The sequence below is a fragment of the Macaca mulatta genome, chromosome X (genome assembly GCF_049350105.2).
Source record: "Macaca mulatta isolate MMU2019108-1 chromosome X, T2T-MMU8v2.0, whole genome shotgun sequence".
NCBI lineage: Eukaryota > Metazoa > Chordata > Mammalia > Primates > Cercopithecidae > Macaca > Macaca mulatta.
In genome coordinates, this window is record NC_133426.1 from 138,470,813 (window position 1) to 138,614,991 (window position 144,179).

Sequence of the window (144,179 nt, forward strand, 5' to 3'; positions counted from 1 at the left end):
AAAAGTTTTAAGCAAGAGAGGGTCATGTTCACATTTGCACTTTTACATAGCCCACTCTAGCAGCAACATGGAGCACAGTTCAGAATATCATGAGCGGACCAATTAGCAGACTATTGGAATAATCCAGGTGGGAAACAATGATGGCTTACACTAGGATCATGGAAGTAACTACTGGAAGTTCAATAGTGATAAATTTGAGAAGCATTATGGAAGTAAAATAAACAGCATCTCATGACTAATACAGGAAAGAGTTTGAAGGAGAGGTGAGACAAAAGGTTTCTAGACTGGGAACCCTGGTAGATGGAGATGGTGTTAAATCAAGATTAGGTATGATGCCAAGAAGCTAGAGTTTGTAGTATGAGCTGGAACATTCACAACTTACCAGCTATAAGGTTTGGAGCAAGTCTTTTCCACCTGGGAAACTGTTTCTTCACAGAAGGAAAAATAGCTACAACTCACCTCACAGGTCTGTTGTAAAAATTAAATGCAATCATGTATATAAACATACATCATATGCAGGAAGATGAAGATGCTAAATACAAATGTTAATCATTATTCTGTTGACTTGAGAACTCACATTTCTTGAATCTAGCAGAATCAAACAGTGACTTTGCTCCTAAGAACCAGTTACTGATACTATGTCTCTCATAATTAAAGAAAATGTTGCTTATGTAGGACAGGTAGGCAGAAGGGATTATTCAAGTCATAATGATGAGTCAAAATGACAAGTCGATCACCCACACTCCCCAGCCCTCTTCCCTATGCTGCCAAGCAGGAAATGGTTGTCAGAGGTTACTGTGCAGGTGACAGTTAACAGCCATACTTTTAACATTCCATCAAACCTGGCATTTCAACCTGCTTTTAGTCACATAGGTAAGGATTCTACTTAGTCCTAAAAAAGCAATAGTTGTAACTTAGTAATTTGAGATTGTTTATACCTGCTAATCAGTGGATTCTGAACAGAAAAATGCCCTCAGGTTCAAGGAGGACACAAACACAAATGCTTTGAACACAAAATTCTTTGAACTGTCAACGAAAATTCTACATAAATAATAATTAACGTGACCTTTGACTTGGTCATCAGTGATGTCTTGCCCTCAAACTCATATTCTGAAAAGGGGTATACACTTTCATTCTCTTCCTCTAAATTGTTCTGTGAAGGAAACATCATCTTGTCTTTACAGGTTGATCAGAGATCATGCAGAGTTTCTGGGTGAATAGGTAAGATTTGCTTTTTTCCAGCTTTGTTTCATCTGTGGATCTTCTACACTCCTCCGAGTTCTCATTAGTATTTATTCGGTTGCCAGCTATCTGCACTTGATTAGACCTCATATTTTCTATAGTATGACTTTCAGATTTTTGTTGGAACAAAGGGACCCTTCCATTTTCATGTATTTCTTGGGTCTATTTGTTGTATTACTTTGACCAGGATTATTTCCTTCAGCATCAGAAAAACTTGCTTAAGTGATTATTTTGAGGTAGCATAAATCTAACTCCACTGAAGCAATCTTCCACTAAAAATATATACACTCAAGAACAAGAATTCTTAAATTTCTATTTATATAGTAATAGCTAACATTTATTGATCACTTACTCTTTACCAGACATCCTACTAACTGCTTTACATGATCCCATTTAATACTCAAGACAACCCTGTAAGTTAGGTACTACTAGTGCCCTAAATATTAGCAACTCAAGGTTCAGAGAGAAGAGTTGCCTAAGGCCACACAGCTAGAGAGAGGCAGAAGTAGAATTTGAACCCAGGTCTCCCTGATGTCAGAACTTGGCTTCTTAACTATTATAGGATACTGTCGATATAATACCATTTCATATATTCTTATTACTTCTGGCTTAAAGCCAAACAGGAATGTAAGAGAAGTTTGTCTTCTGATACCATTCTACTTCTCTTAACCCCCGTGAGTCCTATCCTATGCCTTTAGTGTGTCCTGTGACCAGTCAGGATGTAACCTAAGTCTATTCTTTGTGAATATGAACATTTGCCTCCACTATATTCCTTTCAAAAGGTAGCAGTTAGGTGTCTTCCTTAAGATACCACTTTTAGTTAAGTATTAGGCGGAAGGACTCTGATAAATTAATTCATACCTAGATAATAATGACTGACAATGATTTGTTACTCCTTTCAGAAATATTTGCATACAAACAATGGATTCTCATCTTGACCTAGATAAATAAGAGGGAATCTTAAAATTTCAGATCTGGGTCTTCTCAGGGCTACTACACAGGTAACTTGCAATGCCATCTGTATAAAAAGTTAAACCTGATACTTATCACATCTTTGTGAATGAGAAAGCTGGTATTATCTGGAAAATATTGCATTATTCATTCAAAAGAGGAAGTAGAAGCTAATAAGTAGAATTATTATGGGACTTACCTGAAGCTCCATTAGTAATTGTTACCTAAGTCATCAGCAGAGATGGAACTAGCATTATTAGATGAGAATTGTAAAATTAGGAAACTACTACTGGAATAAGATATTTATGAACCATTTTTGAGGATCCTCACAGTACCATTTTGGAGAAGCATGCCATCTCCTTTTGACAAGATGATTGTTACTAAAAATTATCTGCATAACTGCATATACAAAAACCTATACAATGTTGTGGAACTCCAAGTATATTTACATTTTTAAGTAATAAAGATGGAGTCACTTTATAGACGTATCCATATTCTATTATCCAGGTTCCACTGGGATCTGCAATTGTAAAATAGCTGGCTGAGGTTAGGGTTACAGACTATGTCCATGTAACCTAATGCAACTAACTTAAACAAATGGGAATTGAACCACCAACTTTGACCTCAGTTACAACTTACCAAGTTACAACTTTAGGACATAAGTAGAATCCTTACCTATGTGACTAAAAGCAGGTTGAAATTCCAGGTTTGATGGAATTTTGACTTTGACCTCCTAACATTTGCAGTTTAAATTTGTTTTAATTGCAAGCTGTAAACATTTGTGATATACCAGTATTCAAATAAGACTTAATCAATTGATTCTTTGGAACTGAAAGTTTAAATTTTCTTTAGGAGTACTTAATCTATTTACTTAGCCAAAGAGATCTAATACGTATGTAATGTTTAATATATCTACCTCTTAATATGTATCATTTACTATACATAAAAAGTACACTCTTCAAACATAGAGATAAAATAATATCTAATTCATATGGATTTTTTTTTTCTGTTGCCAGGCTGGAGTACAGTGGTGCAATCTCGACTCACTGCAACCTCTGCCTCCTGGGTTCAAGAGATTCTCCTGCCTCAGCCGCCCAAGTAGCTGGGACTACAGGTGTGCACCACCACGTCCAGCTAATTTTTGTAGTTTTAGTAGAGATGGGGTATCACCATGTTGGCCAGGATGGTCCCGATCTCTTGACCTAGGTTGTTGTAAAATAGTTATATAAAAGCTGTGAAAATAATCTAAAGCACAATATAGATGTAGTAGATCAATATTATTGCCCTAATTAGAAGAATCTATCTTCTAAAAAAACCAGAATCATATGTATGATAACAACCAGTTATATACATGGGAATGAAAATTGTTAAGAAAGGGAATAACATGATCAGATCTGTATTTTAGAAAGATTACTTCTGGAACAGTGTGGAAAACGGATTGGCAGGGGATGAAGGTCATGGAACAGCGGAATGGGGGAGAAGGAGAAACTGGCGGCAGGGGCATTGGTTATTAGAATACTGTTGCAAACAGCTCAAGCAAGGGATGACAGGTTCATAAGATATTACAGAGGGCAGAATTAATAAGTCCTGGCAATCAATCAATGGGTTGGTTATTGGGAAAGATGATTATGAAGGACAGAAAGAAAGAAACAGTAATTTTTCAAATCAGAGAAGTAAGGACTACTAAATAGTTTATACTACAAAGCATCACCTTTTATTCTCATGTACTTCAGAAAATATAGAAATTCAGTTGGCTCTTCTGTATGCAGTGATTGGGCAACCAAATTCCTTCCTTTCCATTTGTCTTCTCTTCTTCCAAAAGTGGTATCAAGAGGCTACAAATCTCTCAAGTCAGAGTTCTGTTCCCAGGACTGAGTGTACTAGGCAGGGGAACCTTCCACAGGGAACTGTGTGAAAGCATTAGGTCCCAGGAAACAGGCTGGTCCCGTTGGAGCACTCTCCCACGGATGACGGCAGTGTAGCCAACTGGAGAATCTGATTACTGGCCAAAGAGGACTGCAAAAGGTTCGAGTTGGAGAAGTAATACCAAGTGCCAGCCCCTAGCATGAGGCCAGTCAGTAGGAGGAGAAATGAGTCACGAGGTCAGAAATTAGAACAGACTGAAGAAGAGTTAGGAATTGGAGTATGAGATAAGCTGGGGTGAATGGTTCAGGACAGAAGACATGAATTCTGAAAGAATTCTGAAAGAATGAGGGAGGCCTGCTTTCATGTAATGTGGGCAGGTTGGTACAGGCAAACACCTGATAGCATAATGGCACTGAACAGGCCCAGGCACCCTATATGGAATCCCTAAGCCAAAATATCTCTGCCTCAGGAGCTTAAGAACCTTACATTCTTATAATTACAGTAGCTTCACATTTGTGTCTGTTTCCTAACATTTGCAGTTTAAATGTATATTCTCATTAATATGTGATGCCACAAGTTATTTCACCCCTTTGATATTCATGGGACAGATGATTTCTAATCCAGAAGTCTAAATCCAAGGCTATTTTTCTTTTTCTAATGGGTTACTATTTTCAAAGATAAATCCTCTAATTTATAAACACAGACTTCTTCATTAACTATGTTTAACAGGTAGCAGAGGCTTAGTTACTGACAACTGCCAGGTGGTGACTTGGAACACAGCTCTTGTTTTTCAAATTTGCTGTAACACGATACAGAGCACAGAGCACATACTTTACTTCGACAGAGATGTCTAATTTTGCTCAGTTTTTTTAGCTCAGACTGTCATAATCTGTGCATGCTGCTCTAGGCTCTCCAAGAGGTAGATGCTGGCATTGAGGTTGACAAAGACTAAAACAAGAGAGTAGGAAAAGTACACATAGAAAATATGATGAATCCTTCCCACATATATCCCACCCCCAAAATATAGTCATAGGTATAAAAGGGATAAAAAGCTTAAGCAAGAAAAAGCTTGTGAGGGAAAATCCAATCTTGGAAAGGCTCAATAATCACAGTTGTCTCTGATTCTTTCCTGTCTACGTTTTGCCCTTTGTTTTGCTCTAAGACCTCTACCCAGTCTTCCAGCTGGGGCAGTTGTTGTCACCACCATCCCTGGTTTTGAGCAGCCCTCTGATAGCCGTAGCTCTCCTGGACCAGTTACAGGCAATTCCCCTTATTCTGCCAAAACATAGGTGGAATTTTTAAAGTGGATTTTTACTAAGAAAGAAAAAGAACCCCAAAGCAACGAAACTCTGATGCCTAGAACTGAATAAGACTATAGTCCTGAGATTCTTTATTCTAAGACAATGATGCTCAAAGGGGGCTTTCTAGACCAGCAGCATCAGCAACACCAGGGAATTTGTTAAAAATGCAAGTTCTCAGGCCCCACTCCAGACCTACTGAATCAGAAACAGTAGGAGTGGGGCCCAGGTAGCTATCTTTGAATACGCCTTAAAGAGGATTCTGATACATGCTTGAGTTTAAGAACCACTGGCCCAAGTAAACTGCAACCTAGTCCTGGGTAGCCCCGACGGGTCCCACCTTGCAGAGCATATAGCCTCCTCTTTCTTTCCTTGTTATCAATCGTGTTTGGTTCTGTTTGTCTCCGGCCTAGTCACTAGTGACTAACTCTACCTTTGGGCCAGTGGACTCCATGCTCTGGGCTAACATGTGTGCCAGGTGTTAGTATTACTACTAATCATTTCGGGAGCTTCTATATATATTTTTTGTTTCCCATGTGCTCTGCATTGCATTAACAACCCACATTGTATCTACTGTTGCACTTAATCCTCACAACAGCTCTACAAGCTAGGCGTTATCTCCATCTTCCAAATGAGGAAATGTAGACCCAGTGAAGGTGACTTGCTCAAGGAATGCAGGCAATAAGGAGCAGGGCCAGGATTCATACCTGGGTTTCTGTGGCTCCAGAGTCTGTACTCATAACCTTGATCCCATACTACCTCCTCATAGCCACATGGCTCCTGTACCTGGCACCATCGTCTGGGGAGCTTCTGTAACCGCATGCCAACTCACTGTCTTGGCTAGCTGATTTTCCCCTTTGTGCACTGGCCCTTTCACATATTATCTCAGGACAAGTTGCTTAACCTTGCTGAGCTTCAGTTTCCTTGTCTGTAAAATAGAAGTAATAATTATCTCAGAAGGTGGCTGTGAAAATTAAATAGGCAAACGTATGTGAAAGTGTTCCAAACTGTAACAGAAGGGAAAGGTATGATCTTCAGTTTACAGAAGAGGAAATGTAAGCTCAAAGTGGTTACCTGGCTTAAAAAAACCCTGCTGGCCTTCCACCTGTTATTTGAGGGTGCAAAGAGACCTCTGCCCCCATTATATCTCCATTGGCTACTAGAAGTAGAAAGCAATATTTAAGAAGTATTAACTTACTCTCTTTTAAGATGAAAACATTCTCAGTACAGGGCAACAAAAGGTCACAACACAGATACATTTTGATAAATGTATATAAAGGTGAGAACAGGCACTGCCTGGGGGATTACTGACTTAGCTGCTAGCCACAGAAATGGACTTTGGGTAGCCTAGCCAGAGGACCCAGAATCAGAGTGAGAGGAGTGAGGGGAAGGCAGAAACTCTGCTCCAAGGAGTAGGAGAGCACAAGGATTGACAAGCTTCATCGTTTTATGACCCAACTACCCATATTACCATTTAAAGCCACATTTAATCCTATCTCCCTTTTTCAACAATTTTTCAATTGAAGTCTAACATGTTTACAGAGCAATCCTATCTCTTTTTTTAATTGAGACATAATTTGTGTATAGTAAATTGCACAGATCTTAAATGTGCAGTTCGATGAATTATGAGAAATACATAAAACCATGGAATCTACCTCCTCATTAAGATAAAGAACATTTCCATCAACCCAGAAATTTTCCTCATGTCTCTTTTCAGTGAATTCTTGCTTCCAGTTTATAAAACACCTTCTTATATTAGGTTGGTGTAAAGTAGTTACTTTTTTTTTTTTTTAAGTTCCAAGGTACATGTGCAGGATGTGCAGGTTTGTTACATAGGTAAATGTGTGCATGGTGGTTTGCTGCATCTATCAACCCATCACCTAGGTATTAAACCCCGCATGCATTAGCTATTTTTCCTGACACATAGAGCAACCTTGTCTCTTTGTGTGTCCTTTTTCCCTTCCTCTGGAGGTTTCTGAACTCTCCAGTATCTTTCATTTTTCTTTTTGTACTTCCTTTCCAAAGATAAGGTTAGTTCTCTGTGAACTAGATGGTTATTCTTGCTCTTTCTTCTCTTCTGTTTCTTTTTCATGGTTTGTCCAGAATACATACAGTGTTTCAATTAGGGTAAAGGTCACAAAGCCAAAGGAGGATGCTAGTGTATTTTGTGGAAACCACCAGTGTTAGAAAAACAAGACAGAGGCAGCTTCAAGCAACACCAGATGAGTCTACTCTTGGGTTTCCTGAGGACTGAAGCCACTATGTGAGTTTTACATGGGGATTCTCTTTTAAGCTAATCTCCTATTTTCCTGACATGAAATGTATTTTCTCTGAAATGTAATTTCTTAAAGAAATAAAGCCATGAAGTAACCCCAGATAAATGCTGACTAGGTGATAGATGCCAAAGGGAAAATCCTCTACCTGCTTTCTTTCTGGCAATTCATTCTTCAGCAAGTCATTTTTCTGAAAGATCCCATTTCTACAGAGTACAAAGCTTGCTTTAAATAGGCTTCTGTGGAATTTAGGCTATCAATTAAAACAGATTCAAGCAGAGCATAAATTACAACCATCTTGAGATACCCACAAAGAATTCATGTACCATTCCCCAACTTATGTCGTAATTAAAAAGAAAAAACCACACTTGGCCAAATTTCTGGTCCACCCAGCCCAGAATTTTTATAGGGGGACACACAAACATGTTGGCAATGGGAGTGGAGAGGGTGTGGTTGTCCTCCTTAATGACGACCTCAAAGGGTAAAGACATTTTGGAAAGATAGCTTGATTGTATCTTCTACAAATCTAGTCTGACTCCTTTTTGAATATCTTTACAGATCAACTGCTACTGTTGCTCGAGTTGGTGTGTTCTGTAGGTTTTACTGCCTACTGTATAAAGTCTCACTTCCTTTTGTTTGTCTTGGATTGGACTCTTTTGAGTTTAAAGGTCTGTGCTGAGCTCTAGCCAGTAAATAGCTTTGATCACTATTTACTCCATACATACCCTTCATGATGCTTTTATAATGAAGAAAATAGTGGGACTTACCTCATAGGGTTGATAGGTACTGAAGGAGGCAGTGCATATAAAGTGCTCAGACCTGTGCTGGGCTCAGAGTGAGCTCTACACAAGTGATCATTATTAGCAGCCCTAGTATCAGTATTCACTTTGGCCATTGCCTCTATCTTCATCTCTTTGGTTTAATGAATGCTAATACTTTGAAGTCTGTTTCTGTAGAGCTCCTTCTCATTCTCTCATTTTTGCTGCCCATCTCTATGCCTGCTTGAGCTCCATTTTGTCTTTCTTGATTTGTGACCCCTTGAATTAAACATTATGTTCCAGATTTTAATCTTTTTTTTTCAAATATAGGACATGTCACGTTATTTCTAGTCTACTTTCTACTTATGCACAGAATTTTGTTGACCTTTCTGGCCAAAATGGCACAGTAAGTTGAAATTGTTCCAGAAATAACCTACAACTCCTAGATTCACTTTCTGGGGCCATAAGTAACAACAGATCTAATGATTTGTATTGTGCAGCTACTTTACTTAGTCTGTAAATGTTTTATCTTACTAAGATGATTCACTATTTCTTTTTCCCCACTTCCCCTATTTTGAGAGATTGTCTTGCCATTTATCCTATGTCAGCTTGGCATCTCACTACTGAGAAGAGCTTACTTAGTGCCAGGTAGAAACATAGAAATACCATTGTGTATGCCTTAGTGTAACCCGCTTATAATACTTCAACAAGCCTGGGCCCATGGTAATCTTAGCGCTGACACTGCTCCATCCAGAGCAATTCATTCATTCCGTAAGTTAGCTTGTTTTCCATGAAAAAACCTTTCCCCCAATCCACAGGGAGTCATTGAATGACAACAAAAAGTCAACAATATAAAAGCTTGTGAAGTGCTTTTTAAAAAGTCTTTGTAGAACTTAAACAAATTTACAAGAAGAAATCAACCCCATCAAAAAGTGGGCAAAGGATATGAACAGACACTTCTCAAAAGAAGACATTTATGCAGCCAACAGACACATGAAAAAATGCTCATCATCATTAGCCATCAGAGAAATGCAAATCAAAACCACAATGAGATACAATCTCACACCAGTTAGAATGGCGATCATTAAAAAGTCAGGAAACAATAGGTGATGGAGAGGAGGTGGAGAAATAGGAAACTTTTACACTGTTGGTGAAACTGTAAACTAGTTCAACCATTGTGGAAGACAGTGTGGTGATTCCTCAAGGATCTAGAACTAGAAATACCATTTGACCCAGCCATCCCATTACCGGGGATATACCCAAATGATTATAAATCATGCTGCTATAAAGACACATCCACACATATGTTTACTGAGGCACTATTCACAATAGCAAAGACTTGGAACCAACCCAAATGTCCATCAGTGACAGACTGGATTAAGAAAATGTGGCTCATATACACCATGGAATACTATGCAGCCATAAAAAAGGATGAGTTCATGTCCTTTGTAGGGACATGGATGCAGCTGGACACCATCATTCTGAGCAAACTATCACAAGGACAGAAAACCAAACACAGCATGTTCTCACTCATAAGTGGGAATTGAACAATGAGAGAACTTAGACACAGAGTGGGCAACATCACACACTAGGGCCTGTCATGGGGTAGGGGGATGGGGGAGGGATAGCATTAGGAGGAATACCTAATTTAAACGACGAGTTAACGGGTGCAGCACACCAACACTGCACATGTATACATATGTAAAAACCTGCACATTGTGCACATGTACCCTAGAACTCGAAGTATAATAATTTTAAAAAAGTCTTTGTAAATTATATTCTTTGGTTCCTCCCTGTCCATATGTTATTTACTCTCTTGAGAAGTGCTAATAGATTAGTCAGACGTGATTTTCCCTCATGGAAACCCTCCTGCTTTCCTTCCAAAAGGTCATGTTTGACTGTGACTCTAGATTTATTATTTGGCTATAAAACAGTGGTTCCAACATTTCCAGATTTTGCTTTTTAAGATTTTTTTTTTCCGTGGAAACACTAAATGTCAGTGCTGGCCCAATTCCCTTCATTTTATAATAAGAAAACTGAGGCCTAGAAAGGCATCTGCCAAATTTGTTTTTCTTATTAGTTTGTTAACAATTTGAGTAAAATTCTCATTCTGCATCATGCTGAAATGTTGGGGCATATGTTTTCTTGGATGTCTCAAATGGAGTGTATTTTTCTTAGCATGGAATACACAATAGATATCATTTATGGAAGGAAAAATGGTTCCAAGAACCTAATTTTTGAAAAAACAAATAGGCTTGTTACATTTAGCTTTATTGTCATAGGCTTTACCTCAGATATTTGCTTTTGGTTTTATTACTTTTATTAAGAATTCTAACCCCAAAACATACCTACTTTCTTGTTACTGTTAACATCACATTGCCAAGCTTATATAGTGTTTACAATATGCCAAGCATTGTTTAAGCACTATATGTAGATCCTCATTTAAAGTTCAAAAGGAGGCAATATGAATCTATGATGACTGAAGACAAGGAAGTGGATAACTTTGGGCTGGGGGAAGTAGTGACTGAATGGGAGCATCGAGATGACTTCTGGGGTACAAGTTTCTTTTTCTTGATCTAGGTGATAGATACATGAATGTGTTCACTGTGAAAATTCATTGGGCTGTTGGACACTTATGATTTGTACCTATAGAAATAGGTATCTCATGCTTTGATCAAAGTTTAAAGAAAAAATAAGGTTCATTTAAGCTCTTAAATCAATTTGATTAGGTAGTTCCTTTTATTATGCTCTTTAACAGGTAAGGAAAGGGAGGTATAGAGAAGTTAAGTACCTTGCTGATGATCACAGAGCTAGTATGTGGACAAAACTAGGATTTGAAGCTAAGTAGTCTGGATTCAGAGTCCATGTTTTTCACATGTACACTATATATCACCTCTCAGAATTGATTTTTTTCTGTAGCAAAGTTAGTTGCCTTCTAATCTTATGATCACTTTGTATTTAGTCCTAACTGCATTTACTTCTGTATCTCCCCTCATTATACATCACTACCCCCTGCTTCAATGAACTTGCACACACATACATACTTAGAGGAGAAAAGTAAGGAAAATGCCTTAACTACATAATTTGCCTGACTTTGGCATCTATTTTTGTATCTCTCTGTGTCCCCCAAAGATGCCCACGGTGAATCTCCCCATGAAACTAAATTATATAAATATCAACCTGAAAGTCTAAGAACATTCTCAGTGTTTTTTTTAAAGGCACCCTGAAAAATCCTTCCTACTAATCTCTAAGAGCACAAACAACATTGTAGTCTTTTGTTCTAACCCAAACATTTTAGGGATTCAGAAAATCACAGGAGGGAAACATTTTAGGCACTCTCGATTCCAACTGACTTTACCCCTGATTGTTGTGTAACTTTTGGACAAGCCAGAATGCTTTAGTAAATAAGGGTTAGATTTTTCAGAGATTCATGAGTGTTGCTCATAAATGGTGAGTAGTTGAGGCTCAGGTGAAGGGGCAAATAGACAGAGGAAAGGAACTACCACTATTTGTGAAGTGTCAAGTTTGTACCAGACATCATATTAGAGTGGTTTATATTCATTAACTCATTTAATCCTTACCATCACCATTTGGAGTAGGTAATAATAATTCCCATGTTGCACATGAAGAAAATGAGCCTCAAACATCAAGGTTACACAGCTAATAAGGTCTGTCTGGCTTTGAAACCCATGTTCCCCCATTACATTGTAATATCTTTCAAAAAGTAGATGTCATGTTGCCTGTTTTAGAGTAAATATATCAAATGAAAAGAGATGACAACATGAGTAAAACTATATTTTTCTTTTAAAAAGCTCTTATTGAAGGAAAGCTTTATAAACAACATGTAGCTCTTTTATAAACAACATGTAGCTGCTTTGTGATAATAGGGAAAGGTGTTTTGAACAACAGCACTGATCAGTTAATTCCACTCATAACAATGGATCATTACAGTGAATCATACTTTTTCTTTAATCTCTCTCCTTGGAAAGCACTGAAGGAAAAGGTGATTCAAAACTATTATAGATCTTATCACGTTTAGAACAAAGAACTCACTAAAAATACTGTGACCAAATGTTATTAACAATTAGAGCAAATTAAATTCAAAGTTATTATAGACCTATGATCCTGCCCATGAGGCTTAACTGTTAGTTGTGATTTAAAAATAAAAAACACTCCAGATATGGATAATGAAGCACTCAACTCTGCATTCCTTTTTTTTTTTTTTTTTTTGAGACAGAGTCTTGCCCTATCATCCAGGCTGGAGTGCAGTGGTGTGATCTCAGCTCAATGCAAATGCTGCCTCGTGGGTTCAAGCAATTATCCTGCCTCAGCCTCCCAAATAGCTGTGATTACAAACTTGCACCGCCACACCCAGCTACTTTTTGTATTTTTAGTAGTGATGGGGTTTCACTATGTTGCCCAGGCTGGTCTTGAACTCCTGATCTCAAGTGATCCACCCTCTTCGGCTTCCCAAAGTGCTGGGAAAACAGGCATGAGTTACCACCCTTGGCCTCTGCCCTCCATTTCTTATAATCAGTATAGGTATAAGGGTTAGAGGCTACACTCCCTGAGTTCATATTCTGGCTTCACCCCGAATAACTTTGTTACTTTGGCCTGTAGGATTGTCACATTTAGCAAATAAAAATACAGGGCAGCCACTTATATCTGAATATCAGATAAACAACTTTTTAAAGTATAAACATGTCTCCTGCAGAATCATTCATTTATCGAAAATTCAAATTTAACTGGCATTCTGTATTTTATCTGGCAACTCTACCTTGGACAAGTTACTTAAGCTTTTTGTGCTTCAGTTTCCTCATCTCTAAAATGTAAATGATAGGATGATAGTGGTACCTAGCTCATTAAGTTGTAGTGAGAATTAAATGAGAATATATGGAAATTGCAACTATGCCTGACACACAGTAAGAACTATATACATGATACCTATTATAATTAAATAATTCCTCTATTTGAATTAATTCAAGTTTGGCTTGGGCTTCTGCTTTGAAAAATAATTACTTTATATCTCATATGCTATGTGCAGAACCAAAGTAGAGAAGTGATACTGAAGCACTTTACTAGGTATACTCACTTTCCATACCTTGCAATTTTACTAGGAAACATATTCAATAACCCAGCATTTTACAACCCAGACATAGTTTCTTCTGCTATTGTTCATATAAATGACCTTTCCATACAGCAATAACCTTTTAATGCTTTTAGAGTCTGGAAAAAATAGGAAAATGTATATTTTTAAAAACTATATTTCATGAACTAAATCCATCCTTCACAACATAGTAGGCACCCATTTCTCTATATTTGCATAGCAAGAATCTGTATATTGTCAGATGCTAAAGTAACATTAAAATTTAAGAGTTGGTACATTTCAGTTTCTTGTAACACTTGAGAAAAACCCAAACACATAATAAAATGCAGTGTACAAAACATTTGAAATATAATTTATTTGTATCTGCTTTCATGATCTCATACTGTAAATGTCTACCACTATTTTCACAATTTATATAGAAAGCATGATTTATCTATGTTAATTTCAAGTTGGCATTTAGCCATTTGAATGCTTACCTTCACACATGGTAAACTATAAGAATGTGTGAAGTTTCATAAAAGGTCAATAGCACAGAAAGAATGGAAGAACCAGAACAGTATGAATGATTTTGAAAAATTGGAGGAATATTAACTAAAGTTGCTATGCACTTTCACAGCAGGCAAATATCATGGTTTTGCCAGTAATCTGTGCTTTAGATTGCAATAAATTGTTCCTGTTTTTCTTTCCATTGTAGAAGACACTCACTTGGCTTTGTGAAACCAGGCATGCATGTCATCTCCCACCTCATTTTCTTTTGAGTGTAGGAAGGGAAATATAATACAAACTGTTCTGGTGCACAATAATCTATTTTACAGTTGCAAGCAAGAAAACCATACCAGAAAAGCTGGCAACGTAGCATTCAGATCTCTTCACATGATTTCTGTTCTTTACTCCATTCTTTTCTTTACTGTCATTATCGTGCATTCAAAGGGAAATCTATGTATGCAGGAACACAGCAGAAATATTTAGTAATATGATCTCACTGACATGAGATTAACAATCATTACTCTGAAGGAAACGGTAGCCTTTCTGAAGATAGATATGATGCCAGTAAACACAGGACACATTTGACTGGCCCAAAACGTAGGACAATTATTTAAGAAGTAGTTTTCTAAATGGGAACTGAACAGTTCCAACTTGGTTTCTATTTTTTATGTCCTTTATTGACATCTTGACATGAGGTTACAAAGGATTTCTCTCTGCAGTTCTCAAATCTATATTTGCAGTCTGATCTCTTGCTATTTTCAACTGTCTTTTGGATATCTCCACTTAGAGGTTGTACAGGCACTGCAGACTCGGTGTACCCAAACTGAATTCCTTATCTTTTCCCCAATCCTGGTTCCCCTTCTACATTCTCTGGTGAAGTTCCAGTCGTTAACATTTATCCAGTTCCCCAAGCTAGATGTCACTGGTGTTTTAAACCTCTCCCTCTGGTGCTGTCCACATCCAATCAATTGGATGCTGTTGATTCCAACCGTAATTTGTTTCTGGAATCTATCCTTCCTCTTCATTCTCACAGCCATTAATTTAGTTCAGTCCCTCTTCTGTGCTTTTACAATGGCCTCCTAATGGTCTCTTAATAGGTCCCTCTGCTTCCAATCTCTCCCATATCCAATCTATCCTTTATGTGCTAAGCAGAGTTTTATTTTGAAAAAACAAATCTGGATCAAATTCCTTTCTTCCTTAAAGCCCCAAAAGACTACTGGGAGCCTAAGGGATCAAGTATAAACTCTTCAGATTGCCATACAAGGCTCACAGTCTGGCCCTAATGGATCCTTCCAGCCTCACTGTTAGGACACCTCATGTACTCTGTGTTTCTGCCTGTAAAATCAAATCAAACTATCAGCTAGTTCTAGAGGTTCTTAACCAAGAGTACCCAACATTATCACCTGGGGAGTTTTTAAAAAATAAAGTACAAGTGCCCTTTGTCTACCTCGGATGGACAAATTCAGAAACTGGATAAATGAACTGCAATAACTGTATTTTAACCAGGTATTCAGGTGATGGGGGAATACACAGGCCTGGTTTAGGCATTTGTTTATGCTGTTCCTTCTGTTTAGAATGGCTTCTTTTCTCCATCCCATATCCTCAATTCTCTACCTGGCTATCTCCTATTCATTTTTCAAGGTTTAGCTCAATATCACCTCCTCTATGAAGCCTTCCAGGATCTACAGAGGTAAAATGAATTGCTCTCTGGTGCCTGTTGCTGTAGTAATAGACTGCTATTATCATTTATTGCTGTGAATGCTCTTTGTTTTTTTGTGGCATTCTCCTGTGGGAAAGCAAACTCCTTGCATTTCTTTATATTCCGAGCACTTACCACAGTGCAAGAAATATGCGAGAAAAAGAAGAAGAAGAAGAAGGAGGAGGAGGAGGAGGAGGAGGAGGAGGAGGAGGAGGAGGAGGGAGGAGAAAGTAAGGGAAGAGAAAGTAAGGGAAATAAGGAAAGGTGGTGTGGAGTAGGCTGGACCTGGGGCAAAAGTGAAAGTATAAAAAACATTCTATCTTCTATTTTTCAGCAAAAATTCCCATTATAGTCTACAGTTGGACCCTTGCGGTGAGCCTCATGATATAAGATACTGAATGTTAACTAATCTTAACTATTGATGTGGCCCAGGAAAAAAAAGGAGGATGGGAGCTTTTCTTGTTTACAATGTTGAATTTCTGCCCCCACTAGAAACTTATGGTAGTCCCTGATAACATTCCTGCAAGGGGTGCCTGTTATTCCCTTATTCTGTTCACATTCTCTCAAGTACTGCAGTAACAAAACCATGGAAGTTTTTACCACAGGGTGACAGAGCCTCAGCCAAGCAATTGAAGGGTGGTAATTTTACACAACTGCCTTTCTTAGAGGTCCTGGCAACTTCCTTTTCCTCGGTGTGAGCTGATGTCAAAGTCACTTCCTATTTGGTCTCAACTGCCAGTTTTTTCCTGTTTTTAACTGCCACCTTTGACTAGAACTGTTTTCTTGAGAAGCCTACAAATGCAAGAACAAGTGGTCAATTCAATACATTTAAAAAAGTCAACTCAAAGTGGAAAATACCATTCAAATGGGTTGTTTAGCATCATGACACATGAAAAGCTCTCCTGTGAGTAAAAACTGCAGACCTGGAGAGCACAAGGGAACTTACCTGACCTCCTTACAAAGGGCCCAGGCCTCCAAAGAGTCTCTCCCAAGAAACTCCCCAGTCTCCTCAGGTACCTGTATGGCAAAATAAACTACCATTTTAGGATGGATGGTACAGTGGTTCTCTCAGCATTGAAGAGACTGCGAGTGAGCCTATGCATATTTCTGAGGGCCTTCACCTTAGGTCCAAGGCATCTAAAGGTCAACAGTCTGATTCTGTAAGTGAGAGTTTAGGCAGAGGAGCAAAACTGGAATCAGGAAGGGAGCTCTTCCATCTTTTGACTCCTGCCTCTACATGCGAATGAGTGTCCAGGCCAGCTTATCTCTCTTAGGTATGTAACCAATTGATAAAGGCCAGAAGTTATGAGTTCGATTCTTTTGGTACCTAAATGCAAACATTTCAAAGCAAGTAAGCATATATGTAAAGAAATGTTATAAGCAGGAAACTACTTAAATGGCAACTGCTTCCACCCACCTCCTCTGTTGTTCTATTCTGCTCAGCAGCATCAGGAAGTAAAGCTAGAGAGAATATTCAGCAGGGATGTCTTGGATAGCATAGCTTCCATTACATATAATACTACGATAGCGTGTTGTGCAAGCCACAGAAGGTACAAGGTTATTCAGGAGAATTCAGAAATCACACAGGTTTACTGTTTAATGTTCCTTGACCAGGGTCTGATTCAATAGGTTTCTCCTCGGGAGGCTATGCTGGAACAACAGCAACAATACATACAACATCTGCAAGAACTATCATAACATGGTTTCCAACTTGATGCTCAAAGAGAGTAAAGAGGAAATTTGAGGTATCATCTATGCTTTTATTAAAATAAAAAATGGCCCTTGAATGTTGTCCTTCCAAATATCAGTAGACTCCACGGCCTGAATCATAATATTCCCATCACTGGATGGTGAGCTTCTAGAATTACTCAGATAATTTTGTTTAGTTTCAAGTATTCAGGTAACTATTTCAATTTGCCATTATATTTGATACATATCTACATTTTATCCATTTCATCATAGTCACTAGGCTCAAAATGTGTAAGTCCAAAATGTGAAATCCTATCTTTAAGTTTTGTAAAGTAGAATAAGAGGTCAGATTTATCATGATGAGTTAACATATTTGAAGGCTAGGTAATGTCTGGTATATTGGAACATGCTCAGTGATTAATTTTTTAAAAAGAAATCATTAATTTTTTACCTAAAGTTATTTTCTGTTCAACATTATTTTTCATTAAGTTGTATTCACTTTTAGGGGGCAGACGATCTATGGCTCAGTGCAGAGGTAAAATAAGAATACTGCTTTGTTTCCATTACCCACTTGATGTGGCCCAATATCTTATGAGTCTTTTCTTTATTTGGTCCCAGCCACAACACTGAGCTAAAATCTTCAGAACAATGATTTTCAAGTCTGTTTCTTGGTTAGTAGCTCCTAACACAAAAACTGTGTGGAGCATGGTGCCTCAAACCTTATCATTATTGACATTGTGGACTGGAGAGTTCTTTGTTGTGGGGACTGTCCTGTGCGTTGTAAGATGTTTAACAGCATCCCTGGCCTCCACTCTCTAGATGCCAGTAGCACCTCCCTTCCTATTTGTGATACCCAAAAATGTTCTCCAGGAAGCATAATTGCTCCTAGTTGAGAAACATGCCCTTATCTCACTGTCGCCTATATTAAAGTTTGGCTATTTCCATCTACCTACACTTTAGCTAAGAACCAGTTAATTCAGTAAATATTTGTAAACACGGGTAAAGTTAAATATTTAATACAGGTTGAGCATCCCTAATCTGAAAATCTGAAATCTAAAATGCTCCAAAATTGGAAACATTTTAAGTGCTGACATGATGTCACAAGTAGAAAATTCCACACCTGACACTTTTGCTTTCTGATGGTTCAATGTATACCAACTTTGTTTCATGTACAAATTAAAAATATTGTATAAAACTATCTTCAGGCTATGTATATAAGGTGTGTCCGAAGCATAAATGAACTTAATGTTCAGATTTGGGTACCATACCCAAGATATTATGTATATGCTATTATTCCAAACTCCAAAAATATCCAAAATCTGAAGCACTTCTCATCCTAAGCATTTTGCATATGGGATACTCAACCTGAACAGAGGGTATGACATATGTCAGGAAATTGAAACCAGATGCCAAATTTAAATTATTAAGTTTTGAGGCCTCAAGAACACTGTCTAACTTGAAATTCATTACCCTTACCTAATCTGTGTATAATGTTACTCAAAACCTTACCTAATCTGTGTATAATCTTATTTTGTTTATATGGTTATTAAGTATTCACAGTCATTCAGGTCACACCAATCAAGCAGGTCCCAAATCCTCTCTGAGGTGCTATGTTACACTCTACGTGTGACCAAAATGCATAAGTTGTGTCTCTCCTTAAGAAACGTTTTCCAGTAAACTATGGGAATACACTATAATGTATTATCAGACTCTGGGCTGACTTTTTTTTTTTTTTTTTGGAGATGGAGTCTCGCTCTGTGGCCCAGGGTGGAGTACAGTGGTGCCATCTCAGCTCACTGCAACTTCTGCCTCCCAGGTTCAGCAATTCTCCTGCCTCAGCCTCCAGAGTAGATGGGATTACAGGCACACACCACCATGCCCAGCTAATTTTTGTATTTTTAGTAGAGATGGGGTTTCGCCATGTTAGCCAGGCTGGTCTCAAACTCCTGACCTCAGGTAACCTGCCCGCCTCAGCCTCCCAAAGTGCCAGGAAAATGGGTGAGCCACCGCGCCTGGCCTGCGCTGACACTTTGAAGTAAAATATTTAAGTTTCCTTTGTGTGTGTGTGTGTAACAAAAGCATACTTGAATTTCTTGTCATTTTATTTAAATTAAGAATTTGAGAAATAATGCAGTTCAAAGTGGAAAAAAAGTTTCTAATGCTCATAAAATTTGAATTGTTTTCAAATTTTGACACCTCCATAAGATTTAGTTTATACATACACACACACACACACACACATACACATATGCACACACACAGGAAAAATCATTTAAAAGCCCACAAGCAATCCCATGCAAAAACTCAAGTGATCTCTATCAATTATAACAACAACTGTTGCTTTATTTAATAGCAGTAAACCTAAATAAAGGATAAAAAGCTCACTAAGATCTCACAAGTAATGTCTTTTAGGAAATGTCTCAATATTCCAGGCCTCAGCATTAAGCTTTCATTCTTCCACATAGTTACATAACTCTGGCCCAGAATGATGTCAGAGAAAGTCGTTTCTCTGATATGCTTAATTTACTTATCTATCAAAATTATACAACTAGCTCATAAGTAGTTGTGAAATTAAAGTAGCAGGAAAGAATTTTGGAGACTAAATAATGAAAGATGTAACATACGATAAACTGAACAATTTAAATGTTCAGTAAGGTCAATGCCTAGGAGTTTAATCTGACATCAATAAAATATATAGTGTACACATTATGCACCTAGTAACCTCAGTGGAGAATTCAAAAGAAGTTCATTCATTCATTCAACAATTATTTATTGAGGGCCTACTATATGCCATGAACCTAGTCTCTGGGGATACAGCAATGGACAAAATGTATAAAAAGCTTGCCCTCCGAGTCTTGCCATCCTACCTGAATCATTCTCATGTAAGAGAGGCTGGATCTCTGGCCTCAAGGACCTAATATGGGCAGACAAAAGAAATGAAATACATGAAATAAGAAGAAAGAACTACAGTGTGAGCGCTGCTCACATTGGAGGAGTTTGAAGGAGGGCTTGGAGCAACTAGGAAGGGTCGATGGAGGTGAGATTTGAGACAGGTCTTAAATGAGGGAGCTTGATTCAGACCCTTGCAACTTAAAAGTGTGATCTAAACATCATCACCATGTGAGAGCTTGTTAGCATTGCAGAATCTTAGGCCCACTCCAGACTTGCGAGATCAAAATCTGCGCTTTTGAGGGATCAAAAGAACCCTCGGATTTCTATGGACATTAACAGTTTAGGTGGTGCTGCAGGTTTCTGGTCAGGCTGGCAATGTTGTGAGCTGGACTGGTGGGAAATCGAGACTAGATTGGAGCCTAGCATTAGGTTAAAAATAGGGAAGGGCTGGACTTGAGGAACCAGGAGTAAGGAAAATGCAGTTGTACCCTTTATCATAATTAAACACAAACAGAAACCGTAGAGAAAGTAGTAAGTTTATCACCAGTCAGCGGGACCTGCGTCTGAATTTTCCAGCTGTACCATTTCTTAATTGTGTGACATTTAGGTCAAATTATTTAACCTGGTTGAGCCTTTTTCTTCATCTGTAATATGAGGGGAAATCTATAAGACTCCAGAAGGCCCTTGTAAAGGTTCAGTGAGGTATTAATAACACATAGAAAGCACTTAGCAGTCCCTGGCACAATGAAAATGACATCCATTAATAATATCGATATTGATAAGAATCATATACTATTCTCTGAAAAAGATTTAAAAGGAAGAAGAGAAACTACCGTTTACCACTAGAGGCCCCCCACAATGTGGTGCGTAGAGACCCATAACAAATTTCAAGGTAAGGAACTTCATCTTCATTTAAAAGTGGCACTTGACTATTCCGTTTTTAAAAAGTAATTAACCCCTTACGTGTTCCCAAAGGTGCCTTCATAATGAAATTCCTGTTGCTATTATTACCAGTCTTACTGTCGCTACTGTTAGAGTACTCTCAAAACAGCCCGTCTCCCTCCTGAAGTGGAACTTAAAATGGGGCGGAGGCAGGGAGTTACCAAAACCACTGCAGTGTATGCTGAATTCAATAACCTGTACTGCTAACGATCCAATCTCATTTCCCAAACCTCTACTATCCTCATTAATTTTTCTGCCGACATACCGTCTGTTTTCCAATTTCCCTTTGCCTTACACGTGCAGAACTTATGGTAGAGAGAAGCCCCAGTTTGGCAGTTCTGCAAGTGATAGCCCAAGAGGTAGGGGGAATCTTAAGTTGAAGTCACCTGAAGCATGTCAGGGGTCAGGGAACTCGGAAAGCAAGAGTGTGGCCACGGATCTGCCAAGAAGCGCGACTCCCAACTGAGGAGACCAGATGGCGGGAAAAGGCGGGGGTCCACCGACTCCGCGGCTATCTGTGATCCTACCCTTGGCCAGGCCGGGGAGCCAAGAAAGACTTGCAACACTCCCCAAGTTTCAACTCAAGTCGTCTCCGAGGCTGCATGTGCCCCAGCCTCGCACGCCTCCCTGCAACGTGGCCGCATCTGGGGCGCCCTCATACCCTCAGGGTTTCCCAAACTCTTCCATTCTCTTCCCAGGCGCAGCCGTGTTCCAGGTCTCCCGGTCCCCGGGTTCTCCTCTTCGCGTGCCGGGAGAGTCTCCAGCTTCTCAGACTCCAGCAACCCCAGCCAAACCCCTTCGTTGCCTGGAGCCTCGGCTCCCGCGACACCGCCCGACTGCGGGGCGGGGGCAGGGCCAACGGCGGAACCGCCCCCAACCGCCTCCCCGGCCAGGCGAGCAGGCGGGTGGCTGGGGCGCCTCCACCTCCTCTTCCTAAAGCGGCGAGGCGCAGAGGAGCGGCATCACTCGAGCCCAGGTCCCAGCCACCACCACTCACAGCGCTCGGCGTTCAGGAAGAGGAGCAGCAGCGGAGGCGGCTGCTTCAGCGGCGGGCGGGCGCCAGAAAGGTAGACTGAGTCCCGGGCAGCTGCGCCGCGAACAGCCCACCTCCTAGCCCCGGGCTACGCGCCGCCAGCCCAGTAACCCCACTTTTGTGTGTCCTTCCAGGCCCCGATCGAAAAGCCTGGGAGGGCCGCCGAACTACCCCCGGAGGAGGAGCCAGTCCGAACCCAAGGCGCCACCGCCGCAGAAGCGGAGCGAGGCAGCAGTTGCCTCCATGGCCCACTCACCGGTGGCTGTCCAAGTGCCTGGGATGCAGGTGAGGAAGCGCAGGCCGCCCCCGCCGCCCACGTGACTACTTGGGAGCCCGGTGCGCTCTCGGTGCTGGGCACCGGCGACAAGGGTCGGCCCCAGGGCTCCCCTGAGGGCAGGGCCGGTCACTCTGGCCAGGTGACCTGGGAGTAGGGCTCGAGGTGTTTCCTGGTGTGTAGGCTAAGTAGTGCTCTTCGCTGGGAAGGCGAGGCGGGACTGAGGCGCGCAACTAGGTGGGGATTGAGGGCGGTTGGGGGTATAAAAATAGGCCAGAGCCACAGACACCTGCGCCTGCTGAGCTTGGCACGGTTGGGGATGGGGGGCCGGAACTTAACCTGGGAGAGATGGAAGTGCCTTGGGATTTGTGGGGTAAAACGCGAGTAGTGAGTGACCTACACCCCCCACCCCAAACACACACTCAAGTTGGGGCGGGGCAAGACCAGGGGTGGCGGCGGCGGCGGCTTGCATTGGGCTCTTCCTGTGTGCGTAGGGTTAAGAGAGAGGTGACCTCTTTCTCTCTTTCGGTACTGCTGCTTAAGGGCAAAGTTGTAGCTTGCTCCCCGACCCAGGCCAGCCCATAGTGTGGCGTGAGAAGTGCTGGTTCTGTTCAGAGTCGCTGAGGTGATGACTTCTCAGCCCCCTCTGTGCCTTTCCCACAAGATGACTGTTACATGTGGTTAAAGGAAGCTTTTTGTCTTGGACAAGGGACTACTGCATGGAACCCAACTTGTTACTCGAAGTCTACCCAGCCCAACCCCCTCCCATTATATTTTCATTTTATTAAAGGTAAGCTATGTCAGAAAACTTTTTATGCTGTTATGTTTTTAAATCGGTGCACTTTAGGCTATCTGCTAAATGTTACCCAAATCTACTAACTTTTTAAAGCGTTCATGTTCTATTTTTTTCCTTTGCTAGATGGCCCAAACAACCCATTTATGAATAGTTTAGAGGCTAAAACCACTAAAGCCTCAGTCCCTCATGATCTAAAATGTGAAAACAACCTTTTTTCAAATTCGAAAATAAAATGTTTAGTAGTAAATAGCTTATATTTCTAGTAGAAATCAAAGAGTTGTAGACTGGGGCCTCAATTTACTTGTTGATGCATGGAGTTCTTTTTTTGTTTGTTTTTCAGTGTTCTCATTTTATGAATGGCCACAAAAGTGATTTTTGAATTCTTTCCCAAAAAGGGATTATTTGTGCACCTAGAACTCCTGGTGTGTCCTAAACACCAGACATTTCAGCTGCATTTAGGGCAAGTCTGGGTTGAGTCTCAGGAAGTTAGTGTATATTAAATAAAGAGAGAGAGAGAGAGAAAGGGAAATAGGAAATAGTAGGGCTTAAAAAAGAAAAGATTAATCCACTCAAGCCTTGCAAAATGCCTCAAACTTTCTTCCTCTCAGGCGGCCTCCCCCCTCCTTCCCTCCCTCTTTTCCCCATGCACCCTGCCCCACACCCCATTCATTCAGTTCTGCCTTTGATTGTATCAAGGGAATTCATAGTTCTTAATACTAGTACAGTTTTGCTGTTTGATCTGGGAAAAAGTGACATTTTCTCACCGTGCTCTTCTTTCCATTCTGTGGAGAGTAAAACGATGCACATGTGAAGTTTGTCTGTGAGGGTCTCCATGCTTCTGGCTCCATTGTGTGCGCGAGCCTGCGTGCGTGCGTCAGCAGAGTGAGTGCCTCGCGTTCATCAAGTTTGTGATTCTGGGGAACTCTGTGTGCTGAGGGGAAAATAGTTTCTGATCTTTATTTTGTCTTGACCTTATTGAATTTATGTGGTTTAGGAACTGCTTGCTGTTCAGTATTTCTGATTGCTCCCTGCTTTAATTATCTGAGTTGCCTATCTCCTGAATTTTTAAATCTTAATTAATGTGGATTCGAATGTGAATCACATACTTTAAATTACAAATTCTGCCTTTCACTCTATGCCCTCTGAGTTGTGATTACTTTGTCCCACCTAATTTGAGTAGGGCAAACATCTCAATGTTAGCAAAGAAGAGAGGAATCTTTTTTTTTTTTTGGTCATTCTCTTCATCTTAATGAAATGGTAAATTCTTAACTTCTTATTTCCATTTTCTTTCTAATATAGTTCTTAAGCACTTTGTGCAGCACACAATTTTTTCCATAGTTGAAATTGTACAATACCTTAATAATAAATTTGATAGCATGCAGTGTGACTCTTGAACCTAGACTATTTTTATTATTGTTATGTAGCAAAATATTGCGGATGAGATGCAGAAATCTATTGTGAGCTTGTAAAATTCTCCTAGAGTTTTATGAAAGCGTCAGGAGCAACTTTTAGACCTTTAGAAAACTTGAGTTAGCCATGTGTTCTTGAAATTACTGTATAGTGTTTCCACAAATCAGGGTGAGGTGGCCGACCAGCCTATAACTTTTTAACAGTTTATTTTAGAGAATTATGTAGATTGATGGGAAAAATGATTTTTCCAGAAATAAAAACAAAATTGCTTTCTCCACAATTTTTTTCTCCCTCTGAGGAGAGATGTGGAGTAGAAGCTCAGCTACCTGTTCTATCACTTAAGACTTCCAGCATTCCTGACTTTCAAACAAAGAAATTGCTGTTGCCACTAGTTTAAAATAGAAAAGAAACTTGGAGTGAAGAAAGAAAACCCAGGATTTGGTCCAGTTCAAATTCTTCCTTTTGAATTGTTACTCAAACTCATATTGTTGATATTTCTTAATATTGTAGTAATGAATATTTTTGCCATATTACACCAAATGTTGAGGGTATGAAGTTTTTTGTACTTAATTTGTGCTTGCTTCTTTAGTGTGTAACTAGAGGAATTTTCCATAGCAGTAGCTGAACTCTTCAAACTATTTAAAGTACACCTTAAAAAAAAAACCCAATAAACCTATCTCTTTCCACTCAAATATTTACTCTTTAATGATTCAAAACCTGTTTTCTTTGAAGTTTTCAGTTATAAATCATACTTAAGTTTAAGATATTTCCCCTTAGAACCTACAATAGTATTTTTGAGGACAAATTTTCATTTAGAATATTGTTAATTGTTAAATCTTTCGTAAGATGTAGGTGGGAGAATAAAGTTAAATGTTGAATTAGAGTACTAAATGTTATGCTTTATCCTGTGCCTCTTGTTAAAGAACTTTTAAAGCTTCTGCTAACGAACTTTAAAATTAGCCTTCATGTATCTTTAAATATGACCCAGGTGGTACAGTTTAAATCTAGTTGTCATTTGAGATGAGAAGCAGAAATGAAGTTTAACGATTAATGAACACTTTATTGAAGACTTTTATCTAAGTGGTAGGAAACATTGCCCAATGTTGGTGAACATAATCACTGGGTTCTGGGAAGCATAGTAATATATATTACATGTTCTGCCCTTAAAGATCTTAAAATCTTGTTGAGTTGTTAAAACTAGCACATGAAATATCAAATAATGCAAAATCTGTGAATTCACTGTAAGTATAATAGAAGTGTCAGACTGGAAGCATTGAAGGCTTCCAAAAAGTAAGCTGACCCCAAAGTCTTGTTAGGATGGACACCGAGCAGGGCATTTCCAAGCAAGGAAAAATCCCCAGCAGAGGTAGACAGACTAGGATTTTTCGACTTGACAATGGTACTCACACAACAATTCTGTTTTTCGCTTTCCATACAGTATTCAGTAAATAACATGAGATAGTCAACACTTTGTTATAAATAAGCTTTGTGTTAGATGATTTTGCTTAACTGTAGGCTACTGTAAATGTTGTGGACACATTTAAGGTAGGCTAAGCTATGATGTTTGGTAGATTAGGTGTACTGTATTAAATGCCTTTTCAACTTACAATATTTTCAACTTATGATAGGTTTATTGGGACATAACCACATTTTAAGTCAAGGAGCATATGTATACAATACAGATAAGGAAGGGTGCACTGCATTTGTGAGCGCATGCACACACACACATACACACACAATCTTTGAGAACAGGATAAAGTCATTTGGGCTGTCATAGAGAATTCCTCTAGAAAAATGATGCACTATAATATCAGAAAACTGGATTGAGTACAGATCATGATTGTCCTTAAATGCCAGGGAAGGATTTTGGCCTTTGAACTGGCCATTAAACAGTTCTGAGTAAGGGAGACTCAATGTACCAAGTTATATATCGGAAGGGAAATCTCAAAATTGGATGAATGAATCAACTGGAGGATTGAGAGATGTAAGGGAATTTGATCTACAGAGGCTATTTCTTCTTTTTTAACTTTTTTTTTTTTTTTTTTTGAGACAGGGTTTCACTCTGTCACCCAGACTGTAGTGCAGTGGCACGATCACAGCTGACTGCAGCTGCCACCTCCTGGATTCAAGCAATCCTCCCATCTCAGCCTCCAGAGTAGCTAGAACTACAGGTGCATGCCACCATGCCCGGCTACTTTTTATGTTTTTTTTTTTTTTTTTTTTTTTTTTGTGGAGACAATGTTTAGCGGTTGTCCAGGCTGGTCTCCAACTCCTGGACTCAAGCAATCCATCCACATTGGCCTCCCAAAGTGCTAGGATTACAGGCGTGAGCTACTGCGCCTGGCTACAGAGGCTATTTCCATGGGTCAATCATAGTTATACAGATGCAATGGGCCTTCCATGGGCAGGTTCCCTTCCATATGTTTAGTACTATGAAGAAAAATTAATTACCAGGCTTAATAATTAGCTAGTTTCAGAAGGAAAAGTTAAAGACTTTGTGGTGTTGAATATGAGGGAACTGGGAGACTTATGATACATCTGAAAGAAATTGGAATGTAATGGAGAAGAGCCAGATCTGGTAGGAAGTTAAGGATTTCTGTTCTAGACTTGTGAATTTTGTGGTAACAATGGGATGACAAAGTACATATGTCCAATAAGTAGTTGAAGATGTAGAACTGAAGCTTTAGTCATTCATCAGATATTTACTGAGCATCTACTCTATGCTGGGCACGTCACTTGAAAATGAAGGACTAGAGACATCAAGGAGGGAGAGGTTCATAATGCCAGAAAGAATATGTGGAAGTGAGGGCCCTCATGAGACAGGACACATAGGTTGTAAGAAAAGGAAGGATGGCTTTAAGATGTATGAAAAGATGAAAAAAATGTGTCAAGTTAGAGAGTTAACTGGGGTGGGGTGCGCGGATTCTTTATTTAACAGTCATCAGGAAACCTACATTGGAGAAAGAATTCAGGTTGGTACCAGAGTCCAGTATGTGGAGTTCATACCTCCCTTACACCTCCCTACGGGGATAATCAGATTCGCAATTTGAGGTTGAAAGCATTGCTTTGCATTGGTGAACCCGAATTATTGTCCTTGTTGTTGAGTAGTTAATGCAGAGGTGTTGAATATGCTAATGATAATGGCAGAAGACCAGCTGGAACAAAATAATCAAAGACTGTTAGCTGAGAGAAGCAGGGGGGCGGCGGGGGGATAGTTAGAACTTTTAACACTAGGGGAGTAGGGACTGTAGGGAGAATAAACAGAAATTGGGTATGATAGGACATGTGCCTTCAACAGTAATCAGAGTTTAGAAATGGCACGTGAGTACAAAGGTCCATCATCATGTACTTCCCTTGCTTGAGTCCCAGAAAATAAGAGAATATAATTTAGCTGGTACTTAGGAACCATTGAACATTGTGATGCTGTATTTTTTATTCTGCTTTTCATTTATTCAGTGACCTTGAGTAAATCATCTACAAAATGGGGAATAATAAAAGCTGCATTTCCTTTGCCTCAATGAGAGGTTATTAGGATGAATTAACTATCATCTGTGGAGCTGGAGCTCCTTTGTAAAAGGTGTTATGATGTATGGGGGCAGTTCATCCTGCAAAACAATGCTTGGCTAATCACATGAAAACACTGTCATTATCTCATCTCTCTCCTTGATAACCCACATTTTTCTTTTGAAACCCAATCACCACCCCACACCACCCCAGTGAGACCCAAAGCCCTCTGCTCAGTTTTCTATACTTTTTGTTATATGGCTCGTCTCTGTAGATCTACACTTAGTTCCCACTACTTCCCAACAAGAAATCCCGTTAATTCTACCATGCCAGTCACAGTTCAATAATCAATGATTGGCCAAATTCTACCTGATTTTCAAGGTCTTCCATCTTACCTTCTTTGTGAACTCTCTCTGAATGTCCCAGGCTATAGAAATCTCTTCTGTTTCCAAGCACCTATTCTGTCTTTTGTCAGTAGTAGATACTCTTGTCCTTAATGTATATACTGCCTTATATTTTCTCTAATTATATGTGTTATACTTGTCTCCCAAATGAGGTTGTACATTTCTTGAAATCAGGGACCATGGATTTCAGTTTTCTTTGTACCATTAGGTATGAATTATATGTAAAAGTCTTGGCTAATCACTGTACTATAGAGTGGATGTGTCTCATTGTTTAAAATTCTGTTTCTTTAAAAATATTGTACAGTGCTTGAACTTTGTACGCCTTAAAGACTAATTTATGTGTGTACAGTGTAGACTTTCTATACCTATTTAAATGATTTTCATGTATTATGTGTAATATGTCTAGCAAAATATTCTTGTAACTAATCATCTGTTCACACACACTGAAGCTCTCATTCTCTTGCCTTCCACAGACTTTGAGAGAAAAATGAGCTTCATTGCTTTCTTAGTAACCATGGCTGATTTCAGACAAATTTGTGTCTCCCCTGATCTCTTCTCCTTTTCTCCTTCCTTCTACTTGTTCTTTCCCATGGCTCTTCAAGGTCCTCTCACTGGTGATTTGGACCTATCTACCTCTTATTTCTTCCCTCTGCCCTCCCACTCCCCCAAAAAAAAACATAAATAAAAAACTGTTTTACTTTCCTGTCTGAACTGTCACATTAGAAAGAATCTGATAATTTCACTCATACTAAGATGTTTTTGATTAATGGCTCAGTGCTTTACTTCTCCATGGATATTCACATTGTACAGGGAATTATACCTTAAGAAATGGAAATCTAATAGTAGAATTTCAGACATCTTGATAGCAATTTTGACTGAGTTCTGTGTTCTGAAAGAGTGGTGGTTTTACTGGTTTTATTTGTTGCTAGAAAAATGGTGTTAGGTGAACAAAAAATAACAGTATTATTAGCTATAGTACAACAAACTCCTTTTCATTTCTCATAATTAAGACTCAAAGAATTTCTACCACAGGCACATGTAAAACAATGTCTCTGAAGGAATGGCAGAATGTAACTCATTTTTTAAAAAAAATCAATTAAATACACAGAACTAAAATTTTGACCACTTCTTTTTTTCCTTTTATTTTAGTTGACATGTAATAATTATACATATCTATGGGATACAGAGTAATATATTTTTTTGTGAGACAGGGTGTCACTCTGTCGCCCAGGCTGGAGTGCAGTGGCACAATCACATCTCACTGCAGCCTCAACCTCCCAGGCTCAGGTGATCCTCCCACCTCATCCTCCTAAGTAGCTGGGACTATGGGCAGTCGCCACCGTGCCTGGCTAATTTTTGTATTTTTTGTAAATATGGGGTTTCATCATGTTGCCTAGGCTGGTCTTGAACTCCTGGGCCCAAGCGATCCACCATGCTTGGCCTCCCAAAGTGCTGGAGTACAGGTGTGAGCCATCGTGCCCAACCGAGAGTAATATTTCAATACATGTATATGATGTGTAATGATCAAATCAGGGCAATTAGCATATCTATCACCTCAAATATTTATCATTTTTTTATGGTGTGAACATTCCAAATCCTCCCTTCTAGCTTTCTGAAAATATACAATAAATTATGGTTAACCATATTCGCCCTACAGTACTGCAGAACAGAATTTACTCCTATCTAGCTGTAATTTTGTGTCAGTTCACCAATCTGTCCACATCTTCCCCTCCTGCTTCCCTTCTCAGCCTCTAATACAATTCTATCTATTTTCTCATATGAGTGAGAACGTGCAGTGTTTGTCTTTCTGTGCCTGGCTTAACATAATGTCCTCCAGTTCTGTCTATCTTGCTGTGAATAACAGGATCTCATCCTCTTTTTACAGCTGAATAGTACTCTCTTGTGTATACATACCACATTTTCTTTATCCATTCTTAACCCTATCTTCTGTGCATTTCTCACTTGGTCATCCGCCATTTTAGACTAAAGTGTTAGATGACAGGAACGACATCTTTGAATTAATGTTTGTAGAAATCAAATATTTATTGAAGATACTAACTAATTTCTCTTAATACTCCTATAACAGAGTGATTCTGTAGGAAAATGCCTTCACATTTGGATTTAAACATAAAACTAAGGGCACATTGACAGCCAACTCTACCCATGATCCTCTTTGTTGTCCCTCCCTAAAACCACATATGATTTAGGAAAATCACCTATCTGAACATTCAGAGAAACCGGAAGTCCTATATATGGAACATATACCGTCCTCCATTCCTGCCTGCCTCTCCCCACCACCCCTCACTAGCATATACCTTGCTGGGGATAGAGCTACAGGATGCACCTAAAAACTCCCCCTCAGGCTGTTCTGGACTTGTTCCAGCCTTCCCGACAGCAGCCTGCTGGCCTTTCTTTTCCTCCATTTTTCATAGCATCGTGGATGAGAATGATTTGTGTCTCAAAATATCAGATTAACCACTGGTATGTCTTAGCTTTGGATAGTCTGGCAAAATTAGAACAAAACTGTGGTTCATACTTCCTGAGCCCCAAAGTAAACAAAATTGTAGATCGCTTAGATGAAACAGGTGAAAATAGTCTAATTATCTTTTTTATATGTTCACTTTCTCTTTTTTTGGTCAAGCATCTTAAAAAATGTGCCATTGAGGAAATCGAAGCCATTGTGTTTTTGCATTTTTCTCATGAAAAATGTTTACAGAAAAAGTTTTCAGCCTTTCTTTGTGATCCTTGTAACAGAGATTATGTATTGTCAACAGTGTTTTAAATTTTTCCCTCTCCTTCTATTACCTCTTAAAGAAAAAGTGGGGAAAAGAAATCTATACAAGTACAACCTTATTAACTTAAAATACAAAGGACTGAAATGCATTGAGTTCAAATCAACCATCAATGGGTTTTTTTCAATTTGTTTATTATGGAACAATAGGGTGTCTAACCAAAGAATTAACAGTTGCTTTGAATTATAGAAAAAGCTTCCCAGTATCAACTTAGTGAAGTTTTACTGAATTTGAAATCCATATTACACTAGATGTGTTAGGAAATTTCTAAGCATGCTAGTGAATTACTCTACCAGGTTTCAATCGTGCCTGGTAACACAATCCTAGGAGTGAATTTTTGGCAAGTGGAGGAAATAATTTAAGAACATCTAGAAGCATCCAGATTTTTCTTTGAAAATGCATTTTTGAGTTGCTCCGTTAGTCCCTTTTTAACCCTTCTTCCCACCCTCAGCTTTCCACTAAACCATTGGCTTTGGGACATATCACTTTACAGTATGTTATATTAAGCTAGGTTTGACTGCTTGATGCACTATAGTATGAATAACAGAGCAGTGGGTGGTAGGGGAGGGATGGGCAATATAGATAATCAGGTGGAGCATAAGCTGTTATTAATGCAAGACAATTTAGGGGAGCTGAGCCAGTAGAAACCATAAAGTCAGAATTTCTTCCCAAAGCCTCTGGCTCATCATTATCGCTGCCCACTAGAGCTGGGAAAGTTTCTAAACTCCCTGATCTCAATTTCCTGCTGCCTGCCTTAACTTTAAGCAGAAGCACAAATGAAACCAATCAGCAAAGTACGCACACATGCTACTAAAAGTATGGTGACAGAAAATAGAACTTTGACCTGTTGTGGTTAAAGAGACTAAAGTCAATGTATCTGACAGCCTTAGGGAAATACGCATATTTCAAATGTATGCTTTTTAAGTGCTACTGGCCCCACGGGAAGAACACTTGGCAAACTCATTAATTAGGATCCTGTTTGAATCTCTAGTTTTAGTTCAAATCTTTTGTTTGAACTTAACGGTGAGCTTTCTTAAGTGCTTGTCGGTAAATGGTAATATATTGGACTTTACCAGCTTGGACAGTGGTGACCCAGGTTTTATATTTTTACACACAGAATCTACGAGGTTTGATTTAAGCCAGAAAATTATTAGCAGCAAAGTTTGGAAGGCCTACTTTGGGTAGGACAGAGTGCTTGCTGCCTATCTTTGAAATACAAAAAGTATTAGAGAGTTCTTGAGTTCAAGAAGTTTATACTCTAACCAGAGTGACTAGACACCTACACATTTAGAAATCTAACAATGCAGAACAGTAGTAATGAATCCCAAATAAGATAGAATCTGATGTAGAAGCATCCATCCCAAGGAAGCCTGGAGTAAGAAAGGAAACTATCCATTATAGAATACCTTTCTGCTAGGCATTCGTGTTTTGCTACTCCACTACATCGCTTCTCGGCAGGATGGCCTTCAACAGACCTTTAAAAGAGAGTAGGAGGCAAGCAGGGGAAAAGGCCCAAGGGGACACACACAGGCTCCTTGTATAAGAGAGATTTGAGGTAGGTACCTGTTGGTATGAATTGTGTTAGGGCTACACTGTAAAAGGCCTTGAATGCCAGATTGATACATTTATTCTTCACTCAGTCCATAACAAGGAGTTTTGGGTTTTTATTTTTTTATTTTTTAGCAATATAGTGAAATGATGGAATAACGTTGTTTGTTTTGGAAGATTGCATTAGGCTGTTGGAAACCTAACAGGGTAGGCTGGAGATAAGGGAAGGCTTAATTGATAAGGGTTTAATCTAGGGCAGTGATGGTTAAACTGGAGCATGTATGGGAAGCACCTGGAAGGCTTGTGAAAACACAGACTACTATACCCTAGCCCCAGAGTTTTTGATGGAATAGATCTGAGGTGAAGCCTGTGAATTTGCATTTCTCATGAGTTCTCAGCTGCTCTGCCAATTTGGGGAGCACTTTGAGCACCACTCAAGGATGACTTTAACAGACATTGGCGACCCCTTAAATGTGAGAAGGGAGGAAACATGATGAGAGAGTAGAGTCAGAGATAAGGCTGAGTTTGGAAGAAAATTGGTACAGTTTTGGGAATGTTGAATTTGAAGTGCTGGTCACACATCCAAGCAGAGGCAATCAGTAACACGTTTGTTGAAGAGAGGAGATGGAGATTGGTGAATCTTATGTGAAGATAGTAGATGAAATTGTGAGAGATGAAAACAACAAGATTTCCAGTTATCTTTCCAAGAAGCCGAACTCAACTTTGTGTTAAGTTCTACAGCTTCCAAAATCTTATGGTCACCCATGACTTCTGTTTTCCTTAATCTAGGCAGGTTTGTGACTTAGCAAACACCCATCCTCATCATTATATAGTTACCATTGGCCCGTGTGTGCTGTTAAGTAGCCTACTTCAGTTTTTATTGATTGATTTAATTTTATTATTGTTATATAATTTTATTATAATAAATTTTACAATATTAATTTTATTGTTTATTTTGTTATATTTATTTTTATTGTTTTGGTCTGGATAAGCCCCTTAGATGACAAATTCTTACAAATAGAACCTTTCTGTGGAATGATGTTACCATGCTCAGTATGGTTAGGTATTTACTGTAGTAAACAGTTCATTAATGCTTTTATCTTCAAATGCAGACCCTTATTAAGAACATGAAATCTGTTTATGCTTATAGTTGCTAAAATGCAACTTGGCTAAAGTAATATAAATGGCAGTATCTTAAATTCCAGTAAGTAGCAATATTTCCCCCACAGGTAGACATTTTTAGACTTATTATATCCCCCCTCAAAAAAAAACAAAACAAAACAAAAAAACACAAAAAAACAGACTTAGTAGCTCTGGCTGCATATACACCACACACACACACACACACACACACACACACACACACATTCACAATCCTGACATTTCAAAGCCGATTTGTATTTATATATGTAAATTCCTGGAAGGGAGAGGAAGTCACTTCTGAATCATTAAAGAAATATCAAACCACTTCCTAGATGGCCTTTCTGCTCTCTGAAATATTCTCGATACCTGTCAGATTCATATATTATCTTTTGCCAACAGGTACCCATAGGAAAACTCTGAGTTTAGTTCAAACAAAGGATTAGAACTGAAAATAAGAGAAGCAAGTAGGGCAACACCAAACAATGTGAGCAAACTTGATTTACCCACCTCATTCACCAACTTTGGACCTAAATCACTTTTCAATTTCTAAAATGAACACACAGCCAACAAAAATGAATCCATCCTTCAGAATCAAAGATTTGCTACCAATGAGGATGTGCAAAAGCATGTGAAGAAATATTCTCTTAAAAAAGTTTGGCTGGGCTCCGTGGCTCATGCCTGTAATCCCAGCACTTTGGGAGGCCAAGGTGGATGGATCACTTGAGGTCAGTAGCTTGAGACCAGTCTGGCCAACATGGTGAAACCCTGCCTCTACTCAAAATACAAAAATTAGGTGGGTGTGGTGGCGCATGCCTATAATCCCAGCTACTCATGAGGCTGAGGGGGGAGAATCGCTTGAACCTGGGAGGCGGAGATTGCAGTGAACTGAGATCACACCACTGCACTCAAGTCTGGGCTATAGGGTGAGACGCTATCTCAAAATAATAATAATAATTTAAGCTGTATTTAATTATCACTAGAATCCCTAAGTGACTTGCTTCCTCTTCAGGGAGTTAAATTTATTTGGATGTAAAAATGCTGATATGTTTACCTTATACCTCACACTTTATTGTGAAGATTTGTTGGGGATAATGATAGATAAATGGATAGATGAATGAATGTATATATGCACCCTCAATGTGTATTGCACATGAAGTATATTTTACATTTGAAAATACTTTTAATCTATTTTTTAAAAATAAGGCTCAATATTTGCCTACAGAGTTTTTAATAAACTATACTAATAGTAGATACAATTATGTTTTAAAAGTAGAAAAATTCATTGTCAAAATAAAAATGAATAACAGGATGGTCACTAAGTTCAAGGAGCAGAAAAATATCATTTGAAAATGTCATTTAAGAAGGTCTGCAAATTAAAGGAAATCAATGTAATTTATGTAAAAATATGTATTCAGTAAAAATTGTGGTGTCCATGGACTTGCTAAATATTTTTATTATATGAAAATATATGGAAAATACATAGAATTCTTTACCTCATTTAAAGCCTCATTTACTGGAAGGTAAAAACATGTGAGTATGTACCTATGTCTAAATATATAATAGCATTGTCAGTATTTTACACATGATGCACTTTTATTGTAGCACATGTTGCACGTTTATCGTGGCTAGTTCTTTCTACCTTTGATATTTAAACTCTTAGTATTCCTGAAGAAATTGAACTCACAGCAGTCTATAACATACAGAGTACAGATCATGGGAAATGGTTTTTAATGAAATTCAATACCAATGTTAAGCAGTTTTAGTGAATTAGGATTGAATTGAACATTATCTAGGATTATATTTATCAAGATTTTCAATTCTTTGCTTAATTTTTCCTGTAGAATAATTTTGCAGAGAATCATTGCATTAAAGGAACTGTTTTGATATATATTTGTTTACTTGTTAGTAAAATCAGAGATATGTGGACAGTAAACGAATGACTTCTACTTCACAGAAACTTGTCATCATTGTCTAAGCTCTTATTTTGAAGCTCAAATTGTTGTAAGTACTTAACACTATAGATTCTAAGGGATAGAGAATGGAAGGGACTAGGCATTGAATTCTGTTTCTGTGACAAAATCTTGTACCCGGAGAGCTGCGTTCTTTTTTTTTTTTTTTTTTTTTTTAACTATTTATCTCTTCATGAAAAATGGTGACTGTCACTGAAAGATCTTTTTTACTCTGTCACAGGCTTCTCAAAGGGCACATAAAATGAAAACGTGGGATTCAGCTAGTTAAATAATGAATCAATTTCGAGGTTTTAGCATAGGTGACACCTCCATGGTCGTCTTTTTGGACTGTGATTTCTGGTAATAGCAAGTGAAAAAAAACTATTACGGCCGTTGCTATGGATCTTCTATCTGCTGAGGTTCAGGCATCGTTTTTGGAGGCTGCGGTGTAAACCCTGCTTAGGGAAGGTAGAATTTCATAATAACAGAGGATTATTGCTGCCTCATGAGCAAACAGAAAATGTAGGTGAGGGAAAAGGTGTTGGACTCTGGAAGAACAGAAAAACAGTATTTCCAAGGAAGGGGAAAAGTAATCCTTTGCTTTAAAGATTGAGAATTCTTTCTGTATTTTTTTAGAATGGGAAATTTCTCTACTTTCTGCAGAGATGAGAAAAAGCTAACAGAAAAGGAAATTGGGGAGGTAATAGTAATTCGTTTTTTCTTGTTGTGTGTGACTTTTGTGATAAAAGTGACATTACATAATTAATTTGTTATGGCAAGAAAATGTCTAAAGAGCCTTTTTGTTTGGTAGAAAGCTTGTGCAAGATCAGGGAAAAGATCTAACATAATGGGAATGGTGATTACAGTTGCTTTTCTATTTAAGATGTGCAATTTTGGTAGCATGTGTATTGGACCAATAAATTGTTTCTAGACACTTGGAGTCATTTTGGGTGGCCTTTTTTTTTTCCCTTGGTAGCCAAAATGAATACTTTTCATTAATAAAGAAAGATGCCAGAATATCTCTCACTTGATTTTACTTGGCTAATTTGAACTGCTATTTTGTGGGGAGCGGGGGGCTAAAGAGGAGGCTCATTTTAAAATGACTGGACTTAATATCATTGTTATTTTTCCAGTAAGTTCTGGCATTAAACGTCTCCCTTGGGGAATGATTAAAACAGTTCTGTGGAGCATTTCAAGGCTGAGTAGCATCTCATATATACTCTAAAATAAGTTTGCCTAATGACTTTTTAGCACCACTTGATTTATGTTTTGGCTAAGAGTTCTAAATAGTAGTAGTCCAATTACTTTTTTCTAGGAATATTTGCAGATACTACATACTGTATTGTTTACATTATTAACTTTTAACTTTACAGTAGTTTAAAAGGTATAAATGTCTTTATGCTTAAAACAAACAAACAAACAAAAACACTGTTTTCTCTATCCTATTCCAAGATAGAGACAGTTCTCTCCCTTTGTCCACCCACATGCCTGGATTCTGGGTCAATCTGTGTAACTAGAAGTGTTTTAATTTGATTACTCTGGGGTGTATTTTTGATGGTAGTGCATCATGAAATTATAGTATAGGTGTGATCTTGGTTGAAAGATAAAGCACATTTTAGATATTTTTTAAAAATTTCTTTACCTGTAAAGATTATCTGTTAATTGTGAAAGAATACTTTTTATTTAATATGGCCAAGTGGCTCCAGAGCTTGATACTTTATTTTTTTTTCCCTGATAGGACACTAAATGATTTCCTCCTACTAGAATGAATGAAGAATGTAGTGTATGCTGTTCCACTATACTGTGAAATTGCCTGTGTGCCTCTCTGCAAATGTAAAGTAAAGGGATTGCATAGGTAATCCTTAAGCTCTAAAACTGAGTTTTGGAGATTCTACTCAGGAGTTGGGACTAGGTTATTATTTGTAAAAGACAGGGTACACACAACATTTTATATATTGAAGGGATCAGGTACTCATTCCAGGCAAATTTTGAATTTGATGTAAATAATTTTTAACTGAAGCAATGAATGTGTAATTATGCTTTTACTGTGTGTAATGAATTTTCTGCTAAGAGGTAGAAAGGCTATAATGTTTGGCTTATGCTTTGGACAAAAGGAAAGTTCTTTGAAATTTTGGATTGTTAGGTTCTCCCTGACAAATATTTTGATTCCCTGTATTTCTGGAAAATAATGATCATCTACCATCTTCCAGTAGTGCTTTTGGAGCTTTGTTAATTGAATGCAGTCTTTCTCAACCAGAATTCCTCATCTGAACCATAAAACAGAAAATGATTTTAGTTACTGTCTTCTCAATTCTCTCAAGAAGGACATATAAGGAAGCCCAATTCTAGATGCACCATAGAGCAGTTAATTTTTTACATACAAGAATTCTTTAGGGTAGCAGTGGTCAAACTATATCTAAGGGCCAAATACTGTCTGTGACCTAGTCATGTGAGGCCTGCAAGCTAAAAATATTTTTTATATTTTAAAAGGGTTATTTTAAAAAGATGTGACAGAGACTCAGAGACTGTAAAGTGTACCTGACCCACAAAGCTTGAAATATTTAGTATCCGGCCCTTTACAGGAAAGGTTTGCCGATCCCTGCCTTGGGGCATTAAGACTGAGAATTGCTGATCTAAAGAAAGGAAGCATTTTATAGTACTTTCACTGAGGTTGTGGATATAGCATGACAATAGAGAAGATTTTCACTTTACTAAGGTAACTGACTTGCCTATTGCTTCCATTATTGTGATGCTTAATTCAAGGAAAGACCTCAGATCAGAGTAAATAGGCAGATATGTTTCTGTTTGCTTTTTAGAGATACACTTTAACCATGGAATTACATAGAATGTTGTATTGGTAATGACAATGAATGATAAATTACATTTATATGTTTGCATGCAGATACATTTAAATATTTTTCTCAGTTTCTAGAGAAAGAAAATAAAAGTGGGATAATTTTATAAAGTAATATAAAGGAGGACAGGGGAGAAGCTTAATTGCTTTTCTCAGTATTTAAAATTAGATGGCCACATCTATTAGAGAAGGAAAGTGAATAGGGAGTGTTAAGTGTCAGATATAATCACATTTGTTTCCTCCTTGTACTGAGTAAGTGTCTTCACCCTACAATTAACATCTCAGGTACCTTGTCTGAAGTAAGGAGGATAATACTTAATCAAAAATGCATAAAATTATTAGATCATAGCATATGAAGTAATCAGGCTTTACCAATGCCACTTGACTACTTGATTTAGTGGGGGAGGTACCATCCACCATAAAACACGTATTGGTATGTCACAGAATTATCAAAGGAAAGAAAATGACCATCAGCACTTATTTGTAATTTGCTGCTGATTTCCTTTATCTCCGTATTCAGTTAATCATGAAGTTCTATCAGTGTTTTTTCCTGCAAAATATCAGACATCATCTCTTCTTTTGTCACACCATTCTTTTGTCATTAAGTAGACTCCAGGCTGCGTGTAGACATGATGCAGTTACCTAAAACACAACCTTTATTTTTTCACTCATTTGCTGAAAGCTTTCAGCGGCTCCCTACTAGCCTGACCAGAAATTCCGAGGAAAGATGAGTCAAGCCAGGCTTGCTGAGGTGGTCAGGAAAGGCAGTACTAGATAGCTGAGCTGGCTTTCAGACTGGGTATAAATAAGGGAAAGAAAGGGGAGAAATGAAATTAGCCAAGGCAAGAAAGAACAAAAGGAATTCTAAGGTTTCATTTTCCAAAATGTTTTATAAGTCCTTTTGGTGTAGGCAGTGAGGATTTGTTTGATGAATAGTACTTTCTCTCTGGTTAGGATTGTGAAATGATAGGGTACAAACCAGCTCACCAGCTCAAGTTGTAGATCACTGATCTTTTTGGGTAGACAGTGTTCAAATGATTTTAATTACTTAGAATTGCTCATCAAGCTGATTTTGGCTATAGCAATTTAAGAACTTATTAAGGAACTTTGTCATTTATCTCCATCCTGAGTTTACTTATTTGTCATTGCTCTCCCCACTCCACCCCCAGCTAGAAATCACTCATTATAAAACTTTTTTAAAAGCCAAGTATTTTATAAGGGTCACTTCTGGTCTTACTGCTTTTTAACGTTCTTAAACAGACTATATAGCATTTTTTTTCTGAAGGAAAAAGATCAACTTTTGTACATGTGTTTAGATTTAGTACTAGATGTTGATTATCACAATTGGAGAATTACAGTTTTGTTAAATTGATTTCTAAATAGACAAGTACTATAAATACCAACTAATATAATGCTTTGTATTTATATTAGCAAAAATTAACTTAGTCATATTTGTGTTGAGAACATGGAAATAGCTTTATGTTTGAAATGATATTTGTTAAAAGATTCAACTCATTAGTAGATATCTCATAATTTCAGTAGCATTTTCTCCTCTATTTGAACATTTGATTTGTCAAACATTTAATTTGTGCTTTGGTAATTTCAGCAATGTCAGCACAGATCAATGGGTGTAAAAATGGGTGAATTTGTACCTCTAGAGATTGGGATTAAGATATTTACAAGTGCTATTGACAATGGGGACAATGGAGTAGGATGGAGATAGGTTTCAGAAATCTTAAAGAAAATGTGGGGACCTTCAAGAGGAGATTAACTCACAACAAAAAGTAGAAGAGTCTTCTGAACTGGAATTATTTGGGAAAGTGAAAATATGACAATATTTAGTGCTTTTTCCCCAAAATGAGTGGTATTCCCCATGCAAAGGAAAGGGAACAGCAATAATAAAATTGTCAGTGAGACTGCTGAAATCTCAGCCCTGTATTGTTAATGCAAGCTACTGTCTCATATATATTGACTGTATCATGGTGCATAGTACGGAGCTTTTCTGTTCATTTGTAGTAGTTCTTCTTAGGCTTTCAGGTACAACTATTTCACACATACACACACCCATACCATTTTACTTGGTTTTTAAGTGTATTCTTATTTATTAATGCATTGTTCCAAATCTTTTAAAGAATTAGAGTAATAAAAACTAACAATAAACATTTGTTTAGCCCTGCACACATATACACACACATAAACACAGACTTTGATGATATTTTTCACTTTGGGAAAATGAAAAGGTGGTTATTGAAAGACTAGAGACCATTCTTTTGTTCAATAACTTCCTCTCTTTTTGCCAAGATTAAAATCATTTGCTATTGATGCCATCATGCCATCAATATCATTTTCTTTTGATCATAAAATGTTAAAGCCAGCAGGACCCAAGAGATAATTTTCCCTAGTCCTATGATTCCATTGGATAACTCTTAATAAATACTATTTGATTAAATTTGTTCAGAATATAGATTTGATTAAGGAGGAAAATGTTGGAGGGAAATTATTCTGCAGCCACTTTCTCATTAAGAATGAAAAGGTAAGTCTATGTAAAATTCCACTTTTTCAATCAGTGTTAATTTTCTAAAAGAACTCATGGTGTTAATAATTTAGTGCTGTGCTTACAAGCTTCAAACCTATTGATTTTAATTGGAGTTCCACATCTAGAAGAAAGATAGGCAGTGAGCAAATCAATTTTGTTTTAATCCAATGCATTTTAATAAGTGTGCTAAAGATTCACCATAACATTACCCATGATAGTTCGATATTTGCTATAAGGGGCTGCTGCCTTAGATTCTAACCAAAGGCATTTATTTCTGAAAGTACTAGAATGACATCCTTTTATTTTCCCTCTAATATGGATAGCATAAAATGAGGCTCTCAGCATCTGTCACTTCCAAGTGCCCTGTGTGGGTTTGATTAAATAATGGCCTGAATAAATTAGGATACCTGTTTTATCATTTATATATTAAAAGAGTCTTTGTCTTTCTTTCATTGTATGGCCTTTTCCCCCTTTCCAAATGAATATTTTATAGTTAGGTCTTGTTATCAATCCCAGGCCATATTTGTGTAATGTCCTGTTTAGTCAGTAATAATTCCTGTAATTTTAACATTAATGCTCATGGTTAAACCTGACGCCTGGTTGAATTGTGTATTTCTATGTGTATTTCTATATGTATTTAGCACAATGAAATGAAAAGAAATTTACAGCAGAGTGGTATGCAAACTGTGGCTCTTCAAGGCCTCTAATCTTTGCATTAGAGTATGAAATCATCCTGGATGCTCCAGGACATACAGTAGTCATGTGGTTCTGGTTAATAGTGATTGCAGATGTGCTTCTAGAATCAGATTTTTATATACCACTGATATGCATCCTTGTGTGTGTGGCTACTACCAACTCCTCTTTGAGTATAGCTCCATATTCTTTCGAGAATTGCTGTTTTGCAACCCAAAGAACTCTCTCCAGTTGAAAAAAAAAAATCTCAAAGTTGTGATTTCGCAAAGTTTTTATTATGTTAATCACATGAAAATAGGGATTGACTTAAAATTTCACACCTATGTTAACATCTGTCAGTTTATTGAATATAATCTCCCTTTCGCCAAAAGTCAGAAGTCAAGTTGCAAATGAAAAGACAATCACACACCAAAGATTTCATTTTAGGAGGGCCCCCAGGTAAATACCCTGCAATCATCCAACGGCCATGGTCTATAAAGGGCCATACTGGATACTGTGAGGATAGCTGCCACTGAGTAAGGCAGAGCCCTATCCTTAATAAACCTACTATTGAAAATAGAAAGTCATGGCAATGAAAGAGAATGCAAACATAATAAAATGTGTGCTCCAATGGAGGCACAAGTAAAGGCCTGTGGGAGGGCAGAAGATGAAGCAATGGATTGGTTAATCAGGTTCCCCTAGGGGGATGAGAAGGCTTGTTTTGTTTTTAATTAAAGATGCTGCAATTTTCAGAGATGGAGAAGGAGAAGCAAGGTATTGTAGACTGAGAAAATGGCATGAGTCAAAGGCTCAAAAATTTAAAAATAGAGTCATTTCCTAATGGATCACTGTATTTAAGTTTGTATGTCTAAGGTATTACCTACTGAAGCATTGGGCCTGAAATATGTTAAGATATCCCTGGAAGTTTCCCTTTGGACACTTAGTTTCACTGGATGTTCAAATTCTCTTTATACACACACACACACACACACACACACATACACAGAGATCTACATATATATATAGAGAGAGAGATCTATAGATATATATCTATATATACAGAGAAACATGTATATAGATCTATATAGAGAAACATATATATATATGTGTATATATATGTTACTTTCTGAGTACTACTTTATGTTCTGAGTGAATTTACTTCACACCTAAAGGAGAGAAAGACAAATAGAACTTTAGTTCCTGTATGAGCTGAACTTATTAGGTCCTTATTTAGGTCCTGTATGAGCTGTGTGAACCCCTTGATTTCCTCCGGGACAGTCATGTGTATATAATGGGACATGGCCAGTGTGAAAGATGAGAAATCAGTCTGGACAATGACTCATTCTGCTGCTCTTTATCTATTCTTGGTGTCTAGGCCAACTTCATTACAGTATTAGAGTGTTGGGGCTTGAATACGGTCTACTAGTGATTTTGAATTTCTTACTGGAACAATGGAGTGGTATATAATTTTCATTTGAGCTATTGTGTGCTGTTATAGGCTTGGCCACACGGCCAATACCAATGAATCCATTACCTTGTTTCAAAACTAGGGTTGGTGATTGCTAGTGATCAAGGAAGGAGAACAAAGGGACTTGGCTTCTAATACTTCACAGATTCACACAGCTTCAGAGCAGTAAGGAATTTAAAGATTGAATCCACCTCTCTCCCTCATACAGATGGTGAAATCGACATTAAATCACTGATTTCTTGTAATTTTCAAGATAAGTGAAATTAAGTCAATTTTTTCCTGACCTCTCTGCTCTCTTTATCTCTGTAGTACTTATAAGAAACCAGACCTCCTTTTTCCTTTGGAATGGCTGTAAGGTCAGAGAGGAATTAGCTAAATGATGCAATGGAATTTGCATCCAGCATTTATTGTGATGATAGCCTTGACTTTTGGTTTATTGAGAGAAGAATGTGATTGTTTGCAGGATGTTTCCTTCCCTTTACCCACGGATATAATTAAAGGTTTAAGGGAACTTCAGATCCCAGAGAGTTAGTTAAAAAAAAAAAATTAGTTATTTCTTTTCACTTAAAAGGGCGTATATCCAAAGGTGATTTACCTGGTTGAACAAAATAATCTGACGTTTCTTCTTTTAATTAAAATAACAGGAATGTAAAGACCTACATATTTGGGAAATGGAGCTAATGAAAGTGCTGCCTATTATTACTTTGGTTCTTGCTTGAGGATTTTTAAGATAAGGAAAGTTATTAAATTTATTCTCTTTCTATATTTCATTTTTCTTTGGAAAAACGTGATATGTGGTTAAGTGACAATAGAATCAAAGAAATGTCTCATTCTTCTTTACCCCATTGTAAAATGAACTGTCTTATAAACATGTAAAGAACAGCATTCTTCGCATCCCAGAATGTATCCTGCTTGCTTCCTTGTTCTTTTCCTCTGATCTGAGCTCGGGTAAAAAGAGGAATGCAAGTTAGGAGGCAGAGGAAGCTCTTCTCCTATCCTCTATTGAGTAGGAGGAATTAAGATGAAGGAATATTATCAATTATTCTTTTGTTCTTAAAGAGGAAGTAGACTCAAAATTATTAATCAGGAGAAACTCCTCAAACTGCTATGTTATTCATACGCTATGTCAAAATCTTTTGTAATAATTTAAATGAAATTATCCTTTACTAAAATATCTCCATTCTAAGTATTTTTGCTAATGAGATGCATTTAAAAATAAGAATAATAAAATAAAGAGAAGATGAAAAAGTACTTATACATTTAATTTTATTTCTGCCTTATGAACACGTTTTTCCTGTTGCTATGCACAAAATTGCCGAAAGTTTAAACAGTTGCCTTAATAGTACGAAATAATACTGTGTTAGACCTTTGACTTTATGCTTCACCATTGAGACCAGGGTTGGAGTGCTGTTGCCTCACTCATCTCAAAACTGCCTTTTAAGTGGGTAGGTAAAGATAAGGAGTCAACTGTGAGTTGATAAAACGCTGTCTGATGACCACAAGGAAGCCCAGGGTTGATGTAATGACATATTCTACTACATTTCATTTATCTCATTTCATGCATGTAAAATCTGGGAATTTGACTGCAACTTTATGTTGCAAAGGCAAGTTATAATAAACTTTGAGAAAGATGTAAAAATGTGAGTATACTGTAAAAATAGGTAAGCTAATACCATTTTCATTGTACACTTAGTTAAAATATTTTGAGTCCTTATAAATATGGAAATACAAACTTAAATGACTGCCCGCATAAAGAAATTTAACTTCAAGCCAAATTCTTCATGTTTAATTTGAAACATATACAGACATACTTAATTTTTATCTTAGTTCTTATTCTGTCATATGCAAAATATAGTGGAGCTAAGTATTTTACTTCAGAAATATAAATCATAGAGATCTCTTAAGAATTCCATAAAATTTTATCTGATAACTTGTAATATGAACCTGAAGTTGTGCAAAGTAAAAAATTACTTTGCTAACATCACATTCTTCAAAGGTTGAGAAAATTTTGTCAGGAGTTTATTTTATCCTTCTGATTATTGAAGTAATCTGAGCATGCATGGTCATTTGAACAATTCTAGGCCTGCATAAACCTAGCACAAAATTAACAGTTGATGCTAAATGTTGTTTTTTATTCCTGGACAATTTCATCAATTTGTGAGGGTTTTTTAATGAACAGAACTGGAAACCTTAGTATTAAGGGTTACTGAAGTCTACAACAAATCACTGATAAAGCTGGAATTGGAGCTGTTGGCTTCTTGACATTGGATCCTATGGGAATCATGATATGGAATAGCATCACTACTTTATCTCCTACACTCTAGAGGCTAACCCATTCCAATCTGGTTATTGACATGGAAAAAAAACAGTCTGAGAAACGCCAGAAAGTCAAGATTACTTACGGATCATTTTTCTTTAAAATGGTGATATAAAATATTTGGTAGTTGTGCATACATATGGGGGCCAATCAATTGCATAGTGGTTCAATAATTATAAAAAATTATATCATTTCCAGCAACATCTTTCCCACCAACCCCCAACCACCACAGTCTGGTTACCATTCTACTCTAGTTCTATGAGGTCAGTTTTTTAGATTCCACATGTGAGTGAGATAATGCAGTATTTGTCTTTCTGTGCCTAGCTTACTTCACTTAGCATACTGTCTTGCAGGATCATCCATGTTGTTGCAAATGATTGGTAAAAGGGTACAAAATTTTAGTTAGGAGGAGTAGGTTCAGAAGATATACTATACAACATGGTGATATAATTAATAATAACATTGTATTATTGAAAAATGCTAATGGAGTGGATGTTAAGTGTTCTCACCACAAAGATAAGAAATATAGCATGTAATGCATGTTAATTAGCTAGATTTAGTCATTTCACAATGTATATGCTGTATATTTCAAAACATCTTGTTGTATATGATAAATACATACAATTTTGTCAATTTAAAAATATTAATAAAAATTATATCAGTTGAAATATAGAAAAGTCCTATTTAAAATTTTTCCAATTCTTTTAAGTTTAAATTTTTCAAATTCTTTAAGCATTGGGATAGTACGGAGTAGACATTGGACAATTGTGTGATCTCTTTATAATGGAAAATAATTTTGGTTTTATAGCAAAAGGGGGTATAGTTTAAATTACAAATAAATCCAAGCTGTAGTGAAGGAACCTTAGACATGACAGTCAGGAGATTTGCATTCAAATTTAAGCTTTGCTACTAGTTAACTACTTATATCTTTGAACAATTTGTAACCTCTCCAGGGTATAGTTTCCTCCCTGTAAAAATAGATTTTGGACAACAAGTTTGCTAAGTTCCTGTTCATCTCAAAGATTATCTAATTCTTTTAACCTCAAGACTCTGTATCTCTTCTTAACTTCTCTAAGACTTACCTTCATTTTAACGTAAATGGCCTTAAATTACATAGCTTCCATTTGGTGATCCTAGCTTAGGACAAAACGGGTATACAATAAGTGCTTGTTGCTGATGGTGATGATAAAGAGTTGGATTGAATGACCTATATACATTTCCCTCCATTTCTAAAAGCCTGTGATTGAGAGAGCAGTCAATTGTATTTGGATTATATCTGGCACTTAAAAAAAGATAGTGTCCTGTTTTCTCCAACTCAGCACTAGTAAGAGTTATATGGCTGGTTGACTTTAAAATTCTGGGGTTTTTTGTTTTTGTTTTTGTTGTTGTTGTTGTTCCTTTGTTTTTTGTTTTGTTTTGTTTTTGTTTTGTTTTGTTTTGTTTTGAGAAAGGCTCTCACTGTGTTGCCCAGGCTGGAGTGCAGTGGTGCGATCATGGTTCACTGCAGCCTCGCGCTTCTAGGCTCAGGTGGTCCTCCCATCTCAGCCTCTTGAGTAGCTGGGACAACAGGCACGTGCCACCACGCCTGGCTAATTTTTTGTATTTCTTTTTTAGTAGAGACAGGGTTTCACCATGTTGCCCAGGCTTGTCTCGGACTCAACTAGGCTCAAACGATCCACCTGTCTCAGCCTCCGGAAGTGCTGGGATTATAGGCATGAGCCACTGCACCTGGCCTAAATCTCCTTTTTTTTTTTTTTTTAAAAAAAAAGAATGATATGTTGATTAGGAAACACTCAGCAAACATTTTAGGCAATGTTCATAAGGGCAAGTGAAAAATCTTAACACAGACGATCATAGTAGAATAGTAATTTAATTTGAGACTCATAAACCAACTAGAGAATGACTTTTATTTGTATGCATTCTGCTTCTTAGATGACAGGAAACTGTATGTACATGGAAGTAATACAGAAAAGCATTTCATCTCTAGCCTGGGAGAACTGATTTGATAAATTTAAACAGGTAGCTAACTAGGTGTATCTCTAGTTTAGTACATTGTTAGGCTGAAGTTTTTAGTTGCTCTCTGTGATTGTCAGGGCACTTTGTATTCACTTCAAGTCACTCCTGGTGTTCCCACTTGAGGATTTCAAGGAAGTAAGAAATCTTCTTTTAAGCCTTGATATCATTAGCACATTATTTGCTCATTATTTCCTGTAACACTCCTCCTCATCAATGAGTCACTGATAGGCCTACACACGGGCCAGTCTTTGTGAAATGCAAAAAGTTATTTTATAGCTAGAGCATTCATAGCTTTATTAAGGTAGGAAGGCAAGTGCAAAACAATTCAACCTTACTCAACTTGGTTCTTAGTTCTGGAAGGTTCTTTTAGGACACCTGAGTTGAACCCTTCCAGGTCAAATCCTGTGAGAAATCTGCCTCCTCTTCCTTACATCTATTATGTTTTTACTCTCAGTCCCAGAGTCTTACTGGGGGTCTTAGTTAGCTTGCTCAAATTCAAAGAACTAGTTTTTTTAACCTTGATTCTTTCTCACATTTTGCTCTCCAGGTCCCCATTCTGTGAGAACTCCAAGACTCATTCTGAATCTGTCTTCAATTTTCTTGTTTCTCCTGGCCACCAATTCCTAATGCCCCCCTCCACAAGTTGACCCATTTTCTACTAACTAGATCTAAACTTTTATCCTTCATCAGTGTTGGCTGTTATCCTCAAAACTGTGTCATCAATCACATCTTAACCTATTATAGGCCCTATCGATGATACATAGACTATATTGGGTGTAAACAATGTTTAATAATATGTGCACAAAGAGTATGGGATATATTGCTTGTGTTTTGACAAACATTGTGTTTCTAATCTTGAGTCATCCCTCGGGGTTCCAGGATACCTTCTTCTCCTGTGTATACCAAATTGGTGCATACTCAAGTCATGCAGTCGACCCTGCAGAACCCACATATATGAAAAGTCAGCCTTCCCTATACATGGGTTTCACATTCAGGAAATATTGTATCTTTGATCTGTGTTTGGTTGAAAAAAATTCGTGTGTAAGTGAACCTGTACAGTTCAAACCCATGTTGTTCAAGGGTCACCAGTGCTAATTTTAGAGACATGTCCTTAGAAGAAGTGTTGCAGACTTCATTTTTAAAAATATAGGTATGTATAGTAAATGCCAAAGTCCTCTTGGTTTTACTTTAATCTCCAAGTTGTCCACTTTTAGTGTACAAAATTAAATGAGACCCATATGCTTGCCTGGGAAAAATAAGGATAATTGGTTCCCTGTAATCACGGATACAAATTTCACATCCATCTGCTTAGTGGTTCTCAAGTGCTGATGTCAAGACTAATATTCAAATGACTACACAGGAATCATATGGGATGCTTTTTCAGAAGTATTGCTTGCAAGGCCCCAATCTTAGATAGGCTGAATCAGTAGTTTTGGGGTAAGGCCTAAGTATCCACATTTTAAAAGTGATATAAGCAGTTCTAATGTATAGCCAGGATCAGAGAGCACTTAGAGAACTTGTAAGAGTTCTTTCAGCTCTCTGTTTCTGTGGTTTAAGTATCCAAGAAGCCTTCTATCTGCTCCTGACTTTACACAGAAGACAAACAAGATGTTCACTTAACATTGTTTCCTTCTGGACTTTCTTCAGAGTATTTCCATACTAAATAGTTGTTGTTGTTATTGTTGTTTTAGTGGTAATGATACCTTCTGAATAAGACTTAAATTTCTAACAGTGTACTTAAAGCTGAAGAGTGCAAATTCAAGTTAAATAACAGGTAAAACAGGGCCAAGGAGTAATCTGATTGTCCTGAGGAGGTGTATCTGTGAGGTTTTCGTTTTTGTAGCCCTGTTTTGGTATGGCATGTGGAAGTCGTCTGCCATTAATAAGTCAATATGAGGTTAATTTAGCAGTTCCTCCTATTTGACACTACAGAACATAGAGCTCTTTTTTGGGGGCAGCTTTGAGAAGGCAATACAAACGCAGATAGAGTAATACATTGTGATTTTTGCAGTAGAGGTAAGGAATATTTAGAAATTTCAGTGTTTTTTATTATTATATTTAAGTTCTGGGGTACATGTGCAGAACGTGCAGGTTTGTTACATAGGTATACATGTGCCTGTTGGTTTGCTGCACCCATCAACTCGTTATTTATATTAGGTATTTCTGCTAATGCTATCCCTCCCCAAGCCCCTACCCCCTGACAGGCCCTGATGTGTGATGTTCCCCTCCCTGTTTCCATGTGTTCTCATTGTTCAACTCCCACTTATGAGTGAGAACATGCAGTATTTGGTTTTCTCTTCTTGTGTTACTTTGCTGAGAATGATGGTTTCCAGTTTCATCCATGTCCCTGAAAAGGACATGAACTCATCCTTTTTTATAGCTGCATAGTATTCCATGGTGTATATGTGCCACGTTTTCTTTATCCAGTCTGTCATTGATGGGCATTTGGGTTGGAATTTCAGTAATCTTAAACGAATATTTGATTTGGGAGCTGACTTTTCTCAGAGGTTCCAAAGAATGATGGGAATGATTAGGCAAACTAGATTCTTTATTTAAGTGGCTTTTAATTGCATTCCTTGGGATGTTTGCTATTTATTTACTTGATCTTTGCCCTTGTGCTAAAAACAGGAAGGAAACCTGTCTTAACAAAGACTTAGGATACTTTAGTTTAAAATGATGAAGGGGGAATTATAACTTTTGTATTATCTATCAGGGATTCACGATTAGTAAATGTGGCAGGGGTCTCTATCCCTTAGCTAGCTAGGGAAGTGAGGTTATATTAGTGAAATCTTGTTTTCATGATTCCCTCCACTCTGAAAGTTGGTGTTTTGTAGGAGCAGTGTTAGACCCAAAATAAAAGAGTAGGAAGTGCAAACATTGTGTAAATGATGGATCTTTCTTTTTTTCTGTGTCTAACTTGCTATTCCTCAATTTAAAATCTTAAACTATATCCATGGATTAGGGTTTACTTCAGTGCTTCTTTAAAATGCAAAATGTGATCTGGTTTTAAATTTTTTGATTTACATATTTGCAAGAACCCATTTATTGTAGGAAGCAAGGAACAGCCGTATCCTCCCTCAAGTTGACTGTTTCAATCAAATCCTTTTAAAACACTAATTAGGAAGATGAAGATTTCATTTTTGTTCCTTAACAACAGAAGATTCTTGTTTAAAGTTAATGAATACATACACTTCCCAGAGTGTCTTATCAGAAGATATATCCTATGTGTCTTCAAATAAATGATACATTTCCAAATTTTAGAATTGTTTTATAACTGTGTCAGGAAAACGGAAATACTTTTTTTCCAAAGGAATTTATAAGGAGTGAACCCATCACCAAACTATGTAGTAAGTATTTTTTCCACAAGGTATTACAAAACCAAGAACCATCACCAAAAGTAGGAAGAGGTAACTGTGGGTTAGCCACTATGTATTAGTAGTCACAATGAAATACAAGGTCTTGGTAAAAGAGGACACCAAGGAAATCAATAATGATGGCACTCAAGTTTTTGAGAAGGTATTATAACAAAATATGAGCATTAAAAATGCATTTGCAACCTACTGGAAGCCTAAACTATTTTTAAAAGCCCGTATGGAAAGCTCAAGATGTGTTTGTTCCATGTGGGTACTGGAGGTGGGTGGGGATACACAAGTAGCTTGCAGTTTCAGAGACTTCTATATGGAAAGTACAACTTTTAGAAATGGAAAAACATCCAATCAGAAAGAATGGGGAAGCTTATAAGGTAAACAGGTCATGTACAAACTGTATTTTAGGCTGTGTAAAAAGAGAACTTGGTGAAATTCTTTAAAAGCAGTCATGGGTCTTGGAGTTACCTCAAAAGGTAGTGGTTTACTGGAGTAGTAGTGTGTCCATTTGGTGATCATGGTGCAAAGAACTTGATAAGAGAAAAACAATATTTTCAGTGGCCCCTTTGTCTAATAAGGAAGATAAAAGGGACACGCTGACTCCATAATAGTCTTCTGAAATTGACGATGAAATGAAACTAGGTAAAATTGTAGTAAATGAACAGATATTCTATGTACAGTTGACAAATTAGACACAGATAGCTCACCAGAACTTGATAGAATCCTCCTATATTTTGAAGAAACTCAAAAGTTTTTGATTAATAAAGCACTTAATGTGCTTTTGGCAGGGTTGGCCATCTTGAGTTTCTACTTGATCAGCAGTATATTTCCAGCAATATGAGTTTAAGTAAGTATAAGTATATAAAGTTTGTCTTGGGGTAAAATTTTAATTCAAAATTGTATATTATAAGATACAGAATATTTCTGAATCAGGAAACAACAGTGAATTTATAAATCTAAGTCATGCCTATACATTTGTTAACCTTAAAAGCCTACGCTTATTCCAGATTTTATTGAAGTGTTAAATTATTCTGGATCTTCACTGTGAGATGAGTTGTGAAAGTTCAATGTATTACCATTTTCTCATGATTACTAGCAATTAGTACAAAGGTATAGAATCTTAGTTCAACTATTGATGATAACATTTCACATAGATAAGATTCCAACTAAAGAAAAATAAAGACCTGTAAAGCCTGGAGTCTTTTGCGGTCTGTATTATTTAGATGGCGGTTTGGAAGTAGAGCTAAGATGATTGGGATATGCGAGTTGGAGAGAGAGGAGAGTTAAAAGGTAATATTGGCAGAATGTTAGAAACTTAAAACAGTTCACCTTAGCTTAGGTTAGATATTCTCCCACTATTGCTACATTTGCATTAATGTGTAAACTGTGTATAATCAGCAGCTTTATTCCAAAAAGTGCCTGATGTTTTGGCATGCACCGATTGTATTTGCTGTGTGAGAATGTTTGTGGTAGCAGGATCAGCTAAGCTCAGTTAGTGTGTGTGTTTCACTAGAATATGGACTAGCTGCCTGTTTGGGATTACAGTTGTTCTAACAAAGCACATATGGGGAGTCAAAGAAGTTTGTATGCTTTTACAAAAATTTGTTATTGTCTTATGTGATTTAGTTTCCTTCATTAAAAAAATCTGATTCAAAACGTTTGTGTTCTTTCTTTTTCTCTCTCCCCACTCCCTTTAGAATAACATAGCTGATCCAGAAGAGCTGTTCACAAAATTAGAGCGCATTGGGAAAGGCTCATTTGGGGAAGTTTTCAAAGGAATTGATAACCGTACCCAGCAAGTCGTTGCTATTAAAATCATAGACCTTGAGGAAGCCGAAGATGAAATAGAAGACATTCAGCAAGAAATAACTGTCTTGAGTCAATGTGACAGCTCATATGTGACAAAATACTATGGGTCATATTTAAAGGTAATGTGTGTGCTGTATTATTTAAGTCATAAGGTATTTTCATTAGAAGTTTTTTAATTCTATTTTTTTGAAAGGCAATGTCTTAAATTAGGATTTGGCAGTCTATGGCCTCCAGGCAGAATCCAGCTCCATTTATAGTGCCAAATAAACCGTTGTTAGATTTAGCAGCTGTATCCTGAATGCATCCCAGTACTCAGCTGCACCCCTTTTCTACACCTGAACTTTTGGTTTGACGGAGGAGCAGAAATGCAGCTGGTCCTGGAGACATATCCTTTGTCAGGAAAGAGCTATCCCCCTGCATTTCCAGACACTATTCTCAATGGTCTTGACTGTCTCAACCTCAGAATTGATGGAACATGTAAGTATGTCATTTATTTCATTGAGTTGTGGTAGTTATTTACACATTTGTCTCCCCCACCAGGTTGTGAACTCCTTCATAGCAGGTAGTTTAGCTTAATCAGTTCTGGTACTTACATCCCTTGGCACAGGGTATGGCACATCTTAAGCACGTGATAAATATTTGTTAAAATGGAATTAAGTGGAATAACATCTGCCTCTGCCTCCAAATAAAAGTTGGATTTTTACTGGTTCCAGGATCATGGGATTAGCAGATACCTAAAGTTCCAGCAGATGGAGATGTTACTACATAGCAGAAAACTGGTTGGTAAAACCCAGTGGTTCTTGGGTTCCATAGTTAGAAGTCAGGATTTGTGTCTGTTGAAATGTGAACAATAAATAGCTGGAAAAAAAAAGCCTCCACGAATTCTAGCTTAGTTTGCAGTTTGAATCATTTTTAAATTAAAACTGTTTATCCTTGTATTGCAGTTTTTCAAATGAAGACTGTACTAGATCTTTGCCATTCAGGGTTTAAAAGGAGGGAAGTGTTTGTTGTTACTGGTTGATCTATAGGCCAAAAAGAGTGTATCTATAACTAATTAAGCTGTTGACCTGCGTAAAAATTAATGCTATCATTTTATGCTCTGCTGACCAAATAAAACTTCGAATATCCATCTATACCTTTACCAAATAACCTGTCTTCAAGTTTACAGATTCTTTCTTCTGTTTGATTAGTTCTGCTATTGACACTTTATTGTATTGTGTCATTTCATTCATTGTATTTTTCAGCTCTAAAATTTCTGAGTTTTTAAAATGATTTAATCTCCTTGTTAAATTTATCATTTTGTTCTTTTATTGTTTTCCTGATTTCACTTGTTTCTTTGTATTTTCTTAAAGGTTGCTGAGCTTCCTTGATACAATTATTTTAAATTATTTGTCAGGCAGTGTATAAATCTCCATTTATTTGGAGTCAACTACTGGGAAACTATTGTGTTCTTTTGGTGATGAGATGTCTCCTTGGTTTTTCATGTTTATTATTGCCTTTTGTTGACGTCTCTGCAGTTGGTAGAGCAATCGCCTCTTCCAGACATTACAGGTTTCAATGTGAAAAGACTTTCCTCTGTAGGACGGTGTGAGAGCAATGGCTGGGTGGGTTGCAGTGGTTCTGGCTCCAATGAGGGCATAGGAGCATAGTCCCTGTGCAGCTTTGTCATTTGAGATTAGTGTTGACAAAGATTGCAGGGATCCCCAGTGGTCAATACCTTGGGTGTCTACAACAGTGGTGAGGGCTGTTTGAGGTCTTTGGTGGCAAGAACTGCTAGGGTCCCCCCAGTCTCTTTTTCTTCCACAAGAGAAATCATTGCTGAGTAGATCCCTTTTGGCATTGGGTCTGGCTTGTGGGCCCACTTGAGGTGGCACTAATGTCTAGTGAGTGATGCCCATGGAGTGGCCACAGAACTAAGGCTTTAAGCATAGGCATATCTGGAGGGACATGCTCTGGGGCCCAAGCCAATAGTAATACCAATGTCCTAGGTACAAATACCCACTACTGCTGCACAAGGCTACAGTGGCTGTAAGGGTGGGGTGGAGCCTAGCTATTTGTAGCATCTGAACTGGTGTCTGGAGCATAGGCACGCTCAGAGGTACCTTGTCTTCAGAGCCTGGGATGTGAGCTAGCTCACTATGCCAGTGATTGGCTCAAGTGTCTGAGCTGTGGGTGGGTGTAGTACAACCACTCAGCTGGTCTGGAGTCCAGAACTCAGGCTAGCTTTCAGTGGTGACTGTGTGGATGTCCGGAGCATAGGCACACTGAGAGAAACCTTGGTTCCAGGGCCCTGGGGTGTGAGCTAGCTCACTGTGGCAGTAGCTCCAATATCTGAGGTATGGTTGAGATCAAAGAAGACACAGAAACTGGGTCTGTAGTGCGGGCACTAGTGGAGCAGCCATGACTTAGAGGTCAGGAGCCTGCACCAGTTTTGAGAGTGGTGGCTTCTTTCTCCATGTGGCTCAACAATGTCTTCTTCTTGAGATGAAAGAGTTTTGTAGTCATGTATCCCTCTCTGGGGTTCCCTGGCAGAAATGGCTGTTGGCTACCTCAGCAGCAAGGGAGGCCAGTGTCTTCTGCAGAGCAGGCCACTGGGGACCATGATGGCTTCTGCTGTGTAGTGATACCAGTAGCCTCCACCTTTTATCTTTGTTCCTAGATATTTCCTGGCCTCTCAGGTATGCTGATCTCATCAGTGATCCTTTCTGTGGAGATATTCTTTCTTTTTTCTCCACTGTGTTGCTGCAGATTGTTAAATGGGTCCTTGAATCCTTCCAGGGTTACTTGGGTTTGTGGATAGCTGTCTATATTTGGGATTTTTTTTATGTATATGTGGAGGAAGGGGGTGATTAAAACTGGTATCTCCTCTGCCATCTTGGTGACTTTGTCATCACTGTCTTGATCTATCTGTATCTATATTCGTTAATACTGATATAGAAATTCATCACAAATTTCACTGCCTGTTTACAAAACCTGACTTATTCTAATATTAGATGTATGTGGAATGAATGCATAGTAGAATGAATCATTAAACAGCCAAACAACCACTATGTATTATACACTGTATTAGGTGCTGAGGATAAAAAAAATGATCAAACTCACTACTGCCGTCAAGGCACTCATAGTCCAGTATTGCACTGAAATGATGCAGATTCTATGGTTAAAGTATGCACAAGGTATAGATGATACACAAATAAATAAGTAGTCACTTCTGTCCTTTTCAGGAGTGGCATGAATAAAAGGCCTCCAAAAGGAGGTGATAATGCTAGTAATTTCTATCCAATTTCAGCATTTACTTATAAGTGTTAGCTCTTGCTGTATTTTACTACATACATAATTATCTGCTCCTTTGTGTGATAATTTTGCTGTAATATTTGTTCCTGAAAAGCTAATTCAGCCCATCATATTCTTTTTTAGAGATCTCATGAGTGATTACGCAGTCTCAGTAGTTTTAGGTTCTCCTCCTAATTCCCATACAATTCCTTGGTGGTACATAGCCCCAGGAATTTGTTGTCGTGTGTGTGTGTGTGTGTGTGTGTGTGTGTGTGTGTGTGTGTGTGTGTGATTTGCTCATTCTGGTTTACTCTTTCTGGATTGAATCCTGGTAATTCCAGACCCTCTCTAGGGCAAATCTGAATCCTTGCTACTTTTAGGCACCTGTGACAAATACACTATTTTTGGTTGCTGACCTAAAATATTAAATAAGCCCTATTTAAAATGGCTATTCCATAATATATTGAAAAATTGGTACTGATATGGTTTGACCATTTTATTGATTGCTTATTTATTCATATTCAATACTCCCATAGAAAATGAGTTACAGCTATATATTCTTTTCCTAAGATTTCATATAGGGTGTTTTTTAAGTAGCATAGTAGTATACATGTGCTAGTCACCCAGTATTTACTTAATCTTTAAATAATTAAAAACTAGTTTTTTGTTTGTCCCAAATTTTGATTGTAAAGTGTACTCAGACCAGCCAGTGCTGGTCTTGACAAACCATTGTCCAAGATAGCTTCTTAAGGGATTAAATTGAATTATTTTTATCTCCTTCACCCATCATTAATTAAACTCTATGATGTAAAACACTACTTTGAAGAACATGTTGCTTCATGATAAGATTGTAGAAATGTGCAGCTGGCTTATGTTATTTGTGTTCTGAATCTATTTAAAGTAAATAAATGTGTGTGTATATACATATGTCTCTCTACAAGACATATGTATGTACACACAGAGAAAGAAATATTCTGTAATCTTACAACATTTTCATACTATTTATTTAAATCACTTTCTTAAGTTGACCTACTCTTTTACTTATCATATATATCACAACATAGTATGACTGTTTGGGTTTGTATTTTTTTCTAAACTAAAATCACATCAAATACAACAGGGTTCTGTTCCATGTAGTCAACATAAGTCAAGGCTACATCCTCTTAGTACCATCAGGGAACTGCGTTATCAGTCAACTTACATACTTATTGTGGCCCATTGTTTCATTTCAGGTAACATGGAGAATTTTGAGTCAAGTTAATTAAACAAACTGGGAAATGGGTTGTTCTTACCCAGGATGTCATCCATAACTAAGACCTCACTGTAAGCTGGAGGAAAAGGTTATTACATTTGAGAGAAAATTATATGCTCTTTGAAACTGTATGCAGTTGTAGTGATTTCCTTGAGACATGCAAAAAATGTAGTAGGTATTCATTTTGACTGAGCTCACTGTATAACTTCATTTTTAAAAACAAGAGTTAAAAACCAGACAAACACATCAGTATGACCACAGTGTTTTCCTTTAATTTTAGTTCACTGGGCAGATTTTCTTGACAAAGTTAGTCTTTATGAAGAGTGCTAAAATAAGCAAACCCTTCCCTTCTGATCTCATAATATTGGAATAATCTTTTATAATCTTTAAATATTTTTCTAGTTCAATGTAAATCTTAAAATGACACTCAGGCATTGAATAGAATTTGAATCATGCCTTTATTTGCTGCTGAAAATTGCCTTTAGATTTCTGTGTATGTTAAGGAAATATTGCTTCCCACCCACCATCACCAATATTTATGAAAAAAAGAATTGAATAAAGGAAAATATTTCAGAATCATCTGTATGACTTTGTGGCCTTCTCCTTATTTTTCACTGAAACTGTATGTGCTTACAGCCAGTGTATGTATGCTCAATGCCTCTGGAATATTCCTTTATTGTTAACATTTCTTTTGGAGTTCTCTTATAAAACTTGAAGAAAATGGAGGCTGGAAAGTTTGTTCCTTCTTAAAATGTTCTTTTCTCAAAATAGGAATAGCTTTAAACTTAATATAATATACCTCTAAGAAGCCCCATGTTAGATTCAATCCAACAGACGTTTATTTATTAATGCCCACTATGTGTATTCCTATTCTTTTGCATATTATGGTTAATCTCATCTACTTTGGTCTGACAACTTCTAAATTGATGTCTCTGGTTTCATCCTCTCTGCTCAGCCCCAGATATGTGTTTATAACTTGCCTCATATTAATAGCCTGCTTATCTGTGAGTACATCAAGTGCAATAACCCTCAAACTAGGGAGGTAGCATTTGAACTAAGTCTTGAGTATGATTTTGGTAGGGGTTGGAAGGTGAGAGTGGGGTAGGGACACAGCATTCCAAACGGGAAGAAATGACTCAGAAGTGGTAAATTTTCTATCCATATTCTTGGCAAGATGATCTCTACTGTCACTTCCAGTTTTATAAAATCTTACGTGCTGTATGTTTTTTTTAATCAGGCAAAATAAACACTAAATTTGCCATTTTCTCTGTCTCCCAAGCTGGAGTACAGTGGTGCAATCTCAGTCCACTGCAGCCTCCATCTCCCAGGTTCAATTGATCCTTCCACCTCAGCCTCCCGAGTAGCTGGGACCACAGGCGTATGCCACCACACCTAGCTAATTTTTTGTACTTTTAGTAGAGATGAGGTCTCACTATGTTGCCTAGGCTGCTCTCAGACTCCTGGACTGAAGCGATCCTCCCACCTCGGCCTCCCAAAATACCAGGATTACAGGCATGTTGTGCAGCCCTCACCACCACTGATTTCCAGAACAAATAAGGATTCCTTATTTTCAGATCTAGAAATTGAGTAGTTGTAATTTTAATGCTTAATGGTATATACTACTTTGTAAAGTCACATTTCAAGCTTTCTATGAACATGTTTTAGTGACAGTTGGCAAGCTTCTGTTTTGAATTAGTACAAACAAAAAGGCACACATTGTTTTTAACTTGGAAAACAGGTGCTTTCATTCATGCAGAACTGCAAAATAGACAGGCATGTTTTATAAGATCTTTTTCTTTTAAATGTCAGGTGAATGGGAAGCTCTCTGAATTCATATGATAGAGTATAGTACTTGTTAGAAACAAACTTGTGGCAAAAGAAACAATTTTTAACCTATCCACCATTTTAAGAACGACTTTTTTCTTCTCTTGCAAAAAGTGTAAAGATATGTCAGATTCACAATTCTCAGGTTGTGAGTGCCTAAGTTCTACACACAAATACAAGTTATATGAACCTTTCCTGGAACTCCTCTTCCCTCACCAGTACTGTGGGAATTTATTTCCTCTATTTCCTAATGTAGACTTCACTGCTAACCAAAACTCTCAGCTTTCTGCTCGCAGTGCATGCTGGTCATCTATGGCAGGAAGAGTGGGTATCAAGATTACTGGAGGAAGTGGTAGGGGAACACTGTTCCTCCCTTTCTCTTACAAATTCTACATAGTGTCAGCATACGGAAAGGAGAATCATTTTGTCTTAGTTAACTGAGCCCTGCCTTCATGGCCCAACCCTAGGCCACATCCCATTCTCCACACTACAACGTCAGTTCCACTCTGATTCTTCAACTCTCTCCCATCCCCTAAGCACTCATCATCATGTCACTGGAGTCCATTCTCTGCCTTGATAAAGTCACATCCTCATGGAGATGCCTGGAAATTTTAAATTGGACTCCTGAATACCTCCCAGGGATTTTTGAGTTTGAGGGCTACTGGCAGTAGCTTGAGAGTCTTCACCCCGCAGCTGGGGTTGTGAAGGTGAGAAATGTGTTTCTGGCATCCCAAGTTGAAGCACAATGCTGAATATATTTTTTCACTTGAAATATTGTTAAGATATAAATAGTAGTGAGTTTCCCTGGTACTTTTCATGCTATACTATGAATGAATACATTTGTGTGAAATTGTTTTTTGGGAGGACTACCCCAGGAACCTAGGCATTATTTTTATGGGAAATGCTTGCTTTTAAATTTCCCAACATTTTACTTAAAAATCAACTTTTGGAACACAGTCCAGTCACTACTTGGCTGCCACCAGTATAGTAAAATCAACCATTCTACTTCCAGTCAGTTCTGTGGTCCCACAAAAATTCAGAGAATACCTCTCACAAAATGGTATGGAGAGAGAGGTGTCCCTTGTATTTCAAACTATAGCTAAAACAAAAAGGGTTTAATGGTTTATTCCAGTGTTTAACTGATGGTACTGAATGGTATGTGTGTGTGTACACCCGTTTTAGAATTTGTATACATATATTCCTCCCAGAAGCCCCATTTCCTCTTGTTCAGCTCACAGAGAAGTTAATTCCACCTGGAGTAATCATATGTTTTTGAAGCTACACCCTCCCTTTTTCTTATCCATTTACATCAGAGGTAAAATGAACAATATTCTTTCTAGGTTCCATGTGTGTACCAAAAATGCCTGTTAACCATAGCTGATAAAAGTTAGAAGTACATCAAAACAAATGAAAGCCAACAACTGAAATAAGGCAAAATGTCCATTGTCCTCAAACTCAAACCCAAAATTTGTACAAGCCCTCATTTACCTCCTCATTCTTTAATGCAACTGTATTTTCTTTCCAATATCATTCAAAATAATTATTTAAAGCTCTGTTTTTTTAATAAAAATTACTAATAGTTCAACAATAACAAACAGTACTTTCATTTGTTTAGCTATATCATAGGCAAAAAGGTATGGGGGTAGTCTAAGCTCAGAACTTAAATTTGGAATGTTCTATGGAAAAAATATATTCTGGGTTCCCAAGCAACCACTTTTAAACCTATATTTTGGAATCTGTTCTTTATTTTTTTTTTAATTTTTAATTTTTGTGGCTACAAAGAAGGTGTAAATATTTATGGGGGTACATGAGCTATTTTGATAAAGGCATATAATGTATAATGATCACATCAGGGTACATTTACTCTTTATGTTACAAACAGTCCAGTAATACTTTTCTAGTTATTTTAAAAAGTACAATTAAATTATTATTGACTATGGTCACCCTGTTGTGCTATCAAATACTAGATCTTATTCATTTTCTCTAACTACTTTTTGTACCCATTAACCATCCCCAACTGCCCCTCCCTACTATCCTTCCCAGCCTCTGGTAACCATCCTTCTATTCTCTATCTTCAAGGGTTCAATTGTTTTAATTTTTAGCTCCCACAAATAAATGAGGACATGCAAATAGAATCTGTGCTTTAGTATGTGAGATTTAATATTTTTGCTAGTATGTTATTTTGGCTCAGGTTTGTAATTATTAAATTGTTTCATGGCTTTACAGGGGTCTAAATTATGGATAATAATGGAATACCTGGGCGGTGGTTCAGCACTGGATCTTGTAAGTATTTTAAAATAATTACACACAGATGCAAATGTGTGCATATGCACATACCTTATTTTTTTTAATTGAAGATCAATGGCTTTTGGGCATGCTAAGTGGTTGCTTTAGTTAGTATGTTCAAATTAAATTCTTTTTTCATGACCACTACCTTATGTAGGTACAGATGTATTGTACGTTTGGACATGTTGCTGGCATCCTAAGACTACATAAGAATGCAAATACCTTAATAAAATAAAGTATCCCAAATTAGAAGGGGATGTGTGTGTCCGTTGCTGTCAGTTTGACTTTTGCAAGCTTATCCCTGAAAAAAACTGAGTTTTCTTATATTTTTAAAAAATATGTAATTGAGATAACTGTCACTAAAAGTGATTTTTATGAACTGAATGTTTGTGTCCCCCCAAAATTCATGTGTGGACATCCTAACCCCCAATGTGATGGTATTAGGAGGTGGGGACCTTGGGAAGTAATTAAGTCATGAAGGTGAATTCTCATGAATGGGATTAGTACCCTTATAAAGGAGGCCCCAGAGAGCTCTCTGACTTTCTTTCCACCACGGGAGGATGCAGTGAGAAGAAGACCTTCTGGAACTCAAATCTGCCAGCCCCTTCATCTTGGACTTCTTTCCCAGTCTCCAGAACTGTAAGAAGTAAATATTGTTTAAGCCACCCAGTCTGTGGTATTCTGTTATAGCACCTGAATTGACTAAGATAGTGGTACTAGGGTTCTAACCAAGGTAGGCCTACAGATCCAGTTCTTTGCAGAGTTCTCTCTGCCCCTCTATAGGTTATTTGGGAATGTAATGGCATTTTGGGTTGTCACAATGACTTAGAAGTGCTCCTACCATTTCAGTGGTCATGGATCAGAATGCTAAAAATGCTAAAATCCTGCAGTGTGCAGGAAAATTCAACCCAATGAAGATGCATTCACACACAGAATGCCTTTGAGAAACACTGGTTGTTCCCCAATTTAGTATGATCCTATCAATGTTGAGTTTCTTTCCCATCCTTAAAAATCTTTATTAATATGATACTATGTTTAAAATTCAGTATGACTTATGAGAGGCAACTTAGTGTAGTAGAATGACCACTGGGCTGGCCTAGGGTGTTGAGGTTATAGGTGCCTGTGAACCAGACACAAACTTCCTGGACTTAGGTGTTCTATAAAACAAAGAAGTTGCACTAAGTTATTTCTAAGTTCCCTTCCATCTTTAATATTATATGATTTTTTTATTTGCATGCTTCTGCCTTAGAAATTATAGCGTATGCTGTTTCTAAGAAAGTGTTTTGATTAAAATAATCAAGTAATATTTTAATTCTTATTTTTTTAGGTGGAGATGAGTTTTCCTAACTGAAAGTGATTAAATATTTTTAAATGCTTTAACCCTGACTGCCAGTGACTCAAAGTTTCAAATAATTTTATGAACAGAAATGACCGTAAGAGATTTTCTTTCCTTTAGGCAGAACCATATTTAAACCATTCTAAAGAAATGGTAATTAAACTTGATGGAGAGCCTCATCTACTACTAGGAATTCATGTCAGTTTAATCAGTTGCTGAATTTGGTAATCTTTCCTTGTGTCTAATCTAGTTCTTATATCCTAAAGCCTGAGTTCATTTTTTTTTCTCTCCTCTCTAGTGAGAGAACACCACTGATGTTTCTTTGTGTAATAATCCTTCATGCATATGGAGTCAGGCTTCATTCTCCTCTTGAAGTTAAATGATCTCATTTTTATTTGTCTTGTCACAGAGTCGTATTATTCAATAGTTTTTTCATTAGCTCTACAAGAAGCCTCTCAATTGTTTCATTATCCTTCTTCCATTTTTTGAATGTTAAAAGCCCTTTCCAAATTTATCAGTTGTCTTATCTGGTCCCTTAGGGTGCTCACTATGTCTCTTCCCCATTTTGGAAGCATTGGCAAAGCTAGGCGACTCTGTTTAACAGGATCACTGATAGCAATGTTAAGCAGTGAACACTGGCCTAACCCCAACCAACAACCCAAATCTGTGTCCCCTAGTAGTAGTTTGGTCAGTTTTATGAAATCTCCAAGTTAAATGATTGTGAGATCTTAATCTCATCCTGCTATTCTGAACTCTACTTAATAAAACAAATAGCCATTAGTATCAGTTTCAATGAATGAAAAATGTTGTTAGTACTGTATTGGTTAAGAATAAAAAAACCTAGGTCGTAAACCCAGCACAAACACTGACTGCCTGGCAAATATTGGGCAGCCCTTTAGCCTCTTTTGTGTCTTAATTTCTTCACATGTTAAATGAAGAAATTGAATCAGTAATCTCTAATTTTGTGTTCTTAGCTCTAAAATTCAATAATATTGTGATTTAATTAGAAAACTCATTTAACTAGAGTTTCCAGGGAGAGCAGATAATGAGAAAATGTGCTATTCCCTTTTCATGTATATTCCTGTACAAATAAATGCTATCATTTGGGGGAATCTAAGACAGGATTAGGTGTAGAGGAAGGCTCTGCTACTAAGAATAACAGGAACTAAGAGGGATGTTTAGCGGAGAGTGTTTCTCACATTAAACTGGTGCCTGGTGCCTAACTAATGGAATAACATAAGATTACAACTTGTCATTTATGTCAACATTATACAGTGTCTACCTTGAGTCACTCCCATTCTTGAAAAGCAATTTATTATATGTGAGCAGACTTTGAGTATATTGCACATCATTTTATTGTGTTTATTATGCTCCACTTCTTTCCAAAAAGAATCGTGGTGGCTTGCAACAAAAACACATATAGTAAGATGACTGGAATAAAACATGAGCCCCAAGAAAAAAGAAATAATATGCTAACCATAAGAGAGGGCATAACATAGCAGACTGCGTTAGGGACTGGCTGGAAGTTAAAGAAGTGTGACAAAGATCCACGAGTTCACAAATGTACAGTCTTTGAAAGAGTCAAGGTCCCTCTCTTGCATATTCTCACTTGACAACAGAGGCAAATTATACAAGGCAAGTACACTGCCCTGGGACAGAGATGTTATCTGTTAGAGACATGACAAGGTCTTCAGCTATTGAAGATAAGTTCAAATGAAGAAATGTGTCTCCTTGCCACAGAGTCTTTCTTCCCATCCTCCTCCAGCACCCAGTTAATTGAGACTTCACTTTTATTGAATTTTAACATGAACCTAAAATATAGCAGATAAGCTCATGAATCTTTAGGATCCCCTTTTTGTTGTTTTTACTTGAATATTTTTAAAAACTTCTGTATTAGCTAAAATACTGGCTTATTTATGTTACTTTTAGATATCCTTCAGAATGATAGCTAGTAGGCCGTACATTAATCTTGCCCAATCACTTAAATAACCAAGGATATACCTCCTCTGGCCTTGCTAATGTCCTATGATCAGATGATACTAATTACTGATCTTAAGTAGTGTGACGTTTGTCCTTCAGTTCTTTTGTAGTACCTCAGAAGTTCATTGCCAGCCATCAATAAAATAGTGTGCCATTTTCACCCTTTCTAGAAGACTTTAGAAACTACTTTAATCATAACTGTTTGAGTAGAAACTTTGGGGTGGAAGTTGATAGATTTGAAAGTAAATAGATAATGTTACCTAGGAAAGGGACCTGTTGAATTACAGACATCCCTGGAGGATACTATATACCCAGACCACAGTTAATATTAGATGGTGAGACCAAAGTATGAGTTCTATTTTAAGCTGTTAAATTTCAACATGAAAGTGCCCTTTATTCAGCATAAATATGGCATTCATGAAAGATGAAATACACAAGGTGCCAAAGAGCTACGGATCCCTCCCAGTGTGAGGCAGAGTGGGCAATGTTTGATTTTCACCACCTCTTCCCTCCTTCCAGAAGCAAACAGAACTCTGCCTCGGCTCTGACTTTAGATTCCCACCCTTTCCTGTAATAATATTGTACAGTCCACTGTTTGTGCTTTATGAGGTACCAGAATTTTAAAATAACCATTTATTTTAAAGAGGGATTTTCAGATATTCCATTACAAGTTCTCCTGAAACCTAATCATTGCTTTCCTTGTATTCCAGTTGGAACTATTGGCTTTGGTACAGGGATGGGGAAATAAAGGGATATGTGTTACATTTATTTGAAAAACATTATCCCTCCATGATTTATTTTTTTTACAATCATAGTCTGAATAGTTTAATTATTATATTCTTGGCTAAATTTACAATTTCAGTCTCAAAAAGGCTATTCTTTACAATATTATTAAAATACATAAATGCTGACTGATGTGATCAAATAGTTGCTGTGGAAATCTTATGGATTCTCTGACCTAAAAATCAGTTTCGTGTCAATATGTAGTAACTTTTTCACAGCAAATGCCAGAATTTAAGTAACTGATATCTCTTTTTTCTGTCTAAAGAAAAGATAGTTGGTTCTGTCATTATGTAAGCATATTTGTTCCATCTTTGATGTAAATATTCAGGAACCTCAGAATCTGAAGCCTAGTATATAGGTGAAAGGGCTCATATTATCTTTCATTAAATTGAATCATTAAAAAACCTGTTCAGCCCTTTGATTGAATTCTTTTGCTTTCTTCCTTCACATTTTACATTTTTCCTCCCTTGTTTAGATATTGGTTTGATAAACAGAACAGCATCATGTGTTTAAGTGATTTCTTCATTTCAAAGACACCAATTTTGAATTTGATGTTTCCAAACTTTTACACATGTGTGTATGTGTGTGTGTGTTTTTCCCCTTAAGCTTCGAGCTGGTCCATTTGATGAGTTCCAGATTGCTACCATGCTAAAGGAAATTTTAAAAGGTCTGGACTATCTGCATTCAGAAAAGAAAATTCACCGAGACATAAAAGGTATACAAAAATCTAATATGAACCTGAGAAAAATAGAAGCATTCTGAGCAAGCTGAGTTTTCTTTTCTTTTCTTTTTTTCCTCCTAGCTGCCAATGTCTTGCTCTCAGAACAAGGAGATGTTAAACTTGCTGACTTTGGAGTTGCTGGTCAGCTGACGGATACACAGATTAAAAGAAATACCTTTGTGGGAACTCCATTTTGGATGGCTCCTGAAGTTATTCAACAGTCAGCTTATGACTCAAAAGTAGAGTATTACCTGTTCAAACTGTTTTGGGTTTGTTAATAAATTGTATGTGGCACGCTATCCTAGTTAATACACTGCCTTATTTTTCCTTGTTTCACAAGTGTTTCTTAAGCTAGAGTTATGTCGTATTTTGCTGCTTAATCATAAATTCCCTCACAGCTAACTAATATTTGGACCCTATTCACTTCAATGGCTTTTCATCCCACATGGAATAAAATCCTAAGTCTTTTCTGTGACATATAAAGCTCTACACAATCTGGCCATTATCTGCCTCTCCAGTCTTATCTCCTACCACTCTCTTCTAGATTATTCGTCCACAGTGGCCTCGTGGTTGTTCCTCAAACATAGCAAGTACACCCTGGCCTCAGGACCTTTGCACCTGCCCTTCCCTCTGTCTGAAAAAATCTTCCTCCCACAATCAGGTCTGCTTAAACATCACTTACACAGAGAATTCTTCCCTGGCCATCTTATGTAGATCTGCAACACCCTTGCCCCCATCATTCATTATTCTCTTACTATGCTTGTTATTTTCTTCACAGAAGTTAACACCATCTGGCATCATATTATGTATTTATTTATTTATTTGTCTCTCTTATTAGAATGTAAGCCCCTTAAGAGCAGGGATTTTTGTCTGGCTTATTCACCACTGAAATCCTCCATTCTGAGAAGGGTACCTGACACAAAGTATGGAATTCATTATGTTTTAAATAAATGAATTATAGTAATAAAAATTTATTAACACCACATTTTCTTGAGAGACAAGTACTGTATGACCATTAGGTTCCACAGACTATTTTGTGGTAGTATATTGTAATGGAGTTTCAAGGTGATATACATATATATATTTGTTTTTCCTTTTATCTTAGGCTGACATTTGGTCGTTGGGAATTACTGCTATTGAACTAGCCAAAGGAGAGCCACCTAACTCCGATATGCATCCAATGAGAGTTCTGTTTCTTATTCCCAAAAACAATCCTCCAACTCTTGTTGGAGACTTTACTAAGTCTTTTAAGGAGTTTATTGATGCTTGCCTGAACAAAGATCCATCATTTGTGAGTATATATTGCTATCATTACTATTTATTTTCTATTATTAGATCTACTTATAGCAAAGGCAGCTTTTCCTGCAATAGGGAATATAGTGCATGTGAGAATTGTCTAAGATCCATCCAGGAACTTGGTTCTTCCTTCTGCACTGCTACTTCTATTGAGTTATTAACCAGATTCTTCATTCTTTTTCTCCTTACCCTTCATTTTTCTCTTGGTACCCAGCTTCCTCCTTATTCTATTCATTATTTCCTATTTCAGGGGGAAATAAATTTGAGAAGTAAAGTTATCTTTATATTATGTCATTATTAAAGTGCATGTATAAATACAGTGATTTTTATTCAGCTGTTTTCATTTTTCATGAAAAGTTATGTTTGGGTTTAACTATTTTTTTTTTTTGAGTCAGAGTCTTGCTCTGTTGCCCAGGTTGGAGTGCAGTGGCGTGATTTAGGCTCACTGCAACCTCCATCTCCCAGGTTCAAGCGATTCTCCTGCCTCAGCCTCCCAAGTAGCTGTGATTACGGGCACCTGCCACCATGCCTGGCTAAGTTTTGTATTTTTAGTAAAGATGGATTTCACAATGTTGGCCAGGCCAGTCTCGAGCTCCTGACCTCTAGCGATCCGCCCTCCTCAGCCTCCCAAAGTGCTGGGATTACAGGCATGGGCCACTGCGCCTGGCCAGGTTTAACTATTTTTATTTAGTGTTTAGAAACTTCACCGTGGAGTTGTATACTTTTCCTAGGCTAGTGAGCTCCATTCATTTACTTGGCAGATTCGATTACAGTTGTTTTGCTGTTGTTGAAATAAAGCTGCCTTGTGATTTTTCGAGACGAGAAATACCCAAGAGCAGTCCAAACTTGATATAACTATTTTTAAGTTGATGATAAACATTCTGATATTAATAAAGTGAAGGCGGGACATTCTCCACAGCACCTGGTGTTTGCATTTAGATGCAATAGACATTGATGTCTGATGGAGAAGGGATTATAAGATATGTGTAAATAATAACAAAACTACAGCCTTGCAAGTTTTCATCAGTTTTTTTCAAATTTACAGTAAATGTGATTAAAGTATTTTAGAACATTACTTTGAAATGTTTTTAAATGTTTACTTTCTAAATACTGTCATGTGTCTCTCTGCTTTTGAGAAGGCCCTGCCTGCCAGTTTGCTGGTGGGTAAGCCACCTGCTGCCCATTGGGCTTTAACAAATTTAGACGCCAAAGTAGTAGATTCAATGCAGTTGCCTTGAGCCACTTCAATAATAGAATTAGCTATTTTCCTACAGCATTTTAGTTGTTCTTATATCTACAGACATACCTTTATACCTTTCAGCTTAATAATTCAGATGATTTTTTAACCATTCCTTGTAATCATAAGAGTTCAACAATTGTAATATGCAGCCTTGATCTTTTTATCCTTAGCGCCCTACAGCAAAAGAACTTCTGAAACACAAATTCATTGTAAAAAATTCAAAGAAGACTTCTTATCTGACTGAACTGATAGATCGTTTTAAGAGATGGAAGGCAGAAGGACACAGTGATGATGAATCTGATTCCGAGGGCTCTGATTCGTATGTACAAATTATTTAATTTTTATGTAGGTAGCCTATTTAAATATTGTATATCTTTTAGCTATGATCAGTGTGCTTGTTCTAGCATAAAATATAAACCATATTTTGAAATTTCACCTTAGAAACTGTAAAAATCTTTTTCAATCACAGTCTAGAATACAATGAAGTTGGAAACATGTTTTTCTTGGAAGTGAATAGCTCTAGTTTTAAATGGTCTTGGTCTAACCCCTAGTGGATACTTGAGTATATTACAAAATTTTGGAGCAAGATTCAATTAAAAGTGTTATATTAGTTTGCCCAAAGTAATAAGGAGCTGTGTTTTCTCATACTTTGATGGCAACCTGCAAAATCCCTCTAAAGAACTTTCCTTTCCCACCTCTTGGCCATGTACCAAATCCAGATCAGACTGATACATTTGAATATTCATTTATGTGTAATTTTTATTTCTTGAAAAAGTTGTAGTGTTTTATAACAGCAGCGTTTACATTAAAAATTCAGCCTCTAAGTCCGTCAATTAATTTAGACTAGGAAAGTCTGTATGCTATGCCAGAATTTAGTCCTCTACCAGCTGAACTGGCAAAAAGGCAACACCAAATTTATTTAGATACTACCCTGAGATTCTTCCATTTATGAGAAATTGCTCAATGTTGGAAAGGGATAAAAAATATCAGAATAATTTGTGCCCTATTCTGATGGGTGTTAGCCTTAGCTTCCCATAAGAGTCACTCATGGAACCTTTTTATTTTTATTTTTATTTTTATTTTTTATTTTTTATTTTTATTTTTATTTTTTAAATTTATTTATTATTATTATACTTTAAGTTCTAGGGTACATGTGCATAACGTGCAGGTTTGTTACATATGTATACTTGTGCCATGTTGGTGTGCTGTACCCATCAACTCGTCAGCACCCATCAACTCGTCATTTACATCAGGTATAACTCCCAGTGCAATCCCTCCCCCCTCCCCCCTCCCCCCTCCCCATGATAGGCCCCGGTGTGTGATGTTCCCCTTCCCGAGTCCAAGAAGGATGAGTTTGTGTCCTTTGTAGGGACATGGATGCACATGGAACCTTAAAGCAATCACAAGCCACACCACTGGAGATCCTGATTCAATAGGTGGGGAGCAGTGAGGGACAGGTATTTACATTTGGTAGGAGGTCTCAATGAAGCACACATCGAGCTGAGAACCACTCCACTACCACTCTGTAGTAAAATGTAGTATTCACCTGAAGCTGAGATCAGATCTTTTTTGTACCAGGAGTTTTTAAACATTGGGACAATTATTCCTTTAGATTCTACATACATCGATTTGATATTTTTGCCAAGCTGAATCATTTGGTCACTTATAGAGGTATCTTTGGCAATCTCTTTAGGGAATCTACCAGCAGGGAAAACAATACTCATCCTGAATGGAGCTTTACCACCGTACGAAAGAAGCCTGATCCAAAGAAAGTACAGAATGGGGCAGTATGTATATGGAGACAATTACTTACTCTTCATACAGTTTTTCAAACTATGTAGTGAGATTATAATGGCCCAAAATTGTTAGGATTGAATACCCCAAATGCCTGTCTGCCTCACTGTGTTTGTAGTATGCTTCATTTGTCATTAGTTTTGAGCTAATTAAAAAAGTTAATAGAAGTTATTTAAGTGGCCATATTGGAATTTTTTTTTTTTTTTTTTTTTTTTTTTTTTTTTGAGACGGAGTCTCGCTATGTCGCCCAGGCTGGAGTGCAGTGGCCAGATCTTGGCTCACTGTAAGCTCCGCCTCCCGGGTTTACACCATTCTCCTGCCTCAGCCTCCCGAGTAGCTGGGACTACAGGCGCCTGCCACCTCGCCTGGCTAGTTTTTTGTATTTTTTAGTAGAGACGGGGTTTCGCCATGTTAGCCAGGATGGTCTCGATCTCCTGACCTCGTGATCCGCCCGTCTCGGCCTCCCAAAGTGCTGGGATTACAGGCTTGAGCCACTGTGCCCGGCCCATATTGGTATTTTTTAAGTGCATTTCACCTAGAGATACATAAGCCCAGGGAATCATAGGTGTCTATTGTAATCCTAGAAGTTAGAGGACTTCTGGATGATGAATGGGAATGAATGACAGGAAGAAAGCTTAGAGACTTGCCTTGCATACAATATTTTGTTTTCAGTGGGGCATTCAAATTAGTTCGTATTTGTTAAAGAATAAGAAAATCATAACAATTATTTTAATTTCATGTATATAATCTGTATCATTTGTTCAAAGGAGCAAGATCTTGTGCAAACCCTGAGCTGTTTGTCTATGATAATCACACCTGCATTTGCTGAAGTAAGTACAGATTAATTGGCCTTGGATATCTGTTTGAAGTAGTATAATATTTTAAGTGTTTTAATTATTACTCTTTCTCAGCTTAAACAGCAGGACGAGAATAATGCTAGCAGGAATCAGGCAATTGAAGAACTCGAGAAAAGTATTGCTGTGGCTGAAGCCGCCTGTCCCGGCATCACAGATAAAATGGTGAAGAAGCTAATTGAAAAATTTCAAAAGTAAGTTGGAAATGTCATTTTAAAAATTATTTTGCATTTTCTGTTGTATGTTAATTTATGATGCAATGTAATTTCGTTGATTCAACCATTCCAATTATTCCTAACAAAGTCACCTTTTAATACATAGTTGTATACTTAAAAATAGTTTTTGTTTGTTGTGTATCTTAAACATTAGCTTTTGGAATTTTTAGGCATGACAAGGTAGTTTTCCACTGCATGAAATGGCCTGTTTTTCTTTCTCCACTAGTAGGAGTATGGACAAAAGGTCACTGAGCATATTCTCATTTGAGCTCTCATTAATATCATTGGGGAATGCTTTCTTTCTTGCCACTACCCTCAGAATTTAACAAAACACCACTAGTTGCATAATTTCCAGTGCTAAAGTTCCTACATTTGACCTCCATATGAAAAGTTAAGGAAAAGGTAGAGGGACTCAATCCAGACTGAAAAAGGGCTCTTATGTTCAATTTCAGTTTCTATGTTGTCTCTTGAAATATTCATTTGATTTTGTTCACATTCAAAAAAGTTCTTACATTTAATTTTTTTAAAAATTTTCAACAAGACTTTTGTATGCATGTACACACATATACACTCCTTAGCTCAAGCAAGCTATAAGGTGATACTAATTTTAGCCTTGACCTTGTTATATCTCTTCTCAGTGCATCTTTATATTTCTTTGTTTGTGATGCCACTGGGATTGAGTTGGAACAAACTCTGTGACCTGTGAAATCACACACTCTCAAAGATCTTTCTATCTGATAAGGCTCACTTGTACTCGTAAACCTAACCCCCTCTTAAAATCCCTTATATTTTAATGAAGACCTCCCATTTGAAAACAAATCAATTGGAAGTTGTGAAATCAGATACAGAAGGGATTTTTGAACTTGTTTATATTTTAACATCTACATGATGAGATTCCATAAAAACAATGTATCCCTTTTGTGGAATCAGTTTCTTCATTGCAGAGTTCATACAAAAGAGAAATATAAATATGCATAGTTGTACATTTGTTTACATTTTTAAAAAATTTTATAGGTGTTCAGCAAACGAATCCCCCTAAGAAACTTATTATTGGCTTCTGTTTCATATGGACCCAGAGAGCCCCACCAAAGCTACTTCAAGCTTAACAATGCTTAACCCATGAGCTCCAGGTGCCTTTTGGATCTTTGCAACACTGAAGATTTGGAAGAAGCTATTAAACTATTTTGTGATGGTGTTTATCATTTTATATTTTGAAAGGATTATTTTGTAAGGAGTAACTTTTAATACTATAGTTTCACCTGTATTCTAGTAAATGTTGAGACACCGTTTTGCTTTTAAGTATCCCTATTTCTTAAGTTAAGTTACTAAGATGAATACCTTTCACGTCTTGATCTTTAATTGACTACAGTCATGAAACGTACAGGTCTTTCAAAGTCATTCTCAGTATTCAGCTTTTGTAAAGTATCAAGCTTCAAAAAGTGTTGTTGTTGTTGTTGTTGTTTTTTAAACATGCGTATTCTAAAAATGACTATTGGTGGGGAGGTGTAAATAAGTCATACCTTCTTAAAACAGAAAATTTTAGTAAAGTCTTTTAAATGAAACCTGTAAAAGTATTGATTCTTCTACCAAGTTGGTATGATATTCCAGGCAGCTCAATGATTATCACATTTGAGATCCTGTGTTTGAAGCATTTACAGGCAATGTACAGCAACAGAGGTACCTCTTGGTGTATAGTATTTACATTCTCTTTTAGGTAGAAGAGGCAATTTTACCCTTATTTAACATGGTTAGAAATTTAAAGCAAGATCATTTACCCAAGGATAGGTGTTTGGTAATGTTGGAGGAGTTAGTCTGGCTTCATGTTTTACATCTTCAACTAAAATCCCATACTATCTGCTTGGATTTTGAGAGCCAAAAAAAAAAAAAAAAAAAAGCTGATTGTCATGTGATTAAATACCTGATCCATAGGTATGAATATAAGTTACACCAGCATATTTTTGCCATGGTAATGAATTGTCCTATAAACTATTTATATATTTTTGTTCTTCATAATTGTCACTAATAAGCATCAGTTTGTTGTTTTTAAAAGGATATTTAAGTGAGCATTTTCTAGTTCACATGAAAATAACCATAGTACAGGATGATTTCTGTCCACTCAAAGGTAAGTTAGATTGCACAGTTAATTTTCACTTATATTTATGGCACTATTATGTTGGTGATGCCTTTTTCTTTTAAGCCCAGTATTATGCCTGCCTAAGTTCTGAACTGGGGCTATATTTTAGTAGTTGTAGAATTATTGATATTTAGTTTTGATAGTTAATGTTTAATTGTTTGGATCTGCACAATTTGGTTTTTGCACAAAAGTCATTTTAAAAAAATCTGAGTAATTGCCAAATATTAGACGAAAGATATTCTTCCTGTAAGGAATACAGTTTTTAGTCAAAGTGGCCATTACATCCTCTTTTTACTTTACATGGTATAGATACTTGAGAAGGTTGTTCTGGTGTTGTATGCCAAGAAAATTCTTTTTATTGGTGCCTATATTGTAACAATTATTTTTAATGCATTGTATTTTGAAGTAATGGTTCAGTTAAATTTTTCACCCGCTGTGTAACTGAAACACAATTACAGTTTATAATCTGTAGAAGTCTGGAGATAATTTTGCAACTCATGTTATGGGTTAAATGAATATTTTTGTAAAAGTAAAAGCAGCAAATTTATAAATTGATTATTTGAAACTTTACAACACAATTGCATCCCAAATACAAATTGTATTGCTTATTCATTATAGCTATTCGTCCTGTAAACTGTTTCTAGGTGAAGCATACTCCAGTGTTTTGGGGTTTTGAAAATAAATATTTAAATTTCACAGTCCTCAATGTTTGTTTTCCTTGAGATGGGGGTGTGGTATGGGACTTCAGTGTTTCAAATTATTTCTCCTTTGTCCTTTATTGTTCAAACACTAAAATCGAAGTTTCTGTTGGAAACCAGAAGATACTCTTCACATTTCATTAAGCATTAATTATAGCTACAGTGAACATCTGTCCTAATTTCTAAGCCTCCTGTCTTGACCAAATTATTAATAACGTCCCCTTTCACTTGAAAGTGTCCTGGGTTGAACAATAAATTATATGGTCACCCTGATTATTATATTATTAAGAGATCATATACAGATATAAACTTAGTGAAGATTTTTAGAAATTGATATGAGAAATACCATTATCATAAAGGAGTTTAAGTTTTTCCTAGAGAAGAGGTTGAGGGTGAACTTAACATAGCATTAAGGATCTATGGTATTAATATGTATTAATATATTCATATATTAATTATATAATATTTTAATATTATACTATATTATTAAGCCCAGGTGATTGGGTTTCAATATATTCTTATTATTAGATAGTTACTCTTGACTTGTGAGTTACTAAATATGAGTCCGGGAGCAGACAAGAAAGTGCTAGGATGGAGGAAAGGAGTGGGATGAGGTATATTAAAAGGGATTTTTCTGATATAAAGACTAGGAGAATAAGGAAACTATTCCATTAGTTTTTTTTCTCCTTTAAGTTGTATATAAAAATAACTTGCCTATAGAATTGCCTCCTTTCTTTGAAGTTTGTAGTAACATTATCTTGTAAATATGTTGGACTTTAAAATCAAACAAAATAAACTTCTCAAATAGAATGCTATACCTTCTAGGAGGACCATTAGAGAAATTTTGAATGGGTCAAAAATGGAATTCTGGTTCATTAACTCACCCTGGTATTAGTACCATCCTTTTTTGTTTCAGCTACCCTTCAATTCTACTACTTTTCCTCTCCTTGGCCATACATTTTCACTTGCCTCCCTCCTTTTCCTTGTTGTGTAACTGTCCCTTTCCTTAGTAAAATAGGCCAGAACCAATCACTTCTGAAATTGATTAAAACAAAAGGAAGAACATAATTATAATTTATTTTTTAATTACCTGGATTTTCCATCACACTTTATTACAATAACATTCATTTCCTGGCCTGCATACATGCAAGAAGCTATGACAAAAAATAAATTCTGGCAGGAAATATTAGATAAACAAACTGACCTGTTAATGTTTCTCTTTTACTAGATATAGTAGATAGTTAAGAATATAGAAGTTATAAGTAAAACAACAGGATATTTTTATCAGGTTTATGTCTGGCTCTAGAAATTGATTTAATTCATGAATTTCCTAGGTTTAGAATTCTGCCAAGTCCTAGATTAATTCTAAACTTGTATTCTCTTGAGAGGATCTATGCCACCACCTTGTTCCTGAGGCTGTAGGAGGGTCATGCTCCCCTTATATATGTTATAAAAATGGAAGTCTTTAACATATTACAAGACCATTTCTACTGGGCCCCACACAAATAGTAAAGACTGAAATATTCGTTCAGTGTTTTTTAAGAGCACAAAGATCAACACATTCACAATCTACTAAATTACTAAATGCCATTAGAAGCCAATTCCAAATGCCAACCCATACTGTCACCATTCTTCAGCATTGAAGAACCTGATCTTCACTCACAATGTCTCTGTGTGGAAGTATGCAGTGGCGATGACAAATACCCACCTCACCTTGCCACAGTGCTGGGGAGGAGAGGGCATGTTCTAGAGTCCCTTCAGAGGTACTGGAAGAGTGAAACTCAAGGAACGAGGCAACAGCTGGATCTTTCATAAGGTAGGTGTCAAAAATGAGATTTTCTTCAGACCAATGAATATGTAGTAACCAAGAAAATGGTTTCTACAAGTTTCATTATTTTCTGCCTAAGTCGGTAACATGGAACTGGCTCAGAAATGTCCATAGGTTCACACTTTTAAGCTAAAAAGTAATTACATGGTTTTAGTGAAGTCCTGTCTTCAGCAGTTGGTGTGTTGAAAGAAGCATCTTCATCTTCTTCATCTAACTGTAGACTACCAGAAGACAAGCGGATTCTGGCCATGGGTGACCTTATTTCTTTGCCATACAAAGCATAGTAGTCTGGTTTAAGAATCTCTGATTCAGAATCACTGGATTCACTAGCTACATACCTTTCTGCTGTACTTTGATCCATTAGAACTGCTGGCAACTCCTGCTCTGCAAACATATATGTAAACAGCTCTGCTTTACGACTGAGAGCAGGACAAGGCCCTAAAGGTCTAAATTCTGACCCAAAAGGAAAATGAATAGTTTTCATGTCTGATTGGCTCTGGGACCTTTTAGGGGTTTGCTCTTGAATGTTAGATACAAATGCATCTTCCAAATTTGGGTCTTTCTCTTCTAGACCTACATTGATGTTGCTCCTAACACTAGTCCCAGCTATAGCTTCTTGGAGTCCTTGCAGGTCTTGCTGAAAGCTCTTCATTCTGATATTCCTTGGGCTTCTTTTGGCTGGCTTCATTGCAGTGGGCTCTATATAGCTATCTGGCCTTGTCCTTTCCTCTGCTCTGATTGGGGACCGTCTGGGCACCTGGAGTGGCTTGTCCACATAAAAAAAGACCTGGGGAGGCATAATACCAACCTGCTGACCTGTACAAGGAATATAGGGCACATCCATGTAAGTTAGCTGCTTTGCTGGACTCACTTTGCTTGTGAGGCCAGAAGATGTGCTCATGTGATTACCAGCAAACTTACAGCTCGTTTGGAAGGAGCTTAGAGGACTCCTCTCCGAAAAAAAGTCTCTGGGATCAGGGTTAGGATCAGGCTCAGTGTTAAAGACAGGGTCTGTATAAATAAAAGGGAAAGAGGAACTGCTTTGGGACTGATGTAGCAATGTGGGATCCGCTTCTGGTTTGGAATGCTCCAGTTCAGTTGCAAATGTCACCTCCACTGCAGAGTTCCTCCTCCTACTGTCCAGCACCGGCTCAGATGCATGCACTCCCTTCACATTTTGGTAGTAGCCACCACCATATGCTAGTCTCAAATCTTCCACCTTGAGACAAAGGACACATTGGTGAAAGAAGGAAAAGGCCATTTGGTTAGGGCTGGGGGAGGGATCTAAATTAGCCTCAAAGTTTGAAAGGTAGTTCTTCATAAAGTCATTTAACAAGATCCATGTTCTATTCTAGGGTAGATAAATATATAAAGAAAGGGTAATAACTTGTACCACATCCCAGTGCATGTGTTAAAAAGTACATGTGACACTATTCTTTCTCAGTGCCATCCTACTTCCAGACTCTGAGTGTATACACTACAAGCAGTTTGGTTTAATAGCTATATTAATGAACCAGGAGTCCTGCCTTTTAGTCCTGGCTCTGTCTCTGATTTGCTGTGTGACCTTAGACAAGTCTCCTAACCTTGTTGCTCCAGTCTCCTCCCTATTTTCTGTAAAATGGTGGGAGGAGGGCTATGAATGGTAGGAGAGGTTCATATACTAAATGGCTCCTTTCATCATTATGCTTCTGATGTCTTTTGGATAAAAACTGCCAGTGACTTGAAGGCTTGAGGGTTTATGAGACCTATAATTATTTTTTAGGGAAAGTAAAATAATAATAATTCACAATTTTCATACTAAAAATGTCAAAGGAAGTCATCGTCTCACAGTTCCAGGGGAACAACACTTTGTCCTTAACTTACAAAACTACACAGGAAAAGTACTCTAAAACTTTAACCCAAGACCTTATACCTTCCTCTACACCTTAAGATTTTCATAGGTAAAAAGATGGAGCTTTCAGTTTTGAAAATTCAAAGCCATAGAATTCATTTGGATCTGCATTTTGCAAGATGTTAGCAACACAGGTTGCAATTTGAAGATGTGCCAGAACCCTCAGTCTATAAGGTACACACCAGTGGTAGTTTACTAAATGGTCTTCTATTGGCAGGAAAGACTGAGCTGACAGACCTCCCCAGGAAGCTAACCTACTCGAACAGAGTAACCCTTTTACACACTGGGACTCTGACAGAATCAATCCTTGGAAGCATTTGAAATTTGCACAAATTACATTTATCTAAAGAAGTAGAAATTTTCAGAAACCTTACTTGTTTTGACACATCAGAGAGGAGGTCTGGTGAGGACCTGCACTGTCGTTCATGGTACTGAGATGGGTAATGTTTCCTGAAATCCCCAAGAGAAGTCATTGAAATAACCTTCATGTGAATACCAGGATACATAGAAATCTCCAAATTCAACATAAAATCAACATGAGCAAGAGAAACAAAATGATGTACCTTTCAAATGGCAAGCTCTTCAGCCTCCCTTTTCTCCCATATTCCAAAAGTTGCCTTTGGGTTCTTCCACTATCATAAGGAACAATAAAAATCCTTAGTTCTAGCCATAAACCAATAGGGTGCCAAAACTTGAAAGCCTCATTTATTGTTGAAATCAAAAGACTAGATGAATGACATATGTCATGAATCTTTGACTATCACAATGATAATACCCACTTATTCAAGGACCAGGCAGAGAACAACCTCAACTACTCAGAACGCAGGTATTTATTTTAAAGGCCTCTGAACAGGGTTATGTAACAGCTAAAAATTGTGGGCTTTACAAATAATATACCTGGTCTGGGCATGGTGGCTCACACCTTAATCCCAGCACTTTGGGAGGCTGAGGCAGGAGGATGACTTGAGCCCAGGAGTTTGAGACCAGCCTGGGCAACATAGTGAGACCTCATCTCTACAAAAATAATAAAAATTACCTGCACATGGTAGTGCATGCCTGTAGTCCCAACCACTTGGGAGGCTGAGGTGGGAGGATTGCTTGAGCCCAGGAGGTCGAGGCTGCAGTGAGCAGAGATCATGCCACTGCACTCCAGCCTGAGCAACACAGCGAGACCCTGTCTCAAATAATAATAATAATAACAATATATTTTCCTTTAAAGGCTTTTCCTGTACCACCAAATCAGAGTCAACTGACTGATTTTCCATACTACTTTGAATGAGGTTACTTATCTGGTTTCCCAGTCCACAGCAGAAGAAAAGCAGCTAACTAAACAGTAGAAGAGGATTGTTCTAGTCAGGCATACACTAGCAAAGAAAGTCAGATCATGGCCGGGAGAAACATAAAAATAAAAAAAAAAATCACAAGAATTGGCCAAGCGCCATGGCTCACGCCTGTAATCCAAGCACTTTGGGAGGCTGAGGCAGGTGGATTACGAGGGCAGGGGTTCAAGACCAGCCTGGCCAAGATGGTGAAACCCTGTCTCTACCAAAAGTACAAAAATTAGCCAGCTGTGGTGGCCCATGCCTGTAATCCCAGCTACTTGGAAGGCTGAGGCAGAGAATTGCTTGAACCCAGGGGGCGGAGGTTGCAGTGAACCAAGATTGCGCCATTGCACTCTGGCCTGGGCAACAAAGCGAGACTCCATTTCAAAAAAAAAAAAAAAAAATCGCAAGAATAATAAAGCCTAAAAAGTCTGGACCATTTATCACCTAAGTACAGGGCCTTGACATGCCTCCCCTGCCCTGAGGCCATCATTGCACTACAGCTGCCTGCAAAAGATAATACCTGATGTTTATAATAACTCAGGTCATTAAGAAAAGGGCAAAATATGCTCAGTATCATCTGTTTAAGAAGGCAGAGATTTGTAGAATACAGATTGGAAAGATTCAATCAGAAATATGTAAGTTTCATAGATCTTAATTTTTACTGGGGTAGGATACCACTCTTTGAAAAAAAAATCCTTTATGGGGAAGCTTTTAATCAGAATTTAGTACCTTAGCTAAAAGTTTTGAAAACTTCCTCCAGTGGATTCCTAGGCTGATGTATTCAAGCAAAGACAAGATCTTAACCCAACCTTGCTTTGATTCCTCCAAAGTGTGACCTGTAGTGAGGAGCCTCTAGTGGCATATTGTTCAATTTTCTAAATCTCTTATCCCCTCCAGTGCTTTCTCACACTAGCTTTCACAACCCAAAGGATGTTGAGCTTTTCTTTCCATGGTTTGCATATAAGTTAAATATAAGAGAAACAGTGGGTTTATAGAACATGTATTCTCAAACTGCACACATCCACCCATCCTTGCTGAGACTCGGATCCTACCCCTTAGGTAAGGTGTCCCCCTCTTTAAGAGAAACAGTGGGTTTATAGAACATGTATTCTCAAACTGCACACATCCACCCATCCTTGCTGAGACTCGGATCCTACCCCTTAGGTAAGGTGTCCCCCTCTTCCTGCCTCCTAGTTAGGAATCATTGACTTAATGTGTCACACAGAGAATGAGTAGGAAACGGTGTGATCCTTGATGTGATTGAAATGGATTCTCTGTTGCTTCTAGAATGTGAACTCCTCCTAAACCTCCCGTGTTATTGAAAAGAAGCAGTGTAGTTTGCCTATGTGCATTGTTTAATTACCTATAGCGGAAACTGGAACCCTTACTGCAGAGTAGGGTTTTGGGCTTTGATTTGGGCTCTTCCGAAAGCCTAAAGAAAGCATGGTACTCCACACAAGTCTTCCAGAAAGCCTTGCAGGCATCTCGGCTGGCCATGGTGAACACCAAGGTATCCTTGCACAACACCTGTGTAAACCAATTTCCATCAAGTAAAACATCCTTCAAGAATATCAAAGACCTTCAAATCCCAATGCCTTCCAAACTATTGCTCCATTGGCCCATGCAGCTTCTGATTTTCCACTTGGCTCCCTGTAGGTTTCACACCTACTGAAACCTAATGATTGGCAACCTTTCGAGGAACAGACAGGGCAACTGCTCACAAACAGAGCCTTCTCTAAGAAGTAAATCTTGCTTTGCACTCTCCCCTCACCTTAAATACCTTTTTTACTCACTCTTCTCTGCCAGAAACATTTTTATAAAGTTGTAAATTAGATTAAAATGATGTCAAAGGGTATATCTTTCCAAGGTCAGGAGAAGTTATAAATGACCAACAGGAAACAGGAGGGAAGAGAAGATTTCCTTATAGATGGAAGGGTTTATAAGATGATTACATGTACATAAGTCTGTTGTTTCCTTGAGGCAAGGTGTCTGTTGCCCAGGCTGAAGTGCAGTGGCATGATCATCACTCACTATAACCTCGAACTCCTGGACTCAAGCAATCTTCCTGACTCAGCCTCCTGAATAGCTAGAACTACAGGCATGTGCCACCATACCTGGCTAATTTCTTTGTATTTTTATTGTTGTTGTTGAGATAGGGTCTTGCTATGTTGCCCAGGTTGGTCTCAAACTCTTGAACTCAAGTGATCCTTTCACCTCAGCCTCTTAAAGCACTGGGATTATGAATGAGAGCCACCACATTCAGCCCATGAGTCTTTTTAGTGTAACAGTTAGAAAAACTTTTTCCTCTATAGGCTGTCTTGTACAATGCTCTATATTGCTCATCTAGCATATTCTAATCTTGGCTTTCCATACCTAAAGTTCAAGTTTGTCCCATCTCCTGACACTATATGTACCCATCACATGGCATGTTTGCAGCCCTGTTTTCAGCAGCCCCATCAACCCACTGCACTGACCCCACTTCTCTCATTCCTTTCCAGGTTCCTGCATGTAACCTCTGGGGCTCTCCATGAGCTTCACACTGAGTCCAGTTACTTGAACTGCTCAATGAACACTTTTCTGTAGGGTCAAGATGCAGAGAATAAAATCCAAACTGCTGGATCTTCAGTAGGTTAAAAATTAGTTGGTACACACTTTTTATTTTCCTTATGGTCATAAAAAAATTCCTTTCTAGACTAAGTGGCTCATGCCTGTAATGTCAGCACTTTGGGAGGCCAAGGTAAAAGGATCACTTGAGGCCAGGAGTTCGAGGCCAGCCTGGGCAACATAGTGAGACCTTGTTTCTACAAAAAATGTTTTTAAAATTAGCAAAGTGTGGTGGTGCATGCCTGTAGTCCTAGCTACCCAAAAGACTGAGGCGTGAGGATCACTTAAGTCCAGGAGGTTGAGGCTGCTCTGAGCTATATGTCACCACTCCACTGCAGTCTGGGCAACAGTGAGACCCATCTCTAGAATAAAAGAAGAAGAAGAAGATCATTTCTAGCACCTTTGTCTCACCCTTTACTACGTAACCTTGCCCAATAATTGTTTATTTTGCTTACTTGTATACCTGACTCCCACATCCTGCTTGTTTTTGGCATATACTAGGTGTTCAGTAATTTTTGCTTAAGGAAGGTAATTAAAGATACTTTATAAAATGGAACAGATAACATCAAATCAATTTGTTCTTAGTCCTAGATCTGGTCACTCCCATTTGACTCATCAAATCCCTAAAAAATAGTTTCCAGGGAGACTTGCCTTTCAGCCCAGTTGCCCCATTTTCCTATTACTTTGTTAATTCTAAACTGCCAACCAGATTTCTTAGTGTTTTACCTTTAGTAAAAAATGATTAAAACTCTGGTTGATTTCATTAAAGGCAAAATAAAAGACACATAATCACTCAGGGCCAATCAGCTTTCACCATTTACGTTCAAACGATTTGCAGAAACAACCAAAAAATTTCCCAGTGAACAGAAAGTAAACGAATTTATTAGGAAGCTACTTACCAATATATTGGCATGAAGTTTGATGAGAAAATGCTTTCTCTTAAAACTCAACTTGCGGATTTTAGCCCAGTTAAAAGTATTGATCTTTGTATTTCCCTACAATAAAAAATGTGGCAGATTTCAGAATGTATTAACACGAGTTGGTTTGTAAGACAGTACAAACCTGATAGAAAATGCACTTCATAAAAGGGACCGCCCTTGACCCATCACTTCAACAGACTGATCCTGCTGCACTGGGTAGGAGCTGTGGTCAAAGAAGGCATTTCAGGTGGGACACAAGGATGCTCTGGAATGCAAGCAAGAAGGGGTATGCCTAGGGAAGGTTTCTAGCCAGCACAGGGAGATCACAAGAGGAAAGGATTACTACAATAGCTTCTCTAATCTCACCCCTTTCCCATGTTTCCCGATTCATCTGCTAAAAACAATGTCTTCTTTCTCCTGACAGGAGCTCAAACACCTTCAATAGCTCCTCACTGCCCACATCACATCTTGGCCATATCTTGCTGCCTCATCTATATTGAATATATAACCTTTGTTTCCACTAATTCCAAAACACCCTTTCATCCAACTCTATACCTCTCTCCTGCAGTCTCCTCATTTTCCTTGCCCACAATGCCTTCCACATAGTCAAGCCTTCTTGCCAGCTCTGACAGACCCTTCTCTAGGCTATTCTGTTTAATTACAGCAGCCTACACCCATTTCCAACTCCTCTAAACTCCCTTGGCTTTCTGGTCAGCCCAACCAGCTTTGTTTTTGCTTGTCTGTTGTTTGTTCAACAGGTCATCTATTCACGTGGTCTGAAAATCAGAGGTATACAAAAAGATATATATAGAAAGAAGTCTCACTCCCACCACTGTCACCCCTATTTCTGTCCCCATCTATCCATTCTCTACAGTTAACTACGTTTATTAGTTTGTCATGTACACTTTTCATGCAACTACAAGTAAATATGATTGACCATTTCCCTTTCTGGCTGGTGATAATACTGAGGGGTGAGATCACCTTGGAAATGGACACCCAAATTTGAGCCAAGATAACCACCCGTCACTAAAGCCGAAGGGCTTGAAAGGAAAGAGATTTTACCCGTAACACCAGTACTCCCATGTGAGCAACAGCCAGGTAAATCTGCATCCCTTCACCATCACTGGCGGGGTGAGGCCTGATGCCATACATATCCAGCTTTCTTGCTATGTCCAGTAGCAGAATGTCAGATTCTGCTGGGCTCCTGCCACTGAAAGGGGAAAGAATTTATGAGCCTAATAAATGCCACAAGAATGACATTTCCACTCTGAGAGCTCCGTGAGGAGCTCAGCATTTCACGGAGCCTGAAACTTCTCAGGTTTAAGGGCTTGCTCTTAAGAGTCCATTCCCAGCTTTAGTGTTCTCTACTGGGGGAAGCAGGTGCCAGTTGAAAGTACTTACATGTGCTTCTGATGAAAGTGCATGATCTTGCTCTCTAAACAGTCTTGGTTTGGTAAGTACCGAGTTTGTGCCAGATGCTTCCTATCTGTTTCTTCACGAAAGTCTCCAAGTTCTGCTGCATGACAGGAAAAAGACATTTTTCACATTACCTCTGAGGAACTTAGCAATGGAGCATCCAGTATACCCTTGTCCTCCATCAAACAGCCCTTTATTTGCAGCCAGAGCAGTCCAAAGCCTCCAACCCCACGCTTTATGTATATTTATGTTTCTATAGGGGTGTGTGTGTTTGGGGGTTCTACTGGCTCTTTTTCTGTTTGGAAGCATTGCAGTCTTAGTACAGGAAGTCACAGACCAAGTATAGATCTTAAGGGCTCCAAGATCACAGTTGAACATTTTGTTAGATTTTTCTTCTACCATATTGTATATATGATCTCTCTTACTTTCAATCAGCCACTGGTATAGGTGGAACTATGTCCCTACCCTCTGCTAAGTTCATATGTTGGAGTCCTAATTCCAGTAGCAGAGAATGTGACTATATTTGGAGATAGAGTTTTTAGGAGGTGATTGAGGTAAAATGACTCCATTAAGGCAAGCCTTCAACCAATCTGATTGGTATCCTTATAAGAAGAAGAAATTTGGGCACACAGAGAGACACCAGGGATGTGAGTACACAGAAAAAAGACCAAGTGATAACACAACAAGAAGGCAGCCATCTGCTAGCCAAGGAGAAAGGCCTCAGAAAAAAACAAACCTGCCGACAGCTTATCTTGGACGTGAAGCCTCCAGAATTGTGGAATATACATTTCTGGCATTTAAGCCATCCAGTCTCTGGTATTTTGTTATGGCAGCCCTAGAAAACTAATACAGTCATCCAACCCCACTCCATCCTGATCATATATTATCAAGAAAGAGGAGAATAAATGCCAACTACATTGCAAGCCAATTCATCACTCTGTACATTGGGAGTCTAGTAAATCCTCAGCTATCTGAAATCCCCAACAGATGAATCATTCTGAAAATCATTCTGGCTTTTCCAAATAGCTAGCAGTTTATCCATGATCATAATTTGCTCTTTTCTAGATGCCTCCACTTTATTTTTATAAAACATCTATTATAGCACTATGTTTACAAAGGCATTTAGGACTATGTGCCCTTAACCTAAATTGCCTCAGATTGTTTTGATTTTTGGATTCTTTTTTCTTCTTTATAATTTGTGTGCCTTTTTCCTCTCTGTCAGATTTATATGAATCACTTCCTGGTCACTGACTTCCCCTGAAGTCAAACTTTAGAATACTTTGTTCTCAAGTGAGACATGTAATCTAACATAAAATGAGAAAGCAAATATCCAAACCTGCTAGCATTCTATATACTGTAAGAGTAAATAGATGTTCCATGGAATCCTATGGTGCTCTTCTATTGAATAAGATACATGGACAATAGTATACCTATTTTGAGTGCTGGAGGGCTGTTTTTTTTTTTTTCTCTTCTTTCTTGGTTTTCCATTTGTGTTTTAGACAGGTGGGTGTATATCTGTATCTCAAAAATCACAATATAATGAAAATCTCCATATAGTAAACATTTTTAAAAAGACCAAAGAAATGGCTCGTTAATTTATTAATTTAGTTTTACCAATACTGATAAATGTACAAATCACATTAAAATCCAATAAGGCTCTGATGGTTCCACTGATTAATTCTATCAAATATTCAAAGAAGAAATAAATACCAATTCTTCACAAACTCTTCCAGAAAATAGAGGAGTAGACACTTAGCAACACATTCTATGAGGTCAGTATTACCTTGATACCAAAACAGGACAAAAACATCTTGAGAAATGAAGACAACAGGTCAACATTCCTCATAAATACAGAGGCAAAAATTCTGAACAAAATACTAGTAACCTGAATTCAGCAGCATATGAAAAATATTACACACAATGAGTTGAATTTATCTCAGGACTGCAAGGTCAGTTTGACATATGAAAACCAATGACTAGAATACACTATGATAATAGAATAAAGGACAAAAATAACCCACACATTATCTTCTCAAGAGATGGAGAAAAAGCATTGCACAAAGTCTAATACCCACTCACAATCAACAAAACAAAACAAAACACTTAACAAACAAGGAATATACCAAATGGTGAGAAGCTAAATGCTTTCACTTAAGATCAGAAATAAGGTAAAGATATCAAGTGCCTGCCACATCTATTCAACATTGTACCGATGGTTCTAGTCAGTGCAATCAGGCAAGAAGAAGAAACATAAAGAATTTGCACTGAAAAGAAGGTGGTAGAACTGTCTTTACTTGCAGTCAACATGATCCTGCATGTAGAAAATCCCAACGCTGAGCGTGGTGGCTCATGCCTGTAATCCCAGCACTTAGGGGGGCCAAGGCAGGAGGGTCGCTTGAGCCCAGGAGTTCGAGACCAGCTGTGGAAACATGGCAAGACCCCATCTCTACAAAAAAACGTAAAAATTAGCTGGGTGTGGTGGCATGTGCCTGTGGTCCCAGGTCCCAGCTACTTGGGAGGCTGAGGTGGGAGCATTGCTTGAGCCCAGGAATTCAAGGCTACAGTGAGCCATGGCCATGCCACTGCACTCTAGGTTGGGTGAATGAGTGAGGCTCTGTCTCAAAAAAAAAAAAAAAAAAAAAAAAAAAAAGGAAAAAAGGAAAAAAAGGAAAGAAAAAAATCCCAAGGAACCTATGAAAAACTACTAGAACTAATACATGAGTTCAGCAAGGTAGCATGAGATAGAAGATCAATATAGAAAAAGTAATTGTATTTATATATACTAGCAATGAATAATCTAAAAATGATATTTTTATAAAGTTCCATTTACAATAGCATCAAAAAAGAATAAAATAATGAGGAATGAATTTAATAAAAGAAGTGTAAGGCTTACACACTGAAAACTGCAAAATGCTGCCAAGGGAAATTTTTAAAAGATCTATATAAATGAAGAGATAGTTCATGGTCACAGACAAGAAGATTCAATATTGTTATGGTGGCAAGTTTTCCAAAAAATGATCTATAAATTCAATGCAATCCCCATCAAAATCCCAGCAGGCTTTTAAAAATAGAAATTTACAAATGACTTTAAAATTTACATGGAAATGCACAGATCTCAGAATAACCAACCTATTTTGAAAAAGAAGAACAAAGTTGGGCAATGTGTACACCTCCTTATTTCAAAGCTTACCCCAAAGCTACAGTAATTAAGACAGTGTGGTAATGGCATGAGAATAGAAATATAGATCAATGAAACATAACTGAGAGCACAGAAGTAATTCCTTACATTTATGGTCAATTGGTTTTTGACAAATGTGCCAAGACAATTCAATGAAGAAAAATAATATTCTTTTCAACAAATGTTGCTGGGACAAATGGACATCCACGCACAAAAATATGAAATTGGACCCCTACCTTACACTATACTCCATGCAAGCGCACAAAAAATTAACTCAAAGTGGATCATAGATCTAACTATAAGAGGTAAATTTGTAAAAGTTCTAGGAGAAAATCTTTTTGACCTTAAGTTAGGCAAAGAGTTCTTAGATACAGCACCAAAAGAATGATCCACTAAAAATATACAGAAAGTGAAATTCCATCAAATTTTAAAACTGTTGTACTTCAAAGGATATCCTTACAAAATGAAAAGCCAAGCCACATATTAAAAGAGAAACTTGCAAATTGTGTATCTTATAAAGGACTTTTAATCAGAATTTATAAAACCCTCTTAAAACTCAATAATAACATAAAAACTCATTTAAAAATGGGCAAAAGATTTGACTAGGCATTTTACCAAGGAAAACATTGGAATAAGCACATGAAACTGTGCTCAACATCATTAGTCATTAGGAAAATGCTAATTAAAATTGCAGTGAGATACTTCATACCCATTAAAATGGTCATAATCAAAAAGATATACAATACCAAGTGTTAGTGAAGGTGTGAGGAAATCAGAAACCCTGTACGTTTCTAATGTTATTGTAACAATTTAAAAAACAGTTTGGCAGTTTCTGAAAATGTTCAATATAAATATATCATAAGAGCCAGCAATTACACTCCTTGGAATGTACCCAAAAGAAATGAAGACTTGTATCCACAAGAACACTTGTGTGCCAATGCTTATAGCGTTATTCATAATAGCTAAACTGGAAAAGAATCCAAATGTCCACGACCAGGTTAATAGATAAACAAACTGTGGCTCGGCGCAGTGGCTCACTCCTGTAATCCCAGCACTTTGGGAGGCTGAAGTGGGTGGATCATGAGGTCAGGAATTCGAGAGCAGCCTGACCAACATGGTGAAACCCTGTCTCTACTAAAAATACAAAAATTAGCCAGGCGTGGTGGTGCCTGCCTGTAATCCCAGCTACTCAGGAGGCTGAGGCAGGAGAATTGCTTGAACCCAGGAGGTGGAAGTTGCAGTGAGCCAAGATCGCACCACTGCACTGCAGCCTGGGCGACAGAGTGAGACTCCGTCTAAAAAAAAAGGGGGGGGTAAATCCATAAATGGAATACTACTTAGCAAAAGAAAGGAACAAACTGCTGCAACTCATGTTAGAGTATGCATTAATTTAAAAATCATTATTTTGAGTGAAAAAAGTCAAATGCAAAATACCCATATTTTATCATTTCATTTACACGAAATGTCCAGGAAAGGCAAATCTATAGAAACAGAAAGCAAATTAGTGTTTGCTTGGGGCTGAGCGTGGGAACAGGGCATGACTGCAAGTAGGGATGGATGAGAGATGTCTTTTGGTGTGATGGAAATGTTTTAAAAGTGGATTGCGGTAATGATTGCACAACTTTGTAAATTTGCTAAAAATCATTGGGTTGTGCATTTAAAATGGGTGAATTTTATGATGTGTAAATTATACCTCAATAGAGCTGTTTTTTTTTAAATAAATCACATGCACAAACATACACACACACCCCAATTTTCCAGTTTGTTAACCACAAATCCCATGTTGACCCTAAGAAAAACAAAAGCACATAAGGCTGTGCTTATTTTTCTCTCCGTACAAGACTATAGCAACCTAAGAACACAATTATGACATACGAATGAGTAAATATCTCCAGTAACAGAAGGTGACAAATGTTATAAGCACCTTCACTGTTACCATGCTGGTCCAAACTACCATGGTCTCGCTCTCCCGTAATATCCTTTTATCTAGTCTCCCCACTTCCACCATTTCCTCTTGAGGTCTGTTTTCACCACAGCAGCCAACATGACCCTGTCAAAACCTAATTCAGATTATTTCACTCCTCTGCTTAAATTGCTTCAATGGTTTATCTGCTCATTTAGAGTTATGCTATAGGTCTTTAATACTTTTTTTAAAAAAAGAGATGGCCAGTTGGATGTGCACTCCTGGCCTCAAGCGATCCTCCCACCTCAGTCTCCCAAAGTGCTGGGATTACAGGCAGGAGCCACCACACCTGACCCTTTAATATGCTTTTAAGGCCCTCATATTTACTCTCTTCCTCTCTTACTGAGCTCCAGCCAGCCACAAAAGCCTTTCTGATGTTTCTTGAACACCCCAGTCATGCTCTCACCTCAGGCCCTTTGCACTGGATATTCTCTTTGCCAGGATTCTCTTTCACATGATTTTATTGCATAGCTTACCCTCCCACCTCCTTCAAGTCTTTGTTTAGCTGTCATCTTCCCAGTAAGCCTACCCTGTCCACCTTATTTAAATATTTATGCTGGCTAGGCACTGTGGCTTACGCCTGTAATCCCAGCACTTTGGGAGGCCAAGGCGGGAGGATCACTTGAGGTCAGGAGTTCAAGACCAGCCTGGTCAACATGGTGAAACCCTGTCCCTACTAAAAATACAAAAATTAGCCGGGTGTGGTAGCATGTGCCTGTAATCCCAGCTACTGGGAAGGTTGAGGCAGGAGAATCACTTGAACCTGGGAGGTGGAGGTTGCAGTGGGCCGAGAACAGCCTGGCCGATAGAGTGAGACCCCATCTCATAAAATAAATATTTATGCCAACGTTAACTCTTGTCCATAAAAGAAGAATAAAATTTAAAAATATAAATATTCAGTATCTGCCCGCAGAATTCCTCCATCTCCCTCTTACGCTTCATTTTTCTCCATTGCTCTTATCACATGCTGCCACGTATTATATAATTTATTTACTTATTTTGGTCATTGTCTGATTCTACCCCACTGCCAAAATGTGAGCTCCACAAGGGCAAGGACTTTTGTCTGTTTAGTTTATTGCTGTGTTCCCAGTGCCTATAATAGTATCTGGCATGTGGTAGGTACATGATACAATTTTCTTGAATTAACGACCAAGAAGAGTTACTGAGGGAGTTCATAAAAGAGGGACGCTTCATTTGAAATGCACAACTTGTGTTTGGGAGGGAGTGTCTGGCTAGAGTAGGAGGTGTGTAAGTGAAACCAAAGGAGACGAGAAAGTTGGAATGTGGAGGTTCTTGAATGCTTAAAATATAGCGGGTATCCAACAAATATTAGATGAATGGAAAATTAGACAAATCTAGTTGTGTTCTGCGTACCACGTTAGAGTTCGGTGAAATAGTCTCACTGGGATCAATTGCGAAGAACTACCTAGTTGGAACTTTAGCTTTTTTCCATGGAAAGAGTTTCTACTGACAAACAATATCCTCTAGAAAAGCTCAAGTGCTCTGTGCTATGCCTGAAATGGCCACTAGGGAATGCTCAAATCCTTAAGGCAGAACTGTTAAGCATGAAATTGGGCTCCCCCGTTAGAGACTGCTTGGGAGCCCCAATCCTCTGACTGCTGCCTCAACAGGCAGCTAGTGGAGAAGGATGTCTTCTAGCACTGTTTCCTCTACCTGCTCTACCCTGTACTCCCACCCCAGTGCCAAAGTACAATACTGGACATGACGGTTAGTGTCCTCGGCATTCAAGACCCTTCAAAATGGTGCATTTTCCATCACTTCTTCTAAACAGACCCTATGTTTGGGCTATACTGGGTCATTTTTCATCCTCTATATATGCCACTTATTGTCCAACCACCATTTTTGTTTTCATGCTGTTTCCTTTACTGACCAGTACTAATCCAATTCCTATGTGTCCCTTTAAGGCCCAGCACAAAAGCTACCTTCTCCAACAGCCTTCCATGATTACCATTTCTCTTACTGCCCCCTGCCTTTCTGAGATCTTAGAGCTCTCATTGCTTGTCCCTGTCAGGAGTCACTTGGTAAACACTTATTCAGACACTGTCCCTATCTAAGCACTGCATTCCGGGGCTCTGGGGTGAAATTAGAAATCTGCCATTTCTGGACTATCAGAAAGGTAAAGTACAGAGGTAAAAAATGAACTTAAGATACAAAAAATGAAATTTTGATCCTGCAGGACTAGTAAGAAACAGCCTATTCTTTGGAGGCCTCTCTAGAAGGGAGAAAACATCCAGCTGGCTTTAGAAGAGATACTATCTCCAGCTGCCTACACCCTGCCCTTGGGGCTGTAGGAGCAGCCTGGCCTGCCAGGCATCACCCCCCTCCCTGCAAGGCCCCTGCTATTCTCCAGACCACTTTCTACCTACCTTCGTTATTCAGCCTAGTCCAGCTACTTGTTGGTTGTTAGGATATGGGGAACGCTAATAAATGCCTGGGGCTTTTTTCCCTTTTAGCCTCTCACTGCCTGCTGTACTCTGTGCTTTGTTCTCTGAAATCATGATAAAGAGCAACAGGGAAATCACAACAAACGTGACTATGTGCCACAGAGAGCATGTATCAGAGAAGTATCCTGGGGCAAGCAGAGGGAGTGGGGACCTGTCTGGCAAAGCCCATGCCCAGATTAGCCCAAACCAGCTCCTGGACAGCAATTCCAGAGACGGTAGGAGGGTAAGGTTGGACTGGGGTAGAAGAAAATCAGCATTTACATTTAATCCACAGAACCAAAGGTATTCTTGTCACTATTTTAAAGACAAGGAAACTCAGGCTCAGGCTATGCTGTTTCTCTGTATCTTATCCAGGCTTTCTCTCCTCTGTAAACCCTAACACAGTGATGGGCGTGTGTGGGGAGCTCAGCTCCTGTGCTTGGTTCTCTACCTGGCTGATAGGTCCCAAAGCAGACAGACATTTGCTACTTACATTGTAAGATGTGAGATACCATCAATGCTGTACAGTTGTCACTGCATGGAAGCCTTCCTAGAGCCAAATCCTTCTTTATTTGAAGAGTAAAAAGATACCTGCAAAGAAATTGGGAAGAATCTCTTGAGAAAGAAACAGGAATAAGAAAGAAGCATTTTCTTTCTCCCAGATCCAAGATGATTCAAGAAAGGAATGGTGCCCCCAGTCAGTCAGATGCCTTTTTTGGGGTGGTGAGTAATGCATAGGCTTTGCTTCAGCCCCAGACCAGACCTGGACCACAACTTGGCTGATCGAACACTTTGGCAGGCCTCACAGCCATTAGGAATCACCCTGGCCAAATCCTCCCGCCAACTTGAGGAAGTTGGCCAATCATCCTCTGGTGGTTTCTGCCACGTAGCAAAGCCACATTCCCAGCTAGAGAGAATAGGAGATCCAGCAAGAACAAATGCACTCAGGAGGCTAGTAGTGTACAGTTTACAAAACGCTATCAAGTACGCACTACCATAACAACTTAGGTTGGTGGAGCAAGAAATGATCACCCCAGTTTACAATTATAGAAAGAGAGGTGCTAGGTGATGTTGACAAGGTCATATCATCCAAGGATAGTGAATCTGTGGCTAGAACTTAGGTCTGCCCCTGAATTCAGGCTGCCTCCTGTCCAAAAGACTGTGTTTCAGAAATGAAGAACTTGGGGCTATGCTTCTGCCTGTTATTCCCTTTGCCTGGACCACCTTCTCTGTATCACCAGTGCCCAACACATAATTTTACAGAGTCAGTATAATTAATGTTTGCTGACAAGAACTAAACCAAACTGCCCTTTATCCCACCAAAAGCTCATCAGGGACCTATGAAATGCAGCTTGGTATCTAGGGCTCTGCTAAACAGATAACATTTATCGCACAATTACAAAAAAGTCATTCTCAAAGGAGAATCAAATTTTGGAAAGAAATGTGTATAATAAAGACTACCTACCACTAATTACCTTCTTACATGGTCCAAGATTGGTTCCAATATTTTATTTATTTATTTATTTATTTATTTATTTATTTATTTATTGAGACAGAGTCTCGCTCTGTTACCCAGGCTAGAGTGCAGTGGTACGATCTCAGCTCACTGCAACCTCTGCCTCTGGGGTTCAAGCGATCCTCCTGCCTCAGCCTCCCTAGTAGCTGGGAGTACAGGCATGCACCACCATGCCCAGCTAATTTTTGTATTTTTAGTAGATACGGGGTTTCACCACGTTGGCCAGGCTGGTCTTGAACTCCTGACCTCAGGTGATCCCCCAACTTTGGCCTCTCAAAGTGCTAGGATTACAGGCGTGAGCTACTGCGTCTGGCCCCAGTATTTTGTTTTATAAATTAAAACACTGAGTACTGTGGGTATTTCCCTATAAAAATGTGATTTTCTAAATAAAGGTCTATGTGGACTTCCTTTTTAACCAATTAAGCCTTGAAGGCAATGTAGTGAATCAAAATTAATCATAAGTGATACATGAAAATCTAGATTGAAAAAGCAGATAAATTAGTAGGTGATTATTCAGTTTACAAAAGTGTTCATCATTATACTCCTTCAAATTATGAGCTCCCCTTATACATTAGAAACCATTCAATTAGAAAAATTACATTTGCACACTACTCTCAGAAACCCACGTATTAGCCTAGACAAGGCATCCTTGTAAACTCAACTACAGTTAAGTATTATTTAAATGGACCAATGGGAAACAAATAAATGAAGCCTAACCTTTGCCATTGCCTGTTTTCAAATATAGTTGTAAATGAGAATAATCAGCTTGAGTTGCTAAAGGAAAGGTGAATTTCGTTTTGCTCCTAGCATGAAAGAAAGGGAACTTCTTGTCATTTGACACGTTCCTTGCTGTTAAGAAGGCAGCTGCCTGCTACAAATACCAAATCCTTGCTCTGAACAGCTGATGAATCATTTATCATCACATTGATTTTCCCGTTCTTTATTTATTTATTTATTTTTGGAGTGGGGGGAGTTTATCTCAATCAAAATTGGTCACAATTTGAAACTCGACTGAAATGGGTTAGCAAATGCACATACATATATATACCAAGGTATCAAGTTATTTGGGAAAGTGGCCTGTAGCTCACAAATGTGAAGAGAGAATTAGGGTAGAGAAAGAGGGAAAGACAGGCTTGTAAAAAGCGACTTTTGCAAAGGCCGTTGAGAAAAGTCTTTACAAAAGGGGCAAAGATTGAACTGGCCATGAACTCTTTTCGGGGGAAGACATCAAGGAGAATAACTGGCAACCTCCGGCGATCTTGGACAAGTCATTTTAGCTCCCATGACCTATCTCTTCATCTGTAAACTAAGAGGGCTCGATTAGATTATCTCTCAGACCTCTTTCATGTATAAGAGTCTAAATCTAAGCCAGGTATGGTGGCTCATGCCTGTAATCCCAGCACTTTGGGAGGCCAAGGCAGGGGAATCATTTGAGTTCAGGAGTTCAAGACCAGTCTGGGCAATATAGCAAAGCCCCATCTCAAAAAAAAAAAAAAAAAATGTGTAAGTTTAGAAAATAGAGTAAGGTTTGAGGAGTGTTTTGTTGACAATATGTTTTTGCAGAAGTAGGTTTACTTTGTAATTCTGAAGGACATTTTTTCATAAGTATTTATCATCATTACAGAATATTTTGTCTTCCGTGAGATACATTCACAACCCCCACATTTTCAGTTTCCATGGAAATCGGCTGGCATTATACCTGTGCTGTTAAGCTGCCCTCTCTGACTGAAACACAGGTGTCATGAAGGACAGCACACTCATTGTTGTAGTAGTTAATGGCATAATCCCCAAGTGGATGCCCAGGCTTGAACTTCTAGAACACCCCTCTTTCTTCCTGTAGTCTCCACCCTTTGGAAGATGAACACCTGGGGAACCAGCTAGGCCCACCCTCTCTCCAGATCCTCACCATCTCCCAGAGAATGACTTAAAGCCAAGTTTTGTGAGAAGGGCCAGAAGCACTTGCCCCCAATAAATGGAGAATAATGATTCTTAAGTAACATCATGCAGAGATACACAGGTAATCACTATACCTTGTAAGTTCTTCCCGCAGATGTCCAGGGTCCACTGGGAAAAATTTCACCATAAATTTGAAAACAATCTCCTTAGGATCTTAAAACACAATATCTCCATAAGTTTTATTTAAATGTCCATCACAACAGTTATAGGTCCACACACACACACACACACACCCCTCTCCTCTTCCCTCCCCTCCCCATCACTCCCTCCTACAGACTTCTATGTTTCCATTTATCACATGTGTAAAGTGTCACAATTTCTGGATTGTGTCTCTATGTGTACAGCGATTAGGAAAGTTCTCCCACCCCTCTTTCTACCCTGTCTTCCTTTGAGTTTATTTGTATAAATGTGCCCCTTTGGGACCTACTATGTCCTCTCCTAAGAAGTATCCCATTTATAGAAATACAGCACTTGCTAGTTGGGATTCTGCATTCCTGACTGAGAGAAGGGTTCAACTTCAGCTGAGGCAGGTGTACATTACCGGGCCTAAGTATCTCATAAAGAGAATTCGAAGCACGATGGACTGATGCCTCTATCTATCTTATAATATACATTAAGAAAACACATATGCTTATCTTCACACCTGCTTGCATTTGAAAATTAACTTTTACACAAAACATAAATGCACACATGCAGCATTAACACCATTGATTCAGTAAATATTTGTTGGTGTCCATTATGTGCAAAGCAGGTATTGGGAGTAAAAAGACAACTAAGAGCTCACTGTCTAGTAGAAGAGACAGACATCTAGACAATTACAACACCCTAAAATGCTATAAGCACTGAGTGCTGGGGAAGCAGAGAAGGGAGAAAAGAGTTTGGAGGAGGTCAAGGATGTCCTCCTAGAGGACTTGAGACCCGAGTAGAATGGCCAGATTTAGTGAATAAGAAGTGCAGCACTCCCAGTTCAATTTGAATTTCAGATAAACAACAATTGCATGGGATGTGCTTATATAAGAAAATTATTCTTTGTTTATCAAAATTATAATTTAATAGGGCATTCTGTATTTTATCTGCTAAGCCTCCATCTGAGATTAGTTTTGTCAAAGTCAGCAGAGGTAGAAATACGAAGTGGCTAGTGGCAGGGACGAGGCTAGGAAGGAAGCCAGATTTCAATGCTTTGTGTACCATCCTAAGGAAATGGGACTTTATTGCTTGAAGGGTAGGTAGTAGAGAGTCATGGAAGCATTTTAAGAAGAAGAGTGATGTGATCAGGTTGGTATTTTCAACAGATTTCTTTGGGAGTAATGTAGATGATGAATGGGGGGAATGGGTTTGGAAGCTGTTGGAATAATGTGACAGGTGATACTTACGCAGTGGGAACAGACAGAACTTTGGGAAGCACTAACATGTAAAGAGCAGGTAGTGGAAGATGAACCAGTAAAAGAGACATTAAAACAGTGCAAAATCCTGAAAGAAATCCGCCTGCCTCAGAAACATCTGTGGAATTCTGTAAACATGCAGGTTGTTGGCAACCCAGGAATAAGGCCCAGGAATCGGCATTTAACGAGAAACTCAGGCAATCCTAATGCACACTGAAACTTGAGATCCATCACACTAGATTGTAAAATATAGGGAGAAAATATTTCATACATAGTAGGCACTCAAATATGAACTAAAGCGAATGAATAATGCTTGTGACAGGATATAACTAAAGAATCTTCAGGCAGACAGTGAATGGCATTGCAGATTGACATCAAGGATGCTCGAAGATTTGCAGTGCCAGAAAATGAGATATATTCCTCAAACCAATCCACAGAGTACTGTAATTACCAGAGTTCTTCAGATTTACTCAAAGATCCAGCAGCATGATTTCTTTCATCTCAGGCAAAATTAAAATAATTTTCTAAATTGCTGAATTCACTGGATGTATTAAGGATTGAAATAATATCTCAAAGCCCTTTTCTCCCCTTATATTAAAATGAGAAATTGTGTGAGGTTGCTGAAACCTTTTTCAAGCTCTAACTGTGAACTCTATTCCTTAAATGCTTTTCCATACTTACTTTTTACCTGCTTTATTATGGGCTTCAAAAGTTCCAACCAAACCTGTAATAACATTAATGAAAAAATTGGTAGAGCATGGCACTGAGCAGAGTTTTTTTTTTCAGTAATAGATAAAGATTAACATGAAATAAACAAGTACCAGGACTATTTAGACTTCTAAAGGTAGAAACAAACAGCAATGTCAAATAGGTGGCATACCATGTTTAATCTGCCCCCTTATATTTTCCCAATGACAGTGAACACTGTTGATCTATAAACTCTTTCTTGTTGACATTTGAATCACTGCTCCACTGCCTTAGTAGGATGACAGAGGTGTCACATACATGGCTCATTAGTTGCTACAAAGACTAATGAAGGCATTTGGCTCCACATTTGAACCCTCCAGTCCCCAAATGCCAGTCTAATAGACATAATGAGCCTTTCTGGGAAGGTGCCAGATCACAGATATACCAAGGCAGGACACAGCAGAAGAATATCACGAATGTTAGGGCCTGAGAAAGGAGAAAGGAGACTCCTCTGAATATTCACTGGTGAGGTTAAAAGTCTTAATTCTGCAGGTTGAGGTCCAGGCTCTGGAAAGGCAAAATTGCTAAAGCATGCATAGCTGCTCACAGAGTGACAAAACAGGAACGTGGGGTAAAAGAGTTTGTGTTTGGCAAACTGAGGTGACTTGTTGTTGTTGTTGTTGTTTTGAAACAGAGTCTCACTCCGTTGCTCAGGCTGGGATGCAGTGGTGCGATGTTGGCTCACAGCAACCTCTGCCTCCCAGGTTCAAGCGATTCTCCTGCCTCAGTCTCCCAAGTAGCTGGGATTACAGGCATGTACCACCACACTCAGCTAATTTTTGTATTTTTAGTAGAGATGGGGTTTCACCATGTTGGCCAGGCTGGTCTTGAACTCCTGACCTCAGGTGATCCACCTGCCTCAGCTTCCCAAAGTGTTGGGATTAGAGGCATGAGCTACCGCACCTGGCCAAGGTGACTGTTAATAAACAAAGAGGAGGAACACTAGTTATTAAATCTAATCATGTTGCAAGGGTGCACATAGTTTTTCATTTTTCAATCAGGGAATTGAACCCTGTATACCTAGCCGCAAACTGCGTTTAGAAGCAATGCTCGACACAAAGAACCCTATAATGAAACCAACTTACATTATTTCCAGAATGGCTGCAGAATTCTAATCCAAAATACTCCTTTTCAGCAAGATTTAGATGGCTGCAACTCAGGTTAAACAATGCCTTCCCAGATGACTTTTGCTAAACAAAACAAAAAGATGATAGCACAATTTGCATTCCTAACCCGATACTGTTACTGCAGCACAGAATAAAGGGTAGAAGTCACAAGACTCTCTGCAAGCCCTGTTTCCTTTAAGCACTATTTAGAGGACCTGCATCCTTTTAAAAGATGTTGACCTTTACAGATAGATCCACGTATCTGTCTGTATGCTGTTTTAGCGACATCCCTAAAAAAGTCTCATGACAAACCATCTTGGAAAAAAGAGAGCCTTGCACTTAACTATGGCTACATCTGCAAATTTACCCTTTCAATGGAATTCTTTAATCAGTTCATCCCATGGGCAATTTGAATGATTTCTTCCAAATTGACAGATAGTTTAGTCAAGATGTAAATCCGACCCTATTACTCCCCTGCTTGAAATCCTTCAGTAGCTCCCCCTCAGGATAAAGCCTGTACTCCTCAGCACAGGAGACTCAGCTCTCTCTCCCTCCTGTGGCCATGCCTGCCCCTCCAGCCTCTTGCCCACCTCCTCCTGACACTTTCCTCTAATAACTGCAGCCTGCTCTTAGTTCCCCATACCTGTCCAGTCATTGTGTGCCTACATGCCACTGCTCATGTCATCCTTCTCCATCTATCACTCTTTCCACATTTCTTTGGTTTGGCTTACTCCTACTCAGCTCAGATGTCATCTCCCCAGGGAAGCTTTCTTCAATCCCTATCAGCCGCAGGCTGAGCCAAGGGCAAGCTCCCCTATGCCTCCAAACACCCTCACTTACCTCAAGCCTAGCACTTCTTGCCCTGGATGTCTATCTTCCCCATTAGACTGAATTTCTCCATAGCAGGGACTTTGCTTTATTTTTCTTGTTACTCACCAGTTCTAATTCAGAGACTGGCACATAGTATTGGGCTCCTGAATGTTTGTTGATCCAACATGAAATTGACCATATGATTATATGAGCCCCTTGAGTAGATTTCATTTTGTAGCTTTGCCCACCAAATCTGCATACAGCATACTCTGTTCACATAAGGCCACAGATTTTTTTTTCTTCATAAAGCCCACACACACTGTGAGCACAAAACAGTCCCTTTCTTATACTTCTCTGAGAACAGGAGCTTTGAAGAGCGCTCTGTGAAAAATTTCTTTGAGCTGAGTATGGCTGGGGCTGATTTTCAGCCTCCACTATTGCTGAACCCAGGGGTTGCTGTTGCAGGGAGGACCGTGATGGGAAAATTGAGCCCTGGCTGATAGGCACAAAGACAGGCTGCTGAAAACCCCTAGTTAAAGCCGAGTCACGCGGTGCCTACAGTACTGCAAAGGAAGCCAGGCGCGGGGAAATGTATTTGGAAATCACCGACCCATAGAATTAACAGCAACCTTGAGAGGTCAGAGAGTCCATCCACCACCACCTCCTCCCTCCCTCAAGGCAGCACCACACTGAACAGAGCCCACATCTGGGATTTAATAGCTTTCAGGAAGGCAACCTACCTCACCCCCTTCCCCCACTGACAAAAACTATGCCCCTCTCCCCATGGACTTCTCTGTACTTGGTTTTACTGCCCAGAGCTCCACCGACTCAAGATTCATTTGGGTTAACCCGGGTGCTATTTTTAAATGAAAATAGGCTGCAAAGGGTGAAACCTATTTCATCCCTTGCACCTGGAGACAGAGCTGCTCTACCGAGGGAAAGGGGGTTTGATTTGATGTGGGAGATCACAATGGAGCTGTAGTCCAAGAAAAGGGGGTCAGTTCCCCTGGGGGGGCACCAAGGGAATGGGGTTGCCAGGGAGGGCCTGTTTATAGAGGAGAGGGGTACATTTTTGCCTGTGTGGCAACCTTGCCTAGGGCAAGTGCTGACACAGACCATTGCAGACACATGAAATCGCTCCTATTTTTAAAATCCTTCACGGACAAGGAGCTGCCACGGGATTTTTATTACGAAAAAAAAAAAAAGAATTTCTAAAGAGAGAGATGACAGCAATACTTTTTCTAACATCAAAGAAACATTTCAGTCATGAGGACCAAATTCTGTCATAGACTCCAGTTTTTTTGCAAGCAATTTAAGAAGCTCAATATTTTCCTTTCTCCTTTTCATATTTTATTCTTATTTTCCATCAGGGCACTTAATCCTCCCTATCAACACTGCCATGTTCCATGTGTTTGTATATTTACATGTTTCTGCAATTACAAAGAATATGTAACCATTCTTTTAAGGTTTCTAATTAAGGCTTTATTTTTGTTTCCTTCGTAAGATCCCATACTATGTTTATAAGAATAATTCCCTGATTCTTCCATCCCTGTAAGTGTTGCCAACTGGCTCTAAAAGCCTTTGGCATTTATGCATTTGGAGGTCAGACACTCATGTAGCTCAAGCTTTCCACCCCCATCTCTGCGAGAGGCATTTTTCTTCAGTCCTCCATAGCGTACATTGAAATTGGCCAGCTTTGTGGAATGTGTTATGTAATAGGTAAGGTCTTGGTTCTGTCTCAACATGCAGAACCATTTTGTCTATCATTATGATCATTATGATCTTTAATTTTTTTCTATCATTATGATCAAATTTCTCAATTTTGATGTTATGATTCTCTTTCTCGTAATACCGCCTTATATACAACTTTCCTGTTTTCTCTTTCTCTTTTCTGTTTTCTCTGGACTTCTGATTCTCTGTACAATTGCTTGCTCTTTTTTAAGCTGGTACTTTTCAATATCCTAATCAAGCTCCTTAGCAGATCTAAATTCTTTACCACCCGTCAGTCCTCCCACCCAAGGAATTGGAACTCCAATCCTGATTCCTGTCTCATCCTAATATCTGCCTTTAAATATCTGTCTATCTATCTATCTATCTATCTATCATCTATCTATCTATCTATCTATCTCTATAATTTAAACAAATCATTCATAACTTGGATTTATAATCTTTAATTTACTGGTTCATAACAATTAGACACTGATTCCTGGGGGCTCCAAACTCATCTTCTCATGGAAACAATAATATTCAAAATGGCTAGCTCTAAAAACAAATCTACCAAATTTTCTGTGCACCTAGGACTGTTATATACCAATTTGTTAAAATAAATCAGGATTGTAATCTTTCTCTATTCACTTACTAGCTGGACGAACTGGGGCAAATCATTTAGCTCACAGATTGATCTACCTCTTCTAGATACCTGAAGATAAAAACCATGTGTTTGAATTTTTGGAATTAAGTACAGTGCCTGGCAGAGTGGACATTCAATAAATGTTTACTGAATAAGTGGATAAATGAACCCAAACATTTAACTTGATTCATGTACATTAGTATAATAGTCCTCTTAAGAGGGAGACAAATTAGTCATTACGTGACCTTGGGCAAATTACTGAACCTTTCTGAGCCTCAGTTTACTCATCTGTAAAATAGAGATAATAGTGATATTATCTCATAGGGCTGTTGTGAGGATTAAATAAAATAATTCACATCAAGGTATTAGTACAGTGCCCAGCACATCATCTGCACATGCACATATGCATAAGCACTTCAGCAATGCACATGTATAGATGTATGCATAGTAATAAATCTGGAAGAATATATACCAAATTGGTAACAGCAATATTCCTAGAGAGGAGATAGAATAAGGGGGACTTTAACTTTTTACTCTGTACATGTCTGAATTTTTTTTTAAATAAACAAGGATGGTAGAAACTTTCTTTACCAAACTTCCACTTAATAATGCACATATAATGCTTTCCATTCTCTCTTTAAAACATTGGCAGATGTGGGCCAGGCGCAGTGGCTCATGCCTGTAATCCCAGCACTTTGGGAGGCCGAGGTGGGCGGATCACAAGGTCAGGAGATCGAGATCATCCTGGCTAACACGGTGAAACCCCGTCTCTACTAAAAAACGCAAAAAATTAGCCGGGCATGGTGGTTGGTGTCTGTAGTCCCAGCTACTTGGGAGGCTGAGGCAGGAGAATGGTGTGAACCCGGGAGGCGGAGGTTGCATTGAGCTGAGATCGCGCCACTGCACTCCAGCCTGGGTGACAGAGCAAGACTCCATCTCAAGAAAACAACAACAAAAAACAACAAACAAACAAACAAACAAACAAAAATTGGCAGATGCCCACATTGTGATGAAAGCTCATGGCTAGTAGGCGACTCGAATACAATTGTACACTTTGACAGCGACCAATTGAGTCCCATGCTTACTAATGATTACGTTGTTGGAAATATTTTGACAAGCTCTACTTATTATTATAATTACATCATTTACTTAAATGGTATGTATATCAAAAATTATAATGAGCACTAATAGCAAGAGTTGTTTCTATGAAACTTAAACTTATATTTTTGTAAAGACCCAATAAGGGGGAGTCCCCAAAAATGTGCTGCCAAATTAGTTTTGGATATGACAGCAATAAAACATTGAGGGAGGAAAGACATCAAAATCCGGAAAGATTCTGTACTTATGCTTTGCAAGCATTTATATTCTTGTTCCACAGTTAATAAACCAAGACTGGAAATCATTGACGACAGATTATGGATGTGGTTTATGGAAGAAAGACAAAAGGGAATACAATCAGAGAAGTCCATACTAAAGAAAAGGTCTTGGCCCTATATCAAACAGTTGGGATATGAATAAAATGTATACATTTTATGTTAAAATGAAAAATTTGAGATGTCTGTATGTATATATATATAACTTGTTATTAGTTTTTGCTTTAGCAAATTTTGTCAATTAGCTGATCAACAACAACCTTCGACAACATTTGAAAAAAGACATTCTCAATATCATTAAAATGGCCATACTGCCAAAAGCAATTTAAGATTCAATACAATTCCCATCAAACTACCAATGACATTCTTCAAAGAACTAGAAAATTTTTTTTTAATTCACATGGAACAAAAAAAGAGCCCGAATAGCCAAGGAAATCCTAAGCAAAAAGAACAAAGCTGGAGGCATCAAGTTACCTGACTTCAAACTATACTATAGGGCTACAGTAACCAAAAGAGCAGGGTACTGGAAAAAAGCAGGCACATAGGCCAATGGAGCAGAATAGAGAGTCCAGAAATAAGGCTGCACACCTACAGCCATCTAATCTTCGGCAAAGCTGACAAAAACAAGCAATGGGGAAAAGACTCCATATTCAATAAATGGTGCCTGAATAACTGGCTAGCTATACACAGAAGATTGAAGCTGGATCCCTTCCTTACACAATATACAAGAATTAACTCAAGATGGATTAAAGACTTAAATGTAAAACACAGAACTATCAAAACCCTGGAAGACAACCTAGATAACACCATCCTGGACATAGGAATGGGCAAAGATTTCATGACAAAGACACCAAAAACAATCTCAACAAAAGCAAAAATTGACAAGTGAGATCTAATTAAACTTAAGAGTTTCTGCACAACAGAAGAAACTATCAACAGAGTAAACAGACAACCTACAGAATGGGAGATAATATTTGCAAGTTATGCATCTGACAAAAGTCTAGTATCCAGAATCTATAAGGAACTTACACAAACTTACAAGAGAAAACCAACCCCATTAAAAAGTGGGCAGAGAATATGAATAGACATTTTTTCAAAAGAAGGCATACATGCAGCCAACAAGCATATAAAAAAGCTCAATATCACTGATCACTAGAGAAATGCAAATCAAAACCACAATAAGATACCCATCTCACACAAGTCAGAATGGCTATTACTAAAAAGTCAAAAAATAATAGATACTGGTGAGGTTGTGGAGAAAAGGGAACACTTATACACAGTTGGTGGGAGTGTAAATTAATTCAACCATTGTGGAAAGCAGTATGGCAATTCCTCAAAGAGCTAAAAGCAGAACTAGCATTGGACCCAGAAATCCCATTACTGTATATACTCAGAGGAATATAAATTATGATACCATAAAGACACATGCACACAAGTGTTCATTGCAGCATTATTCACAATAGCAAAGACATGGAATCAACCTAAATGTCCATCAATGACAGATTGGATAAAGGAAATGTGGTACATATACACCATGAAATACTGTGCAGGCATAAAAAAGAACAGGATCATGTCTTTTGCAGGAACATGGATGGAGCTGGAGGCCATTTTCCTTAGCAAGCTAACACAGGAACAAAAAAACCAAATAACGCATGTTCTCAGTTATAAGTGGGAGCTAAATGATGAGAAATTATGAACACAAAGAAGGAAACAACAGACACTGGGGTTTACTTGAGGGTGGAGTGTGGGAGGAGGGAGGGGAGCAGAAAAGATAACTATTGGGTACTGGGCTTAATACTTGGGTGATGAAATAATCTGTACAAGAAAACCCTGTGACACAAATTTACCTATGTAACAAACCTTCACATGTGCTCCCAAACCTAAAATTAAAAGATTTTTAAAAACAGAGAAATTTTAATGTATCTTACATATTAATTGTGTGCTTTAAAAAAATACAGACTATACAATTAAGGTTTCAGGAAAAGATAGATTGGAAGGAAATATAGCATATCATTAATAGTAGCATAATGGGTTATTTTTACTTTTTTCTTATACTTGTTATATTTTCCAGAGAAATACAATAGGTATTCTAAAAGTTAAAAGCATAGTGTCATACAAAATGTCTTATAGATGCTTCCCCTGTTTCCAATGCTGACTCTAGCATTCAAAATATTTCTTACGCCCCCTTCAGGAAATTATTCTCAAAGTCACAGATGATAATCACTCATTCTCCTGACTTAATGGTTATGCTTCATTTTTTATCCCCAAATGTGACTGTCTTAGCCAGTTCAGGCTACCATAACAAAATACCATAGAGTGGGTGGCTCAAACAATAAAAATTTATTTTCTCACATTTCTAGAGGCTGGAGACCTGGGATGAGGGTGCCAGTATGGTTGGGCTGTGGTAAGGGCTCTCTTCTTGGTTTGTAAATGGCTGCCTTTTCACTACATTTCTACATGGTGGAGAGAGAGCGAGAGAGAGCGAGAGAAAGAGAGAGAGAGAGAATCTTCCTCTTCTTATAAAGCTACCAATCTTATCGGATAAGGACTCCATATTTATGATATTATTTAACCTTAATTACATCCTAAAAGTCCTAACTAAATAAAGTCACACTGAGGGTTAGAGCTTCAACATATAAATTTTGGGAGAATACAAGTCAGTCTATAGCAATGACCCAGCTTGATGGTCCACTTTAGTTACCATATTTGCTCTTTATGACTTTTGGCTCTTCTCAAACACTAAATTCCCTCTCAAATAATGAAGATTTGTGAGGCATTTTGGAAAGAATGTGCCCAGCTACAGAGGGCCAAATAAGAGTTCCAAGAATGTGCTGAGCCTTTGCAATAAATATGAGGTGGCAGCACAGCATGGTGGCTAAGAATGTTTGCTTTGGAGCCAGACACACCTGGGTCTAGTTCCGACTCCTCTACCCAGTAGAAGAGTGATCGTGGGCAGACTAATCTCTCTGAGCCTCAGTTTCCTCAGTTGTAAAATAGAATTGTCAGAAGCCAGAAAGAAAAAGTCACATATTATATGATTCAATTTCTATGAACCAGCCAGAATAGGCAAATCCCTAGAGACTGAAAGTAAGTTAGTGGTTTCCAGCAGCTGGGTGGGAGTGACTAATGATGAGCATAGAGTTTCTTTTAGAGGTGATGAAAATATTCTGGGATTAGATGGTTGGGATAGTTGCACAACATAATGAATATACAAAAAAAACCACTGAATTGTACACTTTAAAAGGATGAATTTGATTAACTTACTGTTATGTGAATTGCATGTCTATTTCAAAAGGGATCATGGTGAGCTTCTAGTGAGAGTATTCATGTAAAGTACTTTACACAGTGTCTGACACATAGGAAGAACTCAGTAAGTGTTGACTACTTCTAGGTGCCCATATAATTTATGAACCTAACCTGGACACTTTAGAGGATAACAAGGGGCACTTGTAATAAGGATATTGTCACAACAGGTATAAACCAGGCCTGTCTTGGACAAATCCTGGTGTGTGGTCACCTGATGATATGGTTTGGTTCTGTGTCCCCACCCAAATCTCATCTTGAATTATAATAATCCCCACGTGTCAAGGACAGGACCAGATGAAGGTAATTGGATCATGGGCAAGGTTTCCCCCATACTATTCTCGTGACAGTGAGTGAGTCTCACAAGATCTGATGGTTTTATAAGTGTCTGGCATTTCCTCTGCTTGCCCTCATTCTCTCTCCTGCAGCCCTGTGAAGAGGTGCCCGTCCGCCATGATTATAAGTTTCCTGAGGCCTTCCCAGCCATGCGGAACTGTGAATCAATTAAAGCTCTTAAAAAACAAAATAAATTGCCCAGCCTCGGGTATTTCTTCATAGCAGTGTGAGAATGGATTACACCTAGCTATTAGCATTTATACCATCTGAGGGGTCTGTTTTGACAAGGGCAATATTTATTTGAATGTTCAAGATCTGCAATATTTAGAATCACATACATAACTATTGGTTTTCTCTCAGATAAACCAGTATCAGCTGATCATTTCTCCAGGTGGCAAGTAAATAAATTACCTTTTGGTCATTTTAATCTTCTGATTCCACATTTTCATAGGTAAGTCTCAGCCATAACAGCCACACACAAAAATAGAGACAGAGAACTGTTTCATCAGTCTTAACCTTCTCCTTAATAAACACTGTAAAAGTCAACGCCTCATCTCTCCTTTAGCATGCTTTTTACTCTATTGTTTGTCTTTTTCGAGCTCTTTTTCTTTTCCTGTTTGTAATTTTTATCTGCCAAAACTCTGGGCTTAATTTTCATGTGCTTGCCCTTTCCTTTTTGTGTATGCCATTATCCTTTTGTGATCCTTTCTACTGTCCCTTCAATTCAACACAGATTATTGAGCACCTGCTTATGCCACATACTCTTCTAGGCTCCGGGGACACTGAGATGAACAAGACATAGGAATTACCACCAAGGAACACATAGGCTGGCAGACAAGACAGGCACATCCATGGTTAATCACAGCAGGTTGAGCTAAGTGATTTTGTGGAGGGATGTATGCAGGGGGTAATGTGAGATCACCTAACCCATAAAGATGGGTGAGAGCGTAGTAGAAAGGATTTCTAACAGATGGGACATCTAAGCTGAGGTGTGAAGCAAGAATTGGAGTTAGCCAGGGGAAAGAAGAAGAGTGTTAGAGGCAGAAGAGATTAGAAAACCTGGTTTGAACAATGAAACTGCAAGCAGTTTGGTTTTGCTAAAGGAGAAAGTGAGACCCTGGGCCTGGAAAAGTGGGCAGAAGTCATACCAAGGGGAGCTGTTTGTGGCATGTGAAGCCATGTGCCTTGAAGGTGAGGTACAGGGTGGGGTTAGGAGTAGCTGGATGATATTCAGCAGGGACTTGACATGGTCAGAGTTGTGTCTTAGAGACACCAGCCTAAAAGTAGTTAGGGCATTGCTGCCCAAGCTCTAAAGTGCATAGGATTCACCTGGGGATCTTGTTAAAATGCCGGTTCAGATTCTATAGATATGTGGTGAGGCCTGAGAATATACTTTTCTAACAAGCTCCCAAGCGAGACCGATGTTGCTGGTCTGTGGACTACACTTTGAGGAATGATGGTTTAAGGGATAGGTGGGGGAGGGGGTAAAACAGGTGACAGGTAGCCAAGTTGGGGCTGCTATAGTTCAGGTGAGAAAAGATGGTAGCCTGGATTAAGACAGTGGTAGTGAGAATAGAAAGAGGTAAAAATGGGAGAGATGGTTCTATAGTAGGTGCAATTGGACTTGGGGAGGTTAAGAGAGAGGGAGTGTCCTAGAGATTCCTGGTATTCTCTTTACAGGTCCTACAGGCTTGCTCCCCTTTTGCCTTCTGCCGGGATACGTGTTTATGTGCATCATCCCTGAGTTTAGGCTTCATTTTACCGTCTTTCATTCACCTTTATGCATCACTTTGCTCATCCTTGACATTTGTTTCTTTACCAATTGGCCCACAGACCACATGCACAACAAGGGGCTACCCAAGCAGTTTTGCCTCGCGTACTCCCCATCCCTTGTTACTGAATTCTCCCCACACCAACATATCTGAGAGTGGGGATGCTCAGAATATTCCTCACTAATGTGTGCATGTATTTGAACCCCTCCTTCAACACTCCCTAGCATTTGCACAGGTCTGAAAAGAAAATCATGGCTTCTCATAGCAAAAGCTTTCTGTGGCATTAACTTATAAAATCTCCTTCTGACAACCTATTTTGTTCACCAATTCCTTTTAAAGTCACCCACCTGGGCCAGGCACAGTGGCTCATGCCTGTGATCTTAGAGCTTCGGAAGGCCAAGGCAAGAGAATTGCTTGAGGCCAGGAGGTCAAGAGCAGCCTGGGCAACATAGTGAGACCATGTCTCTATAAAAATTAAACAATTAGCTGGGCATGGTGGTGCATGCCTGTAGTCCCAGCGACTCAGGAGGCTGAAGTGGGAGCCCAGGAGTTCAATTGCAGTGAAATATGATCACATCACTGCACTCCAGCCTTGCTAACAGAGCAAGACTCTGTGTCAAATAAAAAGAAAAATAAACATAAAAAATTAAGTCCACCACCTGGCATTTTCTTTTTTTAATTTTTTAATTTTGTTTTTAAATTTTTAATCTATTTATTTACTTATTTTGAGACTGGGTTATAAGACTGGCTAATTTTTTTATTTTTGGTAGAGATGGGATTTCGCCATGTTGCCCAGGCTGCTCTCGAACTCCTGGGTTCAAGCAATCCACCCGCCTCAGCCTCCCAAAGTGCTGGAACTACAGGCATGAGCCAGCGTGTCTGGCCAACCACCTGGTATTTTCCTTCTGGTCTTTTGGTAAACCTCAGAGCTTCCCCATGTATTATCCCTTTTGTAACTTACACCAATCACCCACTCTGACACTGGCCCAGAACCGGTTCCATCCATAATAGTATAAGCTCATTGTCATTCAGCATATTTGTGGGGACAACTGTGAACTAGTTCCTTCTGGCTAATTTCCATCAGTCATTTACTCTTCAAATCCTGAACTCCAAATAGCATTTTGGAAGCCAGAACCAAGTAGAACACTCCACTGAGAGGATTGGACTTGTGTTAATTAGAACAGGAAGTGTGGAGATAGTTCTACATTTTGATACCATTTAGTGCAATTCTAGGCTAAGCATGTTTTCAGTGATGCTGATTTAATTTCAGCCATCTGGTGAAATCTTGGTCTGCACTCCTTCAACTCGACTGAGCTCTGTTTATAAACATCAATAGGTGTGCACCTTATTTACAGAGAGCTTAAACCCCTCTGAAGGTAAGACTTTTTCTGCAGGCTACATCCAGGAATCTCAGAACTTCTTGAGGGATAAACCCTAGGAGGGATTCTTTTTAAAGACTATTTTACTTTTTGGTAAAAATGCAAATATTCTGACATTTTTAAAAAAGGTTCATATTTTACACATTTACCAATATAGTCAGCTGCAACAAGTTTTCTAGGAAATAAGCTGAACATAATTTGAAAGTCTGCACTCAGTAAATCACCTAGGGAACTAGGAAAGGGAGCTCCTTCAGGGCAGAGACAGAAGAAATTCATTGACCAAACTGTAACCCTTCCTGGGGTTTTAACTCCTGGTAAAAGGAAAACTGCTAAGAGTGGTGAGAGGCTAATTACCAGGTAGCAGCAGTTCCTTCTAAAATGGAGCTCTCTCTGCAGGCAGTCTAATCTTTTAGCATCTGGTGGAGAGCAAGGTGCAGTTAGACACATCAAAGAACAAAGAATAAGTAGGAAGTGAACCAAGGCCCTTTCCCCAGAGCCCACAGGACTCAGCAATAAACCTTTGAGGGAAGCACAGTTTGACTGGGTACTTAAGGTTTCCTGGTGGGGGTAAGGAGAGAGAACAAGCCTTTTAGATGCTTGTGCACGTGTGAAATTCACACCAAATTACAACTGGTTTTTATTTTATTTCTGAAAACATAAAGCAGTTCAAAGTGCTGCATGTGTGAAAGATGGAAGGCTTAACGTTGCTTAGGATTAACTGCCCAGAAAGATTTCTGGCCCACGTGACTATCCTGGGGGGTCCTGGAGAATCAAGCTGAACAGCTGCCTGACCACCACCCCCTATGCCCACAGCCATATTGACGCCTACCAAACCAAGCTAGGAAGAGAACTCTGGAATCAGATAGCTAGTCCAGCACCTGATAGATGATACCTTCTGTCAGACACCTTTTCAAAGCTACAAAGAAGTGATTATGTATAATTGCCTGAGACCTTATGCAGGCCTGACAATGACCTGGACAGGTTGCATCTGATTCACATTCTTTGGTGGAGTAACTGGATGGAGTCTAAGAGACTCTCACTGCTCAGTGTTAACCTTCATACTAAGGGTGGGGTTGGGGGGAAGGGGGGAAGAACAAGATTACCAGCAAGATTATCAGCTTAATAGCAATCTTGTCTCCACTCCTAGGACATTGAAATTATCATGCCTAAATTGGAAAGACCGTGGAAAAGTGACAGTGTAATAACAGCATTCTTAAGACAGTGCTCCCAAGTCTTATAGAAATTACTAGCTACTCTGGGTAATTAAAACAATTATAATTGTTTGTTTCCACATAACGCTTTAGCATTAAATCCATGTGGTGGGCATGATGCACAACCAAATTCTAAATGGTACTTGGAATTATATTTTAACGTGAAATTGATTCTGTATATACCTAGCAATAGGAGACACCCAGGACAAAACAGACCATTAGATATCATGTACTCCAAGCCCATATTTTACAAGTGGGGAGATTTAGATCCAGAGCAGGTAAGAGACTTGCCTAAGATCTTTCAGCAGGTTAATGACAGACCTGGGAGTGGAACCCAGGTCTTCTGGCCTCCAGTAATGGGCTCATTTCATTATACCAGGCTCTCCTTAAATGTAAAGAGAAAACTAATATCTAGGTGTATGAAGGATAAGAGAGAGATAAACAGCTAGAACTTGTTTTTTTCATTCATTTCTTCCTGTCATAGTCATTCTGTTTACCTCACTTTACATTTTTTAATTTTTGTGGGTACATAGTAGTCGTATATATTTATGGGGTACAGGAGATGTTTTGATACAAGCATGCAATGTGAAATAAGCACATCATGGACAATGGGGTATCCATCTCCTCAAGCATTTATCCTTTGAGTTACAAACAATCCAATTACACTCTTTAAGTTATTTTAAAATGTGCAATTAAGTTTTTATTGACTATGGTCACTTTGTGCTATCAAATAGCAGGTCTTATTCATTCTTCTATTTTTTTTCCTACTGATTAAACATCCCCACCTCCCCCCAAGTCTCCAACCCCCTACTATTCTTCCCAGCCTCTGGTAACCATGTTACATGACTTTATTATCTTTTCTCACCTTTGGACTGCATCCTTGACTCACTTTTCCCGCCTTCTGCTTATGACTTCAATGTTTCACCTTCTCCTTTAGCCTCCCTTTTCTCACTTGCTCCCTGAGTCTGTCTCTTTTTTCCTAGAATCAGCTTTACTCCATTTAGAAAGAGTGCTCACCGTGTTGCCCAGCAGGGCGGTGAGCAGGTTGGAAGCCATGCTGTTCTGACAGGTTGTGAATTTCACAGAAACCCTATAAAGAAGTAATCAAGGAATAATGCCTTATAAAACATCTACTTACTAAGAGGCCACGAAAGCCAGCATATTAGGGTTACTGTGGGGAATCTGCATTGACTGAACAGAAAATCTTTTTGAATATATTCAGGAAACTATTCCAAACTAAATGGAATGGGGAGGCACATGTGGAATTTAGGGATCCATTAAAGAAGTAGAATTTCAATGTATAAAATGCACACCAAAATGCTAAAATCTTGGTGGTAGGATTATACTTGAAATTTATTTTCTTCATTTGCTTACCAGAATTTTCTCATCTATTTATAATGAACTTAGGTTCTACTGTTTTTGAAGCTGGATATACAATTTTAAATTAAAAATATACAACCTCTACAGGATTCAAACTGATTAGCAAAAATGAGAGGTCATATGAGCTATCACTCAAGCTGATCTCCCTGTCCAGAAATGTCTTATTTCTCACCCTTCCCACATCTCCACGTTAGCCAGGTGTGCTTGCTTGTTGACACCTGTGGACTACACTAAGGGACCAGTTCTGCCCTAGAGCAGGAAACCTAAAAGAGGCCCCTGCCTCAGTCTTGACTTGGCTTCTTGCCAAGCTCCACCCTTGCAGCAGTCACTTAGGACCTGTTATTTCACTCTTCTTTTTCTACCCACACATCTACCCAAGTCCCTAATCCTGATGTTCACCTAGTCTCTTCACTTGGGTTCCTGCTGGTTGGTACTAACTTGGACCTACAATGGCAACCAGTTAGGTTCCACTTAGGTCTACTCTCCTCTTGACCGATTGCCAAATATGTCGTGCACACCGTAGGTGATTCTCAAAGATTTGTTGAATTTAACTGCTGGGCCTGCTTACAGCTCAGCAGTGTAACTTAACTCGGGGGCCTGCTTTACAGCTTTCTGCCCCTTTTCTTTTAGCCTACACCAGCCTGTAGTCATCCCAGTCCTAAGTGCTAACTCACACTTGTGAGCCTTGGAGTGACTTGAACTTGTAAGCCTAGTGATTACAGATTCTTCTCAGTCTGGATTAGTCTGGGGCTGGCCCCAGATTTAAGGACCTCTGCCATCCTTTCTCCTCAAGGCTATTTAAATATGGTGGCTCTATTTTTAGGGTATGCAGCATAACTCAAAACGTTGTCTGGAATTCTCTAATTGTACCCACGTACAAGTACAGCCAAACCCAGAACATTTTTAATTCGTGTATTTCTTTTTTTTTTTTTTTTTTTTTTTGAGACGGAGTCTCGCTCTGTCGCCCAGGCTGGAGTGCAGTGGCTGGATCTTGGCTCACTGCAAGCTCCGCCTCCCGGGTTTACGCCATTCTCCTGCCTCAGCCTCCCTTGTAGCTGGGACTACAGGCACCCGCTACCTCGCCCGGCTAGTTTTTTGTATTTTTTAGTAGAGACGGGGTTTCACTGTGTTAGCCAGGATGGTCTTGATCTCCTGACCTCGTGATCCGCCCGTCTCGGCCTCCCAAAGTGCTGGGATTACAGGCTTGAGCCACCGCGCCCGGCCCGTGTATTTCTTTTTTGTTTGTTTGTTTTTTGAGACGGAGTCTCGCTCTGTCGCCCAGGCTGGAGTGCAGTGGCGCGATCTCGGCTCACTGCAAGCTCCGCCTCCTGGGTTTACGCCATTCTCCTGCCTCAGCCTCCTGAGTAGCTGGGACTACAGGCGCCCGCCACCGCGCCCGGCTAATTTTTTGTATTTTTAGTAGAGACGGGGTTTCACCGTGGTCTCGATCTCCTGACCTTGTGATCCGCCCGCCTCGGCCTCCCAAAGTGCTGGGATTACAGGCGTGAGCCACCGCGCCCAGCCTCGTGTATTTCTTTTAAGTACTACACATCTAAAAGACTAATGCACAAGACAGAAAGAGAAAGCATGGTTTAACTTTCTAAATGTAGAATTGTGGGAAACCTGAGAAGGGAGTAGTGGTAGGATTTGTAACTTATTAGCAATCTTTAATGGGAAACTACATCCCAAGGGATACTAACCTTTGTGTCTTAAAATTAGTTGTACACTCCCAATGCAAGTTCTTACAATACTTTTCTCCTTTAATTGCTTAAGTGGAATTATTTGTACAGAAGGATCTGGTTAAGCTGACTCACTGCTATTTAAAAATCAAAACCAAAGATATTCTTCCCTTCTGAATGTTGAATTTGACATTTGCTTTTCTCAGCTTAGGAGGCTCTAGTCCACATTCCTCCAAATGCAGAAATGAACAAACAAGTTCACGGTGGCTTCCACAGAGAGACCTGAGGAGTCTTTGTAGATTCCTAGGAGTAGAAATGACCTCTCATTTGTTATACTTTGGGTAAGTCTGAGGCAGGGCGTTTCTCATTTATTCTGGCAACCCCATTTCGAATAGTCAGTGAGGGCATACTGCGACCACACAGTTTCACATGTGTGCAGGGCTGGTCCAGGAAAAAAATTATTACTGCAATACATGAAATGTTTGCACCACACCCCTTCCGACTTAACACTTAACTTCCTAGAATGTTTTATCGACTGACATTCTATCAGCTAACTCATTGGAGCAAGGATTAGCTGTCTAGCAGCTGAGAGCAAGAACAGAATCCACTCTTACATTGATTTAACAGATATTTACTAAATATCTATTATGTTTCAGAGTAAGCAGTAACTATTCAACAACTATTGCTTGCCTTCTCAAAATCAAAGGAATTTACTGCATCCTTTTGACCTCATAACCCCACCCACTGAGCTCCAAAGAATGACCTTTCTTTCTGGCCTCATATGATTCTCAGATGCCACGTATTTTTCTAACTTTGTCCATTTCTCTGAACCGTTTCCATTTTCCATTTGTCCTGTGAAAGCTCTCTTAGAGCTCTTACAGGGCCCACTTCGCCAGCAACTGCTGACCCTGTGTTTTACACAACCACTCCCAACACAAATAAGAGCCATTTAAGATATAACGTGCTGAGATACAGCAAACTAACACAGGAACAGAAAACCAAACACCACATGTTCTCACTCATAAGTGGGAGCTGAACAATGAAAACACATGGACACAGGGAGGGGAACAACACACACTGGGGCCCGTTTGGGTTGGGGCCGGGGGAGGGAGAGCATTAGGATGAATAGTTAATGCATGTGGGGCTTAATACCTAGGTGATGGGTTGATGGGTGCAGTAAACCACCATGGCACACGTTTACCTATGTCACAAACCTGTCCGTTCTGCACATGTATCCCGAAACTTAAAATAAAATAAAATTTAAAAATACAATAAAATAAATAAAATGAAATGCTGAGATAACTCCAACATGGTGGTTCTTGAAGGGCTAGCTTCAAAGAGTGGATGGAGTGGTCAAGTGCATGTGCTCTTAATCCAGCTTGTCCCTGTTCAAATCCTGTTTGTACCACTCACTATTCTGTGACCTTGGGAAAGTTACTTCACTTCTTTCCAGTTAGCTCATCTGTCAAATGGGAATATTGGTAACACCTACTTCATTGAGGATTTCAATGAGCTGATACATGTAAAATATTTAGACTAGTGTCTGGCACATAATAAATATTCTGTTGATATATATTAGCTATTACTATTACTACTTAGGTTGGAAAAGAGTAATAATTTTAGGCTAGTGGGGAATGGGGTTGATATTTTGGAGCAATTGCCTCAAACCTATACATATCATATAATGTGGCTATGAGCAGCTGGGAAAGTGTGGCCCTGCCGTTATGAGAGGCTTTTGACTGCTTATGCAGGTAGCGGATCATATACAGCAACTGTTTTTATTTATTTTTATTTATTATTTTTAATGGATGAATAAAAATTACATGTATTTATCATGTACAACATGAAGTTTTAAAATATGTAGATTATGGAATGGTTAAATCGAGGTAACATATGCTTTACTTCACATACTTATCATTGGAACTGTGTTTTCAATGAAGATTCTTTTATTGTTTTCTCTTTTTTGTTTGTTTTTTGGCCTCATTCCAAAAGCAATATATGCTTACTTAAAAAACAGGGAACAAAAGAAACAGAAAAGCAAGAAGAAATAAAGTACTCCTAATCCCACCTATCAAGAGACAGCCATTCTAAGGATCACAGAGTAAAGCTCAATGCACGTGACATAATAATACCTTTTGGTGACCGACTTCAAAATAAATTTAGTATTATATTGTGAATATCATCATTAGTTTCTGTTATACGAAACTACCTTGTTGGATATGTAAGTTGTTTTCTCCCTTGAGCTATTGCAAAGAACACTAAGATAAACATCTTAGTACACAAAGATGTACATGTATCTACATACAACTTTATTTCCTTAGGATATGTTTTTCCAGAAACTGAATTTTCCCAGCTTATTTGGGGTACATTTTTGGTTGTCTTGTTTTTGCTTGACACTTTGAATTAAATACTAAAATGTCTAACTAATTTTTTTGTGTAAAACTTTAAATATGGAAATATGAATACAAATTATGGGAAGGAATGGTGGCAGTGGTAGTTCTTGCTTGGTAAAGCAGTGAAAAAATTATATGAACCCAAACTGTGCATCAGAATTCTGGAGGCACCAAACCATAGGCGAGAGAGTTGGGGATTGGAATTAACACATCTACTTTTAATTCCTGACTCTGTACTTACTTGCAGTTGTATGACCTTGAGCTCATATTTTACCTTGCTGAACCTTGATTTCTTTATATGAAAAATCTTTTTTATGACTTTGTGGTGCAGAATTTTGCTCCTTAGTTCAGCCAAAACCAGGTTCTTGTCACACGACCAGGAAAATTGGGCACGCAGACACATTGAAGAGTGAGTAGGGCAGGATTTTATTGGGCAAAAAGGGAAAAAAAGAAAAAAAAAAACAAAAAAAAACTCAGCAAAGGGAGATGGCGCTCCTGCTAATAGGTCCCTGACCTCACAGAAAATTGAATCCCAGACCACTGCAAAGGAACTGAAGAGGCCAAGCTCCTCCCCCTGCCCATGGCTCTGCCCTATTCTCCCAGTGTGCATGTGGGAACGCTCAGACAAGGTCCTGGGCAGGTTCCCCCATCTGCACAAAAGCGACTGAGTAAACACTTCTGGGGTGGGTCAGAGATTCTCTGGGGAACCCCCTTTTTTTTTGAGACGGAGTCTTGCTCTGTCACTGAGGCTGGAGTGCAGTGGCACGATCTCGGCTCACTGCAAGCTCCGCCTCCCGGGTTGATGCCATTCTCCTGCCTCAGCCTCCCGAGCAACTGGGACTACAGGCGCCCGCCACCACGCCTGGCTAATTTTTTGCATTTTTAGTAGAGACGGGGTTTCACCGTGTTAGCCAGGATGGTCTGGATCTCCTGACCTCGTGATCTGCCTGCCTTGACCTCCCAAAGTGCTGGGATTACAGGCGTGAACCACCGCGCCCGGCTGGGGACCCCTTTTTATCTGCCTAGGCATTTAGCTGTTTCATCAGTTCCTGCTTGTCTCTCCTGTCTCAGCCCTCAGTCTCTCACAACTCTCTCTCAGCCCCCTCTGCCCTCAAGTTTAAGATTCAATCAGATTAATCTACTCCACAAGCCTTTTCCTGCTTCTCCCTCTGTCTGGACCAACCTTCATCTCTGTTTGCCTACAGTCCCCCAACTCCCCAACAAATACCTAAATAATTAGTACTGGCTATTTGGGGCTCAGGTTAGACATCACCTTCCTTAGAAAACTCTGCTTGTCTGTCCCCTCCACATACACATTTCAATCTTCGTTAGATGCCCCTGTTTTGCTGTGCTAGAAAAAAATTATCCTTTCCACTGTCATTTGTACACATCACACCATAATATACATACCTGGTTATATCTCTGATTCTTCCCCTAGCCCATGAGCTCTTTGAGATTAGGTACAATTTCTCATTCATCTCTGCATCCTCGATAGCCAACACAGTGTGTGGATTCAGTGAGGGTTCATGAGGACTTGTTAAATGAGTGATGAATGAATGAAGGAGCATAATCATACCTATTTCACAGATGTATTAAGTTATGATTGTATGAAATAATGTAAGTGGAAATTCCTGGCATGCAGCTAGGTCAGGAAATGATATCTCATAGCATTAAAGGCAATTGACGGTAACTTTGTCACAAATCTCTTACAATCACTTAAAACGTTCTGAGTGTGAAGTTCTGGAGAATCTTTGTCTTTTTAAAAGTCTGTTGAAAGGTGAATTTCGTCATCATAGAAAGAATGTCAGAGGACAAAGGACCTCTTGTTTAAGACAACTAAGCCCAGCGATTAGTGGTGAGGCGCCATGCCTAAGTGCTTCCAGGGCCTGGGGTCAGCTCACCCAGGCAAACCTCCCCTTTCTGGCCCCACACCTTGGACACAGAAGAGGAGGAAGTGAGTAAAGAGGATGAGACGGAATAAAGAAAAAGGGGCTGGAATTAGATGATGTGGGGGTAATAATTGTAGCTTTTGCACAGCAGCTGTGTTTAGAACCAGACAAGCTATATACATCAGAGAGTTCCACAGCCCCCAGAAAAATGTTCCTCGGAACACCTGTCACCTTTCATTCTTCCTGAGTTTTGCAGCCTTCAGCAGATCTTCTCAGTGGTGCCTTGCCCTAGCACCTCATTGGCCAGCTCGGCACTACCTCCTGGGGTGCAAATGAACTGTTAAGGGTGGTTCTTTCAGCAGTAGAACTGGTCTCACGGAATGTTTTCCAGTTCTGACAGTCTGGCACAAAGCTGCTAAGAGGCACCTAGTATCACAAAAGCTAGGCGCTGCTCCCTGCTGCTGGGCTGGCAGTCTCCAGGCTCTTTTAGGAAATTACTGGGCCAGTCCAGCCGCCTCCCAGATGATTTTCCCCCTCAGGCCATGCCCTTTTGACCCCAAGACAATTTGGACTCAGCTCAGTCAGTTTGAATAATTTCTCCAAGTTGCAACTGACAGCTTCATTGTCTTAAGGCACAAATTAAAGTTAAGCCTTTATTAGAATAATACATTTGTGTTTGTGACAGGTCAAAACAATGATGCAAATGCAGGATATTTAAAAGAGAGAGAGAGAAACTCCTATAGAATTCAGAGGAAACTTCTCCTCTGGTGAGTCTAATTCAGAGGGACGATCTGCAGATCTTTCTGGCTGCAGGGCAGTGAACCAACTTCTGCTACTCCTCCCCAGCACCAGGCAGCAGGCAGGCCTTCCCTGCGATGAAAGATGAAGAGGCAGCAAGGCCCTGACTAACTGAAATTTTCACAGAGATTCCCACGAGTGCAGACTTGAACAAACACCCAACCACCACCCACCTATAGCTCCAAAGTCAGTTCCCCAATCTCCTCCACCATAGCCTCAAATGTTCTTGCATTCAGGTTCCCTCCTCCTTTCAGCTGTGGGGATGGGAAGTCAAGGGGCAGGTAGGAGTGGGAGTGGGAAGGCTGGAGGCCCTGCCTTTGCTCTGAGCTGGAGCAGGAAAGCAGCCTGGAAGCCATGTGACAGCAGAAGATGTGGGGCTCTCAGAGGGTGGGGCAGGCAGCGCCCAAACCATGCTTGACCCACTGCTCAGCCTGGCCTGGGTCCAGAGGAAGCACAAGCACTTTTTTCTTTTTCAGTTCAATTTATTCTCCCAATCAACAAACCTCAGGATATGAATGACAAAGGAAGCTCAGTTTAAACAAAGACATTCACCAGGCAGTACGGGTCCCCTGCAATGATAAATGAATATCTGGCAAAGAGACAGCCAACATTGGCTAGGTTGGAACGCTATGATTCCAGGATGATCTTTCTGACCTGGGTTTAGAAGCTCCTTCACTTGGCTTTCTTTGTACAGGCACGGGGTGGTGGTGAGCTGATCTGCTCAGTCTGTTGGTTAGTCTATCAACAAACATCGATTGATCCCACCTAGCATGGGGCAGGCTGCTCAGTCTGTTGGTTAGTCTATCAACAAACATGGATTGATCCCACCTAGCATGGGGCAGGCTGCTTAGGCAGGCTGCTTGTGATGTATCTGCTAGAGGATACATCACAAAGTCCTGGAAAACCAGGAAGTTTCACTGCATATATAGAAATCACACTTGAGTAAGAAGCCTACCATCTAATCAATGACCAGACAGGACTTTGAAGCCAGACAAACTGGGGCTTGAATCCCAGCTCACCTGCTAACTTAAATAGCCATATGACTTTGGGTAAGTCAACCTCTCTGTGCCTCAGTTCACATACTCATAAAATAGAGATAAACATAATATTTTAGGCCTAGTCAGCTTGGAATATTACTGCTTGGAAATAAGAAGCAGGACGTGTTCACTATCTACAATTGGAGCCAATTCCATGAGGCATGAGTGTAGCAAACACTTATATAGCACTTACTAGTACTAGTCTGAGTGTTTTACATATATTAATCATTTAACCTTTGTTAGGACCCTATGGAGCAGGTACTAATATTATCCCCATTTTACAGACAAAGAAAAAAAAAACCTCAAGGCACAGAGAATTTATATAACAACCCTAAACAGTGACACTTATTTGATGTGTGTGAGACTTATGTAAGGTAGTGCATAGGAAATACATCTAGAAAATTGTTGATAAATGCCATTTGTGATTATTATTCAGTAATATTATTGTTATCATTATTATTAACTGTGTTACCCTAACTGTGAGTAGTGACCATGGAACAATTTAGAATGTAGTCAAATGCAAAGGGTTTGGCCATTTCCATCTGCTTCCTCAAGGAAGCCCTACATTATTTTAGGTAACTCTAGGGAGTTCTTATGGACAGGATTAATGACTCCAAAGGGAAGAGCAAATCTCTTGGGGCTGCTGACTAAACAGAGGCCAAAGTATGCAAAAAGGCAAGATAAATTAACCCTACAGGAAGCTCAGAAATGGGGGAGCACAGCTCTATTACCTGCAGGTGAGTTGCAAAATCAAGCATTATCAAAAGAAAGTCCAAGTTGAAAGTGAAAGAGTGTTCTGTGTTGGTTTGCAAAGTATGGAAATAAAGAGGTCTGTAAGCCAGGGAGATGGGGAATTAACAAGTTTGAGCACCCGCTTTGTGTCAGGAAACGTATCCCTGATATCTCATTTATCATGACAATGACCTCATGAGGTAGGTGCTAGGATTATCTCCATTTTAGTGATAAGGGCATATCCTCAGAGAGCTGAAGTGATCCACCTAAAGTCTCACACCTTCAAATTGTTGGGGTTTGGTCTAGAATTCAGGTCTGCCCTACTCCAGATGTGTTTTTCCTTCCATCATTCTATCTATAAATCTCAAACAAAACCAATCATTATCCCTTCTAAACTTGCTCCTCCTATTCTGTTCTCCATCTTGGTGAATGGGGCCATCATCCCACCAGCCACTTAAGCCAGAAACTTGATGGTCATTTAGATACTTTCTCACATATCTCCCATATCCAAAAGGGTGGCATCAAATGGTTCTAGAAATTCTACCTCATTAGCATGTCTTTTATTTATCCTTCCTGTCTGTCTTCACTATTGACTAAGTTCAGAACCCTAGTAGGCTGCAATATTGATGTTTGGGCATATGTGTTTGGATATAGTTTGACCATCTAAAATTGGGTCCACTAAACTTGATGGGAACATTCAGATTCTACCTGGCATCTCTAGCACTTAGAACATAGTTTTATTAAATATAGGCTGAATGAATAAATGCATAAATTAATGAATGATGAGCAGAGGCTAATGTCCCCACTTTTAAACCCTTTAGTGGTCTCTAACACCTTCAGGATAAAGACTACACTTCTTTGCATATAGAATACATTGCCTGAATGGTCTAGGTACCAACCTCTTTTTCAACTTTGACCTCCAGTCACTCCCATTTTCCTTTCAATACTCCATTCTTCACTCAGATTGGCCCTTTTGTTCTGTGAAAGGACCATGTTCTCTTTTGCATATTGGCCTTCGCTCTTTCCTTTGTGTAGATCACCATACTTCCCCCCACAATCTACCTCTCGATCTTCACCTTCTTAACTCCTACTCAGCAACTTAAATGGTTTGTTCTTCTGGAAGTTTTTCGTGACACCCCAAGTCTAGGATTTACAGTTGACAGAACTAAGGCTCAGATAGCCTAAGTGACTTGCCCACGGCTCCACAGCTTGTCAGTGGCAGAGTCAAATCTATCCTGGTTTATCAGACTCCAAATATACATTACCTCATTTGTATTACTCCTCGCAACAACTCAGCGAGCTAAGGAGATAAGTGATTAGTCCAGGATTACATAGCTAAAGTGGTGGGGGTTTTTTGGTAGTTTTTGTAGTCCCAAATACAGGTACCTTCTATCACACCAAAGCAATTTCTTTTCTTTTCTTTTTTTTTTTTTCTTTCTTTTTTTTTTTTTTTTCTGAGACACAGTCTCGCTGGTCGCCCAGGCTGGAGTGCAGTGGCGCGATCTCGGTTCACTGCAAGCTCCACCTCCTGAGTTCACGCCATTCTCCTGCCTCAGCCTCCAGAGTAGGTGTGACTACAGGAGCCCGCCACCACGCCTGGCAAATTTTTTGTATTTTTAGTAGAGACGGGGTTTCACCGTGTTAGCCAGGATGGTCTTGATCTCCTGACCTCGTGATCCGCCTGCCTCAGCCTCCCAAAGTGCTGGGATTACAGGCATGAGCCATCGCGCCCGGCCACACCAAACAATTTCATATCATTGAAGTTGGAAGAACTTTGCCTTATGAAGTGATGGAATCGGTTATCTGTTTCACTGTTGACCAAACTACTAAAGATCCTTCATCATTACAAATTTAAAAACCAACCCCTGGGCAAACATCCCAAGGGTAAATTCCACCACTAATAAATTTAAAAATCACTGTGCTTTGCTTTCCTACTTAACTTGAGCGGTGTTCGGTCCTGGCACTGCCTCTCCTCTGTCTCTTTTCAAAAATGAGGCCTAGTGGCCTTTATCATGGACTCCCAAGGGAATTAGGTGAGCTAACTTACTATATTCTCTTACTTGGTACCAACTGCATGGCCAGTACAATCACTTAGCAATCAGGTAAATGTGAAAGTAGAGATGTTTTAACATCTTGTTTTGACTTTAGGCTCCAGAATCCATCAAAGTGAAACATCATTTTGGAAATTCAGAAATAACAGCTTTTACAAAGACAGAAATGCAGCAGCCTAAAAGGGATATCAGATAGAACTGTGTCAAATACGGTGATGGGATGACCATTTTGTACAACTCTCTATGTAACCTGAGATGAGCAAACAAGAGGTTGCTCTCCAAAGGCACTCATCACTACTACTAAATGTGTGTGAGAGAGTGTGTGTACACATGTGCATGTGTGTATATTGAAGATTCATAGTCAAGCTAGAAACTTGACCCTCTATTGTTTCTAATATCTCACAAAGCTTTAACTTTGGTCTTATCTTCCTTTTTTCCATCGAGAAAAGTTCTAGTCTCCATGTTGAAGAAGCAAAAATAAATATACAATTAAAACCTGCAATTAATTTGTAAATCATGACCTTATTCAATTTTTAGTCCCGCTCACCCACTCCCATCATCATTCTAGAGAGCCTTCCTTGACAGTCTAAAGATAAGCTGTCCATGGTAAGATCAGCCCTAAGAATAATGCTAATATTTGACAATGATCAGTTTTATAAAATAAATATGAGGGCTTGAAAAGTAAGATGACGTTTTCACGAAATTCATTTTCTTCATTGGATTGTACTTTAGTAGGCACATTCTAGCAATTCTGAAGTCCCATAACCTATCCTGCACCCCCAAACACTATTGGAAGTTCATGAAAGAAAAGGTTGACTAATATTTTCAGAGAATTTATCTGTAAAATCAACACCGAGTGACTCAGAGCACAAACATGCAAAGAAACTTCAGGAAAACAAGATGTATTTGGGAGCAGCCACTCTTTCTAATAAACTAACTGAAAGTATTAACAAGTCAAAAACAGTAAGATGATCAGAAAGCAGAGTTGTCAATCATGCAATGAGAGAAAAAGGAATAACCAAGGCCAAAATTTGTAGCATCCAGGCAGCATTGTCCAGACCAGAGTGTGCTCTTGCTCACGAACTTTACCTATCAATATAGGAAAGTCTACTGTCCCCAGAACAGGGCCTGGGACATATTAGGTCCTCAGTAATAATTTGTTAACTAAATGAGTTAATTAATGAATACATGACTAAAAGGTCTCAATGCCATGGCCTCTGTGGACATGGATGCATTACCAAGCCATCGAATGTTAGGATCATATATCTAATTCCTCCAGATCTGGCTCTTCTGAAATCATTTGGCATATAAATGATGAGAGGACCCCAGTGTCCCCAATCCCACTGTAAATGGTGACACTAGCATTCTAATTTTAAATGTCAGTCTCTGACTCCAGTTTTTGTGGAGTACTGACAAAACAGGCTTCTTAGGAGGCCTAAGTTAGACCTTGGACACCGGCAAATTCAGCAAGATAATAGTACTAGGGGTGGAGGAAGGGTTCTGGATGTCAATGAGCTTTCCCCAGGTGACATTATTTTATCTGATCATGAGTCCTTTTTATATTTCTACCACTGCACTTTCTGTAAAATCAACACCAATACCCAAGAGTCCACTATTTTCCCTTATGCAACCAATTATTTTCTTGAATCTTATCTTGAAGGACGATTTTCCCTGGTTATGATCCATGCCTCTCGAGACTTCAGTTTAGCATCAAAAGGTCCTCCATGTGGCCTTCCTCAGCTATTAATGGGTTCTCTTTATTATGGTTCCAAGCATTTCCTCATCAAATTTGGACTGTTAATACTAATAAAATAGAGCATTCTTTAGGTTGCTTTTTAAGTGTTTGAATAGATGAAAAGATTCACACCATTGTCTCCCTGACCTTGAAGGAACACTGTCCCACATAATTCTTCAACCATGATTAAGAAAAGAAGGATCTACTAACTGGTTCACAATAGTCATCAAAAGCTCACTGTGTGCCAAGTTCTATGCCTTTTAAGGTCATCAGAAAATAAACAATGTGCATCGGCAATACTGAAGGCTACTGACAGATGAGTCTTCTGGTTACAATTGTATATGAAGGAGAGGGCAGAGTTCTGGATTGGAAGTCCAGCTCTGCAATTATATGCTGTGTGGTCGTGCACATGTCACTTAAGTTCCCTGAGTCCCCATCTTTTAACTTACAAAATGGGAAAAGATCTTTTTCCTACCTTCACTCACAAGGTAGAATGGAGGATCAAATGAACTAATGGATGTGAAAGTGCTTTGTAAATTTTAAAGTGCTATCCACAGATGACTCACTACTGCTATCATCATCATCATCATCATCACCACTATTATCATCATCACTATCATCATCATCATCATCATCATCATCATCAATCTACTATTGTTAAGCAGAGAAGGTACTATTGGATGACTGAATGCTAACTTAAGCTTCTAACTCCTCTGGACAAAGCCACTCACAGTACTGCAGCCAGTGCTATTGCCACTCTGGGTAACACCATGATTGCTACTTACAAAGCAGTCTTCCACAGAGCAAAAGGGATCACGTGCTTTGACACCAGAATTGCTGGGTATCAAATATCTCCCATTATCTTTCTAAGGAACACAATGTGTTGCAGCTGGAAAGAGAAAGTTTGACTTGAAGCCAAATCAAGTCTTTAAGTTGCTGGAACTAGCTCTTCTGTGGGTGAATTTTGTGAAGATATAGTACTGTGTTCCCCATCCACCCCCCACCCCATTTAAATGGATCTGAATTAGACTGCACATTCAAAAAACTCTTCTGTCACTTTTTGTCAAAGATTTCTCTTTGAGTTCCTTGAAATATCTATTAAAAACTTAGCCTAAAGCAATATCTTTTGAATACCCAGCTCACTAATTCAGGTACTGCAGCACTGTGAGCATACACCACCGGTCTGCAAATGGATAAACTACTCAAAAGATATTTTCCACCCCTTAAACATAGTTCCAAGAAATAATAGGAAATGCCTCATACCTCTAATGGAAGCTATTTGCTACAAAAACAAATCATTCAGGTCCATGGACCTCAAAATGCCTTTTGCGCATAAAACTGAAAGGAAGAGACAGCAAAACAGCAGCTGAAGACATGAAGTCATCACTCACAAAGCACATGATTCAAATAAAAATAAAATACTCATTGGAAAAATGGGCTACCCACACACCCAACATCATGGCTGAGCCACAGCAGTTGTCAGTTCATGTATAAAAGAAAAGAACCAACATTTTGTATGAATTTCAAATAAAATAATCTATTTGTCTCTTGTTAGTAGCTAAGGTAAATATCAAAGCAAATAGCATTTTTGGTTCCAATAAAAACATAGAACTTTTCAAAATCCTCGTACATAAATCCTGACATCAAAATGTACATATCTTAAGATGTTGGAACATGAGCACCAAATGATGTGCTTAATACATTTGTTCTTTCTTGAAGAGATGAGGTATAATTGTATGCAATCATCTTGTAGCTAGGAATTTATTAAGAACTCTGAACTATAAGTACTAAATCAAACTAAATAGTCTCTTATCCTATTTTTCTCTCTCATACTTGTCATTACTTCCTGAAGTTCTCATTACAACTACATAATTCTACCCCTTGTAACCCATAGGTTTTCTTCAGAAAAGGAGGATAGCTTCCCCCACTCCTTTCCCTCAGAACAACAGTTTTCTCCCCACAAATGCTCATGGGGTGAGACCCACAGACATAATTTCAATGAACAATAATACCTTATTGGGTAAAAGAACTAGTTTATTGCTGCTTTGCTTTTTGCAAATAGTTATCCTGTCTTTAAAATTTGCTATTGTTGTCCCTTGAGAAAAGACAACTTGTTCTAAGAGAAAGGTTAATGGAAAAATATGAACTACATTGTGATGTTAAATAAAGATTATTTTTCCAAAGCTAAAAATCACAGTCCTCCTTCATTCGTTCCTAAAGAAGACATAACATTGCTGTCTAATGGGCTGTTCACAAATGACCATTATTGAATGAATAATGAAGGAATAATAGCAATGTGATTTCCACTTACATCAACCACAAAAATCTTCTGGGAATCATCCAAAAACTGCACTTTTAAATGTAGCATTCTCAGCGAGGCCGTTGGGCTGCAAGCAGGTTCAGAGTGCTGTGGGTGCTTTCTCCAGGAATTTCACTCCCAGCTGGATGTGGTGCACTCGGGTCCTCCCACCCCCAGCCAGGCATCCCCACACTCAGCGGGGCACACTTCCGTTTGCTTGAAGTAATGCACACCCAAGGGCGTTTGTGCTGCTGAGTGCAGGGGATCAATAGCATCTGGGCAGTCTCCTGTTTGGTCAATATCAAATCCAACTGGACTTCCTCTAGCCTTCTTAAACTCAGCTCCTTTCTTCAAAGAAAAATATAAAGAAAGCAAGCATTTGCGGTCCCTGGGGATTTTCTTTATTTCACAAGGGCACAATTTGAAAACCCTAGATGAAGCTTTAACAAACTGAGAATAGCCATTTTCAAAAGTAAAAAGATTAGAGTTAATCTCAAATTGTACTAGAAATTTCACAGCCAAGCTAGGAAGCATCTATCTATCTATCTATCTATCTATCTATCTATCTATGCTTATATATATACCTATATAATTACATATAGATAATTACAGATATAATTACATATAGATATAATATATCTATATAACTGCATATTACATAGAAACATATAATATAAAATTAGATATAATTTTAATTATCTGAATTCACATGATTTAGAAATAAAAACTGTATAAAAAGGTACATGGAAAACTTCACTTCTACTCCTGCTCCCTCTTTTCTGTGTCCCCAATACACCCTTATTGGTAACCAATGTTTTTTCTTTCTATTCCCATAGAATTTATGTGCTTACATCTATAAATAAATGAGACAAGGAATACAATTGAGGTTGAACCCCATCTCAGCTGTAAATAACATTCATGTATTCTTGGATAAATGAACTAATTAGGATAAAGAACATTCTAAGAAAATCTTCAAAGAATTATATAAATATCATTTTCATTATATACCAATAATTACGATAACATTTGTTCTGGACTGAGATAATACTTAAAGCAAGAACTAAAAAAACTTATTTCCATTTATATTTTTTGTGACAAGAAGATAATGGGTGAATGAGTAAAAGATGCCAAGCACAGTAGATTACATCATGATAGGATTCTCGACTGAAAGTGGTATGGAAATATAGAAGGAGAAAAGCCAATTTAAAATGTTCAACTACTAAAGAACTAGCTCATTTCTTTTTATAAATGAATAAAGGGTGTCAAACTGTTGTGATATTTAAATTGTACTGGATATGTTTAAAATACTGATCTAACAGTTTTTATTTTAAAATACTAATATTTACATGACACCAGCAAATACATACTTTGTCAACTATTTAACTTCCCATGACAAATTTTAGATGCCAACTTAGGTGGGTGAGGGGATACATCATTTTTCAAAATACTTTTGGGGGCCACATGAGCAGAATACTTTGTGGACCACTGCTTTAAAACACTATTTCTCCAAGTGTGGTTGAGGGACCAACTTACAGAATCACCTGGGAAGGGTGGCTGACTTTTTTAAAAATGCAGATACCTCAGCCCCATCCCCAAATTGGGTTGTTAGGTTTGGGGTGGACCCCAAATAGATCAATTTTCAACATGCACCCCAAGTGGCTCTCATGCAAACCATTTAGGAGGCACTACTTAAAAAAATAAAAACTAGCATTTTACAGTACTGTAGCCATGGCTGAAAGGGGAAACAACCTTGCATACATTTCTGGACTGAGGATAGAACTAAAATAAATGCTAAGCAAGAGCCGGAGCTCACAAAATAGCAGCACCCGTGGAGGAACCTAGAAATAGGAAATGGTCCCCAGGGAAGGAAGGCACTTTCCCCGGAATTCCTAGTACGGTCAAAGAACAAAATGGGAATGGAAGGGCTTAGGCAGGCTAAGCCCACTGTGGGCTCTCCACTGTGGTTGCACTGTGGGAGAAAACAGAAGAAAGTCCTTTTCCATCTTGAACCAGCCTGAGGAAAGCCCGTGTTTAGGAGGGTCGACCATCACAAAACATCCACTAACGGAAGCTGATTGCAAAGCAGGTGACAGAGAACACTTTGGGAAGCACTGCTGGAGGGGGGCAGAGGGGTACTTGTCATGAAAATGCCCTCGGGACCCTCTGACAACACTGTTGGGATGGTTGAGGCACCTGTTCCCTTTTGGTCCCACTGGTGGCTTAAAATGTAGTCTGGGAGTACTTGTCTTCTGCCTGCTCACTGAGTGGGGCTTGCCAACATCTGTTCTCTCTTCCTAGGATCACAGAAGAACGGCAGGTTCCTGGGGAGCAGTTTCACCTCCACAGGCATCACTTCATACTCCTCACTGTCAATGCTAAAAGTGCTCCCTGCTCCCTCTGGCACAAGCAAAGTGCACTGGCTGGCTTGGAGACACTTCATGCCCTCGGCGTCCAGCTTGGCGTTTCTCACCTTTCGACTTCCTATAGTTATAAAGTTTCCTTTGCTGATGGTGTCGGCTTCAATGCAGATGTTCATAAAATCTTCTTTGCGTGTTGGGTCAAGCTGATTGTTCTGTGTTGTGATGGACAGTTCAATGGTGGACAGCTGCACATCTTTCCAGATCTCTCGGCTCACCTCTTGGGAAAGGGCATCCTGTGGTTGCGCCCAGTAAGATATAAGCCTTCGTAATATTCTCCTGTACAAAAAAGGCCTTTGTACAGGGGTCTCCTTTGGTTCATTGGGAGGTCTCTCTGTAGGTCCCATATACAAGATAGAGGTTTCACGAGTCTGAGGCCACTCCTTAAGAGTGCTGAAGAAGTGGGCTACATTGATTTTTAGAGGCCCAAGATATCAGTACCTGCTAACTTTGATGCCAGCGTCTCTGAAGGATCCCCATCAAAGACCGGTCGTTGCAAACACAGGCTGTTCCTTTTCACCCTTGATCTGCAAGACATCAAATGGAACTGTCTCTCCGTTCACAATGGCAAGTGTAGCATCAGTAATATGTTGGAGTTTGCTTCCACTTTCAGTAAGGAGGTTATGACTCAAACTACTGGTCTCTCCCAGTGGGATAAATCCAATGGGAATCTTACTGAAGGTAGCCTCATCTGTTTGTCGAAGAACTCCAGTAACAACCTCCTGCAGTGTCCCATCTCCTCCTGCAACAATGATCACATAAGTGTTCTCCATCAGTTCCAGGAATTTCTTGGCTTGTACCTCATAATCTGCCTTAACAATAGTCACACCTATGCCAGGATAAATGTAAAATCAGGGCAGCATTTTTTTCAAATAGAGTCCTGGCTTTGCCTTTGCAAGCTGCAGGATTCAGAAAAACAGTTTCCTTCTTCACTTGTGCATTGGAAGGAATGAGTTGATTGCCAAACACCTGAGCTTCTTCACAGGCTGCTCTCCTTAGTAGGTTATCACAGTGTTTTCCATAGAGCCACTGACCTCCCCAGGTCAGCAGGCAGAGCCCAGCAATAGCTTTCTTCCAATGATTTTGAAGTGTTTTAAATTACACTGTCATCTAGAGATTTGCATGGCTGGTCCCGCTCGGTAACCACTTTTATTAGCATTTTGTTGTAGTTGTTCAGCCTTCAGTGTTTCCTTATGCAAATTTTATACAAGCAAATACAAATGTACTTTCCCCGGAGTATGTAGGTAGCATACTAGTATTACACTGTTTTGTGCATTCTTTTTCCTCATTTATCATGGAGATCTGCCCTTACCTGTGCATGGAGAACTTCCTCATTTCTTTTCACAGCTGCATAATTTTGCACTGTGTAGACAAACCAAAGTTCACTCAACCAGTCTGAAATGAATATTTCAGCCTCAACAAGACTGAAATGAATATCTTCATACATATGTCAATTTATATGTGTGCGGGTATATCTGTAGGATAGATTTCCAGAAGTCGAGTTGCTGGTCAAGGATAATGAATTGGTAGTCATGATAGCTATATCTAGATTTCCTTCCATAAGGGTAATTGTGGGTTGAATTGTGACCCGTAAAATTCTTATATTGAAGTCCTAAGCCCTAGTAACTCAGAATGTGACTGCATTTGGAGAGAGGGTCTTTAAAGAAATAATTAAGTTGAAATGAGGTCATTAGGGTGGGTCGTAATTCAATTCGACTGGTGTCCTTATGAAAAGAGATTAGGACACAGACATGTAAAGAGGGAAGACTACGTGAAGACACATAGAGGAGAAGATGTCCATCTATAAGGCATGCAGAGAGGCTTCAGAAGAAATCAGTCCTGCCAACACCTTGATCTCAGACTTCTAGCCTGCAGAATGGTGAGAAAATTACTTTCTGTTGTTTAAGCCACCCGGTCTGCGATGTTTTTTATGGCAGCCCTACCAAACTAATAAATGTTGTACTAATTTGCAGTCCCATTAGTAATGTATGAGAGTGACTGTTTTCTATACAGGCTTGACAGTGGAGTGTGGTATCAAACTTTTGAATGTTTACCAAACTGATAGGTGAGAAAAAAAATCTTGGTGTAGTTTTAAATTTGAACTTTTCATATTATGAGAGAAGTCAAACATCTTTTCATATGTTTAAGGGCCATTACATTTTATTTTTTTATTTTTAAATTTTTTAAATTATTTATTTATTTATTTTTTGAGACAGAGTCTCACTCTGTCTGCCAGGCTGGAGTGCAGTAGCGCGATCTCTGCTCAATGCAGACTCCACCTCCCAGGTTCAAGCGATTCTCCTGCCTCAGCCTCCTGAGTAGCTGGGAATACAGGTGTGCACCACCACACCCGGCTAGTGTTTTGTTTTTGTTTTTGTTTTTTTTTTTTGTATTTTTAGTAGAGATGGGATTTCACCATTTTGGCCAGGCTGGTCTGGAACTCCTGACCTCAGGAGATCCGCCCACCTCAGCCTCCCAAAGTGCTGGGAGTACAGGCACGAGCCACCATGCCTAGCCCCAGTGCCATTACATTTATATTAATTTCTTTTTTGTGTGTGGATTTCTTTTACTGTGAAAGATGTGTTCATTTACTTTGGCATTCCCATTTTATTTTTCTTATTTAAAAGATTTTGTATAAAGTTTAAGGAGTACAAGTGCAATTTTGTTACCTGGATATATATTGAGTACTGGTGAAGTCTATGCTTTTATTGTGTCCATCATCCAAATAATGTACCCATTAAGAAATCAATTGTACTGGTTAAGTAATTTTAGCTTATAAGGGAGAACATGTGGTATTTGACTTTCTGTTTCTGGGTTGTTTCACTTAAGATAATGGCTTCCAGTTCCATCCATGTTGCTGCAAGAGACACATTTCATTCTATTTTGTGGCTGAATAGTACTCCACTGTGTACACATACCACATTTTCTTTATCCAATCATCTGTTGATGAACATTTAGGTTGATTCCATATCTTTGCTATTGTGAGTAGTGCTGCCATAAACATAAACATATGAGTGCAGATATCTTTTTTTAATATAATGATTTCTTTTCCTTGCGGGTAGATACTCAGTAGTGGGATTGCTGGATTGAAGGGTAGTTCTATTTTTAGTTCTTTGAAAAATTTTCATACTGTTTTCCATAGTGGTTGTACTAATTTACATTCCCACCATCAGTGGACAAGCACTCCCTTTCCTCTGCATCCTCACTGACAACTGTTATTTGTTTGACCTTTTAATGATAGCTATTCTGATTAGTATAAGATGATATCTCATTGTGGTTTTAACTTGCATTTCTCTGATGATTAGTGATGGTGAGCATTTTTTTCATATGCTTGTTGGTCATTTATATGTTTTCTTTTGAAAAATGTCTATTCACATCTTTTCCCCCAAATGTGGTTGGTTTTTTTGTGAAATTGTTTGAGTTCCTTGTAAATTCTAAATATTAGTCCCCTGTTGGATGCATAGTTTGCAAATATTTTCTCCCATTCTGTAGGTTGTCTGTTCATGATGTCGATTATTTCTTTTTAGGTCTCCCTGAAAAAAAAAAAAAAAAAAAAGCTTTCTTGTCTTTTCTCACAGATTTCTAGAAACTCTTTAAAAATTAGGGAAATTAGCCTAGTCCTTTGTCTGTGATATCTAAGTTACAGATATTTTCCCTATTTCTCCTTTGTCTTTTGACATTGCTCATGGTCTTATGGCGTGTGTGTGTGTGTGTGTGTGTGTGTGCGCGCGCGCTCACATGTGTTTGCCATAAGTTTTTCTTTTTTGTGTAGCACAATTTGTCAATCATTTTAAAAAATGGCCTCTGGATTTTGAGTCATGGTTAGGAAGGCACTGACTTCAAGGCTTTCTTTTAAGTGCTTTTATGGTTTTGTTTTTTTAAAAAATTTAAATCTTTTATCTATTTGAGTTTTATCCTGACATATGGCATGAGGTATAGATTCAATTTAGTCTTTTTTGAAATGGCTTCCCACTTGTCCTAATATTGATCAGAAAGTTTATTTCTACCTCCATTGATTTGAGAAGTTGCTTTTATCATGTATTAAATCATCTTATGCACTTGGGTCTATTTTGGGATTTTTATTCTCTTCCAGTCATGCACAAATACCACACTGTTAATTTTTGAGGCTCTAGAGTATGTTTTAGTATCCAATAAGGCTGCTCCACACCCCATTACTCTTTCATTTTCCAGAATTTTCCTGACTCTTCTTGTTTACTTATTTTTCTGCATATGCTTATTCAGTTCCAGGAAATGAATGTTGGTGTATTTATTGAGATATGTTAAAATTGTGAATTTGCTTAGGGATAATTAATATCTTCCTGATGGTGCCTATTTATGGGACATGCTATATATGTTTATCTGTTCGGGTGTACTTTGTTGTTGTTGTTGTTATTGTTGTTGAGATGGAGTCTTGCTCTGTCGCCTAGGCTGGAGTCCAGTGGCATGATCTCGGCTCACTGCAACCTCTGCCTCCCGGGTTCAAGCGATTCTTCTGCCTCAGCCTCCCAAGTAGCTGGGACTAAAGGCATGTGCCACCACGCTGGCTAATTTTCGTATTTTTAGTAGAGATGGGGGTTTCGCCATATTGGCCAGGCTGGTCTCAAACTCCTGACCTCATGATCTGCTTGCCTCGGCCTCCCACAGTGCTGGGATTACAGGCGTGAGCAACTGCACCCAGCCTTGGGTGTACCTTTATGTCCTCCTCTGGAATGTTGTTGTATTTAATACACATTTTTATACATACACAAAAGCAAAGGGTATAGATAGTACTATAAACTCACATACACTCATTATTCAAAATTTTTATGTCAAAGCCCTAACACCCGGTACCTCAAAACATGACTGTATTTGGAGATAGGCTTTAAAAAGGCAATTATGTTAAGATGAGGCCATTTGGGTGGGCCTTAATCTAATCTGACTGGTCTTCTTGTAAGAAGAGGCTATTAGGACAGAGAAACATGTGCACAGAGGAGAGATCACTGAGGACTCAGCAAGAAGGTGGCCTTCCATAAACCAAAGAGAGAGGCTTCGGGAGAAACCAAACTTGCTGACATCTTGATCTCAGACTTCCAGTCTCCAGGACTGTGAGAAATAAATTTGTTGTTTAAGCCATGCAGTCTGTGATATTTTGTTACAGCATCTGGCTATAGTTTAGATATGGTTTGTTTGTCCCCACGAAAACTCATGTTGAAATTTGATCCCCAATATGGCAGTATTGAGAGGTGGGGCCTAGTGGGGTGTGTTTGTGTTATGGGGGCAGATCCCTCATGAATGTCGTGGTGCTGTATTCGGGGTAATGAGTGCTTGTTGTAATGATACTGGATTAGTTTTTGTGGGAATGGATTCCTTCCTGAGAGAGTGGCTTGTTGTAAAGCCAGGATGCTCTTCAGGTTTTCCCCTCTCTTTGTATGTGCCCACTGCCCCCTTTGACCTTCTCTGCCACATTGTAACATACATGAAAGCCCTTGACAGATGCCAGAGTCATGCCTTGAACTTCTCAGCCTGCAGAACATGAGCTAAGTCAATTTCTTTTCTTTATAAATTGTCCAGCCTGAGGTATTCTTTTATAGCAACACAAAATAAACTAAGACACACCCCTAGCAAGCTAATACAAATAATATTAAGATTTTTCGATTTCATCCTCTATCTTTTCCTCTCTCTCTACCTCCCACAAATGATTTTAAAGCAAATTCCAAGCATTATTTCTTTTCACTCCCTAAATATCTTTAGTATGTGTTTCATTAAAATGTGGAAATTTTCTTCTATTACCCCAAAGCCATTATCCCATCTAACAAAATTATTAAACACTCTCTTATTATCATATACAATTGACCCTTGAACAACATGGGTATGAACTGCATGAGTCCACTTATACATGATTTTCTTCTGTCTCTGCCACCCCTGAGACAGCAAGAGTAACCCCTCTCCTCCTCCTCAGCCTACTCAACATGAAGACAACGAGGATTAAGACTTTTATGATGATACACTTCCACTTAATGAATAGTAAATACATTTTCTCTTTCTTATGATTTTCTTACAACATTTTTCTCTAGCTTACTTAATTGTAAGAAAGTAATACATACAACACACAAAATGTGTGTTAATCGACTGTTTATGTTGTTGATAAAGCTTCCAGTCAACAGTAGGCTATTAGCAGTTAAGTTTTGGAGGAGTCAGTGTTATATGCTAGTTTTCAACTGTGCGAGGGTCGGCACCCCTAACCCTTGCATTATTCAGGAGTCAACTGTAATACATACTAAAAGTTTCTCAATTGTCTCGAAAAGTTTGTTTTATTTTTTGTTAATTAGTTTGCGTCAGGATCCGAACAAGGTCCACACATTACATTTGGTTGTTACATCCATTGATTCTTTTTGAATCTAAAGCAATGTCCTTTCTCCATTTTTATCCCTTCAATAAATCAATTGAAGAACCTGGGTCAATTGTCTTCTGGAACGTTTCATATTCTAGATTTGTCTGCTTGCTTCATTGTGTCATTTAATTTGTTCTTCTATTCCTTATATTTCTTGATGAGATTCACTTATTTGTTAAAGATATTTCATGGTTGATGCCGGGTACTTAATATTGGATCAGAAGGCATATGTCTGGCTGTTTCATTTTTAGTGATTCTAAGATTGATCAATGTGTTTAGGTGATGAATATCAAAGTGTTTGAAAGTATTCCTCATAAAGGTTTGTAGATTTCTTATATATTCACTACTATGTATGTAATGTTTTTGGCTGCTTTTTAACATGTGATCTTCCCTGCCATTATATCTTCTAATTGATAGTTGCTTGCATATGTGAAGGGAATTTATTTTTATACATTAATTTTATATTTTACTAATGTACTAAATTTTGTTAAATGTTTGTAGTAGTTGTTTACTTGATTCTTTGATTTTCAGGTAGAAGACAATTCTATTATATGTGAGTAGAAATGTTTTTATTGCTTTCTTTCCAATTCTTAAAATAGTTATTTTATTCTATTGTCTGGTTAGGGTACCTAATACCTTCAATGTACTGTTACATAATAGTGGCAAGAGTGAGCATCTTTTTTTCCCTCTTGATTTTAGTGGGAAGGCTCCCAGTACTTCCACATTAAGTAAAACAGTGGCTTTTGAACGAAACCCTTTAAAAAGTATATTTAAACTTGATTAGGCAAAAAGCCCAAATACCACCATTTGTCTTTATTGAACCAACTTATTCTATGTCACTAAATAAATAGGCTGGTAAAATTAGACTAATAAAATGTTGTCATCTGATGAACAAGGGTGCATACCTTTGCTAATAATTTGACTGCTTATAGCACAGTCTCCACAACAACTTCAACTGGAGAGGCAACTGCAAGGCTGGTAGGAAAAGCAGTAGCTCTGGTGACCAAAGACTCTATTTGGAATCTAACCAACACTGTGACCTGGGGCAGGTCACTTCCACTCCCTGCACTTCAGTTCTTGACCTATAAAGTAAGGTGACAATTTTTTTTTTGAGGTTGCTCTGTCGCCTCTGTCGCCCACGCTGAAGTTCAGTGGCAAAATCATAGCTAACAGCAACCTTGAACTCCTAGGCGCAAGTGATCCTCCTGCCTTGACCCCCCAAAGTGCTTGGAATATAGGCATGAGCCACCACATCTGACTGACAATTCTACTTAATAGGGTTGTCATGAGAAAGAAAAGATGTACATTGGTGAAATCATATATTTCAGTGCCTGGCACACAGTAGACACTCAACAAATGTTTGCTGAATAGGTGAATATTAAGAAAATACACATGTATAAATCACTTTTTTGTGAAAGTTTAAAATAATAACTGAGTAAATGAAGAATGGATTATCTCTTTCCTCTCTCTTTTTCCACCTAGACTTTATTCCTTCAGATTTACTGGCAAAATTTTTACTAAATAGACTGTGATCTAAAACAGGAAACTGTCCTAAAGGGAATTTTCATATTCTACTTTAAAGTAAAAATCCAAAGTTGAGCTCACCCTTGGAAAAATTAGTCTGGCCAGTCTGTCTTCACTTAGTCTCTCCACACATAGGGAAGTGGAGCAGGAAAGATGGGCAGGAGGCCAGAATAGCAGCACGAGGAGATTGGGAAATGAATTCCAGGGTTTGTGAGCCGGATAGAAATAGAAGAGTGAGTCTACATAGATTTTACCATTATCCTTTAAAAATAAATAAAACAAACTTAAATAAAAACTAAAAAGCACCACACAACTGGTTTTACCTAAGATTCAAAGAGTAGTCTTTGACCACTGTGGTGTAACTTGGAAGATATGAGTTAAAAATCCTGATAAAAATTATGGCCCCAGTTCCTGGCATCTCTTCACTAGCGCCTTATTCCTTTCGGGGTTAGTCTGTTCGTTTATAGGGTCCCTTATTAAACTGCCAACACTCTTGGATGTTAGTCAACCTTATTATTTAATAGTGAATTTAATTAATATAATGTGACATTAATATAATGTCACAGCTTAAAGGGTCTTTCTTATGTGTATTTTTCTTTATTTCCTGTACCCCCATGAAAATAGCTTTTTTACTGATTATGTGCAAAATAGGACAGATGCAGTGGCTCACACCTAAAATCCCAGCACTTTGGAAGGCTGAAGCAGGAGGATTGCTTAAGCCCAGGAGTTTGAGACCAGTCTGGGAAACATAGTGAGACCCCATCTCTACAAAAAATGAAAAAACTTATCTGGGTGCGGTGGCACGTGCATGTGATCCCAGCTACTTAGTAGGCTGTGGTGATAAGGATCCCTTGAGCCCGGGAGGTGGAGGTTGCAGTGAGCTGTGATTGCACCACTGCACCCCAGCCTGGGTGACATAGCAAGACTCTGTCTCAAAAAATAAAAATAAAATCCATTTTTAAAAAGTTTCATAATCCCAAAACACAAAGAAGGAATTAAGGTCACCTGAAATTAATGACACCAACCTGAGATAACCACCATTAATATCTTGCTTATACACAGTCATGCACTACATAATGATGTTTTGGTTGATGACAGACCACACATACAACAGTGGTCCCATAAGATTATACTATGGTATTTTTACTGTGCCTTTCTATGTTTTGATATGTTTAGATGCATAAAAACTTACCATTGTGTTATAGTTACCTACAGTATTCAGTACAGTACCATGCTGTAAAGGTTTGTAGCCTAGGGACAATAAGCTATACCATATAGCCTGGGTGTGTAGTAGGTTATATGATCTAGGTTTGTGTAAGTATACTGTATGATATTGGCACAATGACAAAATTGCCTAACTTTGCATTTCTCAGAGTGTATGCCCATCATTAACTGACACATGACTGTATAAGTATATGTATTACATGTATATCATTGCATACATATAACTATTGGTAACCATCATATATATGTATGTATGTAATATTATATTTATATAATGGTAACCATTATATATACATATATTACATATTATATGCTGTTTTATTGTAAATGCTGATCTCCTATTCCACTTATACCTCTCCAAGTCATGTTAATAATGTTATGTGCTCCTTTCAAACTCCATTCCATTCACAGAACCCTACCGCCTCTGTGGCAGTACCTCCTATTGTAAAAGGACAGGTAGAAAGCATGAGTAACTTGGGATCCAGTACTACCACTCCTACTTCTACTGGACCAGATCAGATTTTATTTTATTCTTTTTAAATATTAGAATTTCATGGAAAAAACTTTTAAGAAAGGTTTTTTCTTTTTTTTTAACTTTGAAAACTTCTGATCACCTGTGGTCAGTTCAACCTTCTGCATTTTAGAGATGAAGAAACTGAGGTGGAGAGACTTGCTCAAGGACATTTAGCTAGATAATAGAAGATTTTGCCTTTTGGCCACAGTTTACTATCTTCTTACAATTCATCATATTTTCTCATTTATCCAAGAATTATGTGTGTTTTTCAAAACATTGCTTGTCTATAAAAAATGTAAAGATAACATAATAATTAATGGTAAAAGACTGATTCTTTCTCTATAAGATCAGAGAAAAAGACAGGTTGTCTGATCTCACCCCTCCTATGCAATTTAATACAGGAGGTCTCAGCTCTTGCAGTAAGGCAAGAAAAACTAAAAGCATACAGATTTGAAAGGAGGAAGTAAAATTACCCACTTTGCCAATGGTATGATTGTATGCAAAAAAATGCTAAGGAATATACAAAAAGCTATGAAAAGTAATAATTGAGTTTAGGAAAGCCAAAAGATAAAAGTCATTCTAAAATATTTATTATAGGACAGGAATTCTGGCATGACAGGAGGTTGAGAAATTCTCTCCTCAAAAAGCAACTATAAAGCTATACAAGATAGTGAAAAACAACCATTTCAACATTCTGGAATTCAAACAAAGGTACAAAGCAAACTGAGAATTATTTGTGAAAACTACTGAACTTTGTACAAGAGCAGCATGTTTCTGGTATTTTTGCCTGGGGATAGTTCTAGACACCATCTCCCAGCTCTGTATGTGGTGTAATGAACCCAGGATGAGAAGGCTGTGCAAACCAGCAGTTGTGATGCCTCAGTGGGAGGGGCTTACTTGATTGGCAGCATTCATAGTGAAAGTGGCAACCTAGGTAACAAGTGAATAGGAAGAGCTAATGGCTCCATTAGCCTGAGGTTGTGTGCCTATTTTGGGCAAGCAAGATACCAGTGGACTAGCCAGGAATGTAACAAGGTTTTTGGGGAGGTGACAGACATAGGGTGCTGATATGTTTTCCACATATCTTGGCTTAATAAGATGTGCACATGTGCAGCAGAGATTGTAGTAGACTTAAGCCACCCACACATACCTGGTTGATGGAGACAGTAAACACCCCCAGAGGAATCATGAAAAAGCCTGGCAAAAAGCAAAACCTTTGGAACACTTCAAAACAGTCTGAAGTTTAAATGTTTTCCCAGCACACACACACAGATCCATCCGCAGAGAGAGAAAATCTTTCTGGCATAAGATGTTTGAACACAACTACTAACCAATATTTGGTCTATCAGAAGCTATGAAGGCCCAGTGATCACCCTTAAAAATCCAGATTTTAAAATAAAAACAAAGGGAAAAAAACTAAATAAAGACACCAGTGGCTGCACATCATTGGGGTAAAAGATTGTAAAGATTTAGCCCAGTCAACAAAAAAACAAAACAAACAAAACGAAACAGAACAATAACCTTGGGCTGGTCAGAATTGAGAATTGCTATATTATATTATCCAAAATATCCAATATTCAACAACAAAACTATAAGACATGCATAAAAAGAAGAAAGTGTGACCTATACTTGACAGGGGAGGAATCAGTTAATAGAAACTGTTTATGAATATTCCCAGATGTTAAATTTAGCAGAGAAGACTTAAAAGCAGCCATCATGAATATGTTTAAAGAACTGAAGCATATAACTTATGTTTAAAAAATTAAAGGAAAATATGATGGCAATGACACAGAAAATAGAGAATCTCTATAAGGACGTATAATTTATACAAAAGCACCACATGCAAATTTGGGAAATGAAAAGTAAAATAACTGCAATGAAAACTTCACTTTAGGGGCTCAATAGTAGATTTGAGCTGGCAGAAGAAAGAATCAGTGAACCTGAAGATAGAACAATAGAGAAGATACAATCTGAAGAACAGAAAGAAAAAGGAATAAAGAAAAATGACAGAGCCTTAGAGACTTGTGAAAACCATAAAATCTACTAACATATGTGTAATGGAAGTCCTAGAGGAGAGGAGAAAGGAACAGAAAACATTTTAAGAAATAATGGCTGCAATTTTCCCAAATTTTATTTTAAAATTAATCTATACATCCAAGAAATTTACTGACCACTCCAACCCCCAGCAGGATAAACACAAAGAGATCCACACCTAAAAATATCCATAGCAAGCTATAAAAAAACCATAAAAATATAAAATTTTGAAATGAAAGCAGCAAGAAAAACATCAGGTACATAAGAACAACAATATGATTAATGGTTAACTTCGTATCAGAAATGATACAGACCAGGAGGTAATGAGATGACATATTCAAAATGAGTGAATAGAGGAGAGAGAGACTCTTAACCAACTATTCTGTGTCTAAGAAAACTATCCTTAGAAAATGAAGGTAGAACAAAGGCATTCTCAAATAAACAAAGACCGGGAGAATTTGTTGGTCACTAGCCTGCCTGAAAGGAAATTCTACAGGAAATCTTCAAGCTGAAAGAAAATGACAGCAGATAATAACTTGAATTTCCAGGAAGAAATAAAGAGTTATGGAAATGATATACCTGTTGGTAAATACAAAAGTTTCTATAAATATATTACTTCTAATTTCCTCTCAGTTTTTAAAAAAGACATGCAATTGTGTAAACTAATAAATATAACACTATTATTGGGTTTATAACATATATTGATATACTATATGACAGTAGTAGCAAAAGGCAGGAGGAAGAAAAAGAGACATATTTGAGTAAAATTTTATACTTTACTAAAATTAAATTAGCATTATTCTGAAGTCAACTGTAATAAGCTAAGATGCATATTGTAAATTCAAGACCATTAAGAACATAATTGAAAATAATATAGTAAATAACAAAGCAATAGATAAATTAAAATTATACACTAAAAATATTTATTTCACCTAGAAAAGCAAATGAAGAGCAACATATGCATAAATAAAATGAAACAGATGAAAAACATGTGACAAAATTGCAGACATAAATCTAACCATATCAATGTGTATTAAATGTGCATGAAATAAACATCCCTTTCAAAAGTCAGAGATTATCAGCCAAGACAAAAAAAAGCAAGCTCCAACTATATCCTGTCTAGAAGAGATACCACTTAGAGTCAAATAAATACATAGGTTGAAAGTGTATAAAATGATGGAAAAAATTATCCCACATAGAAACCATAAAAATGATATTGGCTTTATTAATGTCATAAAAAGACTTTAAGACAAGAAATGTTACTGCAAACAAAGAGAGACCATTTATATGATTAAAAGGTAGATCCATCAGGAAGATGTAAAGAGTATAAACATATGTTTATAACATATGCCCTTAGCAACAGGACCTCAAAATACATGAAACAAAACCTGACAGAAATAAAAGGAGGAATAGGTAAACAGCAATAATAGTTAGATATTTCAATATCCCACTGACATAACTTATAGAAAATAAGCAAAGATATACAGACTTGTACATCACTATTAACAAACTTGCCCTAATTACCATTTTTAGAATGCTACACCCAATGACTATGGAATACACATTCTTTTAAATGCATATAGAACGTATTCTAGGATATACCATGCACTGGGCCAGAAAACAAGTCTCAATAAAATGGAAAAGATTGCAATTATTTAAATACGTTCTATGAGTGCAAAAGAATTAATTTAGAGATCCACATCAGAAAGGAACCTGGGAAAAGCCCATATATTTGAAAATTAAATAAAACACTTTTATGAATCAAAGGGAAAAATTAAGTCTCAATAAAAGAAGTCTCAATAAAATTAGAAAGATTGCAATTATTTAAATATGTTCTATGAGCACAACATAATTAATTTAGTGATCTACATCAGAAAGTAACCTGGGAAAAGCCCAAATATTTGAAAATTAATAAAGCACTTCTATGGACCAAAGGGAAAAATCAGAAGAGCAATTAAAATATTTTGATTTTGGAGACAACAGCAGGAGTTGATTACAGTTAAAAGACTGACAAGGCAGGACTGGAAAAGGGGACCACTGAGGGGAGGAGTCAGAGGACCTGACCACTGATTGCTAATCCAAGGCTGCATGCCCAGGGAAGAGGAAGGGTGTGAAAGAGTCAGTGAAAACCCCAGTCAGACATACTGAATCATTGAAAAACAAAGAAGAGGGAGGTGTCCATCCCTCCTTGGTGACCAGAGAGCTGGAGGGCAATGACTTCATCAACTTTTCTGCTTTCTATCACAGTCCCAGGGTCAGACACAGAATAAAAAGTTGTGTGTCATGTATAGCTGCTCTTCATTATGGATATAGGTGCCCATAAGAGGAAGAGAAGGTTTGGGGACTAGAGCTCCTGAAATGTCACCCAATACTCCTGCATTTTAACAGTCTCTATGTCTCTCTTCAGAATGCCGAGGTTTCCACAAACTTTATAAGCATGATATTCCAGGATCATCACCCTATGGACATATGTAGACAGAAGGGGAGGTGAGATGGATGAACTAAAAGCTCATC

General features: G+C 38.5%; 2 protein-coding genes and 1 pseudogene across 3 annotated transcripts; 1 reads left to right on the forward strand and 2 right to left on the reverse strand.

Moving 5' to 3' along the window:
• Nucleotides 1–19,094: 19,094 nt before the first annotated feature.
• On the forward strand, nucleotides 19,095–74,782 carry STK26 (serine/threonine kinase 26). Of its 2 annotated transcripts, XM_015128177.3 has the most exons (12): nucleotides 19,095–22,270; nucleotides 22,371–22,521; nucleotides 52,982–53,212; nucleotides 61,669–61,725; nucleotides 66,434–66,542; nucleotides 66,630–66,787; nucleotides 67,654–67,839; nucleotides 69,255–69,403; nucleotides 70,778–70,871; nucleotides 71,646–71,708; nucleotides 71,790–71,926; nucleotides 72,962–74,782. In XM_015128177.3, the coding sequence occupies exons 1-12, from the start codon at nucleotides 21,597–21,599 to the stop codon at nucleotides 72,984–72,986; spliced, it is 2,034 nt and encodes a 677-aa protein (XP_014983663.2). In that variant the 5' UTR covers nucleotides 19,095–21,596; the 3' UTR covers nucleotides 72,987–74,782.
• A 1,077-nt stretch (nucleotides 74,783–75,859) lies between these two features.
• Nucleotides 75,860–99,710, reverse strand: FRMD7 (FERM domain containing 7). The gene is made up of 12 exons (XM_077988421.1): nucleotides 99,699–99,710; nucleotides 99,035–99,139; nucleotides 97,884–97,926; nucleotides 95,895–95,973; nucleotides 92,842–92,939; nucleotides 84,749–84,863; nucleotides 84,410–84,557; nucleotides 83,327–83,422; nucleotides 81,187–81,350; nucleotides 79,062–79,130; nucleotides 78,873–78,948; nucleotides 75,860–77,826 (listed from the first exon to the last, which is right to left on the reverse strand). The coding sequence occupies exons 1-12, from the start codon at nucleotides 99,708–99,710 to the stop codon at nucleotides 76,732–76,734; spliced, it is 2,100 nt and encodes a 699-aa protein (XP_077844547.1). The 3' UTR covers nucleotides 75,860–76,731.
• Nucleotides 99,711–129,839: 30,129 nt separating this feature from the next.
• On the reverse strand, nucleotides 129,840–131,109 carry LOC705859 (acylglycerol kinase, mitochondrial pseudogene; annotated as a pseudogene).
• Between the last annotated feature and the right edge of the window lie 13,070 nt (nucleotides 131,110–144,179).

Excerpts from the sequence above, each read along its gene's own strand:
- STK26 (XM_015128177.3), top strand. The coding sequence starts at position 21,597 with ATGTCAGGGGTCAGGGAACTCGGAAAGCAAGAGTGTGGCCACGGATCT. Across the intron at positions 66,543-66,629 it reads AATTCACCGAGACATAAAAG|CTGCCAATGTCTTGCTCTCA; the intron begins GTATACAAAAAT and ends TTTTCCTCCTAG. Across the intron at positions 71,927-72,961 it reads CTAATTGAAAAATTTCAAAA|GTGTTCAGCAAACGAATCCC; the intron begins GTAAGTTGGAAA and ends AAAATTTTATAG.
- FRMD7 (XM_077988421.1), bottom strand. Across the intron at positions 78,949-79,061 it reads AAGAGCTTGCCATTTGAAAG|GAAACATTACCCATCTCAGT; the intron begins GTACATCATTTT and ends TGGGGATTTCAG. Across the intron at positions 77,827-78,872 it reads TCTCTGATGTGTCAAAACAA|GTGGAAGATTTGAGACTAGC; the intron begins GTAAGGTTTCTG and ends CTTTGTCTCAAG.